This window comes from Podarcis bocagei, assembly GCF_964188305.1.
Source record: "Podarcis bocagei genome assembly, chromosome: 9".
NCBI classification, from domain to species: Eukaryota; Metazoa; Chordata; class Lepidosauria; order Squamata; family Lacertidae; genus Podarcis; species Podarcis bocagei.
In genome coordinates, this window is record NC_138134.1 from 70,689,010 (window position 1) to 70,811,918 (window position 122,909).

At 43.7% G+C, this 122,909-nt stretch overlaps 6 protein-coding genes and 1 long non-coding RNA gene across 16 annotated transcripts; 3 read left to right on the forward strand and 4 right to left on the reverse strand.

Annotated features, from left to right (window-relative positions):
• Positions 1-4,094: 4,094 nt before the first annotated feature.
• On the reverse strand, positions 4,095-7,787 carry CXCL11 (C-X-C motif chemokine ligand 11). Its single transcript, XM_081209418.1, has 4 exons — positions 7,633-7,787; positions 5,760-5,892; positions 5,450-5,522; positions 4,095-5,303 (listed from the first exon to the last, which is right to left on the reverse strand). Exons 1-4 carry the CDS (start codon positions 7,691-7,693, stop codon positions 5,280-5,282), a joined length of 291 nt encoding a protein of 96 aa, XP_081065544.1. The 5' UTR covers positions 7,694-7,787; the 3' UTR covers positions 4,095-5,279.
• A 12,091-nt stretch (positions 7,788-19,878) lies between these two features.
• On the forward strand, positions 19,879-36,368 carry LOC308594265 (protein FAM47E-like). 3 transcript variants are annotated; one of them, XM_081207212.1, is made up of 8 exons: positions 19,879-20,084; positions 20,400-20,781; positions 24,916-25,079; positions 26,067-26,220; positions 30,282-30,479; positions 31,046-31,189; positions 33,104-33,254; positions 33,593-34,139. In XM_081207212.1, exons 2-8 carry the CDS (start codon positions 20,413-20,415, stop codon positions 33,622-33,624), a joined length of 1,212 nt encoding a protein of 403 aa, XP_081063338.1. In that variant the 5' UTR covers positions 19,879-20,084; positions 20,400-20,412; the 3' UTR covers positions 33,625-34,139. The 3 variants fall into 3 exon arrangements, with proteins under 3 accessions (XP_081063338.1, XP_081063336.1, XP_081063337.1); XM_081207210.1 differs by lacking the exon at positions 33,593-34,139 and adding an exon at positions 35,807-36,368 and having other exon boundaries at positions 19,885-20,084; positions 33,104-33,181; XM_081207211.1 differs by lacking the exon at positions 33,593-34,139 and adding an exon at positions 35,807-36,367 and having other exon boundaries at positions 19,889-20,084; positions 26,070-26,220; positions 33,104-33,181.
• Positions 36,369-38,168: 1,800 nt separating this feature from the next.
• Positions 38,169-44,048, reverse strand: JCHAIN (joining chain of multimeric IgA and IgM). The gene is made up of 4 exons (XM_081207471.1): positions 43,786-44,048; positions 41,996-42,131; positions 40,765-40,845; positions 38,169-39,190 (listed from the first exon to the last, which is right to left on the reverse strand). Exons 1-4 carry the CDS (start codon positions 43,847-43,849, stop codon positions 38,986-38,988), a joined length of 486 nt encoding a protein of 161 aa, XP_081063597.1. The 5' UTR covers positions 43,850-44,048; the 3' UTR covers positions 38,169-38,985.
• Positions 44,049-45,168: 1,120 nt separating this feature from the next.
• LOC308594393 lies at positions 45,169-50,992 on the reverse strand. The gene is made up of 3 exons (XR_014011424.1): positions 50,848-50,992; positions 49,655-49,750; positions 45,169-47,228 (listed from the first exon to the last, which is right to left on the reverse strand). It is a non-coding gene; the product is annotated as an uncharacterized lncRNA (long non-coding RNA).
• Positions 50,993-51,037: 45 nt separating this feature from the next.
• UTP3 (UTP3 small subunit processome component) lies at positions 51,038-52,982 on the forward strand. The gene has a single exon (XM_081207153.1). The coding sequence runs from the start codon at positions 51,423-51,425 to the stop codon at positions 52,899-52,901; it is 1,479 nt and encodes a 492-aa protein (XP_081063279.1). The 5' UTR covers positions 51,038-51,422; the 3' UTR covers positions 52,902-52,982.
• A 1,307-nt stretch (positions 52,983-54,289) lies between these two features.
• RUFY3 (RUN and FYVE domain containing 3) lies at positions 54,290-103,318 on the forward strand. 8 transcript variants are annotated; one of them, XM_081207077.1, is made up of 19 exons: positions 54,292-54,892; positions 71,953-72,006; positions 78,278-78,451; positions 80,379-80,496; positions 80,983-81,084; positions 83,354-83,477; positions 85,046-85,107; positions 86,205-86,270; positions 86,377-86,446; positions 87,842-87,934; positions 88,418-88,504; positions 88,854-89,021; positions 90,386-90,483; positions 94,914-95,033; positions 96,644-96,767; positions 98,757-98,836; positions 100,143-100,170; positions 101,045-101,119; positions 101,760-103,318. In XM_081207077.1, exons 1-19 carry the CDS (start codon positions 54,604-54,606, stop codon positions 101,901-101,903), a joined length of 2,076 nt encoding a protein of 691 aa, XP_081063203.1. In that variant the 5' UTR covers positions 54,292-54,603; the 3' UTR covers positions 101,904-103,318. The 8 variants fall into 8 exon arrangements, 5 of the variants coding, with proteins under 5 accessions (XP_081063203.1, XP_081063199.1, XP_081063200.1 ...); XM_081207074.1 differs by lacking the exon at positions 54,292-54,892 and adding an exon at positions 62,678-63,449; XM_081207073.1 differs by lacking the exon at positions 71,953-72,006 and having other exon boundaries at positions 54,297-54,892.
• A 3,800-nt stretch (positions 103,319-107,118) lies between these two features.
• GRSF1 (G-rich RNA sequence binding factor 1) lies at positions 107,119-117,984 on the reverse strand. The gene is made up of 10 exons (XM_081207144.1): positions 117,533-117,984; positions 113,886-114,042; positions 112,621-112,776; positions 112,385-112,528; positions 111,440-111,575; positions 110,491-110,666; positions 110,238-110,359; positions 109,304-109,439; positions 108,379-108,465; positions 107,119-107,318 (listed from the first exon to the last, which is right to left on the reverse strand). Exons 1-9 carry the CDS (start codon positions 117,839-117,841, stop codon positions 108,404-108,406), a joined length of 1,398 nt encoding a protein of 465 aa, XP_081063270.1. The 5' UTR covers positions 117,842-117,984; the 3' UTR covers positions 107,119-107,318; positions 108,379-108,403.
• Positions 117,985-122,909: the final 4,925 nt, after the last annotated feature.

Consider the following 122,909-nt stretch of genomic DNA (forward strand, 5'->3'; position numbering starts at 1 on the left):
GCTCCAATGCTTCCCCCACTACTTTCCACTGAGTTTTGGTGAGCCTTCTCTCTCCTTCCTCCGCCCTCTTCATTTCTCTGCGTGTTCTGGGAGACCAGGGGAGAGGGGAGCTAATCGTAGCAGGAGAGGGACATTCCCTGGCTTCTTCTACAGCCTGCCCTTCCAGTCCCCGTTCCTCTCCAGCCTCCTCTCCAGCCTCAGAGTCTGAAGTGCTCCCTGTCCCAGACTCCTCCTCCTCACTAAACCCTGTTGCCTCTTCAGCTTCCAATACATCCCAGTCTGGTCCTTCTTTGCCCTCTGACCACTCACTGAGTCTTCTTCTGGGAAGGGGTTTCCCCTTGGGGGTTCCCCAGCTGATTCCCCCCACCACTCCTCTGCACCCAACCGGTCCATGATATGCTCAAACATCACTCTGATATCCACTCCCTTCCCTCAGCTGCTGTGCAAGTCACCTGGAGTCTTGCTCACCTCGCCAGGTGGGGGAAAGAGCTGGATGATAAAATTGCGTGGGGAAGGGTTGGAGGGAAGAAGTAGGAATATTGGAACACAGAAAGCTGCCTTACACTGAGCCGAGCATTGGTCCATTTACCTTGGTATTGTCTACACTGGCGGGCAGCAGCTCTTCGTGCTTCCAGGCAACTGACATTACAAGCACTACCTAGTAGAGCATGCATAGGCAAACTAAGGCCTGGGGGCTGGATCTGGCCCAATTGCCTTCTAAATCCGGCCCATGGACGGTCCGGGAATCAGCATGTTTTACATGAGTAGAATGTGTCCTTTTATTTAAAATGCACCTCTGGGTTATTTGCGGGGCCTGCCTGGTGTTTTTACATGAGTAGAATGTGTGCTTTTATTTAAAATGCATCTCTGGGTGATTTGTGGGGCATAGGAATTCATTCATTTTTTTTCAAAATATAGTCTGGCCCCCCACAAGGTCTGAGCGACAGTGGACCGGCCCCCTGCTGAAAAAGTTTGCTGACCCCTGGAGCAACTATTTTACTTTTAAAAGACATCTGAAGGGAAGTTTTTAATGTTTAATTCTGTATTGTGTTTTTAATATTCGCTTGGGAGCCGCCCAGAGTGGCTGGGGATGAATTTAATAATTAATAATAATAATAATAATAATAATAATAATAATAATAATAATTCTGGGGTGTGAAAGGGGGACCTTTTGCATGCAAGTCAGATGTTCTCCAACTGAGCTTCAGCCCATCCTCTAAGATAGTGTTGTTGTATTTACTGTTGGTGTATTTACCCACCAACAGGGCATGCGATGTCCAGTTATGTTGCTCCTCTGTCAAGGCCCACATCCTTGACAAATTCATGGAGGATTCCGATCACAGGTGGGGAAATCTGTGGCATGCCTGACATCGTGGGACTGCATCTCCCACCAGGCACAACCAGCATGGACAAGGGCCGGGGATGATGGGAGTTGTAGTCCAGACTCCAGCAGCACCCAAAGGGTCACAGGTCCCAATATGGTTCTGGTTCTGTCAATGGCTATTGGCTATAATTGCAAAGCAGAAGCACCATTTCCAGAGGCAGAATGGCCTTGAATATTGGGACAGAGAAAGCTTGTGGGCTTTCTGGGGGCATCTCTCTGGCAAAGCAGGATGCTGCTTTGATCCAAAAGGCCTATTTTTCACATTTCTTACGGAAAAATCTAGGTGCGAGGCTGCTCAGTCACCCAGCTCGTCGGGCAGAGCCCGCGGGTCCCTGCGGAATAAAGGAAGGAGTCCAGCCACCAACCGGAGCAAATAGCTGTAGACCAAAGTTTATTGCGCAATAGGTTCAAAGAGCAAATTTGAACCCCGAGGATGGGGTGACAAAGACTTTTAAAACTTTCCCACCCTATCCTAGAATACAGTTCGTACAGCATCATTGCTACATCATTGCTACATCACATGTCACAAAAGGGGAGGGGTTAACCTTGGCAAACATGTCCACACAAGTCCTTGGTACAAGATTAGCATAGGCAGACATGGCAGGGGAAGACTCGGGTATAAGATTAGCATAGACAAATATGTCTTAAGTACAATAGAACTTCCTTTGCATGTCTAAAGCCTGAGGCAAGTCAGGTGATGAGATTTGGCTAGCAATGAGCCCAGCAATTGTCACCTCTGGACACTTCCTGGAGTCCTTTTTCAAGGGGAAAATAGCTTTGGAATGGAGGAAACTGGCAAAGGAGATGATTTTATATTATTTTTTTAAAGCTAGGTAACTTCCCTGAGCTGTCAAGTTGAAAGGATACATTCAGGCATAATATGTGTAACATTTAACTTTAAAGATGTCCCCCCCCCCCCGTAATTTGCGTAACACATTCCTCTAGGAAGCTCAAACATGACTGAGAGAAAGAGGCTTAAGTGAGCTTCCTGGTTTGAAGGTTTGCATCTGGGTATCTCTACCCTAAGCCCAGCCATAACACCATGATGGCCCTATATGTATATATATCAGTCAGGTTATATGGTGCTAACCTTCCTGAATACCAGGGCCTACTTTATTGCTTAGTAATTGCAATTAAAGACACATGCCTTGCAGTTCAAAGCATATCATCTTAGTAGATGGGCTTTCCAGCCAAGTATGCATGGAACTGGGAATTAGAGGCATGTGGGTTTCTGGGACATAAACTGTATTTTGTCTGAAACACGAAGGAAATGAGTCCTTCCCTCTCTCTCTCCCCCACACAATATCCCCATTCCTGTGTTTGTAGGGAATTTGATGTCACAAATCCCCGTCATTTAAAGCACAAAGTATCCTGATAACTGTAGTTTACCTCCACAAAGTTACAGTTCCCAAGACCTTTAGCAAGCCACAACTCCCAGCATTCGTTGGGGGAATCCATGTGTTTTAAATACAGTGGTACCTCGGGTTAAGTACTTAATTTGTTCTGGAGGTCCGTTCTTCACCTGAAACTGTTCTTAACCTGAAGCACCACTTTAGCTAATGGGGCCTCCTGCTGCTGCCGCGCCGCCAGAGCACGATTTCTGTTCTCTTCCTGAAGCAAAGTTCTTAACCTCAGGTACTATTTCTTGAGGCGTATGTAACCTGAAGCATATGTAGCCTGAAGTGTATGTAACCCAAGGTACCACTGTACATAGCTTTTTTCTACCATCCGGCTGGTAGAAGGAGCAAGTGTGATAGATTCATAAAACAAGCATGAGTTCACAGCCATTTGCACAGAGCATATATTCCCTCCAGTTCCCTCCCCTTTCTCCTCCTCTTCAAGAGTCCTGCCTCATGAGTTCCCCTAAGTGTAGGGAAATGGTTGTTAGTGCCCATGTGGCAAGATGGGCGCGTGGATGGAAATTTACTGCAGCCTGACCTTTTGGCAGGGCAGGCTGTGCTAGGCATGATGAACGTGTGAACACCTCATGCTAGACTAATGATTGGTTCACACAGCATAGCCTAATGGTGGGGTGATGCCCATGTATGGTATTTGTTTTTAGCTGCAGGTTGATAAAATGTTGTGTTTTCTCCAAAAAGAGTCGAAGCTGCTGCTGGCAAGAGGCTGGAGGCAGAGATTATGTTTTCTACTGTACACAATAAATGTTGGCTGTTAGGCTCTTTGAATCCAACTTGGCGTGAGGCTGATTATTGATGACGAGCAGGTTCTCGTCACCTGAGCATGAACAGAAAGCTCCTGTCTTGGGACTCTTTTGGACTCTTGGCGCCCTTCCCAGGAAAGGGGGTGAGAAGCCAATGGGGGTCGAGGAGCCTTGCGCGCAGCGTGTTCAAGATGTTACACAACCGAATGAGATAAGAGTCAGTTCCCAGGCCTGAGTATTCTTGGCAATGACAGAGCCTATTCATTAGCCTTTTGGAAGCTCTCTCATACTGATAAAAGAATAACATTTTGCCTATGCATCTTGTGAGGAAAACTTTAGCTGTGGATTTTTAGAAGAGAGAAAAGGAATTTTGGACAGTTTTGAAGCCTAGTTGGGGGGTGACTTCGGGCTTAGGTGGGGTCACCTGTCCTCACCTCCTTCAGTGTGAATGTTACTTGTGTTGCCGAAGTTTGATTTGGGAGCTGAATGGCAGCTCCTGTAGGTTTACTTTCGAGGAGAGAGAGAACGAATGGACGAACACACACTGGCTGATTTGTTACAAAACAAAAATATTTTTATTTACAAATGTACAGGTGCCAAGCCTGTATTCAAGACCCGGCTAGGAGCAGAATACAGCAACAAGATAACAAGAAAACATTATTCTTTTAAGTTTAACAATGAAACAATGAGTACCAAATGTCTTCCACTCACATAATTTTTTTTAGCTATTCAGGGCTTTACAATATGAAATTATTTGTCCTCTAGCTTTCTTAGTTTTTTTTTGTTTCTTCCCGCGGTAACACATAATTATTGACCTGAAAGTTGAGGGAAAGAAACTAAATGGGAAAAGCTCCTTTTCAAATTTCGGCAGCTTTATCCTAGACCGAATCCTGCCAATTAAACACTTAGGTCAGGGAGTTTTCAAACTGTGTGGTCCACAGAACGTCAGTCTTTTAGAAGGTTGTCAGGAGGTCTTCCTGAAGGAGAAATGGTTGATGTCTTTGTCCAAAAGAAGCTTGAACCTCATGACTTCTCTACCTCAGTAACCAGATGCCCAATTACCGTATTTTTCGCTCTATAACACACACCCGACCATAACAAGCACATGGTTTTTAGAGGAGGAAAACAAGAAAAAAAAAATTCTAAATGAAACAGCGGGTGTATGATTTTTGTGGTTCATGCTGCGGCCCCAGGCAACAGTGTGTGTGTGATTTTTTTGGTGCAAGCTGTAGCCATGGACATGCTATGTGATCTGATGGTGAATTTGGGGTGACCCAGTGCAAAAATCCTGAGGATCCATGTAGATCCGTGCTTTGTAACCACATTTTAAGTGGGGAGGGAAGGAAAAGCGCTCAAGGGACAAGGAACACGCGTGGGGTGGGTGGAGAAGGATGCTGCTAATAATGCAGAAGAGCGGTATAAGAGGAGAAGGCTCCTCTCCTCTCCCGCCTTGCTCCTTTAAAGCAAGCAGGCTCTCTGTCCCTCTCTCCTCCCCACTCAGCGGCTCTTCTCCCGCTTTGCTGTTTCAAAGCAAGCCGTGGAGGAGGGAAGGAAGGGGAACCATGGATCCTCTGCTCACGACTGCAGCAGATCCCCACCACCACCTGTAGGCATTCGCTCCATAACACGCACAGACATTTCCCCTTACTTTCTAGGAGGAAAGAAGTGAGTGTTATGGTGCAAAAAATATGGTATATTTTCTCTGCCTTCTCCTCTCTCAGTCTCTAACAATCTTCATTTCCTCTTCTTCATAATTGCCTGTAAGGGAAGCAAAGAAAAATACCTGGTGAGTACAAGACGCTTATCTGTGGCCAGAGTGGATGAGGTATCGGGAGCCCACCAACACAGCCACCCCGTTATCTTGTCTCATCCCAACCCACTGTACTTATTCTGGTCTCACTTACTTCCTTTATACGACGGCCTTGCTCCAAATTAATATTCAGGCACCTCTTGCGCTCATTTCTCTTGAAAGTGACTCTGCAAAGAAGCAATTGAGGGCAAATTAGAAACAGGACTACTATTATTATCCTTCCGTGGCAGTTGGACTGCTCCAAAATAAAGGCATTTGCCCTGCCCTTCTAGATCAACACAACTTCCTTAGGGTTTTATATAGTTACTTGTATTGCATTGAGTAGCAAAATAGCATTGACCCCGAGTAGGAAACTTAACACAAATGTTAAGGCTTCTGGAGTAGAACCAGCATCCACTACTTACACCAGTTCCTCCTGATCACAGCTGCTGCTGGGCCGGTGAAATTCAACTTCAGCAACGCGTTGAATAGGGACAGAGCTCAGCATCATTCCTTTTGTTCGACAGAGGCAACGCCCTCTGCTGGTAGTTGGCATTCCTGCGACAGAAGAATGTCACCCTTGAGTTACACGTTCGGGTACGCTCAGTCGTAATATAACTTTACAGGGTTGCGGGTGTGATGCGAGAGGGGAGGCTTTCCTTCGAAACCTTCTCTTCAGCGGGGTGTTTCAGACAGAGCAACGAATGGGAAAGTGGTAAGCCACAATCTTTTTAACGCTTGGAGATTTTCTTTGGGAGGAGGGGGGAGATGACATTGCTCCCCCCCCCAAAACCCCCTTTGTTTTCTATTGATTTAATTATATTTACAGTGGTACCTCGGGTTAAGTACTTAATTCGTTCCGGAGGTCCGTTCTTAACCTGAAACTGTTCTTAACCTGAAGCACCACTTTAGCTAATGGGGCCTCCCGCTGCCGCTGCGCCACCGGAGCACAATTTCTGTTCTCATCCTGAAGCAAAGTTCTTAACCTGAGGTACTATTTCTGGGTTAGCGGAGTCTGTAACCTGAAGCCTGTATATCACACCTTTCTTCCTTGGCACTCAACGCAGCATATATTGTTCTCCTTGCTCCCATTTTACTCTCACATGAACCCTGCCGCACAATTTTTAAAAGATAATGACAAGCTGGAATGTGTGTGACCAGGACGATCAAGGGTTTGGAAACCAAACCTTACGAGGAACGATTGAGGGAGTTGGGTATGTTTATCCTGGAAAAAAGGAGACTAAGTGGAGATATCTCAAGGGCTGTCACATGGAAGACTGTTTTCTGCTGCTCTGGAGGGCAGGACTCGAACCAATGGCTTCAAGTTACCAGAAAGGGGGTTCTGACTAAACATGAGGAATAACTTTTTGATGGCAAGAGCTATTCTGCAGTGGAATGGACTCCCTCAGAAGGTGGTGGACTCTCCTTCCTTGGAGGTTTTTAAGCAAAGGTTGGATGTCCATCTGTAATTGATTCCTGAACTGCAGGGGGTTGGACTAGATGACCCTCAGGGCCCCTTCCATCTCTACAAATCTTTGATTTCGCAGGTTAGGTTTGGCTGTGCCTGCCCCTGCAATGCTGCTGCTGCTGCAAGTGAATTCCATTAAAGGAATCCAGGGGCTCGCCATGCTTTTGTCCGAATCCCTGGCGTGGGGCTTGGGCTGCGCAAGCCCCTGGGAGCATGCGGGGAGGGGTGACGCTATGGTGCCCGTCTCCATTTTCTCCCCAATATTGTTTTCCCTTACTGGCTTTTGCTGGAATCCGGAAGTCAGTTCTGTCCCTGGTTTGGGGACAGATAGTTGTAACCAATGCCTAAGCAACTACTTGCCTTTATGTATTTTAATAAAGTTGTGGCCAAAATTATGCCAAAAACCTTAAACAAAAATTCTGTGTGAATTGTGAATTATTTGGGCGGGTGGTTTGGGGACTTTGACACGCAACACTATCGTGGTGATAGTCATTATTACATTGTACTCTCAAATTTCCCTGCTTGACAGCATTGTATGATATTCACCTAGGTTTTACTCCAAACGGACCCACTGTAATCAATAAACTCGACTAAGTCAGGTCCATTAATTGCAATGGTAAAAAAAAATAGTTGAATACCACCCATTATCATTACTTTGTTGCTCTATTGTTCTATGAGCTTTCCTCGTTAGTCAACATTATTACCACATTATGATTGCATTGCAAAATGTGGAAGCAGAGAAGATGCAATTAATGCAATGTTATATGGAAGAAAAGGAAGCGAAGTTAATGTAATATCATACGGAAGAAAAGAAGGCAAAATAATATTACCTTGTATGAGAGCTGTGCAAAGGACAAGTATCAGGATTACAAGGCAGGACTTCTGGATCATCTTTGCTGCTCTTGCTCCTGCTGCGGCTGCTGTGAGAGGAGGAAATGTGCTGTGTGGTGGAGTCAGAGAGCTTTGGGGCCAGTATTTATTGGCTAGCTTCATCCACTTCTGACATCCCCTGGGGAAATTCCTGCTCCTTTCACTTTCCTTTCCCACGCCACTGTAACTTCAAATAAATCATTTTCCATCTCCTAACTGCCAGAAAGGTGCCAGTATAATGGAATGGTGTGTGTGTGTGTGTGTGTGTGTGTGTGTGTGTGTGTTTTTAACCATTCCAGACAAATTTTCCTTCAAAGCTATCACTTTTCTCTTAGCTCCATACTTCTTCCCACGTTTACTTTTTGCTCTTCATTTTCTTAATAGTAATTTACTTGCTGAAGTAAATCAAGCACTTAGCTCTATACCTTTCCTGCTTTTTATCCTCTAAATACTAATGTACTTGTTGATTTACTTTTTTGTGTTGCTTGTCCTTCATTCATCCATTTTCTCTTGCTGCTTCTTGTACATATATCACTACTGCCTTTCTAATACTTGGTTAGAATTTTAACTGTAAAGTGGCCTGAGAATTTTTTTTTGGAAGGGTGTTCTATAAATATTCTGGCCAGAGAAGCAATATTTATTTAGCTACTTCATAGAGTTTCCCCCCAGGAAGTTTTCATTATTATAATTCTATAGCAAGTATGTAAAAAATATAAATGAAGACAGGAATCTGCAAAATACCTAATAACGTAACTGCAAAGAGGGAGAATAATCACATCAAATAAAAACTCATTATTACAACTAGTCTTCATGTCATCAATAAAAGGTCTTGAGTGCTGTTTACCATCTGATAAATAAACAGTGTTTCAACATTTCAGCTACTTTCTGTTTATTCATGTAAAAAGAGAGGAGTTTACTGTATTGCCTTTGCACCCAGGAGGTAGAAATGCACTTTAAATGAAGAAAGTCTAAGCCAGGGGTCAGCAAACCTTTTCAGCAGGGGGCCAGTCCATTGTCCCTCAGACCTTGTGGGGGGCCAGACTATATTTTTTGGGGGGGGGATTGAACAAATTCTTATGCCCCACAAATAACCCAGAGATGCATTTTAAATGAAAGCACACATTAAAAACACCAGGCAGGCCCCACAAATAACCCAGAGATGCATTTTAAATAAAAGGACACATTCTACTCATGTAAAAACACGCTGATTCCCGGACCGTCGGTGGGCTGGATTTAGAAGGCGATTGGGCCAGATCCAGCCCCGGGGCCTTAGTTTGCCTACCCATGGTCTAAGCACATAGACCCCCACACATCGAATGTGGTACCGTGGAAAACAGAGGGCCACTGTTTGCATGTACAGAAGCCTATACACAATTTAGGTGTGGATGCAAAGGTGTGTCTCTGTGCAAACATGAACTCTGAATGTGCAGAGGAACAGTACATGCAGCCCTTATCAGCTCCTCTCAATATATTTATTGTTATCAAGCAATTGCCTGAAGAGAGCATTTTTTTTTTCTCTTTTACAATAATTGCGCTTCTTAATCTGAAAGGAAACGGGACAGTTAAATAGGGGAATTCCTGGCTGAACGTGTCCTTAAACTCTGGTTAATGTCTCTACCTTGCCTGGAGGGAGGACAGAGAAGGGTGTGTGAAACAAGGGGATTTTCCCCTTTGGTGCCCTGCCAAGACTTGCCTGTTGCCCTGCTAGGGATGGACAAATCCGTCAGTTTCAATTTCAGTTTCCATTTCCCATTTTTCCAATCTTGAGTTCAGTTTTACACATTTCCACATCAAAGTCTGCAATCTTGGAGGGGTTTTTTTTTGGTGAGGGGAGCAGTAAAAAAAAAAAAAGTCCCTGCGAATATTTGTTAGCATTTTGGTTCTAATTTTGCTTAGGGTGCACATTTTGAGTTACTTTTGCCTGATAAACACATTTTTTGGCAAAGTAAATTTCATGTCATGTGCTGCATTTTACGTTATTTTTACGGTTATGTGCATTTTAAATGCAGGCTTTACCCTAATACAGGCGTCTCCTCACACAATTGGGTTATGTTCCCAGGTACCCTGCGAATGCGTGAAATTGTGAATAGTGGGGAACACTGTCTAAGAAGCTTGTAGACACCCTCTAAACCTCTGAAAAACATCGAAAACCATAATAATAATAATAATAATAATAATAATAATAATAAGCCCTTTGTTGTTGTTGTTTAGTCGTTTAGTCATGTCCGACTCTTCATGACCCCATGGACCAGAGCACGCCAGGCACTCCTGTCTTCCACTGCCTCCCGCAGTTTGGTCAATCTCATGCTGGTAGCTTCAAGAACACTATCCAACCATCTCGTCCTCTGTCGCCCCCTTCTCCTTGTACCCTCCATCTTTCCCAACATCAGGGTCTTTCCCAGGGATTCTTCTCTTCTCATGAGAAGGCCAAAGTCTTGGAGCCTCAGCTTCACGATCTGTCCTTCCGGTGAGCACTCAGGGCTGATTTCCTTCAGAATGGATCGGTTTGATCTTCTTGCAGTCCATGGGACTCTCAAGAGTCTCCTCCAGCACCATCATTCAAAAGCATCAATTCTTCGGCGATCTGCCTTCTTTATGGTCCAGCTCTCACTTCCATACATCACTACTGGGGAAACCATAGCTTTAACTACATGGACCTTTGTTGGCAAGGTGATGTCTCTGCTTTTTAAGATGCTGTCTAGGTTTGTTATTGATTCCCTTACCAGACGGAAATGAATGGTGGCAATAGTGGCTTTTGGTATTGGTGACTAAGGGGCTGTCACTGCCTCTTAGCCTAGTCTACCTCACAGGGTCATCATGGGGATTAAATGAGGAGGGGGAGAACCATGTATGCCACCTTGAGGTCCTTGAATAAAAAAGATTGAATATAAATGCCATAAATAAATACTCAGGCCTACTAATGTGACGAACGTGGGTTCATCAGTTTCATTGGTGTTATGTACTGAGTTGAATAGGATCCAAACTGCAGCAGTCTGATTGGTCCTAGAACAATAGGATCCAAATTGAAGCAGTCTGATTGGTCCTAGAACAATAGGATTCAGAATGCAGCAGTCTGATTGGTCCAAGAACAATGCAGCAGTATGATTGGTTGGCAGGAACCACCCAATCATGCTCCAGATATAAGTAAATCCACAACCTGATTGGCTTACAGTAGAATTCCAGAATTAACCAATCATGTGCAGCCCATTGTGTAAATAATGTATATAAGCAGATACTTTGAGGGGACTTTCATTCATTCATTCCTCCTCACCACTATGAGCTGAATAAAGAGCATGAAATCACTTTGCGACTCTGAGTATATTTCAATTGGCGCCAGATCTGATGGCAGTTGGAAGCAATGAATTATACTCCCCCCCCCCAATAAATCCATCTCCCTGAGAGCCTGGAGAACAAAGCAGACAGCCAGGACCAGAAGGCATCAGCAATGTCTAGGGCAACACGATGACCATATACATACGTCATAGACAATCTTTATAGAATTCCTTCAAACCATAACAAGTACAAAATGAAATCTTTAGTCTCAAAGTCTCTGAAAATCTTTAAATGAAGCAAGGTACCAAACTTTGTATGATGGAAGACAAGCTGTGAAGCTTTGTGTATTCTGCAAATATGATGTCCAACACTGAACAGTGATTCTGGAGACTGACTACTGTTTCGTAGAATTCTTCGTCACCGTGGTGGGAGGATATGGAATTGCTTCATAAACCCATCTTATTTCGAATGAATGTATGTAAATGAAAATATCAAATGCTGTGGAACAGTGCTCATGTAAAACATTCATTCGAAATAAGATGGGTTTATGAAGTAGTCAGTATCCGGAATCACTGTTCAGTGTCGGACATCATATTTACTGAATACACAAAGCTTCACAGCTTGTCTTTCATTGTACAAAGTTTATTGTTGTACATGGTTTTAAATGTTTGTTTACCTTCTGGGATTGTACCCCCAAGTGTGTTTTATAAACTGATCTCCGACCGTTATAAATTATCTATCTATATCTATCTATCATCTATCTATCTATCTATCTATCTATCTATCTATCTATCTATCTATCTATCATCTATCTATCTATCATCTATCTATCTATCTATCTATCTATCTATCTATCTATCTATCTATCTATCATCTATCTATCTATCAGATAGTTATTAGTATTAGCTTACTATTGTACGCAGCCCGTAACTTCTGTCCTTCTTTGCAATCTGGGTAATCCAGATTTGCCAGATTATGTCATCGCTTCCATGGAACAACTGCTTTTGGAACAAGGAAGTCCGAGTCCTTGCAAAAGCAGGTTGTCGTTGCAGCAGAGGGAGAAGCTGGATTTAAAAAGCTGGGGGTAGAAAGGAGGCGTAGGAATTTCAGGGTACGCCTACACACAAAACGCTAGGGCTGATTCCTCTTTCCAGCGACCTCATTTTCAAATTTGGCCAGAAAAGGCATTAATAAGAACAAAATGCACCCACAGGAATTGCATCTTCCTGTTCTTAGATTTTCAGTCTGTGTCTTATGCAACTTCTTGCACGTATGTTTCATAGAATCATAGAATCATAGAGTTGGAAGAGACCACAAGGGCCATCGAGTCCAACCCCCTGCCAGCACCCAGGAAAACATAACAGGTGCAGATTTTAAATGTAGGGATTTTTCTCTTTGAACGGAGAAGGAATTACCCCCCAAACAAATCCTGGGATAGGATTGCAGCCTTAGAGTCAATATACACATGAGCTGAGTCTTGAATTCCCCCCCCCCCCATAAGGTAGGGATTTTAATGCCCAAGTGCATACCTTCCAACATTTCTCTGATGATAATTTTAATATTTATACCCAACACATCTTACTGGGTCTCCCCAGCCACTCTGGGCAGCTTCCAACATATATAAAAGCAAAATGAAACATTAAACATTAAAACAACTTCCCTATACAGCGGGTTACAGATGCTTCAGGTTACATACACTTCAGGTTACAGACTCCGCTAACCCAGAAATAGTACCTTGGGTTAAGAACTTTGCTTCAGGATGAGAACAGAAATCGTGCGGCGGCAGCAGCACAGCAGCAGCGGGAGGCCCCATTAGCTAAAGTGGTGCTTCAGGTTAAGAACAGTTTCAGGTTAAGAACGCACCTCTGGAACGTATTAAGTACATACTTAACTCGAGGTACCACTGCACAACATTTGATTCAGAATATTTTTGTGTGTGTTTTCCTCCTTTAAAAACTAGGTGTGTCTTATGGTCAGGTGCATCTTATGGGGCGAAAAATACGGTACTTTTGCCTGATATACACATTTTTGGCAAAGTAAATTTTATGTCATGTACTGCATTTTAAAATAACTTCCCTACACAGGCTTGCCTTCAGTTGGCTTAGGGGTCAGATAACTCCATGCCCTCCAACATTCCTCCAATGAAAGTAGGGACATCGTAAGGAAAAGTGGGACATTCTGGGATGAAATCAGAAACTGGGATGGCTTCTCTAAATCAGGGATGTCCTTGGAAAATAGGGACACTTGCAGCATCTGCAAGTGTTTATGGGAAGCTACAGTCTTGGATAAAATGGCTGTCTCTGCTGGCCTGTACAGTGGTACTTTGGTTCTTGAACTCGTTCCAGGAGTCCATTCGACTCCTGAAATGGTTCAAAAACCAAGTTGCAACTTCCGATTGGCTGCAGGAGATTTCTGCACTCAAGCGGAAGCTGCATAGGACATTTGGCTTCCAAAAAATGTTCACAAAGCAGAACACTTACTTCCAAGTTTGGGGCGCTTGGGAGCCGATTTCTTCGACAACTAAGCCGTTTGAGAACCAAGGTACCACTGTACTCTTAAACTCTTCAGTGTAAGCTTACTGCTGTGCTACAGAGAAAGGGTCTGCTCAGTGCTGGCACCACATCTATGGGCTCCTCCTTCCACTGAGTTTTGCCTGGTGAAGTTTCTGTGTCAGGAAAACACTAACCCCCACCTCCCCCAGGTCCTCTATACATTGCTTTTACACTTCTTGGTGCTAAATCTTAATTTTGTACTAACTGCTATTATACGACACTTTTATATGCTGCAGTGTTTAAATGCTTTTATTTCCATTCTGTATGGTCATTCGCCTCATTGGCTGACACAGACCAAACATTAACAGAAACTGATGCTAAATTTTTCTTTTCTGCTGCAAGGACCTGTAAAGCAATTTTGCAAATTTTTATTGTATCTTGGCTTGTTCCTGTCCTTAGTTTATGTCAGCAGCACATGTTGTCTTTAGATGTGGGCACCATGTTTTACCTCAGGCTGTAGGTGTGCATACCCTCCAACATTTCTCCGGTGAAAATAGGGACATCCTATTCCATAATTAGAATAATTTTATCATTTATATCCCGCCCATCTGACTGATTTGCCCCAACCACTCTTGACAGCATATATAACATATATAAAAACATTAAACATGTTTTTAAAGCTTCTCTATACAGGGTTGCCTTCAGATGTCTTCTAAAGGTTGTGTAATCACTTATCTTCTTGGCACTGGGGTCGCATAACTCCAATTCCTACCAACATTTCTCTGATGAAAATAGGAACGTACTAAGGAAAAGCAGGGATGCGGGTGGCACTGTGGGTTAAACCACAGAGCCTAGGACTTGCCAATCAGAAGGTCGGCGGTTCGAATCTCTGTGACGGGGTGAGCTCCCGTTGCTTGGTTCCTGCTCCTGCCAACCTAGCAGTTTGAAAGCATGTCAAAGTGCAAGTAGATAAATAGGTACCACTCCGGCGGGAAGGTAAATGGAGTTTCCGTGCACTGATCTGGTTCGCCAGAAACGGCTTAGTCATGCTGGCCACATGACCCGGAAGCTGTATGCCGGCTCCCTTGGCCAATAAAGCGAGATGAGCGCTGCAGCCAACCCCAGAGTCGGCCATGACTGGACCTAATGGTCAGGGGTCCCTTTACCTTTACCTTTAAGGAAAAGCAGGGCATTCCAGGATCAGTTCAGAAACTGGGACGGCTTCTGTAAATCCTGGACTGTACCTGGAAAATAGGGGCGCTTGGAGGGTCTGAGTGTGTGTTAGAGATTCAAGGTTTCGGTGTTTTATTTACTTGTGTCAGGTCTGTGCCCGTGTAATAAAAACGTCTATTTTTTAAATTTGCTTTATTGAATTTTTAAATGTTCCCTTTTGCGAGCTGTGCCAGAAATCTGATGACGGGTGGGAAGTGAATAAACAAAGAAAAAAACAAGCTGACATTTGGATGGCAGGAAGAGATTCTCCTCTCTCTCTTTGGTGCACATAGCTCCTTAGCCAAAATAGCCCCTCTCACAAGACGTTTTATTTTCCTGAGGGAAAAAAGTTATGTGCGTGGAGTATCCAGGTCCAGATTAGAACTTCCTGCAGCTGCTTTGGGTAAATTCCACTGCCAGCTCACTGACACCCTCATATAATGGGGGAAACAGAGACATTATGTAACGGAGCAGCAGAAATCCCTCTCAGGACGGACTGATACATCACAGTTGTTTTTCCTCCAGAGTTTGCAAACACTTCCACTTCCTTATCTGGCTATTTCCATGAGCTGGTGTTGCATATCGAAGTGCATTTGTGTGGTAGGCAGTGACCCTTGTGGTTAGCTGTGAATTTCAGTATCAGCTGGCCTCTGGGACCGCTGGCGTGGGGGACGGGACTTTCCCAACAGCCTGTGTGTTCTGCTAAACAGTGGTGTTATTAGAAGCCAGGGCTGCGGGGCCTTTCCAGATGATGCCATTCAAAACCCAATTTTTCATCACGTTAATTCGTTACCACTTTCAGTAGCCTCTGCAGTAGGCTGTTCCCATCTCAAATTATAGGTTATTTTCATTTATGAATCTTTTCCCACGAGGCCCCCCCAAAGTGGTTTACAATAGAATACAAACCATATACAGTGGACGCTCGGGTTGCGAACATGATCCGTGCGGGAGGCACGTTCGCAACCCACAGCGTTCGCAACCCGCAACCTGCGCGTCTGCGCACACGCGGGTCACGATTTGGCGCTTCTGTGCATGCGCAAGTGCCGAAACCTGGAAGTAACCTGTTCCGGTACTTCCGGGTTTGGTGCAGTGTGCAACCTGAAATTGCGCAACCCGAAGCATCTGTAACCCGAGGTATGACTGTATAAAGCAGTTACGTATACAGTGGTACCTCAGGTTACATACACTTCAGGTTATATACTCTTCAGGTTAGACTCTGCTAACCCAGAAATAGTGCTTCAGGTTAAGAACTTTGCTTCAGGATGAGAACAGAAATCGTGCTCTGGTGGCGCGGCAGCAGTGGGAGGTCCCATTAGCTAAAGTGTTGCTTCAGGTTAAGAACAGTTTCAGGTTAAGAACGGACCTCCAGAACGAATTAAGTACTTAACCACTGTATAAAAACAGTTAACTGCATGCATGAAAGCAATTAAAAAAACTCTCAAATACTACCTGTAGCTATCTGTCTATGTTTAAACCAACCATGGCTTAGACATAAAAGCAATTCAAATCCAAGGCAGATCCCTGCTGGAATAAAGATCTCAATTTAGAAAGCTTGTTGAAAGGGGAATACCTTTAGCAAGTGCTGGAAAGACAATAGGGAAGGTGCCCCTCTGATATACGGTGGGATGGAGTTCCACAGGAAAGGTACCAGCATGCTAAAGGCCTGATTCTGCTATCGTGTGGAACCGACCTCTGTTGCAGATATTAAATATTGCACAGTTTGAAGCAACTGGAAGCATAAGAACTGGTCAGAGATGAATGGATGGAGGCAAGATCCATAGAAAGCAAGGCAGATCTTTATTTTTCAACAGAGTTCCCTCCCTTCCTTGCAAGGAGGTAGGAGAGACCCAGAATGATGGTGCGCAAGCCCCTATAAAGACTTTTGAGATTGCCCACCTTGTACCCCAAGACCACCCCCCAAAACATCATACATACATCACAGAAGGAGGCAGTCTTCAGCAGAAATTTGAGTGTGTTGCTTCTCTCCTGTCTGCCAGGATACCTGATCATGCCTTACTTGATTGCATTTCCTGGGTAGCCTGGCCATGAGATGGTAGTTCCTGAATCTCTTAAACCTATTGATAGTTTGCTCAGCTTAACAGATACTTTCCAGACTGTATTTGCAGGGAGATGTAGGCCCCTACAGTCCAAAGACAACTGTAAAGCTTTTCCCATCTCCTTCCTCCTTGCAGAGAAATATTTGAGGTCAATTTGGGAGACTCTCTATATTTGGGACCTAAGGAATTATTGTAACACACCCTCCAAGCTGCACGTTCCTTTAGTGCAGAAATAGAGCAGTGTTTCCCAACCTTTTTTGGGCAAAGGCACACTTGTTTGATGAAAAAAATCTCGAGGCACACCACCATTACTGTAGCACCCTGCTTGTGGTTAACGCTTAGCTGGAATGAAATATTCAACGCAGCAATAGAGAAATTAAAATAATTATTTATTTGTCAGACAAATAAATGAGAGGCACAGTGGTATATGGTTACCAAGCTCTGGCCTGGCCTCCTGCCGTTATGGCCAGCACTTATATTCCCTTAATCCAGCCCCCTTTGCTCCTCCTGTGGCTGCCTCTGTCCAATCAGCCTGGTTGGATTTCCTATTGGCTGATTGCTATAACCAATCCTAAAAGATACACCCATATCCTCCTGTCCTTATATGGAACACAAAGAGCTATATATTGTTACATCTATAAATGACAAATAAGTAGTAATATATCTTACATGTGTCTCAACAAGGAATCTTAATTACCAGCTCACCTCTTGCCCTCCTTGCCCTATTGCCTTCTAAAACAAATGGTTAATCTTAAATTTTTATCTTAAACATATGTCAAGGATCTTGAGTTCACATCAACATTGAAAGATCTCCTTCATTTGAAGGTTTCTAAACAAATGCCTGACAGCTATATATCAGGACTGCTTGGATGGCGTCTTCCTGTCTGGCAGGGGGGCTAGGCTGGTGGCTGACTTAATTTCAGGATAAATACAACTCTTACAACTATATGAAATAAGAATCTAGCATTTCTTAAATCCTTTGCATAATTACATTTAAGCCAATATATTTTAATACATAACATAGGTAGCCTTTTAAAAGGAATAAGGCCTTTGTAAAGTAGAAAAAGGAACTCAGTAAAAAAAGCCGCTTCAAAAGAAGCCTCTTCAGTTCACACACCCCCCTTCAGCCAGCTGCTTTCCCCAACATTTATTGCCCTTTAACTCTCTCAGTTTAAGAAAGAAACAGCTTTAAAAAGACTTCCCAAAAATGCTCTCCCAAAAATGCTCTCTTTCTGCCAGCTAGATGCTTCTCCATTTGGTCTTGGCCTTTTAACCTTAGAAAGAAGATCTGGCTCATTTTACTGGGAGGCACATTGGTATTATTTTACTATTTACTCATTCCTAATTATGTTTATCTCTGCCTTTTTTATCTTCTGTAACATGTAGGGTCAGTGTCCTCACTCTCAGTCTGTAATTCCAGCTTTTACGACTTTGAGAATTGTTTTCTGCTATAAATCAAGGGGCCCCTTGTCTAGGAGGAAAACATTGCCAAGGTTCTCTAAGCAGCTGTCTTATGCCTGGCATGAAACTTTTGAAAATCTTTAAGCTCTCTCTTTAATATACAAGCCCTGATCAAACATTAATAGAAATGCAGGCTTATGCCTGATGCCTCATTACAGCCCCGTGACGTCAGCGCGCAGCGTCACGCCGGGAGGGACGCACGAAAGTGTAAGTTTCAATTTTTTCCCCTCCCCCTTGCCGGGGAACCTCCAAGCTTTGGGGGTGGGGGGGGAGGAGGCAGCAAAGCGAGGCAGGAAGGAGAGCGCGGCTTGGCTGGGTGAGCTTTGGCAGGGGCTGGGAATGAGAGCCGCGAGGCGGGTGCTGCGGACGGAGGCGCTGCCTGCCGAGCTCGCAGGCAGCCAGGCAGGCAGACGGCGAGAGCCCCGCGCTGGGCGGCCTCTCCTCGCCGCCGCCACCCCGCCTCTCGCCACCCGACTCGCCCGCCTCCCTCCAGGCAACATCTCGCGGCACACCAGGCAACATCTCGCGGCACACTAGTGTGCCGCGGAACAGTGGTTGGGAAACACTGAAATAGAGAACATGAAGCCTCTCTCTCTCTCTCTCTCTCTCTCTCTCTCTCTCTGCTCTGGGTCCTCCTCTCCTCATTTTACATGGCTGAAATGCATCCTTGAACTCTGACAATGTCTTGTGAAACAAAAAGTTTAAGGTTATATATATATATATATATATATATATATATATATATATGATAAAGGTTCATAACTGCATATATAAACCACATGTCTGAAACCCCACAGAAAAAGCCCTGAAACCATTTTGTCCCTCCCAAATTGACCTCAAATATTTCTCTGCAAGGTCAAAGGAAAATGGAAAAGCCTCCCCATTGTCTTTTCCTTCACAAAATCCTGTCTTAAGGGTATGTCTGTGTATGTGACCTGGCTCAGGAACTAAGTATTTGTCATTACAGAAGACTGGCCAGGCTCCCCAGGGTATCCAATCAAGTAACCATTAACAGGTAACCTGCCAGACAGGAGATAAACAACGCACTCAGATTTCTGTTGTAGACCGTGTCACGGCTAAAATGGCCGCTGTTTCTTTAATGCGAATAAAGCTGGGTCAGCATGACTCAGCGGCCTGCAGCAGGTTGTATATATAAAGTGAGAAATGTTAGTTTGTTGCTGAGGCTGGTGTTTAGGTTGGTTGGTTAGTGCTGGTGTGTATAGTTATTCAGTCGTGTTTTGCACAAAGACTTTTAAGAATAAAACTCTGCAAGGATATTCTCGTGGACTCTTTTATGCAGACAAGGGTCCGAGGACCAGGCTGAAGAGACAAAGGGAGGTCAGAACCCTTTCCTTCTTTTTTTTGCTTTTTACAAACACTGACAGACCACCCTTTCTGTGATGTAGGTATGATGTATGGAGGGGTGGTCTTGAGCTCCAGGGCAGGGAATTTAAAATGTTTATATAAGGGCAGGCACACCTTGGTTCTGGGACCTCCTCCACTCTCCTGTGTCTAAAGTGAGCACCCTGTTGCAACAGTTCAATAAAGATCAGTCTGAGGAAGGTTTCCCAACCTGCCCTAGCATGCTGTGAGTGGATCGAGACCTTCAAGGTTTCCTCTGCTGGTGTTCTCAGGTTACCTCCTTACAGCATAAAAGGCGGGTAAATCCTCTTCGTCCCTGCCTGTAGAAAATTTGCTGCTGTGAATGAACCAGCTCTGCAGAGTTCGGTTGCCACAACAACCAAGCCCTAACACACCAAGCACACATGCTTAACGGCGCTCAGTTGTCTCCTTTCTACCGGGAGGCAAAGATTTGCTGCTTTGTGAAAACTCTGAAGCCAGCCACCCAATGTTGCAATATTTGCACACGTCTTAGGTGCCAGATTTTGTGTGGAATTTTGCTACTTTCACCTGCTGGTATGTATTCTTCCAATTGCAATTTTAGCTAAGAACAGTTGTAGTTCTAAGAAAACATACCCGGTCTAAGCCCCATAGAAATATGGCCTGGGGTTGTGTGGTAAATTCCATCTTTTTACATTGTAAATATAATCTACAAACTTCAGTTTGATACTGCAAGTTTGGTGGTTGGAACCATGTATGTATTATTTTTATTTTTATTTTTATTTTTATTTTTATTTTTATTTTTATTTTTATTTTTATTTTTATTTTTATTTTTATTTTTATTTTTATTTTTATTTTTATTTTTATAAACATAGTGTTGTTGTTTTCCAGATGCAAGGAGAAAATGCCCTTTAAATGCTTTCAAAAGCGTTCCCTTAACAAATCCGGGCTTTTGGATTCCTTAAACGGCCAGCGCTGGCGTTTCCTGAAAAATGGCTTGGACGATTTCAGGGACGGTTTCCCTCCTCCTTGTGACAACATTGTCATCCGACGCCCAAAGGAGCTCACCCCTATTATTCTCCCTAGTAAACCTGAGGACCCAGGCAAAATGCAACAGAGGGCCAAAAGGATGCTGACCAAGCCCCAGACGAAGACCTCCAAAATCAGCCCAAATCTGCAATCCAGAAGGGACTACATTGCTCAGATTGAATATTGCCTTAGCCAGCACCCCTTAGCACTATACCCTCATCTAGAAGAAAGCATTCCCCCAGAGGTAAGGTTCAGTATTTGTGCAAAAATTATTTCAGCTAATACTGAAACAAATCTAAAGGGTTGTCAAATGAAGATATGGTAGCCATCTGCAAATATCTTAAGGGCTGTCACATGGAAGATGGATGAGGAAGTTTCTTTTCTCCTGGTTAGGACTCGAACCAATAGCTTAAAGTTACAAGAAAGGAGATTTCCACTAAACATTGGGAAGAATGAGGGAGGATTTTGGTTCAGGTCACATAGAAAGGCAAATCTACCTAATGCACACTTCCTGCAGCAACACATGAAATGAAACCCACTTTGACATTCACACAACACATGGTAAAACTACTATTTTCTTAATTTTTAAAGGCAGTTTTCTGAACAAGCAATGTGTAGAAAAATGCATGTACAGTGGTACTTCGGGTTACAGACGCTTCAGGTTACAGACTCCGCTAACCCAGAAATAGTACCTCAGGTTAAGAACTTTGCTTCAGGATGAGAACAGAAATGGCATAATGGCAGCGAGAGGCCCCATTAGCTAAAGTGGTACCTCAGGTTAAGAGCAGTTTCAGGTTAAGAACGGACCTGCAGAACAAATTAAGTTCTTAACCTGAGGTACCACTGTACTAAATGTATGCATAAAAGTGGGTCTGTTAATTAAAACGGCATGCAAAAATGCATTATACAGTATTAGGCAAAGTCGTATAGAAAATTGTATACATTAGGAGAAATTTAAAGCAAGCTGCTGACAAATATTAATGAGGACTCTTCTTAAAAAATTGCAGACAGATGTGGAAATGTGGAGAAGATTGGAAAAATAAGAAACTGAGAGAAAATCAACTTGACAGATTTGCCTGTCCCTAATTGTGACACAGGCTGTTTCCAGCTCACTTGTTTATTGCGCATGCATCCTGATCAGTTTGTGGGCAACTTAAATGACATTGTGTTGAAGCAGGCACTATCCACACTTTCCATTGCCTTTTTCTATCACTTTCCTTCTTGCAAACAGTCTAGTCCTTTGGGGAAGTGGGATTGTTTGCAAGAGCTACAGGTCACATTTAATCGCACAGCTTAAATTTGCTGGTATTTGATTTGGATGATGATATTATAAAGTTATATTCCCTCCTTCTACCCAAAGGGGCACAGGCCAGCGAATGAGAAAACATCTAATCACAATTTGCATGCAAAGCAAGATGCTTTACCACTTAGATTTCACCACTGAAGGGGAGTTAGTGAAAGGAATAATCTGCTGTGCACCACCGACATTGTTTGCTATATCTCTCACCCGATACCAACAGGGGATTCTCTGTAAAATACAAATGAGAGGAACTTCCCTTTTCGGGCTCTCACACCTCACAAATATGGTTGAGGAACAGGGTTCTTACTGCAGGGGACTTTTACTGATGTTTCAAGAACCATGCTCATAATAGACTGAAGCCAACCCAAAACTGAAGCCATCACTCCCTTGGCGCAGTTTGTGGTCCAAACTGAAAGGCTATCATTATTCCTATGCATTTTCCTGAATTTTGTTTATAAGGATCATAGGCCCAGCTCACAATGAGCTCCATTATTTCTAATGCATTTCTGAGAAGTTTCCTTACATCTACGCTTGTTTGTAGAAAGAAGTTTTGGCAGCTTCCAAATGGGATTTTCTTGTGGTCCTGCTCACAGATGCAAATATTTCCCCACCAGCAGCAGCAACTGTAGAATGTTGTTGGCATCAAGATGCCAGCCTGTATTCCAACCCTCATCTAATCAAGGTTTGCCATTTCCTTGGAAAATCCCTTAAATTTCCTTTTTAAAAACATAATACAGTGGTACCTCAGGTTCAGGTTACATATGCTTCAGGTTACAGACTCCGCTAACCCAGAAATAGTGCTTCAGGTTAAGAACTTTCGGGCTCCGGTGGAACGGCAGCAGCTGGAGGCCCCATTAGCTAAAGTGATGCTTCAGGTTAAGAACAGTTTCAGGTTAAGTACGGACCTCCGGAACGAATTAAGTACTTAACCCGAGGTACCACTGTACTCACAATATCCAAATGACCATTGCATATACCAAGAGTCTAATGACAGTCCCATGGCAGAATATCAATGTTTGGCAATTATAAGGCCCACAGTGGCTAGAATAAAGATTAAGCATCCCCTGTTGCATAATTGCTGATTTGATTCATCTATATTCCCCAGCAGAACTAAGAGAGGGAATTGTACAATTTTCATACTACAGATTGATTCTATTTCTTTAAAGACAACAGACCAAAATTTATACACCATACTGGTGGCTGGATCTTACATTAGATAGGGATGGGAGAGTCTGTCACTTTTGGTTTCTCTCAGTTTCTCATTTTTCCAGTCTTCAGTTTTCCACATTTCCGTATCAGTTCATGAATTAAAAAATATATCCTCATGAAAATTCAACAGCATTTAGTGCAAATGTCTCATGACATCCACATGTTCTCTGCTGTTTCCTCTAATATACAACCTGAGGCAGAATTGCAAAATATGTCCCCGTCACCCCAAGGTGGTATATATATCACCAGAGGCACAAAATCCCTTCCTCCTGAGATAGGGTTACCAGATGTCCCCGTTTCCCAGGGACAGTCCCTGGATTTGCGAATAAGTCCCTGGACAAATTCCATCCCCGGAATGTCCCCGGATTTCATCTAATGTCCCTGGGAAATGCAGCAGCGGCAGTCTCAGCAGCCCGGAGCAGTTGGCTCTGGCTGGGTTCAGGAACTGCTTGGAAGTCCCCATGTGATGGTGGTGCAGGGGTTCTAAGATGCAGCTTCCGGGCTGCCTCCCCCTTCCCTGACCCCAGCAAGTAAGCTGTGAAGGGAGGCTTCATGCTGCCTATCGGAGCAGCCTCCCAACTCCTACTGGTGTGCAAGCAGGAGCGGGGCAGGGATCTCTCAGCTGTGAAGGGAGGCTTCACTCTGCCTATCAGAGCTTGCGTGCAAGCAGGAGGGGGCAGGGATTTCTCAATTAGGCAACGGGAAGCCTCCCTTCCCAGCTGAGGGATTCCTGATGAGGAATGTAGGAAAAAGAAACAAGAGCTAAATAGATTAGCAAGGCAGACTAGACAATTGGGAAGTGAAATATGGGTAATAGAAATGGTGCAACAAGGAAGGAAATACAAACATTTGCTAAAAGTAAAAATGTGCTTTGTTGCAAACAACTTTGCCAAGAACTGGAACAAGCTGCAGTTGGGAGCGATACAGTTAAATTCTGGGCCTTAGTAGCATAAAAATCTGAGCAATGGAAAGCTGAGGTTGATGCACATATTATGGCTGGTAAGTGGAAGGTTTCTTTTAAACAAGTTTTTAATTCACAATTTCTTAATGGCGAAGTATATTCTGACATCTCTCCCCCAGAATTGAATGAAACTGATCTGTGAACTCCTTTCAAGGTCAAAGAACTGATAAATGCATTCAAATTGTCTTACTAGGTACAAAACTGAAACATCAAGCAGAAAACATTGCTATGCATTATAAGTGCCACTTAATTTCCATATCGTGGTTCCCAGGTCTATCAGCATGCCTGGGACTGTCCCCACACGTCCTTGGTCCAACGCATGTAGGAGGTCACACTCCAGGCTTGCTGTTCTCATCTGTCCCAGGAGAGGGTGATCTAGCATTGATGACTCATTCTCATGACTCATCATAATAGTGTCATGCTTGGACCACTTACTCTGGTAAGGTTCATACTGCCTTCATCATCCATCCCTGCATTGGTGGTGAACTTCTATCAAATATTTCCTATGGTGATCTCCACATTTCCTATGATTGTGCTGTAGTGCAATCAATTTACCCTTAATTTTTAAAAAGAGTTGTCCCCAAGGGGTGCCAACTTGGAAAAATATTGGGTTGGGCAGGTACATCCCGTCTCACATAATGATGAATGGCAATGCCCAATAAACAGCAACATCCTACAACCTGTGTGCAAATTTTGTGCAAATAAACAAAGATGAATGTAATGCATCACAGACGAATTTTTTTCTCTCCCAAATTTTAAGGGGTACATGAATGCTTTTAAATAAATAAAAGTAAAATAAAAGCCAGCGACTGATCCCTCAACGAGGGCTGGCTCAAATGTTGTCCAAGGAAGCCACACTCTTGTTCCATTTACACTGAGAAATTATTTCTGGCTTGTTTTATTCTTAGCTTTTCAAGGAAGTTCTAAGCATCCTGGACCCAGAGATGCTTCCGATGAATGAAGACGTTGTTGCTGATGCTGACATTACACAGGAGCACCCAGTTCCCTCTGCAGTTCCGTCTCGGTTGGAGGACAAAAGAAAGAAGCAACCAGGGGCCATGCTCATTGGCTGGTGAGTGTCAGGGATCACACAGCAAAAGAGCATGATGGGTCGCTTCTGAAAGGATGAAGGTACTGAAATAATGATGGCGGTGGTGGTCAGGAAAATATAAGTACCATATATAAACCAGAATTCCCTGAATGCCAAGATCCATGTTTGGGGCAGGTTCTTACACCAAAGGAGAACCCCAGCAGAGAATTAAAATCATGAAATAAGTGGCAAAGTAAAGCAGGGAAATATAGGCTGTTCATCCTTTAAAATATGTCCTTGTGAGTTCCAAAATTTCCCTCTTCCCCTAGCATAGAAAAAAACCACGTTAGGTATCTTAAAATTTGTTTACTTACAACTTCTTCCAATATTAGTTTCAAACGCTTTTCCTTATAGCAGTCAGAAAAAGCTGCATAGGCAGTCATACCTGGCTTAATTACAGTGGTGAAAGTTCCTAATTATTGGATAGGATTGGAACTCAAGAGTGGCTTGTGAGAGCCATGTGGCTAAGCTGGAGCAAACGGTTTAGTCATGCTGGCCACATGACCCAGAAAGCTGCCGGTGGATAAACGCCGGCTCCCTCAGCCTGAAGCGAGATGAGCGCCACAACCACATAGTCACCTTTGACTGGACTTAACCCTCTAGGGGTCTTTTAGCCCCCCCCCCCCACTTTTTTTTTAACAAGTTCTAGTGTTATGAGAGAGGGAGAAAAAACTTTTTTCTATCCATATACTCCCTGCAATGCATTTTTTTTAAAAAAATAAAATTCTATCATCTCGCTTCTTACTTGCCTTTTCTCTAAATTAAAACACTGTGAGGACATGTGACTCATTTATGCTTTTAAATATATTTTTTAGATGTTTTACATTTTATTTTAAATTGTATTCTTTCACCGCTTTGGTGTTTCCTGCCTTGCCCTTCCTCCTTGAGAGGAAAGGATAATGAAAATTTAACAAACAAACAGGGGAATGGGTTGCACCGTTAATGGTTTCGTTCTGCAATTGCTTCCAGCAGCAAGGATCCCAAAGGCAAAGACCCTTACAAGTGGTTCACTAAAACAGAAACAGCAGCAAGAGAAAGAGAGGCCAGGATGAACTATGTCCCTCCCGTTGGTGAGAATGTGAAACAAGCTGCGAAGGAGTTCTGCAGGTGGTTTGATTCTCTGGTGAGCGAAATAATCCCTGCATGCAATCTTGCTGAAAGACCAAAAGTAGGTTTTATGCTATAGATTAATGTCTCAATGTTGCATGTGGGGAACTGACTTGTCCAGAAGGTCTGTAACTGTGGCAGAGCATTGCATACATTGCAGAAGGTCCAAAGTGACCATATTTTTCACTCTATAGGACGCACTTTCCCCCTCCAAAAATTAAGGGGAAATGTGTGTGCGTCTTATGGAGCGAATGCAGGTTCCTTGGCTTCAGTGATAGCAACGCGAAGCCTCTGGAGCGCAGAGGCCTGGAGAGCGAGAGGGGTCGGTGCGCACCGACTCCTCTCGCTCTCCAGGCTTCAGGGATAGCTGCCTGAAGCCTCCGGAGTGCAGCGGGAGGTCCTGCTGCGCTCTGCAGGCTTCGGGTTCCTTTTGCTGAAGCCGGGAGAGCAAGACTCTCCTGGCTTCAGCAGAGGGAGAGTTGCGCAGCGCCCCCTCAGCCAAGCGGGAGGAGAAATGGAAGGGGCTCCGTTTCTCCTGCCGCTTCGCTGAAGGGATGCTGAGCAGAGAGGGGGAGAATTTTTTTTCCTTGTTCTCCCCCTCTAAAACAAGGTGCGTCCTATGGTCGGGTGCGTCCTATAGAGCGAAAAATACGGTAAATTCCCAACATCTCCAGGTAACACTGAGAAATACCTCCCTCTCTGAAACCCTGGAGAGCTACTGCTGGTCAGCGCAGAAAATCTTGAGTTTGATGGACCAATGGTCTGACTCAATATAAGGCAGCTTCCTTTCTTTCCTGTTGTGATTCTGCACTGGGGATAAGTGAATCTGACCATTTCTGTTCCGTGTTATTTTCAGACCTTTTCATTCCATTTTCCCATTAATCTGTGGGTTTTAAAATTACTCTCAAATTTGTATTTTCTCTCAGAATATGCAATGTTTGTATTTGCATTTCCTGCCATGTTTTCCTGTCAAAATTGATGCATTTCAACTTTAGCAAAATCCAGAACAGTTTAAGCTCCAGCCTGAGAGGTGTTGCTCATCAGGTCATATCAGTTGGAGGAGGAGGAGAGGACCGGGGGGTGAGGAAAGAGCTGTGAGTGGAGGGGCCCCCTCTCCCCACCCTTTGGAGCCCCTGGGAAGCTCAACAAACCTGCTGTAACTGGACCTGGGTGTGGAGAGGGCATCTGAATGGGACACAATTGTGGGCAGCTCAGGGGTGGAGCAAGGTGGGTGCGGACCGCGCCAGGTGTCATCACTGAGAGGGGTGACATTCGGCCCTCCACCTGCCCGTGACTCCTGCCTACCCCGAACCATTGGGGCAAGGGGGGAGTTGAGCCACTTTGCCAGCGGCCTTTGGTGGCCCTCCCCCCTTTGTTTTGACAGCCCCGCGCTCCCGGGCTGCTGGAGGAGGCATGCAAGCAGGCAGGGAGATGACGGGAAGGAGGCTGGTGAGCAAACAAGCGGGGGGGGGGGTGGAGGGAAGGAGAGAGGCAGAAGCTTCCTCGGGTCATGACCCAAACCCTGTAACCCCAAAAAATGCTCAACAACTTCGGCCAACACCAAGAAAACTAGCGCTAATACACCCAGGAACCTCACCAAAATGCTGGAGAGGGTGCACCTCCACAGGCACATACCTCCACATGTGGTGGGAGTGCCCCAAAGTCTAACTATTCTGGACAACAGCCACACGAGAAATATGTAAAATAACTAAGCAAGTTTTAGACATCACCTCAGAATTGGCCCTACTAAACATCTTCCAAGACAACAATGCCCATTTACACCATAAAGAACTCATAACCTACCTACTTTCAGCAGCCTGAAACACCATAACCAGACACTGGAGAGACCTGTCAGGAGTAAGCATGAACCAATGGTACCAAATAGTATGGGAAACAGCCCTACTAGAAAAATTAACCAGTAAACTGAAACTGACACGGGGACAAACAGAAGAAGACGCCTTCACCCCGGTATGGCTCCCCTTTATCACATACACAGCCCAACAGGACAGTGACAATAATCCACCAACAGCATACAAATCAATATGGCTAACCTGATCCAAAACACCCACCCACCCACTCCACTGACACACGAAAAAAAAGATCACCACAGCCAATCACAAGCAAACAACCACACACTAGGCCAACCCCAACCTCTCTCACCACCAAAGGAACACAAGTGAACAACACAAGCAACGCTGACACCAAACCCTACATACATTAATGTCAGGGAACTGCCATCGGAGCTAGAGGCGGAGGGAAGGCTCCAGAGGGATGCCGGAGAGGGTCCCAGTAGGGAGAGAGGCAGCCCATCTGCTGGGGAAGGAAATCAGCGTAACACCAGTGGAGAAGGGGGGCAGATGGGGGAATCGGAGAGGAGGCTCCAAGACTCCTCGCTGGAGACCAGCGGAGAGAGTACGGGTACTCCGTTGCCCACACCCTCCCTGCGCAGAAGATGTCCGCACAGGGAGAGTAGGAGGAGACTTGGCGTCAAACAACTTTTATGCTGGAAAAGGTTCAAGAAACGCCCACTGACGGATTCTGCCAGCGACTGAGACAGTCACGATGCTGGAGGCTGTTCAGTCAGAAAGGGTTTAACCAGGTAACCTCGCCAGCAGTGGCGGCAACTTACGCACGAGCAACCCCTAAATCCATTACAATTAAGCATAATAGAAACAGCATCACCCGACCCCACCCCCACCCATCTTCCCTCCCTCCATCCCCTTTTTTTCTCTCCCCCTAATGTCTCAACAAATGAAACGGATTTGTAAAAATATTACATGGAAAAAATACGAGAGACATTACACTTACTTTTGTAAAACAAGAAAATCTTTAATAAAAAAGAGAGAGAGAGAACAACTTTGGTCAACCCTCCCCTAAAAAAAGCTCAACTTTGGTCAATCCTTCCCTAAAAATGCTCAACAACTCCTGGAAGTGACAATGGATAGATCACAGCCAGTATTTTTATACTGTGAGTAAATTGCAGTCTCTTGGGAGTCCAACTAGATTTCAATGTGGGGTGTGTTTGTGACAAGAAATTTTCCGCACTGGGTACCACCTGACCTTGCTACGCCACCAGGGCAGCTGAGGAAGCAATATCCACCTTGGGCCTGCCCATAGAAAACAAATCAAGAGTTTCAAATTAGGGTGATGTCCACCGTTTCCAGCATCTCTTCTTGTTGTGAGACTTTTGTGGATGAGCTAAGCGTTTGTTTGGGCCTTGGCAAGAACCTAGAGGCTGAGAGGGAGGCTGTGTCAGAAGGAAAATGAATTGATACCGATTTTTATATTCAGTAACTTTGTATTAATGCAACATTTGTAGTCTTTTAAGTTGTCTGCTGTTGCTTTAGTTTTTTTGTACACTGCTTAGAGATATTTTTAACACATTAAGCAGTGTATAAATTAAATAAATTATCTAATATCATGTAAGGAATTTAAACCTTCTCAAAGCATACCTGGGCTCAACCGGAGATTTTCCCAGCGTTAAAGGGAATCCACTTTTGTTTATTTTAATTAATGAATGAATTAATTTTTTTAACTGCTCTTCATAAAAACTCCTATCCAACTACTAACCAGGCCTGATCCTGCTTAGCTTCTGAGATCAGATGAGGTCGGGCGTGTTCAGGGTACTAGGGACTGCCCCCTTGACCAGCACTGACTGCAAGTTCTGCTGGGATTGCCTTCACTAAGGAGTTCCCCATAGATCTGAATCCAAACTGGGCCTGCAAGCAGCCATTGTGGGGCTTGCCATCAGCCCCAACCAGCTGATCGATGGGGATCTCCTTAGGTGCAGCTGATCCTTGACTGGTTAAGTTCTGAATCACTAGGAGCCCAAGCTTTTTGTAAGTTGCCCTCCTTACAAGATTTCATGCAGTTAAGACCTAAAACTGATTCTTAAGATTCCTAAAATAAAGATAAAAATTAAATGATTTTTTCCATCAAGCGGTATTTACCAAGGCTAATCTGCAATTGTGAATGGTGAAAATATACTCGAGTTAATAAATATCCCTTTTGTTGGAATATATTTATAAATAATATAAATATAAATATATACCTGTTTTATTTGAATTACCATCCCAGGGTGGAGAGAAATACGACATTGATGAAGCCACCATTATAAGCCTCTTTGATACAAATTACAAAACCAAGCCCCCGTTGTTTGGCCCGATACACGTTGAGGAGCTGAACTATTTGCCTGCTGAGTTGCGGAAGTATGTAGGGATGCCATCTCCCCAGACCACCCTGAGAAGCGATGCTCAGCAAGATAGCCATTTCAAGGTAAGCGACCCTTGGGTTCCTACGTTTAGCCATCTTGCAGTTGCCATGCTGTTCTTTGGGATAAAGCAAAGAGCTCTGGCAAAGGAGTGTTTTAATCTGCTTCAGTTGCATAGAACTGAAGTGCTCTAATCCCTCTTGCAAAAGGGTGACAGTCTGGAGCAGGGGTCAGCAAACCTTTTCAGCAGGGGGCCGGTCCACTGTCCCTCAGACCGTGTGGTTGGCCAGTCTATATTTTTGGGGGAGGAAATGAACGAATTCCTATGCCCCACAAATAACCCAGAGATGCATTTTAAATAAAAGCACACATTCTACTCATGTAAAAACACCAGGCAGGCCCCACAAATAGCCCAGAGATGCATTTTAAATAAAAATACACATACTACTCATGTAAAAACACGCTGATTCCTGGACCATCCGCGGGCCGGATTGAGAAGGCGATTGGGCCGGATCTGGCCCCCAGGCCTTAGTTTGCCTACCCATAGTCTGGAGGCACCCAGTGTTTGAGATGCCGTTTAAAAAAATGCAATTAGACATGAGATTGTTTTCATATTATTATTATCATTCAGGAATCTTGTCAATCCAAGTCTGAGAAGATCCGGTATGGTGCCTGGTACCTGGACCCAAAGATTAGGAAGAAACAGAAACCTTTAGAAGATCCAAAAGCAAAAGCCAGAAGGTCCAGGAATTCAAAGAGGGCATTGGGTGAAAAGGTATTGCCAAATATTTGGGGGTGGTGGTGTGTGTGTCTTCTTCCAAGTGAAAGACTCCGCATCAGTCATGCAGTCAATGAGAGAGTAACATTGGGATGTATAATAATAATAATAATAATAATAATAATAATAATAATAATAATTTTATTATTTATACCCCGCCCATCTGGCTGGGTTCCCACAGTCACTTTGGGCGGCTCCCAACAGAATTAAAAGCACAATAAACCACCAAACATTAAAAACTTCCCTAAACAGGGCTGCTTCCAGATGTCTTCTAAAAGTCTGGTGGCAGTTGTTCTTCTCTTTGACATCTGAAGGGTTCCACAGGGAGGGTGCCACTACCGAGAAGGCCCTCTGCTTGGTTCTCTGCAACTTGGCTTCTCACAGTGACGAAACCACCAGAAGGCCCTCGGAGGAGGACTTCTGTGTGCAGGCTGAGTGATATATATCACGTATGTAGACAAGCATGGTCAAACCAGGGACCTACAGTTAGCTGTCACAAGATGTATGAATACTGGGACCTTAGGATGAAAGGTGGGTAAAAATGATGATGGTGATGGCAAAATGGGACCAGAAAAGTGAACACAAAGGCAGCGGCAGCATCTCAGCCGCCTTCAATAGTATATCTTGGTCTGATCTGTGCTCAGATACATATTACCCCCTCCTGCAGAATCCCTAACAATTGCAGTTAAGGCTCTCCCCCTAGTGGACTTAATTTGCACATCTGTTGGCTGCAGCCACTCCAGGAGGACCTCAACAGATTAATGGCTATGTAGTGCCTTGTAGGTCCAAGTTGTTTAGGGCTTTGTGAAGGTAAAGGGACCTCTGACCATTAGGTCCAGTCATGGATGACTCTGGAGTTGTGGCGTTCATCTTGCTTTACTGGCTGAGGGAGCCAGCGTACAGCTTCCGGGTCATGTGGCCAGCACGACTAAGCCACTTCTGGCAAACCAGAGCAGCACATGGAAACGCCGTTTACCTTCCCACCGGAGTGGTACCTATTTATCTACTTGCACTTTGACGTGCTTTCGAACTGCTAGGTTGGCAGGAGCAGGGACCGAGCAACGGGAGCTCAACTCGTTGCGGGGATTTGAACCGCCGACCTTCTGATCGGCAAGGCCTAGGCTCTGTGGTTTAACCCACAGCGCCACCCACGTCCCTAGGGCTTTGTAGGTCAAGATAAAATCCTTGCGCCTGGTTTGGGAGCTTATATTGGCATCCGAGGCACTTAATGCCATTGAACTTAATGGGGGCTGTTGCGAATCATGACTGCTCTGACTGCATAGCCCTGCTCATAATGAATGCTTAGCCCCATCAGGCCAGTGTTCTACTTTTGGGAGCCCTGGAAACACAGATAATACATTTGTGTGTGTTCGCACTCAGTGGAGGGGTGAGGGAAAGGGAGAGACGCAGATGGGGGGAAGAAGAAGAAAAGAGCTGGGGTGAGGGAAGGGAGGGGGGAAATAGTCCCTCAATGTGCATTTCCCCCCCCCTGCCCATTTTTTTAATTGATTTTCCACATTTATCACAAATAAAACATAACACATCACACAACCAAGAAAGACACAATAAACTAAACACCAAAGAAAATTAATGTTAACTACCTAAATCTCTTTATATTGGTGACTGGCTTCCTCGAATCCACTCTAACTGAATTTCATTATATCACCTGTATAACAGTTCTCCAAATTCATACTTCTCATAATATTAACTCCTTTCATTTACTAACCTCTTCACCTTTATTAATATTCAAATCCTTAATATTAAATGCCACATATTCTTGTTCTACTCCTAGTCCTATTTATTACTTCCAAGAATTTTCAAATTATCTTATCTCACAATATTTAGCTAGGTATTCTTTAAATTTCTCTCAATGTGCATCTTAACATGCTTTGGTTTGGAATGACTTTCCAGGATATGGAGATCATGCAGCTTCATGGAACGTACGCTTTTAAGGAATTCCTTGAAGGAAAAGGCTACCGGATCCCAGATGTAAGGCTTAAACGCACACATTTGTTATCAGTGATCAAGAACAAGTTTGGTTGCTCGTTTTCTATATACAGTGGTGCCTCGCAAGACGAAAAGAATCCGTTCTGTGATTCTCTTCATCTAACGGTTTTTTCGTCTTGCGAAGCAAGCCCATTGAAGGATTAGTGGATTAGCGCTATTAGCGGCTTTTAGTGGCTTATCTGCTGATCGGATCAGCTGATAAGCGGCTTAGCGGCTTAGAAAAAGGGGGGGGGGAGGGAAAAAACCAGCAGGAACTCGCAAGACATTGTCGTCTTGTGAAGCAAGCCCATAGGAAATTCGTTTTGCGAAGCACCTCCAAAACGGAAAACTCTTTCGTCTAGCGAGTTTTCCGTCTTGCGAGGCATTCGTCTTGCGGGGCACCACTGTACTGAGGCATTGTTTTGGGGGCTAGAAAATGCTTCTGAAAACCTGTCACTGGGAATCCCAAGTCAGGACAGCAGTATTTATATTGTGTTCATTAAATTCGTATACCGCCCTTCATCCATAGATCTCAGAGCGGATCACAACATATAGGGCCTAGGACCCTCGTACCTACGGGACCGCCTCTCTTGGTACGCCCCACGGAGGACCTTACAGTCTACAAATAATAACACCTTGGAGATCCTGGGCCACAGAGAGATTAGGCTCACCTTGACCAGGGCCAGGGCCTTTTTGGCCTTGGCCCCGTCCTGGTGGAACGCTCTGCCACAAGAGACCAGGGCCCTGCGGGATTTGACATCTTTCCGCAGGGCCTGCAAGACGGAGTTGTTCTGCTCAGCCTGACTCCCCTTTTCTTTTTGTATAAGAGCTAATATGAAAGAGGCCTCCCAGAATTCTCACAGGCCCATATAAGCTCCGTGTAAACACTTGGGCTGATGAGCACTTACTGTTCCCAACCCTAGCCCTGCGGAAAGCCTTCTAATTAGAATTTGATTTTGACCTGTTTTTAGGAGGTAATTTAATTATTGTTTGATTTTATACTAATGTTACGTATATACTTGATGTTAGCCCCCCCTGAGCCCGACTTTGGCCAGGGAGGGCAGGATATAAAGATTAATTAATTAATTAATTAATTAATTATTAAACTACAATATGAAAAACACAAAATACGTAATAATTTTAAAAATTGTGCTCATCTCCTGCTTAAGGGCTTCTCATAAGCACCTGGTTCCATACTGCGAGAACAGGATGTTGGAACAGATGAGATTTTGGTCCAGCAGAGCTCTTCCTTATGAGGAAGAGGGCCTCCTCATGAGTCAGACCTTTGGTCCATCTAATGCATGTATTGTCGATGTGATGGGATGATGAGCTGCTTGTGCGTAAAATCCAAGTCCCTCAGAGTTTGGTCTAGTCCGCAAACCTCTGTCTGTGACGGAGCGCCTTAAGCATGGCCCCGTCAGTCGCTGGCAGATTCCGACAGTGGTTGCTTTCGGAATCGTTTCCAACATAAAAGCTCCTTAACGGAAACGCGTCTTCTGGACTCTCGGCGTGACAGTTTCCGGCGAGGAGTGGGTGTCCCTATAGGAGGTCCTGAAACCTCCCCACTGTCCTCGCTGGAAGTGTCTCGGAGCCATCCCTCCTGCTCACTTTCCCTCGGAGCCCCTCCTCTCCCCCTGCTGGTGCCCTCTTCAGCTGCTGAGTCTCTCCCAACCTGCGTGAGCCCTTCCACCTCCTGTCCTTCCGATGGCAGTTCCCTGACAGTCAACATCAGGGGTAGTCAACAGGACGGCCTCCAGATGTTGATGGACTCCAGTTCCCACCATCCCTGGCCATTAGCCATGCTGGCTGGCTCTGCTGGGAATTGTATTCTGGGGTGCAGCACGTCGGCACTTGCTGGTCTATACATAGCAGGAGTACCAGCTTGACCCCATGACCATGGGTGCTATGCAGCATGCATGGCCCTGGCGCTGAAATTTGTGGGTGCCTGGCTCCTTCATGGAGAATTTTGTGGGTGCTCAGGCACTCAAGAGCCCCAGGGAGTTGGCACCTATGGCTCTTAGGGTTTCAAAGGGCAGAGGAAATACCATATTGGAGCAGGTGTTTCTCAAACACGGGTCCCCAGCTGTTGTTTGACTACAGCTCCCATCACCCCTAGTCGGCTAGGGGTGATGGGAGTTGTAGTCCAACAACAGCTGCAGACTCAAGTTAGAGAAGAAGAGAGTTTGGATCTGCTATCCCGCTTTATCACTACCCGAAGGAGTCTCAAAGTGGCTAACATTTTCCTTTCCCTTCCTCCCCCACAACAAACACTCTGTGAGGTGAGTGGGGCTGAGAGACTTCAAAGAAGTGTGACTGGCCCAAGGTCACCCAGCAGCTGCATGTGGAGGAGCGGAGACGCGAACCCGGTTCACCAGATTACGAGTCCACCGCTCTTAACCACTACACCACACTGGCTCTCAAACAAAGGAGAAACACAGGATTAGATTGTAGTCACTGGAGTGGCCTTCAGCAACCTAGTGCCCTCCATAGGTTTTAGACTACAGCCCCACCAGCCCCTTCCAGATGGGAGTTGTAGTTGTAGTCGAGAGGTGTGAACGACACACCATAGAAAATAGTGAAGAGCTCCTTTTTAAAAAAACAAACCAAAGTCTGTGTGTTTTGATCCAGTTCTTGCAGCAGATGCTGGCTGTAGAAGAAGCAGCTGGACCAAGAGTGGGGGCCCTGAGACGCTCCAGGAATGAACTTCAGAGGTGTGAAGAGCCCGGAGAAGATTTTGCATCAACAATGGGGAATTAATATAAAAGAACTTATCAAGAGGAAACCTAAGTGAGTGTTGGTCTACTGTAGGCCAGCCTAGTGGTTGGAGTGATTGCCTGGCTGGTGTGGGGGTGAGGGAGGTGTGGGGGTGAGCAAGCTGGTTTTGAGGGGGGGGGACTGGAATTGAGGTTCAATAGTAGGGAGCCAGGGGTCCTAGGGGGGGCAGTGGAATTGGGGAGGGAAGAAGGAACCGGGCAGAAGATGTGGGGTGTCGTTTTAAGGGTTTTCACAACAGCACTTAAAATGAAAGTGTTTTCGTACTAATTAATCTTTTTTTAAAAAAAGGAATCCTCCTATTGGGCAGGTTACTACCATTTTACTAATATTTTAATTATTATCTTCCCCCAAATCTTCCAGCAAAACCTTTCAGAACACTTTAGAATAGATAGATAGATAGATAATTGATAGATAGGTAGATAGATAGATATAGATAGATGATAGATATAGATAGATGATAGATAGATATAGATAGATAGATAGATAGATAGATAGATAGATAGATATAGATAGATGATACGTAGATAAATAGACAGATATATATATATATAGATGATAGATAGATGATGGATAGATGTAGATAGATAGATAGATAGATAGAATTACTAATTGCACAATAGTGCTTAAAAAACAAAAGTACTTCAGCACATATTTAAAAAGTGATGAAAAGGATTGAGAGTTGGGGAAAAGACCCCAGAAATGGTGCATTTTAGGTGAACAGACCCTTCCCAACCGACATGGCTGCATCAAGCCTGCTTGTTTGGGCAAAAATGCAGCAGGCTGTACATGCAGGCAAAATGTAGTAGTCCCACTATAGTGTTGAAAAACCAGTTGCAATTCTGTTTTGCATTTTAAAGCAGAAACGACAGTGATTAGGTAACCACAGGAAACTACTGCTAAGGTCTACTACTGCCAAGGAGCTCAAGGTAGAGTACACAGTACTCCCTTTCTTCATTTCATCCTCACAATAACCCTGTGAGGTAGGTTAGGCTAAGCAACGACTGCTCCAAAATCACCAAGTGAGCTTCATGACCGAGAGGGGATTTTAATCCTGGCCTCCCAGCTTCAAAGTGAATGGCAGATTAGGCATTTATGCGTAACTCGTGGTGCAAAAGGGACGCAGGTGGTGCTGTGGTCTAAACCACTGAGCCTCTTGGGCTTGCCGGTCAGAAGGTCGGCGGTTCGAATCCCTGCAACGGGGTGAGCTCCCGTTGCTTGGTCCTAGCTCCTGCCAACCTAGCAGTTCGAAAGCACGTCGAAGTGCAAGTAAATACCGTATTTTTCGCTCTATAAGATGCACCAGACCACAAGACGCACCTAGTTTTTGGAGGAGGAAAACAAGAAAAAAAATATTCTGAATCTCAGAAGCCAGAACAGCAAGAGGGATCGCTGCGCAGTGAAAGCAGCAATCCCTCTTGCTGTTCTGGCTTCTGGGATAGCTGCGCAGCCTGCATTCGCTCCATAAGACACACACACATCTCCCCTTACTTTTTAGGAGGGAAAAAGTGAGTCTTGTAGAGCAAAAAATACGGTAGGTACCACCCCGGCAGGACGGTAAATGATGTTTCCATGCACTTCCGTGCACTGTTTCTGTCACAGTGTCCCATTGCACCAGAAATGGTTTATTCATGCTGGCCACATGACCCAGAAAAACTGTCTGTGGACAAACGCCAGCTCCCTCAGCCTGTAAATTGAGATGAGCGCTGCAACCGCAGAGTCGTCTGTGACTGGACTTTACTGTCAGGGGTCCTTTACCTTTAACTTTTACATGCTGCAAAACAGTGTAGCTGCAACAAAGAGGACTAATTGAGCATGTCAAAAGGTGTAAACTGCTAGTTGCTTAGTGTCCCCAAAATGCTTTAAGGCTGTAATGAAGGGGTGGTTTTGATTAATTTACATTGCTATAGCTATGCTTGTATTGCAGTTTGAATCCTTTGTAGCGACCTCAGCATTGGGGTTGCCACTTTGCACATGCAAAATAAATGTTTATTGGTTTATTACCTTGTTATTATTGACCTCCAATAAGGGAATGTGGTAATTCCACTAGTCCAGCACCCTAACTATTATATCACACTCCCTCCCGGCTGTGCCCCAGAAGTAATTTGATGTAGCTCCAGTACTTCCAAGGAATTATGCTAGCTTTATGCCTGTCAAAGATGTCGAACGCACAATGTGGAACCAGTAGCGTTTAGTCCCAATAAAATGACTGTGGAGATAATGAAAGGCAATATTTATTGTGACAACATGTAGGGGCTGCAGATGGGGGGGGGGTGGAATTCTATAAACTGCAAGAAATTATGGGGAGGAAATAGTAGGAGATCATTCCGCTAATAAAGACATATTTTTAATTTCAAGCATGCAGGGCAATGTGGGTATGTGTCTACACCACAGACTTCATATGGCTATTTCCCTCAACCAAGAGACCTGTACTTCTGTGTGGGGCATTCAGAATTGCTAGGGATGGACAAATGTGTCCATTTTTGTTTTCTCCAATTCTCATTTTTGCAATCTGAAGCTCATTTCTGCACAATTCCACACCAGTTTGCAATTTTTAAAAAAGAATCCTCATAAAGCAAATTGGATTTCTGAGCGAAGTCCTCCCCTCCAACTGTACGTGTTTTCTTTTAATCCAGTTTCTTTTCAACCCAGTTTCTCAAAAGCAATTTCCCAAGCATAATTTTGTATGCTATTTTCACTAAAACATACATTTATATGTAGATTTTAGCACAGGCCGTGCATTTCTGCATGCGTCATTTGTCTGGTGAACTGCACTGCGTGATTTGGAGACATGCAAATTCTGAAGGGGAGCTTTTTTCGGTTCACGTTATGGAAAATGTGAATTGGGGGAGTTTGCCTTTAGGTGAGAACTGTATCGATTTTCTCCAGCCCAAAGGATCCCTAACGGTGAACCCTCACTGAACTACAGTTCCCAGGATCCCTTGAGGGAAGCTGTAACTGGTACTATGAAGCCGACATAAGTCTCTGTGGTGGCGCAGATCTGCCCCACCATGCCCTGCATTCAGCTCTATAATCTAATCAACATAGCAGGATTCGGGAGTCAAGGCTGTCTGGATGACCTCAGTCTTCCCACCGTTCGAGAACAGGCAAGAGGCCGTGTAGCACTTATTTCTGTCGTAGGTGTAGCAGGGCTGGTCGGGGTCGTTGCACATGCTGCTCTCCCCAGGCGCAGGGTGGTCGTTTGTGGCTTCGCCGTCTGCTGCAGCACATTTATCACAGCTAGAAGACAGGTGGCAGAGGAGGAGAAAAGTTAGCCAACAGATCTGAAATATACTCGGAGTCGAGAGTGGATTTCATGCCCTTTATTCAGCTCATAGTGGTGAGGAGGAATGGAAGTTTCCCCAAAGTATCTGCTTTATATACATTATTTACACAATGGGCTGCACGTGATTGGCTAATTCCGGAATTCTCCTGTAGGCCAATCAGGTTGCGGATTCACTTCCATCTGGAGCTGGATTGGGTGGCTCCTGCAGACCAATCATACTGCTGTATTGTTCTAGGGCCAATCAGACTGCTGCATTCTGAATCCTATTGTTCTAGGACCAATCAGACTGCTGCATTTTGGAGCCTATTCAACTCAGTACATAACAAGATCCATACAAAGAGATTCCACAGGAGGAATAGCCAACGCTCTGCCTTCCAGTTGTTGTTGGACTACAACTCCCATCAACCCCTGCCAGAGCAGACACGCCCATGCACGCTGCTCAAATCTGCTTTGGAGGGTAGGTAAGAGGGGACCCTCTAGAATAGCCTTTCTCAACCTGTGGGGCCAGAGCTCAGGGGTGATGGGAGTTGTAGTCCAACAGCATCTGGGGACCCACAGGTTGAGAACCGCTGCTCTAGAACATGCTTAGGAGGTGGGGGAAGTTCTGTTGTGCAAGTATAAATCCTTGTGCCCATGGGACGCATTAGCTCAGGGTTTCCCCAAACTTGGGTCTCCAGATGTTTTTTATTGACTGACTGACTGATTGATTAGATTTATATATCGCCCTATACCCGGGGGTCCCAGGGCGGTTCACAGAATAAAATCAAGACATAAAACCACAAAATACATAATAAAAATAAAAGCAGCAAACCAATAGCCCCGTGTCCAAAAAGAAACACATTTTAAAAGGGCAAAGGATGTAAATCAGATCAACCAAAGGCCTGGTTAAAAAGGAACGGTTTTGCCTGGCGCCTAAAGGTGTATAATGAAGGCACCAGGTGAACCTCCCTGGGGAGAGCATTCCACAGACGGGGAGCCACTGCAGAGAAGGCCTGTTCTTGTGTTGCCACCCTCCGGACCTCTTGAGGAGGAGGCACACGAAGGAGGGCCTCAGAAGGTGAGGTTCATATGGAAAGAGGCGGTCCTTGAGGTATTGTGCCCCTGAGCTGTTTAAGGCTTTATAGGTCAAAACCAGCACTTTGAATTGGGCCCGGGAATTAATTGGTAGCCAGTGCAGTCGGCTGGGAGTTTTTGGACTACAACTCCCATCATCCCTAGCTAGCAGGATCAGTGGTCAGGGATGATGGGAATTGTAGTCTGAAAACAGCTGGAAATCCAAGTTTGGGAAACCCTGCATTGATGGATACTGCCCTTTCTGCCCAAGGCAAGTGTTGGAGGTGTGTCCAGGGCTGATAGCGCTACATTCTGGATATGACCCAAAGCCAATATAGCCGAGTTGGCACAAGCCACAGTTGGTGCCATCTCGGTTATATGCTTTGTTGCAACTATAACACACTTTTCAGTGGCCTCAACTCTTTTAGTGCAACTTGAGCTTATTGAGATAAGTGCAATCAAGGGAAGCCCTTACAGCTTGGAGAAGTTGTAGACAAATCTGGTTCTCACTGGCGAGGTGGGGTCAGAGATGTTCTCTCTGGTCATCAGGGGAACTCTGGAGAAGGCAAAGAGGAAGAGGAAGTTACAAGCCAGATTGTTCAAATGAAATGCAGGAATGGAAACACAACCGTCATTGCTGCGGACCGACAAGTTCTCTCCCCTTGTGGCCGCGGCAAGACAAAAACACTAGCAAGGGTCACAGAAAGATGGAGGGCACAAGGAGAAGGGGACGACAGAGGACGAGGTGGTTGGACAGTGTTCTCAAAGCTACCAGCATGAGTTTGACCAAACTACGGGAGGCAGTGCCTGGCGTGCTCTGCTCCATGAAGAGTCAGACACGACTAAACGACTAAACAACAACAACAACAATCAGTGAGCCCGTGCAGATGAGTGAGCTCTCTCTCTCTGCAGCAGCTTTGTCATCTGTATGATGTTGTCAAGCCATTGGAAGAGTTTTATGGCTGCTGATAGCAGAGGTCAAGTGTAGTACAGGCATTTCTCCACTTACACGTTACAGTGTGGTGCCGGGAAATAAATAAATCTGTTTAAATGGCAGATGGGGAGTGGAAAAAGCAGGAAAACGGCAAAAATGGTGGGGAAAGAGCTGGCTAATGGCTAGCAATTCCAGGAGCCTTTGCACTGACCTCTGAGGCCTGTGGTGAGTTGGAGCTTGAGAAAAGAGGCTGTTCACAGGCTTTAAAGATTGTGTTCCCCACTATGCACAATTTCATGTATATGTGTGGTACCCAGCAATGTAACCCCCATGTAAATGGGGAGATCCCTGTAGTTGAATGTGTAGTGAGAGGGTCTTCAAGGATGTTCTGAGTCAAAGGAGGATTGGATGTGAGGAACCACCAGAGAGTCTTGTGGCATCTTGGGAGTTCACCCACCACAAATCTGTTGGCGCCACAAGACTTTTCGTGGTTTTCGTTGCAAAAAGACTTAACTGGGCTACACCTGTGAACTGACAAAGTGATTGAAGTGGGGGAAGAGGGAGATCCTAGAGGGCTGTACAGTATTGGTGTCCTGCTTGCTCTTCCGTCTTCACCACAGAAGCTGCTTGAAGAGGAAGAGTGAGATAATCCCGCTCCCCAAATTATAGAAAGGCTATGCAGCCTTTATTCCGCCCCATTCGGTGGTTATGGCTTGGACAGTTGTGTATATGCCTCAGGAAAAGGAGAAACTTTATATGAAGTACCACTTACATGATGCGGATGTTTCTCTCCAGCACTTCCTCTTGTGGGTTGTCTTTGGAAGGGACGAATTTTGATGTCACCTTCACACACTGGCACTTGTTATCAACCAGGACCTTCTCTTCATCTTCATCCAGCCCATAATAAGCTGCCCATAAAACACAAGGTTTTTTAGACTGAGGAAGAAAAACGAGAACATTCTCTGGTGCCGATGTGCCAGATGTTTAGGGCGCACCTATTTTATCACATGCACATCCCGGAAAATACGACGCCAACGTAATAATGAGATGCAAAGGGTGGGTTACTGAGTCATACTGAGATTTGCAGCTGAAAGATCCTGGAAGCCAAATTTAGGCTGCTAGGGAGGAAGTTGAAACCCAAGGCTTCAACGTGGCATTTTCAGACTCGGAGGTCTACGTATCTCAGGTTCATCCCTGGGTTATAGGCTTGGGCTGGTTAGGGCTTCTGGGGGCACCAGGTTGGGAAAGCCTGGACTATCTGATAAATATCTGAATTTATGAAGCTGATTTACGCTGGATCAGAACACTGGTCCAATATTTTTTTATTCCAGCTGGTGACACAGCTCCCCTGGGCATTAATTGTTGCAATGCATCCCCTACTTTTATTATTGCACAATTATACAATTGTGGTATTATAATAAAAGGGGCGCTGCTGTGAGGGGGCATGGCTGCAACTGTCATGAAGGGAAGCTGAACGTTTGACTTTGCCACTGCACTACTTTTGCCACCCACTGCTTGGGGTCTCTGCCTTTTGCCCTACCCAGTCGCAATGGGCCTCAGCCTCCCTCCACTGCTGTTGTCCAGCATAAACAGCACAGGAGCCCTGCCAGCAAAAAGTAGCAATCCTGCACTGGCCACAATCCTCTCCACTACACGTCCTCATTTTCCTACATTACTATGGGCCATTCTGGATTCTTTTTCTTTTATCTGTCAGTCTGTATTCCTTCCCTTTCCCATATCTTAACCCCTTAATTCCATCTTACTTTCTGAATTTAATAAGTGGTTTCTACCATGAAGCTGCCATTATCATCATCATCATCATCATCATCAACTACAACAACTACAACCATTAGAGCAGAGTCAGTAGGGACATTGGCAGGAATGCATGCAAACTCCAAGACATATTAAGATTCTAATAATAATAATAATAATAATAATAATAATAATAATAATACATTTTTATTTATACCCAGCCCTTCCCGGTTCAGAAAACCGGGCTCAGGGCGGCTAACAACAAATTTAAAACACTTAATTGATGCAACAAAAAAACAGCATAAAATACAGTATAAAACTTGAATAACAATAAATTCAGAATTCAAAAATCAATTTAGGGGGGAAATCCATCCAATAAACATTAGATGATCACCAGGGCTAGCTGGCTAAATTAGTCCTATTTGGGCCAGCGAGGAGACCAGGGGAGAATTATAGAAAGCAATGCACTTCTGGTTCGGAGGCATCACTCATGCCAACCCCAAAAACAGAAAAAATGGATACTTTAGCATTACTGAACACCTGGTGATCCCCATTTCAAAACACAGCTCTGACATTGTAAGTATATCTAATGCACATTATAGATTACCATAACCCTGATTTCAGAGCAGCCCAGTAGGATAAAATAAGCATCCTTTTTACTTTTAAAATTTTCAATCTAGATACAGTACCACCTTCTAGGTAAGAATTTTAGAGCCAATTAAAATAGTGACAATTCTTCCCAGCACAAAAGCACTTTCTTTGCTTAAAACATTGTATCTGAGTTGCTTTCAATGGACAAATGTTGCATACCTGTTCCAAGAATAGCTCCCCAAAAGACAGCCAGGGTTCCACAGAGGATCCAGTAATTCTTCATTCTCTCTGCCTGCCTTCAAACACTCTCAGAGTTGTGCCTCTCTGCCAAAAAGCAGTCTGTGTGGCGGTGGCAGCCTGAGTTTCCTAAAAACGCCTACCTAGATTGCAATCAAGTTGTGCTAATGGTGGTGCAAAACACATCCGGACAGAATGAAACCACAAACTAATGGTGGTTTACTAATCAGGGAGGAAAACCCCGTTCTTCGAAAACTCTGCTGGTGGATAGGTTTACAACATCTCTCTCTCTCTCTCTCTCTCTCTCTCTCTCTCTCTTTGAACTTGGGTTTGCAAGACACATAAAACACATATAAACATAAAACACACATATGCAGGGAGAATAGAGAACTAAAACAGATTAGACTGCAAGAGTATTCTAAGAAGTGCGATGCTTAGGTTGTTTGCCTCTGGGTTAAGAAACTATCAATAAAATATTATTGTCTGGCAGTGATCTGATGTCACAAGTGCTTCTGAGGAGGTGATGCTGTGTGGCATAGAATGAATTTGGCTTCACTCCACTCCTGGCAGACTAAATATTTTATATCAGGGTTAGGGAATCTCAGGCCTGAGGGCCAAATGTCTGGCCCCTGGGACACTTTGTCCGGCCCCTGAGAGTCTCTCCAAGCCAGACCCTCTCCCCAGCCACACCCGTTACCAGCCTCTCTTGAGCATTTTTGGATTATTTATTCGCCTGGGCATTTTAAGTTTTGTAACCAGAATCACAACCTTGACACAAGATGACACAACCTTGATATCAGAAAGTGAGGAAGAATTAAAGAACCTCTTAATGAGGGTGAAAGAGGAGAGCGCAAAATATGGTCTGAAGCTCAACATCAAAAAAACGAAGATCATGGCCACTGGGCCTCCTGGCAAACAGAAGGGGAAGAAATGGAGGCAGTGAGAGATTTTACTTTCTTGGGCTCCATGATCACTGCAGATGGTGACAGCAGTCACGAAATTAAAAGACGCCTGCTTCTTGGGAGAAAAGCAATGACAAACCTAGAAAGCATCTTAAAAAGTAGAGACATCACCTTGCCAACAAAGGTCCGTATAGTAAAAGCTATGGTTTTCCTAGTAGTGATGTATGGAAGTGAAAGCTGGACCATAAAGAAGGCTGATCGCCAAAGAATTGATGCTTTTGAATTATGGTGCTGGAGGAGACTCTTGAGAGTCCCATGGACTGCAAGAAGATCAAACTTCTCCATTCTGAAGGAAATCAGCCCTGAGTGCTCACTGGAAGGACAGATCCTGAAGCTGAGGCTCCAATACTTTGGCCACCTCATGAGAAGAGAAGACTCCCTGGAAAAGACCCTGGAAAAGGAGAAGGGGACAACAGAGGACGAAATGGTTGGATAGTGTTCATGAAGCTACCAGCATGAGTTTGACCAAACTGCGGGAGGCAGTGGAAGACAGGAGTGCCTGGCGTGCTCTGGTCTGTGGGATCATGAAGAGTCGGACACGACTAAATGACTAAACAACAACAACAAACCAGAATCAGGCTGCTAATTTAGGATTCCCCCCACCTCACTGGGACTCTTTTCCTGCTGGCAGAGTCAGCAATGTTTGGCATCTTATCCCAGCAGCAAACTATTGGAACAGGCCTTGACAGCTGTGTTACTGTTAACTTCGGATTCTCTGCAGCTCACCTTAACCACAATCCACATCTATCCTGAAGTTGCTTGAGAAATTCTCCTGCCTGATGCTTCCCCCCTCAAACCAGCTCATGTCTAATTCATAAACATAAGCCACGTTCACTTTGCAATTAAGCTGAGGCCTGCATATTTGAGCAGACGACAGGTTCATGGATAAGTGTTCAGGGTGTGTGTGTTGCAGACATGGGGAAACTAAATAGGAAATGTACATTGGGCATAAGACATCCCCTCTCTGGTATGTACAGCAACATGCAAATGCAACTTGAAACTCATGCGGTGGCGGGACTGCTCATGTGTAGGGACCCTAAAAGGTGGGGATGTTTTACACCCCAAAGTTCACTTTCTTTCAGAGCCAAACATTCCTTGGTTTGGCCAAAGGCAAAACTAGGAACAGGCAAGACTCTAACCTTTGTGGAAAGAGGCAGAAGTCCCAGCAAAGGAAGAATGGATACAATAACTTATGGAACATGCAGAAATGGCAAAACTTACCAGAAGAATAAGAAATCAAGATAACCTTTATATATATATATACAGCTGTTTAAGAACAGCTTAGCTTATGAACAACTTGGATTAAGAACGCTGCAAACCAGGAAATAGGTGTTTTGGTTTGTGAACTTTGCCTTGGAATAAGAATGTTTCACTTCCTGTTGAGTGTGTTCCATTTGGAAATTGAGTCCCCCGCTGCTATGGGAAAGCATGCCTTGGTTTAAGAACAGACAGAATCAGAATTCAAAATGGCCTTAACAGATTGGAGAAGCTAACAAAATGAATTTCAATAGGTACAAATGTAATGTTCTGCATTTAGGCAGAAAGAACCAGATGCACAAATATAGGATGGGGGACACCTGGCTTACTAGCAGTACATGTGAAAAGGATCTAGGGGTCTTGGTGGACCACAAGCTTAACACGAGTCAACAGTGTGGTGCAGCAGCAAAAAAAGCTAATGCTATTCTAGACTGCATCAACAGAAGTATAGTGTACAGATCAAGGGAAGTAATAGTACCACTCTATTCTGACTTGGTCAGACCACACTTGGAATATTGTGCCCAATTCTGGACACCACAGTTTAAGAAGGATGTTGACAAGCTGGAACATATGCAGAAAAGGGCAACCAAGATGATCAAGGGCTGGAAACTAAGCCTTATGAGGAGTGCTTGAAGGAGCTGGGTATGTTTAGCCTGCAAAAGAGGAGACTGAGAGGAGATATGATAGCCATCTTCAAATACCTTAAGGGTTGTCACATGGTGGAGAGAGCACGCTTGTTTTCTCCTGCTCTGGAGGGTAGGACTTGAACCAATGGCTTCAAGTTGCAAGAAAGGAGATTCTAACTAAACATTTGGAAAAACTTTCTGACAGTAAGAGCTGTTTAGCAGTGGAACAGTCTCCCATGAGAGGTTGTGGACTCTCCGTCCTTGGAGGTTTTTAAGCAGAGGTTGGATGGCCATTTGTCATGGATGCTTTAGCTGAGATTCCTGCATTGCAGGGGGTTGGAATAGATGACCCTTGGGGTCCCTTCCAGCTCTAAGATTCTGTGATTCTATATACAATATTTTTACATTATGCGGGTCCTAACTTCAGTTTAATTTTGCCCCCAAACTCAAGATCCACGCCTTTAAACCAGCAAACTCATGTGCCTGAAAGATTAAAGTTATTTTACTGAAGTCACTTGCCTCTAGATCACATGGCTCTTTGCTTTCCATGCTCCAGCTGCAGAGCTCCTTATATCAGTCTCTGTGCACATTAAAAATACACACTTTATGACCACAGGAAGAGTTTCAGTTACTTTTTCAGTCACCAAGTACGTTTGACAAAACCGGTAGTGGAAAATCAATAACAGGAAAAAGTTTCAAAGGTAGTTGATTCACTCTCTGGACTTAATTTATCCAAGGGTTCCCCCAATTTGTGTGTCAGAACTCACACCTACTATGTCAATAGGATTAGCTGTAACTTATTTCACGCGGAGGACAATGACTCGGGCTTGAAGCATGTGCAGAGAGCCCGTTGATCACCAGTGAATAACCACAGCCTGTCTCAAAGCATCTTGCATTATGGGGTTGGCAGGAGTCCTATGTCAGGTGTAATGGTTAGAGCAGGGGTCAGCAACCTAAGGACCATGGGCCAGAAGCAGCCCGCAGAGGTCGTTTGACCGGCCCCCAAGCCGCCCCCGAACCAAGCTGCCCACTCGTGCGCTGCACTAAATCGGTGCGGCACAGCACGGGGACTCGCTTCTGTGGCGCTGTAAATTGCGTCTGCGCATGCACAGACACTGAAAATCACAGGTGTGCACAGATGTCAAAAATCGCAGGTGCGCCTCATGCACACACGCAATTCGGCCTGCGGAGGGATCTCTGCGGGACTGATCCGGCCCAGGCAAGATAAACCTTGCTGACCCCTGGGTTAGAGTTTCAGACCAGGGCATGGGAGATGAGGGTTCAAATCCCTGCTTAGCCATGAAGCTCCCTGGATGACTTTCGGCTAGTCAGTACATCCCAGCGTAACCTGGGATAAAGCAAGGAGGAGGGAGAACTACGTATGCCACCTTGAGCTCCTTCAGATAAAAACATATGCAAATACATATTTTAATGAAGCTATTGAATTATATACATGGCATCTGAAGATTTAAGCATCTTTACTTTGTTAAGCACCCTAAGAGTTGCTCTTCCTTTCCTTTAGAGGGCTGTAACTCTTAATTCCAGTTTAACTGGCCCCACTGCACCTGCTCTGTGGTTTTCTTAAGAAGAAACTGGCACCTGCACTTATTTTGCATAGAACGGCTCTTGGGTTTGGTATCGGTCAGCCTGCTTGTTTCAGAGGCACCATTACTTCACTCTGAGTGATTACAATGCCTTGCTGATGTACAGAGGGCATGAAGAAACAGCAGTCCAGCCCGATAGAACATACTGACCTGTGGTAACTTAAGGTGGAAGGATAGCCTGAAAAGCAGCTTGAAAGCCTCCACAAGTAGATCAAAAAGGGAATTGTACTGGAAGCACAACTGGAAAGGTGGGAGGAACTGGTTGTATTTAACTTGGAGAAGAGAAGACGGAGGAGGGACATGTCAGCACTCTTCAAATCCCTGAAAGGCTGACACTTAGGTCAAATACACTTTGGGACAGAGCTTTCCAAACTGTGTGTCGTGACATGTTAGTGTGTTGGCTGCAGTGTGTAGGTGTGTCATTGAAAGGGGTTAGTTTAACCTCTGGTTTGGGAGTAAAACTGAATGACGGTGTTGCGAAATGATGCATGTCTAAAAGGTGTGTCACCAGCATGAAAAGCTTGGAAAGCTCTGCTTTAGCACCTTAAAGCACAGCAACTCTTCCCAGATTTCATCACTCAAAGCACAATTGCTTTTTCCACACCTGCAACCTTTCCAACTCCTGTTCACAAAACTGTCATCTGGGCATACGCAACAGTTGTCTCAAGTGCACACACCTCAGCTTAACTGCAAATTGAATGTGGCTGACATTTTTCAAATTGGATGGAAGCTGGTTTGAGGAGAAATGCGCTGAACAGCAGGATTTCTCAAGAATTACAGGACAGCTATGGGATTGTGGCTAACATCACGTGTACATGGTTTCAAACACCAGTGATGGGAGTACACTGGAGCCAGAGTAAAGGGTCATGCACACACAGTCATAGAAGAGTGCAAAAAATTGTTTTCTGGTGCCCTAGAAGACACTACTATATCTCATGGACTTAAGCTACAGGCAGGTAGGTGTCATTTCAATATTAGGAAGAAACCACTTGACAGTAAGAGTAGGTTAACAAAAGAACCCGTTACTTAGAGGGGTGGTGGAATCACCGACGCTGGAAGTCTTTAAGCAGTCTGGACAGGAAAAATCATCTGTTGGGGAAAAGCCTCTGCGCTTCTTGCATCAAGCAGGTTAGACTAAACCAGTGGTTCCCAATTAGCTAAGGACTGCAGACCTGTTTTTCAAAAGTGAAGCCATGGACTTGCTACTTTTGAAAAACTTGATATCTCTATGGTAGTTTTTGTTATGTGGATGGTGCCACGGACTCTGCACCAATTCTTGCCTATTAACACCCTCCTATGTCATTTGGGGCTGTGGTGTTTACTCAGTTAACCAGTGATCAAAAGCCTTTTAATGGCCTAAAAACGTGCTTGCAAAACTCATGGAAGTGTTTATTGAACTTACAAGAACTGTGGGTGGAAGTTGTCCTCTCAGAAAAAGCACCCTGTCTTCTACATTAATTACTAAGGCAGTCCCTGCTGTCGCAGGTACATGAATTATCTAGAAACGAAAAAAGAATGTTCATTTCCATACAAGCCAATTGTTTTTAATAATATGCAAATTAATTTGGATTTAATATATTACCAGCAGCACAAGCCTATGTAGGCCTACTCAGAAGTATATTCCATGTATAGACTTGTATAGGGTTGCAGACTTACTTTGCTTAAATTGATATATTTATCGATTCTGTTAATCCATTGGCAGTCCTGAAGATGTAAAAATGTCAAGACTTGCCTTTCTGGATTAATCAAAGACCCATGAAGCCCAGGATTTTGTTTCTGATGGCAACTAGCAGATTATTCTGGAGAAATTCGCATGTGGCGGTCCATCTTTTGATATTCCAATGTATGCTTCAGCAACTGAAGGCCAGCATCCACTGTTCAGAAAAGCTAAAAGTCGGCATCTGTCTCCATCTTGTGGCAACGAAATGATCTCACAACATGAGCAGCAACACCATTGCTTGTTCTGAATCAGGTTTCATCCAGAGACCCCAAGTCCTAGCAGTGTTGAGCAGGGAGAGAACAACAACACTGTCATTTCACACTTTCCACCACTCCTTCGGTTGCTAAAGCAGGGTGTCTGTGTGAGAAGCCTCAGGGGAAAAATCCAGGAGGTCTGTTCTTTCTTTCTTTAAGGGAAGGGCCACCATAGCTCAGCGGCTGCCTTGCAAGCAGACAACACCAGTTTTAGGGTGGTGTGGAGCAGACAGGGAGCACAGCAACAATACTTATATTTATACGGGTACCTATAGAAGACCCATTTAAAAAGCAGCTGCACCAAAATGAAATATTGTGGAAATTAATAAATATTTAGGGGGAAGGGGCGCCCAATCTTGGTCTTGTTCAGGGAGCCATATTACCAAACTCCACCCCTGATGTAGCTGATTCCCAGGTTCGGTCCCTGCAGGGTGAGTTGCGAGGCTGCTGCCTAGAAAGCCGCTGCCAGTCAGTGCAGACAACACTAACCCAGATAGACCAAAAGTCTGACTCAGCATAAAGCAGATTCCTAAGGAGAAATAAAGAGACATCTATCTGTCTATCGAGTTGAGTGAACAGTGCATTGCTAGTAACTGACATCGATTAATATGTATCTTGGACCTGTGTGGATGCTCGTTCTATTAAATGGAAGCAGCGGAAGAGGCTGAGATACACCCGCTTGGCAGTCCATTACGCTTCACGCTTTACGTCGGCCACGTGTCCCCCTGCGGTTCTCGCATGCGCACTTCATCGGCCGAACGCCCCGCCTCGCGCGCGCATCCTCTCTATGCTTCTTACCGAAACCAGAGCGTCCACAAGTGAGGCGGAAGGTATAAAGCAGGGCGCATCAACCGACCGGATGTAGAATTTACTCGCTTACTCCAGGCAAGAAGTAAAGCACCTCGAAAGCAAGGTCGCTGTTCAGTTCGGGATATACTGGAGACGCATAGATTAAGGACGGCCAGCGTCAGACTTACGGCCGCCGGTTATTTCCTGAACAACGAAATGACAATTGGGAATTAGTAAGGTGGAGGCGGGGGCGGCGGCTTACCCGTTTCTTGTGAGCCGGAAGTGAAAGCCTGTTTCCAAGGCGCACCGACCTTCGACCCGGAAGTAGTGGTGTGCGTTGGCGGCCGCACAGCAGCAATACTGCACGCTGGTTTGCCGACTGCCGATCCGTCCTCACTGCCGGCAACATGGGGAAGCCACGGCGGAGAATAGCCCCGGGCCTGAGGGCCTCTCAGCCGCAGGAGGAAAAGATGGAAGAGCCGGAGCCGGGAGCCCCGATCTTCACGGAGGAGGCAGACGATTTCCACCAGCGGCGTCTGGAGGAGGCAGTGCTGGCGGCGCTGGGCAGCGAGGAGGAGGAGGAGGAGGAGGAAGATGGCGAGGAGGAGGTTTTGGGACTAGAGCTCTCTGAGGAGAGTGAGACGGAGGAGGATGGAGAAGATGAGGGCGCGGACGACGACGAGGATGGAGGCGAAGGCGAGCCCCTGGATATGGACAGCGACCTGGAGGAGCAGCGGGGCGGCAGCGGAGACCTCGGCCTCCCCCATGAGTTCGCCTGGGGCCAGCGGAAACAGCTCTATTACGGCACCGACTACGGCAAGGCTGCGGCTCGCTCCAAAGCAGCCAAGCAGAGCCAGGAGGAAGCCGAAGCCGAGGAGCTGGAGGAAGAGGAGGAGGCCCAAGCCATTCAGAAAAGGCTGGTGCAGAATCTGGGGGAGGATGACTACGGCCTGGACCTGATAGAGGCCTACGCTGCGGCAGCCCAGGAGCCAGGTCGAAGAGAGTCCGGGTCGAAAATTGCCAAGGACTTGCAGTCTCTCTCTAAAAAAGAGAAGTTGAAGCTGTTGAAAAAGGAATCCCCGGAGTTGCTGGAGCTGATTCAGGACTTTGAAGCCAAGTTAACTGAGCTCAGAGATGAACTGGAGCCGCTCATGCAAATGGTAAAAGATGGGGTCATCCCAGAGGGAAAGGGCAGCCAGTATTTACAGACCAAATACCATCTCTATTTGAACTATTGCTGCAACATTAGTTTTTACTTGGTGCTGAAAGCCAAAAGGATTCCAGTTCACGGTCACCCTGTCATTGAAAGACTTGTAAGTTACAGAAATTTAATAAATGACTTGGCGACTGTGGACCAAAAACTGTCACCGGAGATTCGTCTGCTCCTTAATGAATTCCATAGTAGTGATGCTGGTGATGTGGAAGGTAGGAAGAAGCTTATCGTGCCTGCTAGAAAGCCTGTTAATAAAATCAAACCTAAAGCTGTTGGTGAGCTTTCTAATGGTAAGGATGCTGAAGAACCTACAGATGATTCAGATTTGGATGAGGAGGCTGCCCTGAATTATTATAAGGAGATGGAAGAAAAGATAAAGCTTAAGAAAAAGAGGAAACGAGAAGAAACAGAATGTGTGGAAGACCTGATTATGGAAGAGGAAGCAGGAGATCAAAAGAGAGGTGCAACATACCAGATTGTCAAGAATAAAGGCCTCACACCCAGAAGGAAAAAGATTGATCGTAACCCAAGAGTCAAGCACCGTGAGAAATTCAGACGTGCCAAGATTCGTAGGAAGGGGCAGGTTCGTGAGGTCCGAAGAGAAGAACAAAGATACGGAGGCGAACTGTCTGGCATTCGTGCTGGAGTTAAGAAAAGTGTTAAGCTTAAGTGATTCTCTTTGTATAATTCTTTTTTTACTCGCTGAAGGCAGTGAATGTGAGCTCAATAAATGTTCATTTTTGGGGTAAATAAAGGCAATATGTATTTATTTTAACATGGAGAAAGCCGCATTGTTCATAGTATGCAAAGTTCAGGGCAACTGCCTTTCCTAGTTGTTTCATTTGTCCAGCAGCTCATCTTTGTGGTCATCCGCAGTAACCAGGCACTGTGTTTAAATGTAAATCCCAATCACTGCATTGAGAACATAGCAGGTCAACAATCCTCTCACCTTCCTGCTAGGTTGCATTTCTGTGCACAGCCAGAATATAAACTCAAATAGTGCATTTTCCTCAAGGGTTTTAAGCCCTAAATGGTAACGGTAACATGTAAATTCCTTTTTTTGTGTGGCAGGGAAATGGGTGAGGGGATATAGTTCATTTTAGTTTAAGGAACTGACAACTGTGGTGGATTCGGAGTGGGAACTGCTCTCAAGTGTCCATTTCCTGGCAGATAGGAGTCAAGAATGAAGCCCACAGTGAACTTTAAGAAGGAATGGGAAAACTTTATACAGTGGTACCTCAGGTACCTCGTGCTCTGGTCCATGGGGTCACGAAGAGTCAGACATGACTAAACGACTAAACAACAACAAACCTCAGGTTAAGTACTTAATTCGTTCCGGAGGTCTGTTCTTAACCTGAAACTGTTCTTAACCTGAAGCACCACTTTAGCTAATGGGGCCTCCTGCTGCCGCTGGAGCACGATTTCTGTTCGCATCCTGAAGCAAAGTTCTTAATCCGAGGTACTATTTCTGGGTTAGCGGAGTCTGTAACCTGAAGCGTATGTAACCCGAGGTACTACTGTAATGTACGGTTCTAAGAGAACACTAAACAACTAAAAACTTTGGCAGGATCTGAGTAACGCATGTAATGTAATAAAAACGAAGGTAAAAATGGACTATTGAAAGAAAAAGAGAAATTAGTGATGGCCGCAGGAAAAGTTTGATAATGGAAACCATGGAGGGGTGGTGGGAAGTCTTAAGGATTCAGGAAATCCTAAATGGGGGGTGATGCTGATGTTTGAATTCAAATGTAGAATGTAAAATTGAATAATATATATTCAACCCCACAGTGGCAAAAACTGACCAGCAAAGTGGTCTCTTTCCACACAGCCACTTAAAGGGCAATAATGGTACGCACACACGCCATATTTCAGAGGCGGGAAGGGCACGAACTGACCCCTTCCTAGGGGGCGGGAAATGTGTCCACTCCTGAGGGAGAAAGGGTCAAAACGGACCCACCCCACCCCCCAAAGTAAAGGGGTCAGAACTGACCCCTACCGAAGTGGCCCCTCTTCTGAGGGAAAAGGAGAGGGGCAAGAACCGTCCCCTCCCCCACCACCACAAAGCGGCGGGAAAGCGCCAGAGCGGAGCCCACAGCGGCCGTGAGGGGAGAAAGAAGAGCCAGGCAAGGCGGGGGCGGAGCTCCACGCGAGGCCGGGACGGCCCATCTCAACCTCCGGTCGGCCTGGGCCCAGTCAGGGCTTAGGAAGGGGGCTGGTCTAGGCGGGAGAAGGAGGCGCCGCCGCCGCTTTCTTTCGCCCGCCCGCCCTGTGGAAAAAGTTGCCCGCTCACTCTCGCCGCCGTCCAGGAGGAGGAGGAAGAAGGGAGAGAAAAAGAGGGAGCCGCCGCCGCCGCCACCCTCAGCCTCTGAGGGAGCATGGAGGGAGCGGGGAAGAGAGAGGCGGGCGACGGCGAGGGGGAAGCGGAGCGCGAGGAGGAGGAGGAGGGCAAAGCCGCCGCCGCCACAGAAGAAGAAGAAGAGGCGCCCCCCGACTCGCCCCCTTTCTTCCTCCTCTACCCGGGCCGTGGAGGCGCCGCCGCGCCGGGCTTGCAGCCCCAGAGCGCCTGGAGAGCCGCCCCGCCGGGCCCTTGCGGGGTCCCCTTGCCCGTCCTGCTCAGCTACATCGGGCCCGAGACCGGGCAGCAGCACCGAGCCGGCGGCGCCCGTGAGTAGTAGGCAACGCCGCTCCTCCCTTCCCGTCTCCCGGCAGAAGCTGCTGCTGCCGCCCTGGTTTCTCCTCTCTCTCCCCGAACCGCGCCCTGTGTGTCCGCCGCACATGGTGTGCTCGGCTGTCATCCGCCCCCCAACGTTGTGTAATGTTACGGGCAACTCTTGTCCCAGGGAGGGAGGGGAAGCCTCCTCCTTTCGCTTTCCTCCGCCTTCTTCCTTTCTTTTTTAGGGGGGTGGGCTTCTTCTCCGACACCCCACCCCACGAACAAGGTCCTAGGGGTTGTAAAGCAAGCCAGACCATTTAGCACCGACCCCATTCATTCCAGCAGCTGACCATCACCAGCTCACTCCATGCCCAGCGAAAAACATCACCATTATTATTATTATTATTGCCCTCCACCCATGGATATCAGGGCGGCTCACAGCATGAAACTACTAAGCGCATGCTAAAAACTAGAACAAAGGCAGACCGAACCAAGCCAGCAACCTTCCCTCCCCCTTATTTATGAAACAAGCCTGTTAATCGCCTATCCGACTAAAATAACTGGAGGTTATTGAGATCGATGCAAGCTAAAAAGCATTGCAGTGGGTTGGGCTAGATGACCCTCAGTATCCCTTCCAAGTCTACGTTTTTTTTCTGAAAAACACACACACGCAAGACCCAACTATGATCCCTCTGCTGTCCTCGTCCCAAGCAACTGTGTGTGAGACTTGCTCTCCAGAAAGTGTGCCTTGTCTTGCTAGCTGTGGTTTTTGGTCTTTCCTCAGCCCCCCCCCATCAATTCCTATTCCTTTCTCCCTAATCTCCAATATTATATTTTCTTGTGGCTGAGACTTTAAAACAGAAAGTCCTGATTCCCAGCTGTGTTTCTTGCTGCAGTCCTACTGTCTACTCAGAAGTAAGGTCCTTTTTGATTTAGCAGGGCTTACTCTCAGGTAAGTGCAGTTAGGGCTGCAGCCTTAGTGACCCAAGTTTTGGGTCTTTTTTAGGTTCAGGATATCACTGCTTTACACCATCCCACCCCACCCCGCAACATTTGAAAACACCAGCTTTGTACTTAAACACAAATGGACTGGGAACTTCATTCTCTGTGTCTTTATTAATTTATTTAAAGAACAACAAACTGGTGATTGCTTTAACTTTTCGATACGTGGTGACTTGAATCATGAGGATGAATTAGAAGAACTGCTGAGTCTTGAATGAGTCTTGCTTTGGAACTGAGGACTTTATTAGATTTTCTTCTGCCGTTTCATTTTATTTTGTTCTAAGGGCTTGTTTTGGCAAAGAATTAACTCTGGAACTTCTGATGAAATGATAGGGAGGTCTTTCTTTCTCCTTCCACAATCCCATTTGTCTTTTCAATAAGTATAGCGGCATTGGGGTGAGAAGATCTTGAGCGAATGAAAGAGTCAAGCTAATTGTTTTAAGTGTTAGTAACTGCATTGTGTTAAGATTCTAGCAGCCTTGGGTGATCAAGAGTTTTGTCTATTAAACTGATCATCATTATTACTACTGTAATAATGATTTATATCACACTTGATGCTTTATAATTTTGCAAGCAAAAAAAGATTGTTGCTCCCAAGGAACTTGCAGTCAGTCCTGGCATAACATTCTATTCTACTGTTAAGTAGTCATAATATAGTAAGAAGAGCTTTGTTCAAATGTGGAAGCTGGATGTGTTTCTTGCACATGGAAGCTTCCAACACTGTGGTGCTGATGGCTCCCTAATGCAAGAAGGGAAAACGTTATGTGATTCTTAAGAGAAAGGGATATTTGGGTACGTTTCCTAGGTGAAATGTTGCAGGTTTCTGAATTGTACTCTTGCAGTTGTAAAGCTGTTTATACGAATAAAGCATGGAAGTGTGGGACACTATTAGAATATGTGTAAAAATGGATTGACAGAACTGCGAAGATTGTTTCCTCCCCTAAAAATGTATATCCTGCCCCCTCGTGGTTTATCATCCTCATAATTGCTTGTTGTTGTTTAGTCGTTTAGTCGTGTCCGACTCTTCGTGACCCCATGGACCAGAGCACGCCAGGCACTCCTGTCTTCCACTGCCTCCCGCAATTTGGTCAGACTCATGTTTGTAGCTTCGAGAACACTGTCCAACCATCTTGTCCTCTGTCGTCCCCTTCTCCTTGTGCCCTCCATCTTTCCCAACATCAGGGTCTTTTCCAGGGAGTCTTCTCTTCTCATGAGGTGGCCAAAGTTTTGGAGCCTCAGCTTCACGATCTGTCCTTCCAGTGAGCACTCAGGACTGATTTCCTTAAGAATGGATACGTTTGATCTTCTTGCAGTCCATGGGACTCTCAAGAGTCTCCTCCAACACCATAATTCAAAAGCATCAATTCTTCGGCGATCAGCCTTCTTGATGGTCCAGCTCTCACTTCCATACATCACTACTGGGAAAACCATGACTTTAACTATACGGACCTTTGTTGGTAAGGTGATGTCTCTGCTTTTTAAGATGCTGTCTAGGTTTGCCATCACCTTTCTCCCAAGGAGCAGGCGTCTTTTAAAATTTCGTGGCTGCTGTCACCATCTGCAGTGATAATGGAGCCCAAGAAACTAAAATCTCTCACTAACTCCATTTCTTCCTCTTCTATTTGCCAGGAGGTGATGGGCCCAGTGGCCATGATCTTTGATTTTTTGATGTTGAGCTTCAGACCATATTTTGTGCTCTCCTCTTTCACCCTCATTAAAAGGTTCTTTAATTCCTCCTCACTTTCTGCCATCAAGGTTGTGTCATCTGCATATCTGAGGTTGTTGATATTTCTTCCAGCGATCTTAATTCCAGCTTGGGATTCATCCAGCCCAGCCTTTCGCATGATGACTTCTGCATATAAGTTAAATAAGCAGGGAAGCAATATATAGTATATATACATAATTGCTTACTTGTGTAAAAATACAAACAAAAAATACAAAACAATAGCACAGCACATGATGTAAGCTCCAGTCAATAAAAAACTCATAGCGGTTTAAATGTTAAAAGTTTGCACTGTTCACCTGGGGAAATGGGAAGTTCTTTGCCATGTGGTATCAGTCCATGAAGTGTTGGGAGGGCATTTCACAGGTTGGATACCAACACTAAAAGGGCAGGCAGGCTTTCTCTGCTTGCTACCTGCCTACTCCCAATGGTGGGGACACGCGGAGAACTGCCTCAAGATGTAGATCCCTGCATGAGGGCACATCAGTGTTATACACAGAGGTAGAAAAGCTAAGAGGCAAATGGCTCCTGGAACCTGGGTTGCAGGCACAGAAGCAGAATAGCTAGTCGCCACCCCCACTCCCCAATGCAGCAGCATTTACTATTTATTTTTTTTGAAACGCATGAACTAATACACAATTCACATCAGTGACACATTGTCAACACCACGTTTTTAATAGATACAAGAGAAGATTGTCCAGCAGATACCTAGGCCCTAAGCCATGCAAACCTTTAAATGTGAGCACCTGCTCTTTGAAGTGAGCCTGAAAGCAGACCAAATAATTATCAGTGATCCCAGTGTTGAAGAAGAATGTTCGACTGTGATGCCGAGGTACCAGTTTAACCTGCCTGGTGTGATATACACTGGATTGTTTAGAAATTACTGAAGAGTTAGTGACGTGTCAAGCTAATGAACCAAACCTTTGTGAGTTAGGCATTTGTGGATTTTTTTAAGCAGAGGAGGAAACTGGCAGAGAGCTTATTTTCTCTGGCTGAGGCAATAGAGAGAGGCAGTAGTAGTCCTAGACCTGGTAGCATTTATGTGATTTCCCTTTCTGCTAGGAATAGCATTGGGATAATGTGAATTGGGGTTCTTTTGAGGTACTTTTACCGCCCTTTGATGATTGCCTTTCGTTCCATGATCACCTACCATCTTTTGTTTGTAAATACTTTTTAAAAATCTGTCACAAAATTGAACTTAGCATCTGTGTTGGATAATAAGGGAACAATGTTGCACTGCATAAAACACCCTTACAAAGTGTTTGCATATTCATGCTGTTGTTGTTATAATAATAATAATAATGTTTATTACCTGCCCTTCACCAACTGGTCCCAGAGTTGGTTACAACAATTTAAAATTCAGTGTTAAAAACCGTTATTATGGACCCTAAAACACAGATTTCAGATGCCAAAGGCCAGAGCAAAGAGATGTGTCTTCAGCAACAGTCAGGTTTAATTTGAATGTGCTGATCCAAAGCTACACGTATATATACCTGAGCTTTAAAAGCAAATTACTGCGAAGTCTAAATAATCAATATAAACCACAATCAGTTTATACACGTCATATTTTTGATCTCCCAGTACTGTCATCTCATTAGGAAGGCCACTAAAACCAGTACAACAGTACAATAACTTGTGTGGAAAAAGATGATAGGAGGCATTCTGTTTTCTGGGATAACAAAGGAAATGTTTCCACTGTACTCTTGGCTCTAGCCTCCAACTCAAGGCCTCATAACAGCTTCAAAATAAAACCAGTTCAGGTTTTCTCTGTATTCCCAAACCTGTATATAAATTAGGTCCACAGCCCACTCCTGCCTCATATACCTTGAAGCAAGATTCAAGAACTTTCAAATAGTTTGTTTAGGTAAGGTAAAGGTAAAGGGACCCCTGACCATTAGGTCCAGTCGTGGCCGACTTTGGGGTTGTGGCGCTCATCTCGTTTTATTGGCTGAGGGAGCTGGCATACAGCTTCTGGGTCATGTGGCCAGCATGGCTAAGGCGCTTCTGGCGAACCAGAGCAGCGCACGGAAACGCGGTTTACCTTCCCGCCAGAGCGGTACCTATTTATCTACTTGCACTTTGATGTGCTTTTGAACTGCTAGGTTGGCAGGAGCAGGGACTGAGCAACAGGAGCTCACCCTGTTGTGGGGATTCGAACCGCTGACCTTCTGATCGGCAAGTCCTAGGCTCTGTGGTTTAACCCACAGCATGCAAAATCCTGCAAATAATTTTTTGTATCTTCACAGTGACTCCAAAGTTGCATATGCATTACAGACTTAGAAGTCCCCCCCCCCCCAGTTCATATTGAAGCAGTTTTGGCGGGGGGTGGGGGGTGGGATTGAATCAAAACTTAGTATTTCATAAGGAACAGCAGATTAGGTATGGCTAATGTGTGTATACCACTTTCCAAACCAGCAGTGAGAGTGCACTTGATGCAGAGTAAACACGAATGTGTACACAGCCTTATAATTTGCCTACAAGACCATACTTTCAATGTATTTTTCCCTGTTGGTGTTTCTGGAATCATAAAATCATTGAGTGCATGGTATGGTTGAGTTATTAGCTCAAAGTTTACCCTTCTCTTCTGTTGGCGTATTCAGTGTCATCAGTTGCTATGTTGTACCTGTGTGGCTGATGATGGGTGCTGCACTTGTCTTGAAGTTGACATTTAGCAATGCAGTAAAAAGTTATATTTTTGACTTGGGTATAACATGGGTCGAACACACAGGAAAGTTCAAGCACCCATATCAACTTATAGCAGTGTGTGGCATTAAAGGCTCTTTTACCAGGATACTTCCATCACATTGCTGGCAGTTTTTTTTTCTTTTTAGTGAAGACATTTCAGGCTGCTTTTATGATTAGACAGCCTCTTTGCAGACACCTTGGTAGTACATGAGAGCCCCTGCTATGGTTGCGGCTAGGCAGTGCTCAGTTGGAGGTGAACACTGGTATCCCTGTGCTGGGGCTGTACATATGGGTGCTGGGAAGTGCGTGTTTATTTTGGTTCCAAAAAGAGCTGTTACAGTTGTACAAGTGGTACCTGTTAGGTGTGTTTCCTCCACATAAAGGCACTTGTTATCACAAGTGACACTTCAATGTGAGTTTTTTGCCTAGTTTTGAGCCTCATGGGTGCTTCTGTAAGTGCCAACCAGCCCTTTTACTCTGAGCAGTGTGGAAGATAATTTCGTTTATTTTCTAGTAGTACAAATGCAGGACTCAAGATTACATATGCTTGTCTCTAAGGTTCTGGTTATCTCAAGGCTTACCTCCCGATCAGTTCCTATTCTTGTAATGTATCCACGAGGACTATTTTCAGTTTATCTTCCAGTTCAAGTACCTCATGCTGGATTAACCAGTGATTTTGTGTGTTCGCTATTCCTAAAATGAAAGAGATTCTTACCTTGTTTGATTTAATTTTGATTTCTATAAATGTCTCCTATTCTCAGTTGCTTCTCTCTTGATGTAGGCTTCTAATTTCATGTGGCTTCCAATTTCCCAAGGAGCTGATTGGCATTTTCTATGGCATTGTATGTACTGCTGAACGAGTATGTTAGAGCAACTTTCAGACTATGACAGTAGCAAAGCATGCACCGATGGCCACTGTGTTTCTGTATGTACTTTCTTTGATATGTTAGCCATAATTTGGTCAGCAATCTCATGATAGTGCTATGTCCTTTGAATTTGTATCCATCTGAGAGTTTGCATTCACACTACTCTTAATGTGGCAATTTCAATCTATGCAGTATTTTGGCACAGTTCTGTGAATATAACATTTCTCCTGCAATAGGAGCGGGACAGTTTTACTGTAATAATTGTTTTAATGCAAAATTGAATGGTATTACCTTATTCAAACTTGGTTTATGGGTCTTAGACTTTCTACTGCCATACATCCTTTATCTGCTGCTTGTGTATAGATTTTTATGCACAGTTTTAAATGTTTGTCCTTTGTGCATTTTGGTTTTTTGGCAGAGCGACTCTTACATTTAGAGCCATCTGAAAGTTCATTTATGGTTTTAAAATGTGCACAATTCTCCCCAGGGTTTTTTTATCTGATAAGTATATGGTTCATTTATTCACTCTTTACAGCAAATTCTTAATGAAGATTTTAAACAAGAGCCAGGGCAGAGACATGATTGATACAGTACTGCTTTCCTGTAACATATGGATGTAACTTCATATTCTTCTCAGTATGGAGTACGTTTTGGTCATTAGATATCCACCCAATAGTAATTCCCTCGTGTCTCAAGCTTTCTCAATAGCACTAGGTTTAAAGATACACTTAAGTCTAGGCATCAAATGATAGCCATAAGTAAAACAGATGGGGCCTGTGTCCAAGAACTGAAAAAGTGTCCCTCTTCACTTATCAGTCTGGTGAGAAATTGTGAGGTTAATGAATAAATTAGAAACCTGTACATATTGGGTTACAGATTGTAAAGATAGCTTTGCTGAAGGGTGACTATGATCTTCGATAGAGATTTTGGGCATGCATTGACCTTGCAATTCTTCTGGTGTATTTACCAGACCTTATCAATAGAATACAGCTTTGTAAATAAGCAGTGCTCCAGTAGCCATCTGCATTTCGATGCTGGATGTGGAAAAGGGAACTTCTGTCCCCTGGGCAGCCTGCTTGATCTCTATGCTTCATGCAGAAGAGGGATGCAGTGCTCTGTACTTTTCCACCAGTCCTCCCCCCCCCCCGCCCCCAGATGCAATTCTTCATTGCCTATGGCTAGCAGGAGAGTGGTTAAATCCAAAGCTGATAAAATATAATGTCATCTTTGTTCTTTGGGCATTAATGTTCTTATTGGAAACCGACACACTTTCCAAGAAGTTATAGCATTTAACGTATTTGCTAATAATCAGCTTGTGCTTAATTTTTGTTGCAGTCCCATGACCCCAACTATACGATTCTTACTTTTGACTGCTAATGGGCATGTTTTACATCTCTTTGTACCTGAGACAGGCTGAGGAGAAAAGCATGCATTGTGTTATGTCTGTGATCGCAGATTGACTAGCACAGTCTGAAAAGAGGCTGTGGATGCTGAGAGCAAGATCAGCTTCATTGCTCTTCCTGCATCAGCAGCAGCAGCATCTATAAAGCATCCTGGGAATTGCCTGCTCTACGTTCAGTGCAAGCTGGTCACATGAGTCTGAATTTTCAGTTCAGTTCATTAGTCAGCCATTTTGGTCAACACCCTGCTTACTGCGCACAACCAATCCTATTATCACTCTGTATCTTGGCTTGTCTGGAGGGGTGAGAGAGCAAGAGAGCCTCGTCGATTTCTGCAATTCTGGATGTGTTTTCTTCAATGCATTTTACCATTTTGGATTTTTTTTTTTAAGCATCTTTAGGAAATAGTAAACAGAGCTTCTCCTACCCTCTGAAGGCCAAATTTGCTGTGGTCATTTACTAGTACGCTGCTTATAGTCAAATTGAAGAAAAGAGTGTGTCTTTCAGAAGAAAACAGAGGAAGAGACCACAGAGGAGAAGAGGCATCTTTTCTTCCCTTTGCACTGTGCCTTGCCTTTCTCAGACTTGTGCAGCTGCGTGATTTTTCAGCAGCTCTTTTTTGACTTAGCAAGGTATTCCCCCCCCCATCATCAGAAAGCCTCCCCCTCTTTTAGCCTATATATTTTATTTTATTGTTGTACCAGCTGAGTCATCATGTCTGCTCTGACGCCTCAAAGCGACATGCCAACCCCCACCACAGACAAGATCACACAAGCTGCCATGGAGACCATCTATCTTTGCAAATTCCGAGTGTCCATGGATGGAGAATGGCTCTGTTTGCGAGAGCTGGATGACATCTCTCTTACGCCCGACCCTGAACCTACCCATGAAGGTATGGTTGCATTTTCTATGTAGGGAGGCCTGCAGGTCTTGTTTTGGGTTAAAGAGGCTGGGAAGGAGGGGGCTGGTCTTCACCACCCCATAACTTTATGTAGGAATATGGGAAACTTGACATATTTTAATTGATTCATTGCAGTATAACCTAATTTGATACAGATTTCCAAAACAGCTGCTGGACTTTTAAGATGACTCACCTGCATCCTAAACAACTCCTGTGCTCATTTGCTTTCTTTTTCTTAGACCCCACCCCTAGCAGCCAAGATATATCTCTGTGAGGTGTATTTATGTGCAACACCTCAAATAAAGAAACCTTGATGTTTCAATAGTAGCATTTTGATCTGTGTTTTCTTCTTTAAATATTGCTTTTGAAAAAGCTTTTATTTTATAAATGGAGCTGAATTTAGAATATTATGTTTATAAGGTTGGGAAACTCCTGTGTACTTTCAAAGCTAGATATTGTAGCAGGTGTCTCTTTCAAAAATCACAAAGTATATTTACATGGACTTACTGTCGATTGTAGTGTTCTAAAGTCTGGATGACATAGGCAGAAAATACAGTTTATTTGGGAATTAAAAACGATACCTCATGGCATTTTTGTAAGAAGGGCAATTTAGATGGTAGGAGATGCTATTGTAATTAGGAAATTGAATAATATAAAGGCTTATCCTTCAACTCCCCTACATCTCTTCATTTGAAACAGTAAGGCACCTGGAGCTGGCAGATATAGTATGTCTCTTAAAACCCAATGGGTTACTCATTGGATTCCTGCTTTGATGGTTACTGTGAACTAAAGGTGAGAGCACAGCCCATTTTGTAGCATCATGCCCCAGTTTAGTCATGTCTGCAAAACCTGTACCACTTGGCATTGTCACTGTCAACAGCCTTTAACCACACTGAGTTTGTTTCAAGGTGAGTGTTGTTTTTCATTTTGTAGTGTACAAAAGTAACCAAGGCTGGCTCCCAAGCATTTTAGCTGGGAGACTTGCCAGTGCAGTCCCCCCCCCCCTTTGTTCACATGTTGGTTCCCATCTCTGACCCGGAAATGAAACAGAGCTTCTTTGTGCTGCATTGTCTTCATAACCCACTGCCAGCAGCTTGTGGAAATATTCAGAAGGCTTCTGTCACTCACCAGCTGGTTCTAGCCCACCCTGTGGGAGTTGGTAGCAATAAGTAGCAGCTTTAAAATTAAAGTGGTAGCAGTTCAAAAGTCAAAGCAAGCATCCTTTTTATCATATCTTGGTATATGGACAGTACTGTTGTCAGTACATCATGTGGAATAAAACAAGCAGTTGATATGGCAAGCATCAAATGACTTCAAAGTCCTGATTAAAAGGATGCAGCCACAGACTCCTATGGTTTGTAGTCCGTGTAAATGAGCAAATAATGAGGTGCTTATGTTTGAGGAAATTACTTGGAAATAACAAGCTTAGCATGAATTAGAAGTGTCCACGTACCTCCTGTCTTGCTGTGCTTACTACAGGAGAGTCTTGGTGTTGATTGGGTAGAACATATCTTCATTCTTTCTCTGGGGGTTTTCCTACTTTCTTTTGATATTACTTATTATGCTGTGATAGACTCTGCTACAAATGTAGGGCAAGCCATCGAAGTATGGCAAATGAGATTTTGCTGTCGTCAAATTATCTAACACTTGGAAAAAAGATACAGACTATTTTTTTGCAATTTCCTCACCTAAGTAGATTGATAGTAAGTCCAAGTCTCTGATAAAATACTTACAAACTTATGATTTATAGGGATGTAGGTGTCTTGACCTTAGGGAACACACAAACACACAAAAATACCATCAGTGGCATTTTTTTTCATTAGTTACGAAATCTTGTTCCATCTAAGATTACCATGGCTGATAATCAGAAAACTATTTCTTTAATGGAATTATGGCCAATATTAGTTGTAATTGTTTGCATTTCTGGCATTGTACACTTTCCAGTGTTATGTGAGCACCTTTGTTTATTCTTTCCCATACAGCACAGTAGTTAAAATTTCTGCTAATGATAGCAGTTTCGGTACTGACTAGTTAGTCCAAAACTAATCTAAAATAAGTGCAAGAAGTGTATCAAAAGAACTCTTCAGATTTTTACAGCTTGCCCCAGCTTGGTGCCCTCAAGATGTTTTGGACTATCAACTTCAGCCATCATGGCTAATGGTAAAGAATGATAGGAATTGTAGTCAAAACCTCATGGAGGGCACAAGGCTGCCTCAAATCATTGCATTTTGATAATGTGTTTGGGACTGCATGAGGCTGTAGCTCATTGGTAGAGCATCTGCCTTGGGTGCAGGAGGTCCTAGGTTCAATCCCCACCAAGTCCAGGTAGGGTTAAGAGAGAATCCTGCCTGAAACCTGAATAGCTTCTGTCAGTGTAGACAGTACTGAGCTAGATGGTCTGACTCAGTTTAAGGCAGCTTCCTACTTTACCATAATTATTAAGACTTTCAAGATTCTAATGCATAGTGGTATTTATTTTAGAAGTACAGTACTCTCAAATGATAGTGCAGATTTGTAAGACATGGAGTTTTGCAAGATGCAGCTGTCTAAAGAGAAACCTGGAGCCACTTTGGATTTTCCCTATTCATACCTCAAGCAGAGAGGAATTTTCATAGCATTTAATGCAGAAAGGCCTTTTCTTGAACAGCCTCTGAACTGCACTAGAATTCTCTTAAGAGATTATGTGAAACTGCTTTAAAGGCAAGAAATATATTGTTAGAAACAGGGAGGGTGAACTCTTGCCTTCAAGACTTGCTTGTGGACTTCCCTGGTTGAAAACAATATGCTGGACTAGATGGGCGTATGGTCTGATCCAGAAGGGCTCTTCCTATAGTTTTCTTGCCACATTTCCAAACTAGGGTCCAACAGTTAAAACTGGTATCATTTGAAAAGTGTCATACCAAGGCAGCCTGAAGAAAAGTGTGCAAGAGACAAGGGGTGCAGGTTTGAGGATCAAAGTTACACTCTCAGCATCGCTTCCTATGAACTGATGAAAGTAAGATGAAACTGTTCAACATTCTAGCAGAGATCAACTCAAAATATAGCTGTGACAAGTTTTCTGATGATAATGTTTGATATAAAATATCAGCCATTTTGACATGGGCAATGTGGCTGCACATAGCCATGAAAAAATGGACTTGACGGAAATTTATCTGCATGTGAGTTGCTGTTCCTGCTGCTGAGGCTAGACAAGAAATCTGATTAGGATTGTTTGGTTCTGATGTTGTAGCCGTCACCATTTCATGCTTTCCACAGATTCCCACTGAGCAGGGTGCAATGTGGTTATGTGAGGGCAAGCACAATGCACATACCTACCTTGTCACCATACTAGCATACCAACATGTGCCTAAAAAGCGACATGTGTTTGTATGAATGTAAAGCACCAAGCAGTTGTGTGCTCATGGAACAATAAAAAGCACAGTAAATGGTTTGCCTCCCTTTGCATGATGAAAACTTACAAAATGCTATTTGGTGCTGAATCCTGCAAGTAGTTTATTGTAGGAGGGCGAAAGAATAGGGCTCTGGTTGCAGCACTTTGCCTAATACCGACAGCCTGAGCTGAAGGAGCTTTTGTGGCATAGTGGTTAAAAGAATGAGATGAGCTCGAAAAGCTATGTGCAGATCTTACTTCAGCCAGGAGTTCACTAGGTGACTAAGTAAACGCAGGGCTATTTGATGGGTGAAGTTCTTGGTTGACACTGATTATTTGGGTCCACCTCAACCTGAGCTCAGGCCTGGTTTTGGGACTGAATCGGCCTTGGTCACCCAGCCCCATTATCAAGAGAGGTACAGAGGAGTGTGAACCTGTTACTCTTAATCTCTCAGTGGTCATTAGGAGTTTTGGAGTATGGTGCCATCAGTACACTGATGAGAGACAGCTCTTTTTCTCCATAGCTTCTGAAGTGGCTGTGCTGCAAGCCCTGGACCACCTAAATGCAATGGTGGAGTGGATGAGGGCCAATGAATTGTGTTTGAATCCTGGGAAGATGGAGGCTTTGTGGGTAGGTCATTCACGTTTCTGGAAGGCCGGACACTTTCCTGTTCAGAATGGGCTTGGAGTCCTCCTAAAGGTGTACTCTTGGATTCACCTTTGTCATTTTAGTTCCCAATAACCTCTTTTTGTTAGGGATGCCTTTTACCAGCTTCATTTGGTATGCCAGCTATGTTTTTATCTGGATCGGGATTGCCTACAGTGGGGGGGGGGGAGTATTCGATCCCCTGCTAAATTTGCCTGTGGAGGGAGCTGAAGGTTCGAGTAGCTACACATCAGCCTCGAAAGCTTACTGACTTGGAGAGGATCTGCAAAGAGGAGTGGGACAAAATACTGGTACCTCCTGAGATGTGTGCAAACCTGGTGGCCATCTACAAGAAACGTCTGATCTCTGTAATTGCCAGCAAGGGTTTTGCTACCAAGTACTAAGTCATCTTTTGCAAAGGGATCAAATACTTATTTCACTCATTATAATGCACATCAATTTCTGACTTTTGTCTTCTGGGTTTCTGGAGGTTTTCCTGTTGTTATTCTGTCTCTCACAGCTACAATAAACCTACCATTAAAATTATGGATTGGTCATTTCTTCGTCAGAGGGCAAACGGGCAAATTTAGCAGGGGATCAAATACTTTCCCCCCTCACTGTATCAATGTAGTCCATGTATTGGTAACCTTGAGATAGGATTACTGCAATGCACTCCATGTGGGGTTGCCCATGGGCCTGGTCTGGCGGGTCTAGCTGGTGCAGAATTCAAGAATTAGACTGCTGATGGGGGGCAGACAGTCAACAGCATGTAACACCACTGCTAAAACATCTGCACTGGCGGCCAGTATACTGTCAGTTCAAGTCTCTTGTGCTAATATACAAAGCCTGAACAACTTAGGTCTAGAATACCTGAAGGTTCACCTTAGCCCTTTTATTCCAGCTTTGATCACTGAGATCATCCGTTGGAGCACTGTTAATTGACCCTTGCATTATAGAGGTCCGACTGACTTAAACTAGAAGTTGGGCACTTAGTGTCCCTGGTCCAATGCTGCGGAATACTTTTCCATCAGATATTTGACAAGGAGTTCAACCTTTTTTGGCTGCAGAAATATTCTTGGAAGTGTGTGGACAGTGCCTGGTGAATTTTGAAAGCCAGAGGAGTTAATGAATAACATTTTTAGTGTTCAGATGGCAAAGTCTCATGTAGTTCCTAGTCCCTCTACACAGCTAGCAAAAACAAGAGGAAGAAATGCAAGTTAAGGGGTAAGAAATAAAGAATGTTTATGACTTGCTGAATTCAGTTTTGATTGCATAATTTAAATGACCTTGTTCAGATTTATTTGTATTTAATTTTTTACACAGTATAAATCTAGCCCTGGGCAACTTGCTGCCTCTGAGTCTCAAGCTCCTCCCTCATTTGTAGTATGGAGGCAACACTTCCCTTAATTTCTCAAAGTGCTGTGCAAATAGCTTTTGTTGCATCCCAAGATTAGTGAACTTAAGGGAGTTCATGGAAGGATAGTTTCCAGCAAACATTGCAATCCTCCAGAATTATGACCACTTTGTAGTTCGTGTTACTATGTTTAATGGGCTTGCAGAATATAAAAACACGAAGTAGGACATCAGTTCTGATATTTTATATATATATATATATATATATATATATATATATATATATATATATATATGCTTTCGTAGATTTTCACGGGTACAGGAATGTAGGTTTTGGTGTCTTCGGGTGTCTTCCCGTGTAAGAGTTGGGGTGTCTAGGCGACGTTTCGACGAGGTCTCACTCGTCATCTTCAGGCTGGTGCTTTCGGCTTCTTGTTACTAGAACAGAGCAGGATCTCAGTGTTTGAGTTCCTATAAATACTGTTGAGGGGGTGTGGTGTATAGCCTCCAACGTTCTGGGCAGAGAGGGAGTTCCCAGGTTAGTGTGCCTTTTCTTCTTTTGTTCATTAATTACTTGAGGGATATCTTGAGTGATTTCTTGAGTGATATTCTGAGTACCACTTAGGAGGGTCATTAGGTGTGGATTAGTTGCTAAAGCTTTCGTGTCTTGACCTCTTGACCTTGTGAAAAGTTTTTCTGAGAAGATGGCTGTACTGCACTTAGTTGTGCTCTGGCTTGGCTTCGTGTATAGGGGCGAGCTGTGGTTTTGTGCCCTGTGCCAGCCAGATCTGTGTAGGGATTGCAGGGGGGTGCAGCATCCGGAGGTGCCACTATGGTTTGGCTACTGGATGGTGTCTGTACTTTATCTGTGGAGAGGGTCTGGGTTTGGGTCTGGTGTGGTTGACGCCATCTCCAATCAACTTTCAAATGTGTTAATCGCCAACGGATACCAGCAAAACAGGGTTACGAAGCTAATCCAAAAAGAAACACCCCCCAAAAACCAAGACACAGAAGAAAACAATGGCATGGCCCTCCTCCCTTATATCAAGGGCACCACAGACAAAATTAGCAAAATCCTCCATAAACACAATATCAAAACAGCCTTTTGCACCAACCAAAAAATAGCCAATATCCTCAGAAACCCCAAAGATAAAATCCAGTTAGAAAACCAAGGGGTCTATGAAATACCCTGCAAAGTCTGCCCAGCCACGTACATTGGACAAACAAACAGACGAATAAATGCACGTATCGCAGAACACAAGAATGCCGTCAAAAAAGAAGAAAAAACTTCCTCTCTTTACCAACACATGAAAGAAACAGGACACGAAATTAATTTTTCAGATTCCAAATTGCTCTTTAACATGGAACACCACCACAAGAGAATAATCATGGAAGCCATCGAGATAGAGAAACACCCTCACAACATGAACAAGCGTGACGATACGTCCCGCCTGCCAGACATCTGGAAAATAGCCCTCCCCACAAAAACCGACACCAGAACCAGAGGCACACAGAACGCCATCTCCAATCAACCACACCAGACCCAAACCCAGACCCTCTCCACAGATAAATTACAGACACCATCCAGTAGCCAAACCATAGTGGCACCTCCGGATGCTGCACCCCCCTGCAATCCCTACACAGATCTGGCTGGCACAGGGCACAAAACCACAGCTCGCCCCTATACACGAAGCCAAGCCAGAGCACAACTAAGTGCAGTACAGCCATCTTCTCAGAAAAAACTCTTCACTAGCTCAAGAGGTCAAGACACGAAAGCTTTAGCAACTAATCCACACCTAATGACCCTCCTAAGTGGTACTCAGAATATCACTCAAGAAATCACTCAAGATATCCCTCAGGTAATTAATGAACAAAAGAAGAAAAGACACACTAACCTGGGAACTTCCTCTCTGCCCAGAACGTTGGAGGCTATACACCACACCCCCTCAACAGTATTTATAGGAACTCAAACACTGAGATCCTGCTCTGTTCCAGTAACAAGAAGCCGAAAGCACCAGCCTGAAGATGACGAGTGAGACCTCGTCGAAACGTCGCCTAGACACCCCAACTCTTACACGGGAAGACACCCGAAGACACCAAAACCTGCATTCCTGTACCCGTGAAAATCTACGAAAACAAATATATATATATATATCAGTTTTGTGCATTGAATTATTAGGATCACTTTAAAATGTATGCTGTTTTCATACTCAAGTTTCTCTGCTACTCACAAGTTAATACAGGAGAGCACAAGATTATAGCTCTCTTGTGGGAAGAAAGCCACGATGGGTGTGTCATTTGCTTGCTCCAGTAATCCTAGTACAGGCAGATTACTGAAGCTCTCTGCCTGTACTCGGAAGCAATGCTTTCACTCAGGTTTACGGCTCTGCCTTTAGGCCTTTACAGAGGGAAAGAAAATGTAAGTATGAACCTAGCATAATAACTGATTTTAGAATTGGTTCCTGTTTGACAAGATATTGAAATGATTGTGCGTGTGAGGCAAGCTGCGTCCTTTGTTTTCTCAGGACATTTCTCTCCCCGCCCCCACTTACCTAACAACTCTGCTGAAGTCCAGTGTGCAGTGGTTAATTTTTGTTTAATGGAAGGGGTGCTATTCGTGCGTTGCTAGAGTATACTGAACATGGTACTACCAATAAATTTGGCTGTATTTAAGTGCAAGCAATATCTTAAGATTTGTTTTAACCTGGTGCCTTACCCTAACCTTGGTTCAAAACAAGGGAACAGATTTCTTCCTTTTATTTGGAGGGATTTATTTTTTAGGTGGTTCTGTACCATAAAACTTCTTGGGTAGATTTTTATACCTAGTCAGGCAGGTTATAAATTCAGTTTAAGCATATCCATGCCACTTGATTTAAAATTAATGTGTTTGTATGACTTTGAAAGCTTTTAAAAATGATCCTCTCATTGTGTTTAATAAATTCAATCTGTTGCTTTATGCAGACTATACTAACTTATGAATTTTAAAATCTTTAACCCCTTTGGTACGTATCTGGTATACGAACCCCCCTTTGTGTTCCTTTTCTTATCTTGATTTTTCAGTCTTTTCTTTGAATCATGGCTTGCATGACATTTTTCTTTCTTTTCCTTTTTCGCTGTTTGCAAAGACTCTTGGGAGGATTTGACAGATTTGGTGGAGCAATTGCGCGATGATACAGAAGGTGCGTGCCACACCAACATCTTTCAGCTATTATTTCCATTTCATTTTCAACTGGCTTTTCTTGTCTGTCTTTGAGCTGGATCACCAGGTACCCTCCAGTGATAGCAACTGGATCATACATGTTTGTAACTGTATTGTGCTGACCTTTCCTTTGTTAAAATGTTTGTTTTTCCTTTTGAAAAACCAGTTGCATGTATTATTTTCTCAGAATGCATCCATCCTGATATTTATTTTGGGAAGTGAGAGGTAGCACAGCCCACATCAAGTTCCATGGCTTGTTCACTGTATAGCAGTCTACTTCTGAAGTTTTGGGGTGTCTTTATACATGGGCACAAAAGATCTCATAAAGGACCATACAGTTTCCTACATGTGGTTGGAAGACCACTTCTTCACTCTCTTACTTCCCAATCATTGTTCTACACCACTTCCTTCCTTATTGCCGACTTCTAAAACTTGTGCGGAATTCGAGTCGTTGTACTGTTCACCATAGATATCTTGCTGGTTTCTTCTGATAATTTTATGCAGCAGAAGCAAAGTGTGGTGCTTTGTGATCCCATGTCTGTTTCGTTTTTCCTGGCACACTGTCTCAGAATTATTGTAGTGCAAATGGATGCACATAGTACATGTGTGGGATTGTGCAAATTCATTATCACTGTAGAACAAAATACCATGAGGAGGGAATGTGTATATTTGGGAAATGATACCAATAAGTGTGCCTCTGCAAGACAAATACAGTTTTTGAACATAATCCATTCCAGAAGACCGTTCGACTTCTGAAACGTTCAAAAACCGAAAATCAAAGGGCGGTCGGCAAAATCCATTGAAAAAATGGAGAAACGCGCCTTGGAAGCTGTTTGACTTCCGAGGCACGTTCGAAAATGGAAGCAATTACTTCTGGGTTGCTGGTGTTCGGGTTCCAAATTGTTCGTCAATGGAGATGTTCGAGAACCGAGGTTTGACCGTAATCCTTTATAGAGGGTGGGGATTAAATGGGGAAATGGCACCAGGGGAAGGGGATCTACTCCTTGTGTTGAGATCCTGATCGGATTTCCTCCCCTTGTGTTGTTGTTTTCAATGTGGGAGATTATACCACAACCGTGAGTCTCCCACCTTGTGTCTAGTTGTGCCCTAAGGCGTACTTTATCGCTGTCTTAAGAGTTCTGTTTTCACCTAACCTTGTTGTACATATGGTGTAGTTGCTTATGTTTTGTTTAGCATTTAGAGCTACACTTGCTTTGGTTGACAGGAAAAATGGGGATGTACAGAGGAAGCAAAATCCCAGAAAGAGGAAGGATGGCAAACATGACCTTTAGACCTTTCTCACAAGATATGTTCTATAGAGCAGCAAAACACACATTCCATGGAGTTGTAAAAACATTGTTTGAGTTGGGTCACCTTGAAGTGAGAAATTCTTAGTTTGTAATCCTGCACATGCATACCCTGGAGTGAACTCCTTTCTTCAGAATAGGATTGTGCTGTTAAGAAGATTGAAAAAATGTTCATCTATGTATTACACATTTGAAAGCAATAACATTAAATGCTGAAGCTCCTGAAGGAGGCAAAGAATAATGGTACAGTCTAGCGCAGAAAAGCTGATGAATTGTTATGCAGACTTTTTAAAAATTGCAAACTGATATGGAAATAGGAGGAACTGAACTTTAGATTGGAAAATGAGAAACCAAAATTGACAGATTTGCCCGTCTGTAACTTGCCCTGGCCCAAACCTTTGCCATAGATTTTGTCATGCGAGTTTCAGGTTTTTCCTGTGGAAATTGGGGAGGATCTATTGCCAAGTTTATGAATCCACTCCGCTAACAGAGGACATTGTCTAAACAAGGTGAGGTAGTGGTTCAAAGAGCTTTGAGTTCAGATTTTGAGCTTTTTTAGAACCAGTTGCAATGGTTGTTTTAGACAGGCAGATGTTTTTATCTGTTCCTGTGTGCCTCACTGCAGAACTAAGATCAGGCTTCCTCAAACTTGGCCCTCCATATGTTTTTGGCCTACAACTCCCATGATCCTTAGCTAGCAGGACCAGTGGTCAGGGATGATGGGAATTGTAGTCTCAAAACATCTGGAGGGCCAAAGTTGAGGAAGCCTGACAAAGATAGTTATAGCATCCTAATCGACAGAGGATATGGTTCATGGGGACAATGCCCAGTGTTGCCTGCTCAAAATGTAAAGGAAGCATTTGCAATTTGATTACAGTTTATACATGCTTTGCAGTGAAAAGAATCCATTTTAAATCTGCTTTCTGTGTCGACTCATTTAAACAAATGCATTCATGTCAGTGTATTAGATTATGTTGCTTTTCCATTCCAGAGTCCTCACTGTCTGTCCTTGTAGTGACTGCAACACAGTGTACTTTCAAGTGGGTTTATATTAACAAAGTAGTTAGCCAGCTTCATCCAGCAGCCTTGTTAGTTAGCTGAGAAACTTCTTACTGTTGCAGTTTTGACTGTCTCTCTCACATGTATGCATTTATATGTTGATATGATCTTTGGAGTTGGTTAGGAATACAATGTCTGCTTTGTATCTGTACTTCCTCCTTTGAAAAATATGTCAGGGAAATCCTCTGTTGGAATACAGTTTCATAGTGGCTGACATCACTCTTTCAAGACAGATAAGTTGTTTTACAAATCCCAAGGCCTATATTGCTACAATAAAATTGTATTCTACAATAAAAGTAGAGAGAATGTCAATATGGGAATGTCAGTAAATAGGCAGATTCAAATTATATGTGATTAGTTTGTCTTCTCTTCAGAGGCAGAGGAGATGATTCATTGGGATATACGTATATCATATATTTGATAAATGAGATCAACTACACTTCTGCAGATCTCATTCCTCCAAAAATAGTTATAATGTCTCATTGGTCAACGACCAGCTTGGCTTCATTTTGGGAGCACATACATTTCAGGCATTAATCTGTCATTGCTGCTCTCAGTTTTATATATTGAGATAATCAAATGATAAACTGTTGTGTTTCTGATTAAAAACATGCACACATTTGAGCTTCATCTTGCCATTCAAATTTGACCTCAGTGCATGCATTTGTAGTCCAAGACCAAATCTGCTTTCCATCTATACCCTTTTGTCCTTGTTCCCACCTCCCAATGCATTGATTCATATATTTTAATTTTGCACGAACAGGCCATGCATGCAGGAGTCAGCTGACTGGCGTGTGCCTTTCTTTTAATGCATCCACCCAGGAATTGCATAATAGCAAACATCCAATAATTCTCTATTCACTACAAGCTTGTGTGTGCATACTGTACTTTACGTTCAGTCCTAAAGTGACAGGCTTTCCACACTCAAAAATAGGAAGATGGTTGTGGGAGAAATCAGTACAGTGACATACAGTGAAATCAACAGGGGGGAAATGATTATGCCAATAAAGGCTGAGTGAGTGAGTGAGTGAATGAATGAATGAATGAAGAGGGGGAAATGAAGCAGGGAGATCTGCAAAAATAATTGTTCTTCAGTTTTCCAGTATTGCAGAAACATTTTTATTTTTATTTTAAAAAACATGACTGCATTTGTGATTTCTGGAGCTCGCTGAAAATAGGCACTACACAACTGAAATCAAGAGTGATGTAGATCATTGTGGAAGAAATTGAAACAAAACAGTAATATACACTGAGATCAAATTTTAAAAAGCTTTGGAGAAATAATTGTTTTTCTGTTTTCCAATTGTCAATATTTCACAAATCTGTTTCCCCCCACTTTCATGTAAAAAAAAATAACCAAACCAACAGGGCTGTGGAAGCTCACCAGAAATAGGCACTACTGCTGTCTGAGCAGTACTGGTTTTAGGAGGATCTAGAGCAGTGGTTCCCAACCTTTTTTGGCGATGCCCCAGTCGTGACCGACTCTGGGGTTGCGGCGCTCATCTCACTTTATTGGCCGAGGGAGCCGGCGTACAGCTTCCAGGTCATGTGGCCAGCATGACTAAGCCGCTTCTGGTGAACCAGAGCAGCACACGGAAACGCCGTTTACCTTCCCGCCGGAGTGGTTCCTATTTATCTACTTGCACTTTGATGTGCTTTCGAACTGCTAGGTTGGCAGGAGCAGGGACCCAGCAATGGGAGCTCACTCCGTCACGGGGATTTGAACCGCCGACCTTATGATCGGCAAGCCCTAGGCTCTGTGGTTTAGACCACAGTGCCACCCGCATCCCCATGCCCCACCTAAGCATCTCTAAAATCCTGATGCCCCTCCTCCGTGATATAATTCTTATTATTCAAAAAAAGAACTCCTATTCACTTGGAGGAAGTCTAAAAGGCCATTCATTGTTAATAACTCATTCTTGAATTCCCGCCCCCTTAAAAATCAAATTGCCCCCTTGTGGGGTGTGTGCCTCAAGTTGGGAACCACAGATCTAGAGGGCATAGAAAGGGGAGCAGCAAAAATGGATGCTTGATCCACTTCCAGGAAAAAACCTGTCTGCTGTTTCTAGTAGCGTAGTTTGGAGTTGTGTTTTCCAAAACTCAATGGATTATCTCTAGATTGAAGAAATCCAAAATTTCACTGGAACGTTATCAGGACAGGAACTATTTAGGTGGGGTGAATGTGGACGACCTTACATAAAAAGGACTGCTAATTGCTTCAAATGTATATTAAACTCAAGTGTGGACAAACCCTTGGTTAATGTTGGAACTCACACATATTGCCTTTAATTGCTCATGAAACAGAATTCTGGGCAGAAATCCTATTGATATCTTTTTTTGGTTTAATTTGTTAAATACTGCTTGCATGTAATTTGTACATATACTTTGTTTGTACATATACTTTCTCCAAATTTAATTGCTTATGTAATTGGCTTGACTGGCCGTTTCCTGAGACATTTATAACCTAATTGTGAATGTGTGAGTTAGCATTACATGCAAAGGCATTTTCTTGTGTAAAACAGGCTTAATTTAGAACATAAATACAGATTTTTTAAAACTTGCTTTAAAAAATGTAAAACAGATCTTAGGGGTTTTAAAAAGGATGCTCAAGAAAATATCTAAAACAGCCTAATTTGAGGTGCTTTGGAGACTGTCTAGTTTGGTTTGGGTCTGAGTCTGAATCCTGATATGAAAAAAAATGAAGCTATTGGACCAAGTTTGGAGACAAAGAGGTACAACAGTATCTGTTAGGGATATATTTTTAATGTTTTTCAAAAAGTATTGTCTATAATTTTGACAGACATGGATGACACTTTCAGGCTTGTTACCCCTTCTGAGGGGATGAATCCTGCCAAATTTCCAAAGGACACCTACAGTTGTTTTCCTACTAGGGCAAGATTTAGAATTTTGAGGTGGATAAAGACAATGACTTGATCTCTCCTATTGTTTTGTGGGCAATTTTGTAGGAAAATAGCACCCACCAGAGAGGTGCTCCTAGATAAGAAACCTGCCAAATTACAGATGAATATCCTGTATCTGGGAGGAGTTTTTTTATGTGCTAGGTGTCCTTAAAGTTGGGCGGGGGTTTTTTTGTGGGGTAAGGATTCGCTTCTCTCTCTGCTGTTTTACAGGCAAAAACATTATCATGAAAATGGTATACATTGTAGAGGTATCTCTAAGAAAGCAGTCTGCAGCATTTCCAGAATAATGGGTGTAAGGGCTATGGAGTTATGATGAATAGGGTTGAGGGGAAGCCTTAGGCTTCTGTTCTGCCCCGTTGGCACTAAAAGTCATAGGAACTGAAAGCAAAACTGATTTGACAGGAGTGGATGTGTGAGTATGTGACTAAGATGCAAAAGGACCTTAGCATCCCACATTTTCCCAGCTAGCAGTACTAGCAGGACTAGCAAAGAGCACAGATAAGAACAAGATGATGCAAGATACAAGGTGATAATTGCACCATCCCTTTCCCAAAACACTGTGATTGGAGAGCTCTGGAAAAATCATTCCCTCTGATTAGAAGCTAGATCTGTCAGTCACCAAAGAGCTGTATCCTCCTCCCTCTGCCCATTCTGCTGTTTTCCTTATGGCTAATTTCTCTAGAAAATCCCTGCCACAAGTCTCCTAAACCTTTTCCCCAGAGACACTCAGTTTTTCTTTGTTTACTAATTTAAATATTCCGGTAACTGAATCACTTTTGGCTCTGTCTGATGTGCTGCTGTTGCCATAGTTTTAAAAAACAAGACCTATAGCTTTGGTTTCTACAAATACTCTGCCTTTCAGTATCCATAGTCTCCCTTACGTTAAAAATAACAGTTGCCCATTGAAAATGATTTTCCATCGAGGCATTTTTCTGACCAAACTTGTCTGTGTGTTTTGTTGCAGATCCCAACTATCTCATGGCTAATGAACGCATGAACCTGATGAACATGGCTAAGCTGAGCATAAAGGGCTTGATTGAATCTGCTCTTAATCTTGGGAGAACTTTGGACTCTGACTATGCACCCCTCCAGCAGTTTTTTGTAGTGATGGAACATTGTCTCAAACATGGCTTAAAAGGTGGGTGATTGTGATGGCAAACCTACTTGAGTGATTAGGTCCACAATGTTAAATTGCTATTCCACCTCTGCATGTGGTCACTTTTTTTTTTGTCCTATGCACAAAGCTGCCCACAGAAATAATACTTATGTGGGTGTTATTTTATTTAGCATATTTTTATTCTGCCTTTCTACTATTTAGGTCTTCAAGGCAGCTTACACAGATGTTAGACTAAAGTTGTTTTCAGTCAAATTAGGCAGGGGCAGGTTTCTACGTGAAGGTGTTCCCACCCCTTAATTCTCTTAGGGTCTAGAAGAAATCAGCAGACTTTCTCACTCAGTGCTCACTGTCTGTTCTGGAGGTCCAGTCTACCCCCTGATATTGCCTTCCAGCAATGCCACAGTGGCAGTAGCAGGACAAAGAGAGACGTCTCTGTAAAGTGTGTCACCCTAGAACAATATGGGAGCAAAACAGATAAGTGTCCTGGTCACAGCCATTCCTGTCACACAGTTCTCTTTGTAAGCACCTAACTTGATGGTGCTTAAGAGCCAATCACAAGAGGAGAGAAAGAGAATTGCCCTCCTGCCTGCTGATAATCAGGTTCTTCAGAAAATTGAGGTTCTGGAGCCAAAACCAGCCCCTGAAGGGATGCCAGCTGGCCCACCAGTTGCAGCCTAAAAGGGGGTGAGTGTGCACGTGTTGACTCACAACCCCTCTCTCACTTCTCACAGGTGGAAAAATAGTTCCTGTCTCATCATGCATACTGTAGCAGAGACTTCTGTACTGGTTGCTATAGAGCAGTATTTTTCCATTAAAGGCTTAAGCAAACTTTTCTTTTATAATGAGTCTGAATCCTTAGACAGGAACTATTTTTCCACCTGTGAGAAGTGAGGGAGGGGTCAACACTTCTACGCTCACCCCCTAAAGTGGATTTCTAGCAACTTCTGTTGCCAAAGATGCCTCTTCCTGCACAACTCTTATACTTCTAGTACTCACCATGAAGTTGTTGCAGGAAGTGCCACACTTTTTAACAACAACAAAAAAGAGGTGCTGGTACTGTGTATCCCCTTGAGTATCCCCTAGGGGAAAAAGCACTGCATTACAGCAGTGTTTCCCAACCTTTTTTGGGCAAAGGCACACTTGTTTGATGAAAAAAATCTCGAGGCACACCACCATTACAGCCCCGTGACGTCAGCGCGCAGCGTCACGCCGGGAGGGACGCACGAAAGTGTAAGTTTCAATTTTTTTTCCTCCCCCTTGCCGGGGAACCTCCAAGCTTTGGGGGTGGGGGGGGGAGGAGGCAGCAAAGCGAGGCAGGAAGGAGAGCGCGGCTTGGCTGGGTGAGCTTTGGCAGGGGCAGGGAATGAGAGCCGCGAGGCGGGCGCTGCGGACGGAGGCGCTGCCCGCCGAGCTCGCAGGCAGCCAGGCAGGCAGACGGCGAGAGCCCCGCGCTGGGCGGCCTCTCCTCGCCGCCGCCGCCCCGCCTCTCGCCGCCCGACTCCCCCGCCTCCCTCCAGGCAACATCTCGCGGCACACCAGGCAACATCTCGCGGCACACTAGTGTGCCGCGGAACAGTGGTTGGGAAACACTGCATTACAGTATTTGCTGAAAAACTGCACTGGAGAGACACTCAAGTCTGAAAACAGGAAATGAAGAAACGGGGGGGGGGGGAAGAAACAGGGGGAAGAAAAAATGAACTGCTTCTTTCTTCCCGTAATTGCGTACCTGCTGCCTCTGCATGGCTCCTTGTCTGAAATAATTACACTGTTCGCAGAAGGATTATAGAGCACAACAGAGCATAGGATAAAGGTGAAGGAGCAGTGTAAACGGATTAATATTTTGGGTGGGCTGTTGTATATGATTTGTATTTCTAAGGCAATTCACATGATCCCATTGTAATTTTAAGATGTTGATTCAGATATAAGGAGTAACAATGCTTTTATCTAGCCAAGAAGACTTTCCTGGGCCAAAACAAGTCATTTTGGGGACCTCTGGAGTTGGTAGAGAAGTTTGTCCCTGAAGCTGGAGAAATCACAGCAAGTGTTAAAGATCTGCCAGGGTTGAAGTAAGTGAAGACTTTGTCTACCCTTTCAACAAGAAGCTGGTCAGGCATTTGCCAGGGATGCTGTAGGGCAGTGGCCATCAACCAGAAGTCTATTCAGCACACAAATAGTTAGCAACTTGCCCAGCTTTCCACAGCTTCTCTGCCTTCAGTTTAGCTGCCTGTTTCCTGTCATGTCTGAACTGGACTAAAATGTCAATTCTGTGTGCGACAACAATGAAACAGGCAAATTCAGCATTGCAAATGAAGAGATTTGAAAGCAATAGCAAATTTTAGAAATCTGTTGGGCCATATTTGGAATATTATGGTTCTCATTCCCCCAACTAAAAACTAATTTTCTTGCATGGAGCAAGAAAAGATCATCTTAGTGAGCTACAGTCTGCATCACTAAAATAAAATATTATCTCAATTTTACTATTTATTTTGGGTGTGGAAGTTGGAATGTAGATTATATAACAACATATATCTTTTTGTCTCTGGTATTGATAGGACGCCTGTGGGTAGAGGAAGGGCATGGCTTCGCCTAGCTCTCATGCAGAAGAAGCTTTCTGAGTACATGAAAGCCTTGATAAACAGAAGGGAAATTCTCAGGTTAGTAGTTTGCTGTTTCTTGACCCAGAGAAGCCTTGCTTTCAATAAAAAGGGATTTATTACATAAGCAAATTGTTCTCTGTGGGTATCTTCTCTGTGCGCCTCTGTATTCATAATTTGACTCGTTGTTCTGGCACTTCCAGAGGTTGTTTTGATAGCAGCATGGGTGGAATGCATAATCTTGTTTGGAGACTTGCTAAAGTGTCATAATTTCTTTGAATACCTGCCTGCCAGCATTGAGGGCTCTAGAAAGGAACTCAAAGGTTTCCCGTAGACATGACTTTACTCTACACCGAGAAAAAAATGTGTACACTGTCACAAATTTTTGAAAGCACTTGAAATTTTACTAGACATTTTACTGTAGAAAAATAAGATAAATAGGTTCCTGTCTGCAGGCTAACTTTGCATATGAAATGAAGTGAGAGCCAGTGTGGTGTAGTGGTTAAGAGCGGTAGTCACGTAATCTGGGAAACCGGGTTCGTGTCTCCGCTCCTCCACATGCAGCTGCTGGGTGACCTTGGGCCAGTCACACTTCTGTGAAGTCTCTCAGCCCCACTCACCTCACAGAGTGTTTGTTGTGGGGGAGGAAGGGAAAGGAGAATGTTAGCCGCTTTGAGACTCCTTCGGGTAGTGGTAAAGCAGGATATCAAATCCAAACTCTTCTTCTTCTTAATCTTGCTGGCAGTAAATGGATTGCAGTTCAGGAGAGTGGGAATGCACAGCAGCTGCCCGTTCTAAACTCTGTGGGTGTGTTTGTGCATGCGCACATACACATTCTCTCTGTTTGCTCTTGAGCCACTATAGGTCAGAAATACACATATAGAATCATAGAGTTGGAAGGGACCACGAGGATTGCCTAGTCCAGCCCCCTGCAAATGCAGAAATCTTTCACCCAACATGGGGTTTGAACCCAGGCCATGAGATTTAGAGTCTCATGCTCTACCAACTGAGCTATAGAGCGTGGACTATAGACAGATTCAATGTAAATAATGCATGCGGTGATTGCCTTCTGTTTTCTTTTAAAAGAATATAGTTATGGAAACCCATTTCCTTGCTCTTAATGTTTTCGGAATTTTGAAGCTTTCACTAATTTTACATGCCTGTTGGTTATTCACAATGACCTTGATGCAAGCAAGCCGTTCAGACTTCTAACATTGGCCTCCTCTTGCACATGTGTCATGATCCCATCCTGTACATGCGGTCTCATGAGCCATGAAAGAAAAGTTTCCGTTTTAATCCTGAAATGACGCCATGGCAAATACTGGAGCTTTTCTACCATGACCCCAAGTACTTCCCGCACTTCCTGCTATTTTCTCTTAATATAACATCCAGGATGAAGAAGAGCCCCATAAAACTTGCTGACTGCTTTCATACAATCATGGAACTATAGAGTTGAAAGGGACCCTGAGGGTCATCTAGTCCAATCCCCTGCCATGAAGGAATTCTGTCTGCAGCTCTCCCAGGGTGGGCGCCAACCACCAACCTTCTGGCTTACAGATGGACACACTGACCCATTGTGCCATCTCTGAGCCAGTGTTGTAAAGTTTTGATTGGTTGACATTTTGATTTATTTCTTTTAATTCTGAAGGCCTATAAATGATATATTTATAAAATTCACTTTATTTTGCAATGAAAGTGGACAGGAAAATAAAACTTTAATCAGTTTATCTTCCCTTTTGCAAGTTCTCAATGGACAAAAAATGGGGCAGCCATTATTTTTTTCCATACAGTGCCACATAGCATCATTCCTGGGGAGAGGCATTTTCGTTCAGCCACTCTCAAAAGTGCAGAGTAGCCAGGAGACCGTAAGTAAGCCGCTTAGTGAATGAAAAATGTTTATAGAAGGAAAGAAGGCATTCCTGGCCACCTTGTATAATTGTTTGCAATAGAATACCCCCTCCAAAAGCAAGGTATATTCATGCCCCTCTGAAGTTATCAAAATTGCCCCACAAATCTCTCTGTATGTGTTGAGGGATGAAGGATCTGTATCAAACCCTAATAATCCTCTGTCCCATTCTCCTAGCCTTGTTTTAAAGTTGGAATCCCTGCTTCCTGTGATTGAATAATGTAGATAATTGAACAAGGATTCTCTTGCAGAGTGACTGGCTTGGCTTCCACTGCCTCCTGGCTAATCATCACAAACTATAGTAAAACTTAAAAGCTTTCTTATCAACTCATCCACTAGGCTGAGCAGTACATAACCATGAGTAGATTTGTTGATATCTGGAATATAGTGATTTGACAAGCTTTATCTCAACTTGTTTTGCAGTGAGTTTTATGAACCTAACGCGCTAATGATGGAAGAAGAAGGTGCCATAATTGCTGGTCTTTTAGTAGGTCTGAATGTAATTGATGCAAACTTTTGCATGAAGGGTGAAGACTTGGATTCACAGGTGATGGATATTTTGTTCCCCTATATACTCTCTTTAGTTGTTTCCATTTGGCTCTTGAAAAAGTAATAAAAAAGGAGAAAAAAGGCATGACTGTGATGCAATTTGGCTAGTCAGTGGCTGCTACACAAATCAAGATTCACTGAAATCTAAATAAAGGATTTTCCTACTGGTTGAGGTTTTTTTGGCTTAGGGAACTAAGATACTTTGTGGTATGGTTTTCTATTTTCTTGGCATTTATCAGTGAAGAGGGTTTTAGTTTTTTTAGGTTTTACTGTATGTCTGTTTCCATTTGAAACAATATAGCTGTTCTCTGCACATCTCTAAGCAGCCGTTTCTTCATTCTTGTTACTAGTTACTTTAAACTAGTAAAATAGCCTGGTAGTTTCTTTTCCTTTGTTCTGATTTGAAGTGAAAGCAGAAAAAGGAAGTCGTCTCAGAACCAGGTGAAAGCATCCTCAAGGGCAAATCTTTGTGCTTTAAAAAAAACCCAATTCTGTTGTGTTGAGCAAACACACATTTTTCTGTACAGAATCACAATTTTTGAAAATTTGTATTTTAAAATATTGACTTGCTCAGTGTTCATGATTTATTCTTGGACTTCTGAGAAAGTCGAAGTATGATAGGAGGGAGAGATGTGAGGATAAGTGAGGAGCATTCAAAACATCTATCTGTACGGACAGCTGACTGTGAAGATGCCAAGCTAAGCTGCCCTCCTCAAGCAGTGTGCAAGTTCTTCCATACCATGGGGGCTAGAAACCTGCATGTTTAAGAAAGTTTATGGGATCCATATTCTTTGCTGGCTTCTAGATTTATGAACATAGAATTGTAGAGCAGGAGTCACCAACATTTTTAAGCCTGTGGGTGCTTTTTCAAATTAGAGAAAGTGTTGTGGGCACCACAAAGGCACTGTATCCAAGTACACATCCCAACCTCTTCTGTTAGCTACAAAAGAATGCTTTTTTCAAGTCTAATTTCTGAAGGGTAAGCCTTCCCTGTGGGTGTCAGGAAAGCGATATGTGCACCTGCAGGTGTTACGCTGGCGACCTCTGTTGTAGAGGATTGGTAACCGTGTCTATTTTTGAACAGAAGTAGATCTCATTTGCATTTTCTGTTCATATATATTTGGATGTGGCCTGGGGAAAAATGTGTCGGCTATGATCTGTTGTCCTACCCTACTTCTAAGATGCTGTCTGCAGAAGAACTGGACTGATATTAATTTAAATATAGTTCCCATCTTCTCTGGGTAGCTGGGCTTCATTCTTAGTAGGAAGAAACACACTGATGGCTCACGGCGGCCATGATCCAGCGAGATGAATTACTCACTTGCATGCAGTAGTGTGCTTTCACTGGGGTTTTCCCATATGTTTTCATTTCAAACAGCTGTTTAAAAGACCATTGGTGATGTGAGAGCTGCTGCTGAAAAAGTAGAAAATAGGAAGATCTGAGCACGCAAAGCTGGCTCATCTACCTGATTATTGCCCATGTAATCATAATAAGGCACTCAATTTTTCATGCAAGAAGAAATATAGTTGTGTTTTGACCTGAAGCATTACTGACTTCTCTTGTAGGTTGGAGTTATCGATTTTTCAATGTACTTAAAGGATGGGAACAGCAGCAAGGGAAGTGAGGGGTAGGTAATCTTTCTCTGGACTAGTGCATCAGAATGTTCTATGAAACTATATATTAGTTTGAACTTAACAATTATGCTGCTTTGTACTTTCCCTCCTAATAATAGCCCCAACATTCAATTACAGGCTTAACACAATCTCATTAACCTTTTGGGAGACATTGTAACCAGTATATAAATTCAAAACTGTTTTGGGGTGGGATCTGCTAATATTAGTGTTAATATTGAAGCCTTGAAGGTTTACTTCTTTCCTGAAATAGGCTGTACTAAAGTGATCTGAATGCCAAAATATTTAGCTCTGAAGTACAGAAATGGAGCCTGAAAACACGTGTGCCTATATTCTTTTCTGCTAAAGAAATTTAATACAGCAGCTGTGACTTAACTTATACAGATGCAAGATACTGTATGAGAAGGTGTTGACAGAAATACTAGCACAGTTATTAAATTAATGTCCCCATTGGTTACTGCTTCTGTCACTTTATTGTTTAGTTTTTTAAATAAATTATCTTTTGCTTTTGTCATGTTTGCTATTCATCATTCTCACTCATACATACTTGGAAATCAAGGTTTTGCTTTCAGCGGTTCAACTCAAGTCTTGTTTGAGCTTCTAAACTTACAACATGCAAACCATGGTTTGGAGCTACTTGTCAGCTTTTGAGTTTTCTCAGCACTCAGCTTGACGAATTCACTTCTGTCCTTGTGGTACAGCACTCTCTGGATTTTGAATGCTGGACGATGAATGATGATCGTAGGCTTGTTAATTGAGACATCATACCAAACAATAGCTAACAGAAACTTTGGTTTGCAAACACATTTCAAACCATGTTTTTAAATTCTGGTTTGCTACCTGGTTATAAGCCATTGGTTGTCCATTCAGATATCACACCAAACTCTACTTAAGCTTCGAATAATGTTGGAATTAAGTCCAGTTTATCTGATTGTCATGGAATGGGGTTATAATGTTTGCTAAACTACAGTTGCTTTCAGTCATAAGTACAACAACAATAGAACGAGTCCCCCACCTCCCCATCTGGTTCATATGTATTTGAAATATAATGTTGAGTTGCTATTTCTTATTATTAATTGTGTCCCAATTCCAGAGATGGTCAAATTACTGCAATTCTGGACCAGAAAAATTATGTGGAAGAGCTGAACAGACATTTAAGGTAATGTGTAGTTTCCCTATATAATTATGACCTGTAAAAGACTTGGTTTGTTAATGTTGAGTTCTTTCATTTCAGTATAATTACTGCAGGTCTCTTAATTTCACAGTGCCACAGTCAATAATCTGCAGGCGAAAGTTGATGCTTTAGAAAAATCCAATACTAAACTTACTGAGGAGGTAGGTAGAAATCAAATAAATGTGCTTTTTGTTCATGTTTGGGATGGAAATATGTTTCAGGCATTAAGTTAATTAGGGCTGAATGTTTGATAATTTTTCTCACATGGAGGGAATACCTCTTTTGTAGTGGAGCATGATGAGGCAGATATAAAGGTAAAGGTAAAGGACCCAACAGTTAAGTCCAGTCGCGAACGACTCTGGGGTTGCGGCGCTCATCTCGCTTTACTGGCTGAGGGAGCCGACATTTGTCCGCAGACAGTTTTTCCGGGTCATGTGGCCAGCCTGACTAAGCCACTTCTGGCGAAACCAGAGCAGCGCACGGCAACACTGTTTACCTTTCTGCCGGAGCAGTACCTATTTATCTACTTGCACTTTGATGTGCTTTCAAACTGCTAGGTTGGCAGGAGCAGGGACCGAGCAACGGGAGCTCAACGTCTGATTGGCAAGCCCTAGGCTCAGTGGTTTAGACCACAGCGCCACCTGCTGCCCAAGGCAGATATGGAACCCTGTAAAAACAAAAACAAGCATCAAAACGCCTGTCTGTATGCAAATTGTATGCATATTTTAGCAAGTTAATGTAGGATGGCTGACCAGCTAAAAGCCCAATCCTATTTGTATTTACTCAGAAGTAATTCTCAAACATTTTACTAGTACAAACCAAACAAATAACATTATGGCCTGGAGATGTCAGGTAAAGGACTATTTTGGTACAAGACTTGGCAGACACCTACCCCAAGGAAGGCATATGTTGGTAAGGATCAGGGAGTCCAGCACAGGTTTAGGGAGCATGAAAGCCTGGGTAGCTTATGTTCTTCTCGGCTGCAGCTCCAAACTGGTGGAATGCTCTGTCAAAAGAGACTAGGGCCCTGCGGGACCTGACATCTTTCCGCAGGGCCTGCAAGACAGAGTTGTTCCGCCAGGCCTTTGGTCAGGGCGCAGCCTGACTCCCTCCTCTGGCAACCTGCACATAATTCTGCTTAATTGGTTGCCATCAATTTGATTTAATTAATTTTTATAATGAAATATTTTTAGATTGTGTGATTATTTGACTGATTATTTGATTGTTGTTAGCCGCCCTGAGCCCGGCTGTGGCTGGGGAGGGCGGGATATAAATAAAATTTATTATTATTATTATTATTATTCTTTGGTCTTGGTTTGAGGCCATTAAGAACTGTCAGGACCAGAGGTTGCTACACCTTTCTTGAGCAACCCGTCACAGCTATCTTCTACTGGCCAACTTTTGTATGTGTAAGATTTCCCATGATTTGTCTTGGCATTAAGCAATAGGAGTTCCACAGTTGCCCTAGTCCAAGTTCATTTTAACTCTTGACCAAGAAAGTCACAAAAAGTGTTGTTTTTTTCCACTTGTTGCATTGTTCTCATTGACACATACAGCTTGCTGTTGCGAACAACAGAATAATAACACTGCAAGAAGACATGGAGCGAGTCAAAGAAGAAAGTTCATATATTTTGGAATCCAACAGAAAGGTCAGTGTGTTTGTGTGTGTCTAGCAACTGCAGGTAGATCACGTCCCACTGCCTCACTGCCATGGAGTTGCCTGTACGCAGTGCAACTTACTTTTCTAGGACCCGAAGGCATTTTACTGCAAAGTACCTTATTTCTCCTGTTCTCTGCCTTTGTTATACTGTGATCTGTCCTGTATGTGTATTGACGTGCCAAATTATAGAGCTCCCCTTGGAGAACTTGGGTTGCAGAAGGATCCTCTTGCTGTCATTTGCATGCATTAAGATCTGAATATACGCTATCCATTGCGAACACACACTGCTGTTTAAATAATTAGTGTGGCCTTAGATATCCTAATAGCTGCACAGATAAATTATCAAAGATGATGTTTTTGCATGAACTTATCCCAAAAAGAAAGATCAGAAGGGACATCATTTAATCATTGTGATATTTGTTGAGTACCAAAAACACAACAACAAAACCCCATTGCTTTTTTGATTTAACAGCAGGTACCCAAGCAAGACAGAACTGCAGATGGACATGCCCTTAGTGAAGCACGGAAACACTTAAAGGAAGAAACACAGCTGCGGCTGGTAAGTGGCACAGCTCAACGCTCAGGTCTAAGAGACTGTTACAAGCCCTGAATCTCTTGCTGTACTGACATTTCCCCATATTAATGGAGAAGTAGCATTCATAGTAAGCTGGATTCTACTTAATCAGATGTGAGAAACATCACTTTGATAAAACAGAGCGGAGCCTACAAAGGCTCGCCTCACAATAAATTCAGTAGCATTCAATGTGCTAAACTAGCACTGCTGCTCTTCTGGATTTGTATAGAAAATTCACCTTTCATTTTCTGTGCCGGAGGAATGGACAATGGGGGTAGATTTTTCATATTCCAGATTTCATATATATGTCTGTATGTATGTGTGTGTGATTTAGGATGTGGAAAAAGAGCTTGAGGTGCAGATTGGAATGAGACAAGAGATGGAACTGGCCATGAAGATGCTGGAAAAAGATGTCTGCGAGAAGCAAGATGCACTGGTGGCACTCAGGCAGCAGCTTGATGATCTCAGGGCCCTAAAACTCGAACTTTCCTTCAAGCTTCAGGTAAGCAAGCAAGACCAGGTTGGCTGCTAGGTCATGCCTCACTCCTCTTAGCTTTATGGTGGAAAATATGCAGGGTTTGGCTATGAGACACCAAGGTTCAAATGCTTGGTCAGCCTGAAGTTCAGGAAGAGGACCCTCGGCATTCTCAACCTCACTTGGCTTGCATGGTTAAATGTTATTACTTCCCCTGAACTCTTGCGGCATTGTATGCATAAGAAAGAAACTTGGTGCTGTAGTGTAGGACAGCAGTCATCTTGGGCCCTGCTCTGTAGGGTAATTTAAATGTGTTTCTCTGTGAAAGGACACTTAACATCATCTCTGTACTGCACTGTGCTCCTTTTACAATGTCTCCACATGGAACTATCTGGGCTGGAGCAGATATCACAACAGCTACACCTTACTTCTGAGTAAGAGGTTGGGAAAGAACTGGGGGGATTTGCGCTCTTTCCTTTGTCTGTCTGTCTGTCTCTCTCTCACCCCCCCGCCTCTCTCTCTCACCCCCCCCCCAATCTCTCTTGCTAATTTTTCCCTGCCATGGTTCAGTGTTGCACACGGAGTGCTTATAACTCAGCATTTGAATTCAGGGCCTGTTGCTTCTCCCTTATTTGGTTAATCATAGTTATAGTGATACCATTTAGTCTTGCACAAGCTTTACATAGATAAGATCAAAAGCCTTGAAGTAAACCTTGTGCTGAGAATCTTAAAGCCTTCAAATTTTAATTACTGTATGTTCAAAGTGTATTTACAATAATATAGATTATTTACATTATGTAAACATTATGTAAACATTATTTACAATAATGTTTGGTCCTAGCTCCTGCCCACCTAGCAGTTCGAAAGCACGTCAAAGTGCAAGTAGATAAATAGGTACCTCTCCGGCGGGAAGGTAAACGGCATTTCCATGTGCTGCTCTGGTTTCGCCAGAAGCGGCTTAGTCATGCTGGCCACATGACCCGGAAGCTGCCTGCGGACAAACGCTGGCTCCCTCAGCCGCAACCCCAGAGTCATTCGCGACTGGACTTAACTGTCAGGGGTACCTTTATGTTTACGCCACTTCAGCACAACTTTGTGAAACTGGTCGTTGCAATTTCAATTCTGTAGCGAGGCACTGTGGCCAGTAGTGTGATTTGGCAAAGACCATGCACTCAGCTTATGCTTGAAATAGGACTTGAACTCGTGTCTCCCTTTTTTTTGTCCTCTGGGATTTCCAGGTCTTCATTTTAAAATCACTGCAACTATTCAGTGTTTGTGCATTTTTCTCTCAGTTTGGTACTTCAGCATCAACAATACTCAGTCAACAGCAAGATGCAGGTGACTGCTGCATAAACAAATAAGGATGGTGTTGTGACTTTTTGCCTTCCTAGAGTTCTGACCTGGGAGTGAAACAAAAGAGTGAACTAAACAGCCGCTTGGAGGAGAAGACAAACCAGATGGCTGCTACCATTAAACAGCTCGAACAAAGGTAAGATTGAAACTTGCTTAGTAAGCAAAACACAAAGTTGGCCTTCAGTTGGGTGTTTTTTAAAAAAGATACTCTTAATGTACGTATTTTTTGGATATTTGAAAATGGAGCTTAAGCATTTTCAACATGGTGCACTACAAAGCATTACCCTGAAGAAGCAGACACAAGTAATTTCCTCCGTCTCCTTTGTGTATAGTGAGACGTTAGGTAAAGTGGGCTGATTATCCAATACGTAACCTGGAAAAATGAATTTGGCCTAGTGAGGACTGCATGGCAGTCATGGGTATGACCACATCACACAAACATGCACGGTTTCTCTCACACACATAAATACACAAGATACGAAGCTCCTCCTCCTTCAAATGATCAATCTGATGACTGGGGAGGGGGTGATTCCCATTCCCATCAGGCTGCTGGACTTGGCAGAAAGGTTTAAACCATGCCTACTTTCATTTTCTCCTTTTTTTTTTACCGCTGCTGCCAAAATTGAGGAGTTCTTGATGAGACCAGAGAACTTGTTTGGAAGGGCCACCCCAAACTGGGGTGTAGCTGCCCCTGTTTGAACGCTGAACCTTGCAAATACACCAGGTTTAGCCGTACTGAAATATCTATCGCTATATCCACTGCTGTTACTGAATGGAAATCAAGACCGGTTTCTTAACACATACGTAGTTGTTGTTTGTATTTTCAAGAAAAGCATTGACATTGAAATATATTGTCAGATACCTGTTGAATTAACTGGTGTTTTCTTTTGCTGTCAATTTCCTCCTCCTCTCTCCCTCCATTTCCCCCTTATCATCTCCTTATCATCATATAGTGAAAAGGATTTGGTGAAACAGGCAAAAACCTTAAATAGTGCAGCAAACAAACTGATCCAGAAGCCCCATTAGGCTTTTTTTTTGCAGCTGGTCGCCTCACAACTCTTGACATCTCAGCTCAGTTATGAGGGGAAAGCAAAAGAGATTGAGAATTTAGATGTCAGACTTAAATGTTGTCACCTAAAGTTGACTTGGAATTTGGTGGATTTCTTTTTCTTTCTTTTTTTTAAGCATCTGTTTTGTTTGGAAATAGAAAAGGTAGCCTATAATCTTCCTTCCCTTAGTTATTTGTTGCTTAAACTTTACTAAACTACAGATGATTTGACCAGAACCTACTCCATAAAATCATAAGTAAAAGCAGATTTGTGGGTCTGTACATACAATTGATACCAAGTGTATACAGCACAAGCTTTTTACTCTTGACAGGATATTGGAAAAGTGTGAAGCTTTCCCCCTGAAAATTCTCAGATTCGCGGGAAGCTGAGGTAGTTCCCTCTGTTTCCCTGTTGTGAAGTGTATGAAGAAAATACACACATGGAAGTTAAAGCAGTTGGGTGCCTGCTGCAAGCCATGAACGTTTAGCTTTTCTGTCCCATTTGATCTCAAGACCAGGACAAGCTCACGTCAGAAGAACTTTCCATTAGAAGGGCCTAGTCCTTGTTTACCAAAGGCTTGTCTGCATTGCACGTTTCCCACCCCCACCCCAACTGTGCATTTATCACAAATTTATGTAGACGGAAAGTGGGTCTGATATGCACAGTGCGCTCAGCACACAACTCAAAGGATGCACCAGTTCGCCGATATTGTGAGTCCAACCACCCCAGCTGAAATGGGGCAAGATTACACTGTTTTGCTTTATAGCAGAACAAAATATGTTTCTGCTTGGACTTGCTCTTTTCACCTTCTCTCAATTGCATTTACATACAATTGTCTTGTTCGGTGTCTTTTCCCACCTGCCCATTCCGATGATCCCACAACCCCATTATTTTGATATAATCCACTGTACATGAACGTAAGGAAATATCCAGAGGAGGGCAGTAATAATGCAAAACAAATAATGCAAACCAAAATTGTAATGAGCTGTAACCAGAATATTTTGCAGTGCAAGGACGCACTAAGACAATGCGCCAATGCCAACCATTTTGCATTAGAGAAAGACATATTCATTCAACCTTCTCCAGTGACATGGATGCAACGCCTAGTCACTAGCTATATTTTAAAATGGAAATCCCTTTTCGTTTCTGCATTGCCTTCTACCTCTGCCTTCATTTCCCTAAAAAATAAACAGTGGTTCTCTTTTCTAGAAGGACTCTCATAATAGGTGTGTGTTATCTTCTCTTCCTCTTTTAGGAAAGATGGAATAATGTATTTTGCAGAACAGTTCATTATGGTTCTTACCTTGTTTAAGAGGATGAATGGAACTGGTAGTGTTTTACTGCTGGTCAGTCATTGACTCAGAGTAGCTACAGCATACGATAACTAGATCGTTATTGCTTAAAGTTGCCTTTTGATCTTGTTAACTTTTGATTCTAAGTGTTTGGTTCAAACAGGGGACTTACCGAAAGACCGACTAAAACCTAGAAAGCATAGGAAAACAGCTTGCTGGAACTCAAAATAACATTTTTTGTTTTGTTTTGGGATTAAATTAGGGGTCTTTCTCGTGACTGCAAAAGTTCACTGTGCTAGTCCCTAAACAGCCTTTAGTGTGTAGGGAGTCATTATCAATATTCGTCCAGTTGTCCAAATTAGTTTTATAGTTTTAAATAGTCTGTTGTTCTTTTTTAAGTTCCCTCCCTTGGAAATCTCCTGTTTTGTGTTCAAGCAAAATGGGGAAAACTGACTTTTTAAAAGATGGGGGAGGGGAATAATTGGCTGATTTTAGAATCTAAGGGGCTGAATCTTACTCTTGTATTCCTTGTAAAACTGGCAGAGCAGCAGATGTTTTGCTCTTTTCCTTTAAAGTAAGAATCCTTAAGAATTACACTTTGGTGTGGCATGTTTGTAATTGTACCCAGTTAATTTGGAGCAATGTCTATTTAGGCACCAATTTAAATTCCATCCTAAAGTAAACATGTTTCATTAAAATATCCAATTTGGTGGCTAGGATTATTACGATGCCACACCCCTCTTGTAGTTAGGATTTAGCTTTCACATGACCAAAAGAGACTTGGCTGGCTTAACATAGGCTGCGCTATGATTATCATGCTTAGAGAGGACAAGGGAACAAATACACAGCTTCCGAATTCTAGCCCATAATTCCTTCTGTTTCAAATGTCCTTTGAAGTCATGCTTCAGAGTCATACCTGGTTCCTGCTAGTTGGCCGTAGGATGCCTTAGTTTGAGTGAGAACAGAGGATGGTCCCTTAGATAATGGTTGGAAGCGGAAACTGTCGCCATCTTAGCCCTTCAGAGCATGGTCTGGTGGACTTTGTTCTGGTTAAGGAAGAGAAAATGTTATTTTGCTGATTGATCTTGACGGTGATTTGCTAATGAGCCAGTCCCCTCTGTCCCTCTCTTCTCCACACCGTTTGCTTGAATTGCTGTGCTTCTGCCAGCCACTCACCAAGAACAGTGGCGTAGCGTGGGTTGTCAGCACCCGGGGCAAGGCAAGTAATTTGCGCTCCCTAACCCGTGGATTTGCGCCCCCTAACCCTAACCCCCAGATGTTGCGCCCGGTGCGGCCGGCCCCCCCTGCACCCCCCACGCTACGCCACTGACCAAGAAAGGGTCAGGATGTCAAACTGGGCACATGATACAGTTTTTCACACTTTCTGTAAGTTGAGAGGTTGTGACAGTGGGGTGCTTTCAAGGAAGTGATAACTCCATCAGCATCCTGAGCTGGTAGATGGAGGACTGTGCAATATGCCTGATTAAATCACGTTTGAGTCTGTTTCAAGATGGTATTTCAGAGGTGGACTGGCATATGTGATAGCTCCAGAATTTTTGCTGAGTGACTGCCTCTATTTGTCCACCCTACAGTTGGGCCACTGTGCTGAGTATATGCCACATAGCTGGTGAAAACATGCAGTCTGAAATCAGCCCCTCTGTTGTGAAAGTGCATTTCTCTCCCTGCCCCGCCCCCCCCCCCAATTGCAGTGATGCCTCAAGTAGGTTGGGAAGCCTAAATACTTGTCCACGACTTTGTATCCACTCTGGATCCGTGTGTGTTTAACCTGATGTAACAGTTGTGGAAGAGACCAGACAAATGCACTAATTTCTTAATATAGTAGGTAACCCATGATGCAAGTTCTAATTACTTGTATAAAGCTGCAATGTAACGTAAATTTAAAAGAAATGACTTACAAATACTGTGTAATTGAGATTTGCTTTGACTATGGATAAAAGTGATGTTTTATGTTTATCATCTAATGACTGTAAACTGTAGTTATAGAATAAAAAAAAATTGAAAATAGAAGTTTCTTCTGCCTGGTTCACCTCCATTTTGATTTTTCTTTAGATTTCTTTTGGTTCCCCCTCTCACTTCCTGTTCCCATACGTTTCCTCTCATCTTTCATTGGGCTCAGTTTTTTCTTTAATTTATTGTTTAACCTCAGTCTTCCTCCCCACCATGGCTTTTGTTTTTTATCACAAGTTCATGTGGCTCAAATCCAGATTGCAACATGCAGAGAAGGAGCGTCAGTCCCTGGAGGAAGACAATCGGCTCTTCAAGCAGGAGTTTGGGGATAAGATCAACAGCCTTCAGATGGAGGTGGAACAGCTCACCAAGCAGCGGTGAACAGAACTGATTTATTTGTGTGTGATTTTATTGAGCAGCCTTTTTCCAGCTCGGTTGGAACATCTTGCATGTGCTGCGTATTTTGCAGGGTTCCTCACATGTTGTCATAGCAAGCCTCTCCAAAACAAGGGTGACATTTTGAAATTTAAACTCTTAAGTTCTTGTTTGTGTAAGTCCATATACATCTTTTAGTAGAATCGTAGAGCTGTAGAGTTGGAAGGAACCACTAAGATCATCTATTCCAACCCCTGCAGTGCAGGAATCTTTTGCCCAACGTGGGGCTCAAACCCACAACCCTGAGATTAAGAGTCTCATGCTCTGCCAACTGAGCTATCTCCAAAGCTTAAGGCTGAAGAAGAGCTTTTTCCCATTTGTGTAGCCAACCAATGTAAGTCAGTACAGATGGACCTCGGAAGTCAAACGGAATCTGTTCTGGAAGCCCTTTCGACTTCCGAAAGGTTCGGAAACCAAGGCGCAGCTTCCGACTGGTTCCCGATTGCACAGGCATGCCAGAAACAATAGCGGAAGCCATACTGGATGTTCAGCTTCCAAAGAAAAGAAAAGAAAACCGGAACACTTACGGTTTTTGATCGTTTGGGAGCCGGAACGTTTGACTCCCAAGGCATTTGGGAGCCGAGGTATGACTGTAAGTCATATGGCTTTTAAGAGTTGTCTCCTCCATCTTCAGCAGCGGCCTGTGTGCTGTGTGCCTAGAGATCTGCCTGGATTGTCACCCATGTGTGCAAATCCGTGGGCCACTTTAGAGGAACCACCACAAGTGAATGTATTAAACGATGCTCACACAAACGGGCATACTCATTCACCACGCCTTATGTTCTTGGCCTTCGTGATGCTAGTGCACAGCTAATATTGACCCTCTACCTGCTCATGCAGGAGACATGAGAAATCAGAAGCTGTGCATAGAACCTGCTATTCTCCATGCAGGGGAAGTGCTGTTGTTTCACACTGTTCCTGTGTGCAGTGGTGAATCATGGCTCACGTGCCTCTGGGTTTACCCATGTCTTTCTGTGTTCACATTGAGTACATAATGATGTATTCTGTCATGGATGCATTAGCTGAGATTCCTGCATTGCAAGGCGTTGGACCAGATGATCCCCAGAACCTCTACAATTCTATGATTCTATGTGCTCTGGCAATTTAAAAATGAAATGAAATTGGTCAATGCGGGAACGTAGGAAGTTGTCTTATACTGAGTCTGACCATTGGGCCATCTGACGTAGCATTGTCTCCAGTGGCTGTCTAGGGCTTCAGGCAGGAGCCATTTCCAGCCCCACCTAGAGATGCCAGGGATTGAATCTGGGATCTTTTGAATGCAAACCTGATGCCACACTGCTCAGCTGTACCCAGCAAGTCTAGCGGAGTCAGAGGAGGGCAAGGCACTTACACGCCTGAGGGAGGGGTTACAAAGCTTGGCATTGGGATGGGCCAAGGGTGCAATGCCGTTTTCTTCAGAGGGGTCGTTTTTGAAATTCTCAATCTGGAGCATAAAAAATAGGAATCCTTTCCTTCTTTCAGTGGCCTTTTTATCGGGTCAGTAAACTACAGCTTGTCCTTAACACACTTTCTCTCCACGCTTCTACTCCAGGGGCCAGCTGGAACTGGAACTGAAACGGGAGCGAGAGCGATGGTCACATTTCCACCCTGGAATTCAAGAGAACAGAAGCTTGCACAGCCAAAACAAAGGATTCCAGAAGGCCGGATTTAAAACAGTAATGTTCTTCTTCTGCTTCTTGGTGCTTAACTGTAGCTTTAATTCAGTTACTCTTTTTAACCTGTTAGGATTCTTCTTATTTTTTACTGTTGCTGTTGTTGAGGTTTGTGCTTCCTGTTGGTCACAGTAAAGCTAAAGTATACTGTATCAGCTTGCGGTGATTCAAAGCTGGTGAATTTCCTGCATGGACATTGCTAGGTTATTTAAAAGGGCTCAGACCCAGAGCACAAACATGCATTAGCTAATCTGTAGGTCTAAATGTAAATTTAGGTCTTTGAGTATACTTGTTTGTTTGTTTATAAGCTCTTTATATACCGCCCTTAAAAAATAAAAAATCAGGGTGGTGTACAGCAATATAGAAACATTAAAGGAATATTAAAAGCAGTAGAGAAAAATAATTACTATTACTGGCTGCTCAAGAATATTTTAAACAACTACACTGAGAGATGTCTTTAAGTCAAAAGTGAGGGTGCTGGAAAAGTGTCCGACAGAATGGGACCTGCAACGTTTAGTGCCTGACTTCCGGTTAAGATGGTGAGTGGCTAGGGTCTCACTAGCACCATGGCAAGCAATGTGTGGGTTTTTTTAAGTTAAAAAAACAGATGGGGGGAAGGAGCAGGTGACCTGGAGCTTGGCCCCCTGAACGGCTGCCGATAAAATTCCCCTGTGCACGTGCAAATTGCATGTAGGTAAAAGCAGCCTGCAAATCGTCCATCGATCCTCGTGTGTGACGATTGCAGCTGCCTGTTTTGTTGCATGCATATAAGTAGCTGCTGCTTTTCTGCATTTGAGCTTACAGCAAAAAAAAAGAAAAAAAAAGAAAAAAGGAAGAGGTAGATGTTGTGTGCATGCCTCTGCCTCCTGGCCAACTTTAAAACTCTGCACTGCTTACAGAAATTTTAATATAAGCTGTTCTGTGAATTTCCAAAAAATTTAAATAAATCAAGATCAGTTCAATTCGTGAGAACTAGAGGACAGAGCCTACTCATTAATGGCCTGTATCCTGTGAAACTCCCTCCTTTTAATTGATGTAATTTTATTTGATATGTTGTGGAGGGGGGGTGTACTGCCTGAATCATATTTAAAAATATTACTGTTTACTTAAAAAAAAGAGAGAGATTTAAATAGAAGGACATTTTATTGTAATCTTAAGTTTATCATTGTTCATCTTCTTGGGAGGACTTTTTTCAGAAAGGCATAGATGTTCGGTAATAGTCTGGCACCCGAATGTACTCTAATCTGCCAAGATGGTTGGGGAACCCCCTGAAACTGATTTGGGGGAGTCACAGCAAAGAGGAGAGGGATGTTGCCCATTTTAAATAAGTGTGCAAGTGATCCTTCAAATAAACTGGTCTGAAATCATTGAGGGCTTTAAAGGTTAGTAAAGGTAAAGGTAAAGGGACCCCTGACCATTAGGTCCAGTCATGACCGACTCTGGGGTTGTGGTGCTCTTCTCACTTTATTGGCCAAGGGAGGCGGCGTACAGCTTCCGGGTCATGTGGCCAACATGACTAAGCCGCTTCTGGCGAACCAGAGCAGCGCATGGAAACGCCGTTTACCTTCTTGCCAGAACGGTACCTATTTATCTACTTGCATTTTGACGTGCTTTCGAACTGCTAGGTTGGCAGGAGCAGGGACCGAGCAACGGGAGCTCACCCCGTCGTGGGGATTCGAACCGCCGACCTTCTGATCGGCAAGTCCTAGGCTCTGTGGTTTAACCCACAGCGCCACCCGCGTCCCTTCTTCAAAAGTCCCCAGAGTAACACACGCACATGGCAATTTCTGTTACCACAATTCTCGTTATTTTCTCTTAAGTGATCTCTAGTTCTTCTAGTAGTGGTAGGTAGCTTCATGGTGGCCAAAAGTATGTGGATTCTGGCCACTCAGGAAACTAACAGCTATTGCTGAGGGGAGGGGAAATGGACACTGCAGATATTATTTCTTCTGTGTTCTTCTTTGATCCTTCAGTATCTGTTTGTTCTGACAGGATGCAGGCAGCAAACACCTGGAAGGAGAGTCTCCGTGGAGAACACCAATAAAAGAGGGGCAGACAGTTCTTCCAAGCAAGTATGGACCATATATTCAATTCATATTCTCTTTGATCATACAGGTGTTGGTGGTTATGATTCAGTGGCCAGTTTTTCAGCTAATAAGATGACTTCTCGTATGATTTCTGTACTCACACACATGAAATTTTATCTGATGTTTGTCTGGGACATCCTTGCAAACAATGGCTGAATTTAGACAATTGTGATCCAGACATTTTTCAATTATACTATATTTGCACACCATTTTTAGCATGTGTTCCAGGCTATGATAAGTACTCTAGGGAGGATACTTAACATCCCATGATAAGTTATGCTGAAGGTGGCACATCTAGAGAGTGAGCTTTGCTGTGAGCTTACAGTTGCTTTCTTGCAGGGCATTGGATGCCCAGATTCAGGATGCCAGATTCCCTCCAAATTGCTTGGCCATTGCAGTGGTTTTTAGTGGGCAAACAGAAGCTTAGGGAAATTGTGGGGTCTGTTCAGGTAGCATATATGTCATAGGTAAAGGTAAAGGGACCCCTGACCATTAGGTCCAGTCGTGACCAAATCTGGGGTTGTGGTGCTCATCTCGCTCTATAGGCCGAGGGAGCCGGCGTTTGTCCGCAGACAGCTTCCGGGTCATGTGGCCTTCCCGCCGGAACGGTACCTATTTATCTACTTGCACTCTGACGTGCTTTTGAACTGCTAGGTTGGCAGGAGCAGGGACCGAGCAACGGGAGCTCACCCCGACACGGGGTGAGGAACCGCCGACCTTCTGATTGGCAAGTCCTAGGCTGTGTGGTTTAACCCACAGCGCCACCCGTGTCCCATAGAGGCATATAATACAAAACTCCACACATTGTGGTGGCTCTTCTAGGGAAGTGTTATTTGAACTATTGGCTTGTGCTGAAGTGTGAAACAAGCAACTTTCATGTAGATGTGCTCATCAAAGTGTTTTATGTGTCTTAGTTTTGACAATTGTAGAAAGCACATCTTAGTTTCTGGGTCCAAGATGTGGACAAGCAGAGCTCTCTTGTAAATCTAATCAGATGCTTACTAAGCAGCTTAAGGGCTTTGTGTTTGGATTTTGAGAGTTCATTGCATGGTGGGCTGGTAAAAACCTGGGAGTTCATAACTTTAATTATATGGATTGTATTCTACCTTTGACAAGCTTGGTATGAGGCACGGACAACCAACCCTACTTTATGTTTGGAGCATCTAAGTATTATGAATGCGTGTGGCCACATTACCATTATGACAAATCAGAACAAACTTAATAGCCAGTTTGCATTAGTTAAGATGTGGATGAAATAACATTCAAAGTTAATGTCTTATTTATCTTCCAGGGCACCTCCTATCTTGCAAGAGGAGCATGTAAGTCATCTATGTTGCTTATTTTAGAATAGTCAATAGCCAAGAGCCTTTAATATGCGGGAAAATATTTAAAGTGATGAATTGCTAAAGAGGCTGAGTAGCTTGAGTGGTGTGCAGATGGTTTTGGGATGCTGACATGTAATTTTGTCTTTGACTTATTTGTCAAAAATCAAGAAGTTGGTTTTAGAATGTTGGCTTATAGATTTGAACGCTTTTGTCTGTTTTTGTAAATTTCCAAATATTTGTGTATAAATATTTTGAGCATTAAGTGAAATGTTGTATTCTGGACACCTGCCTGCTGTAAGCATGTACCCTCCAGACAACAGAAGCAGTGTTAGAAAATTATTTTGATAAACCATAAAATTAATGAAGTAACTCCAGTCCGCGCAAAATTCCTGTTGTTGCTTTTGTATTATTTGTAGCCCACCCATCTGACTGGGTTGCCCCAGCCACCCAGAGTAGTACTGAATTTAGTTTTGTAGTAAGTAGTCTGGGAATTGCCAGCTTAAAGAGGCTGAGTCTGAATTCTGTGTATTTTAACATGGGGGATAATACTGACTTACTTTATGGGATTGTTGATAAGGATTACACAGCTAGCCAATGCATATGAAGTGCTCTGACCACTTCAGAGTACTATACAAATATTACTATAAAATGGTAAATTCAAATGAGTTCTGCTTCAGTGTTCAAAGCGCACAAACTCAGAAGGGGAAGTAGTGAGTTGGGAGCCTACTCAGCTCATCTGAGATTTAAGTCCGAGTGGGAGGGCTTCAGCAAATTGTAAGCAAAACATTCACATGAGGCATCAAAAGGCTAGGAAAAAAAAAAAGCCTAACTGTATGTTTAAATGGCAACATGTTTTTCAATTATTTAGGAGCAGCCCCTTGGACCTGGCAAATTAGAGTTGTGCCAGCTGTGTCAAGAAGAAAGCACACAGAGCAAAAGAAAGGTAAAATTAAACAGAGTGGCTCACCTGCTTAACTTGGGGAAACCATCTTCTGCCCCAGTAGTGTACTCGACAGCCTTTTGTAGGAATAACAGATGCAAACTTTTTGACCACTCTCATGACCTGCTTTATGGGGGTTGTGCGTGCAGCAATGTGAGGAAGTAACTGCCCAACCTGAGCCCGAAGGACAGGACAAGCTACAGTGGTGCCTCGCAAGACGAAAAGAATCCGTTCTGTGATTCTCTTCGTCTAGCGGTTTTTTCGTCTTGCGAAGCAAGCCCATTGACGGATTAGCGGATTAGCGCTATTAGCGGCTTTTAGTGGCTTGTCTGCTGATTGGATCAGCTGATAAGCGGCTTAGCGGCTTAGAAAAAGGGGGGAAGGAAAAAAACCCAGCAGGAACTCACAAGACATTGTCGTCTTGCGAAGCAAGCCCATAGGAAATTCGTTTTGCGAAGCACCTCCAAAACGGAAAACTCTTTCGTCTAGCGAGTTTTTCGTCTTGCGAGGCATTCGTCTTGCGGGGCACCACTGTATTAACTTGAAACAAACACAAGGCAACTTGAGATTCTCTCCTCCTGCTCCCTTGAGGAGGAAATGTAATGCTGGTTTTAACTTCCATTTGTTTTTCTCCCTTCTTCAGAACACCTGCAAGAACTGTGGCGGAGTGTTCTGTGAAGACTGTTCAGCAAACGAACTGCCCCTTCCTTCCAGCATTTACCCAGAGCGGGTTTGTAACCTGTGCCACAAGCATCTGATGCAGCAATATTCGGCAAGCCCTTCGTAGGACTCCCAACAGCGATAGGCAGCGGTCCTGTCAAAGGCAGCTTATTTCTACCAGACGGAAGCTTCTGAACGCTGCAACATCTTGGAGAGTGAATTCAAAGGAACACCTTTGTCTGCTTTTGCAGAATCAGAGTAGGTGTTGGGGTGGGGGCTGTGAATTGACCAATCAGCCCTAACTTTTAAACCTTTAAAAGACCTGGGTGAACCACTCCCGAGTTCTACCCAGATTCTGACATGCACTGGTGTTACGGATGCTTTAGAGATGAACAAGCATTAGAAGCAGGTTCTGTAAATCTTGTTTAGTTTTTGAAGACACGGAAGATATTGGTGGAGGCGTATCTAGACACTGCTCCCTGGGGGATAGCAGTACAACCTGACCATGGGTGCCCATAAGGATAAATAGGACTCTTCCTACCATGGCAGTCTTGTTAATTCTCTAGTGCTTGTAGGGCCCATCACCTATGCAAACTAGGCATGTGTCTTGCCACTTCATCCTTTATTTTCAGCCCAGGGCAAGGACACTGAGCCACTCTCAGTCTGATTTCCTAAGAGCGAGCTATGCGGATGTACTCTGCCTTGCCAGCAGACCTGTGCCCTTGCTCTGGATTACAAAACCCTCTAGAGGACTTGGTGGTGCATTCTACCCATGTTTTATAGCCTACAGAATTGCACATATGTGTGCAAAAACGTAGCCATTGAATAAGCTCCACAAGTCTTTGGCACTAAATTAGGTGATCTGTAAAAACAAACTACAACTGATGGTCTGGCCAAAGATGAAAATACCACAAATAAGTTTATTTTTTTGCCTGAACTTCTGTTGTTTTTTTTAGGGTTGTGCTTTATACATGCTGCTGCTTATAAGAATGCATTGTATGTAACCAAAATATTTGAAAGAGAATGTACTGTGTACAAAAATTATTTTGACTGCACAAAAACTCACATGTCTGCGGCCTCTCAACTTGGGAGTCTATATTTTTGCAGAATACCCACAAGGACAGCAACCGATTGTAAATGACTTGACAATCTTTTATTTTTTTTTGCAAAGCTGCTTATTCAAGCTGTAGATGCGATTGACACAATTGACTCCCTATTTATGTAAATGTAAATTTAAGAAGGCCTATATCGCAATACTGCTGCTTACCCATAAAACAATGGATTTTTGAAAACCTGTCAAGTGTGATATAGAATATACCTTGATCTGAAAAGATTACTCGGCAGCAGAGGTTAACTCTTACAGTGGTGGCTGCTTTCTTGAACCGTAGACCACAAAGTGTGTTGTGTGAAGAGAACTACTTGTACTGGAAATTAAATCAAAACTGCACAATGTATTTGAATCCGTAGAAAACTGCTGTATGTTTTGTTTGCTATGTTTTGTTCTGTGCAGACAATCTTTACTATAAACATACTGAAGTTTTACATGGCTTATTTTATGATACATTATATGGAGTAGAAGGGTATGTGGCTTTAAGTCATGACTGATCTGAAGTTCCAGCTATAACACTACAATTAGTTACTGAAATTTAATAGTTTAGCCTTCCCAAGCGGTGGCCCTCCAGGTAGCCCAAACCATCAGCCCAAAACAGCTGGAGCATTAAAGGTTGAACAAAGCTGCTGTAGTCCTGGCTTTAGACTTCATTTTCAGGGAATACATGGTTAACCAGTAGCACAATTACATCCTTGCAACTGTAGAGAGGAAAATATAGCTGCAAGCAAGAGGAACTGTAGAGTATGTCTGCTTACTAAGCAGTTCGCAATTTAACGGAACCACCTTTACCATCGGGGACTTGTAAAGACCCCAAGATCTCCTGCAACGGTTTTGCAAAGTTTTTTGCAGATAAAGTTGCTCAGATTTGGAAGGAGGTAGACACCACCATGGGAACAGGGCCGGGGTGGGAAAGTGCTGGAGCTGTCTGGTTGAGTTGCATGGAATCAATTTCAATCCGTTACCCCCGAGGATGTGGACAGGCTGCTTGGACGTGTGAAACCAACCACCTGTCTCCTTGATCCTTGCCCATCCTGGCTAATAAAAGCAAGCCAGGAAGGGCTGGGTGATGGGCTCTGTGGGGTGGGGAATGCTTCCCTCTGTGAGGGAGCATTCCCAGACCAGCTGAAAGAGGTGGTCATTAAACCGCTTCTTAAAAAAAATAATCTTTAGACCCGGCCAGTTTGACCAACTATCGCCCAGTCTCAAATCTTTCATTCTTGGGCAAGGTGATTGAGCAGGTGGTTGCTGAACAACTCCAGGCATGCCTGGAGGATGTGGACTATTTGGATCCCTTCCAATCAGGATTCAGGCCTCATCATGGGACTGAAACTGCCTTGGTCGTGCTGGCTAATGATCCCTGGCGGGCTAGAGACAAAGGTGAGAGCTGTTTCCTAGTTCTGCTGGATCTCTCAGAGGCTTTTGATACAATCGATCATAACATCCTTCTGGACCGTCTAAAAGAGCTGAGGGCACTGTTATACAGTGGTTCCGCTCCTTCCTCCCGGGCCGTGTTCAGAAAGTGGTGTTGGAGGATGAGTGTTCAGACCCCTGGGCTCTCGCTTGTGGGGTGCCTCAGGGTTCCGTCCTCTCTCCTATGCTTTTTAGCATTTACATGAAGCCACTGGGAGAGATCATCAGGGGGTTTGGGCTGGGTGTCCATCAATATGCGGATGATACCCAGCTCTACCTCTCTTTTAAATTGGAACCAGTGAAGACAGTGAAGGTCCTGGAGGCGGTTGGAGGATGGATGGCGGCTAACAGATTGAGGTTGAATCCTGACAAGACAGAAGTACTGTTTTGGGGGGACAGGATGTGGCCAGGTGTGGAGGACTCCCTGGTCCTGAATAGGGTAACTGTGCCCCTGAAGGACCAGGTGCGCAGCCTGGGAGTCATTTTGGACTCACAGCTGTCCATGGAGGAGCACAGGTCAGTTCTGTATCCAGGGCAGCTGTCTACCAGCTCCATCTGGTACACAGGCTGAGCCCCTACCTGCCTGCAGACTGTCTCACCAGAGTGGTGCACGCTCTGGTTATCTCGCGCTTGGACTACTGCAATGTGCTCTATGTGGGGCTACCTTTGAAGGTGACCCGGAAACTACAACTAATCCAGAATGTGGCAGCTAGACTGGTGACTGGGAGCGGCCGCCGAGACCACATAACACCGGTCTTGAAAGACCTACATTGGCTCCCAGTACGTTTCCAAGCACAATTCAAAGTGTTGGTGCTGACCTTTAAAGTCCTAAATGGCCTCGGTCCAATATACCTGAAGGAGCGTCTCCACCCCCATCGTTCAGCGTAGACACCGAGGTCCAGCACCAAGGGCCTTCTGGGGGTTCCCTCACTGTGAGAAGCCAAGCTACAGGGAACCAGGCAGAGGGCCTTCTCGGTAGTGGCGCCCACCCTGTGGAACGCCCTCCCATCAGATGTCAAAGAGATAAACAACTACCTGACATTTAGAAGACATCTGAAGGAAGACATGGTTAACCAGTGACATTTTAATGTATTTTTAATCTTTGTTGGAAGCCGCCCAGAGTGGTGGGGTACAAATATTTTTTAAAAATTATTATTATTAATTATTATTATTAATTTACTCAGTGTAAACCCATTGAAATAAATCAAAATGGCTGTTAGGTCCATTAATTCTCATAGGACTTAAACTAAAGCATGTAACACTGTCAACATGTTGATGTACACAACAACTGCCCGTTCCCCTTTATTTTAACATGGGAGCTTTTCACTATGCATTTTAAAGTGCGTAGTCCTTGGCTGCTTTTGTATTTCAACTGATACCAACAGTACTAGAAACACAGGGAATTGGCAAACCACTTTTGATGCAAGGCTCTTGCGCTTAACAGCTCAATAACACAGTACCTTATATTGTGGCAAACTTGCCTTGTAGACGAAACTATTTTTATGGAACTTTTTGTATCTTCTAGTTTTCTATAAACCCTAGCTGCACTACTGATCGTACACAAAACTGACCAACACATTTACTTTTGAAAGTAGCTTCTATGTACAATCAGAAGAAAGGTGTGGTTCTTAGAGGTCTTATGGTTAATGGACTGGTATTGCCTTTGAAAGCTGTGTTGAAATGTGTCAAAGCCAGATAAAGAACCCTGAAGCACAGTGCCTGCGTTAAGAAAAAAAGCTTTCATTTATTAAGAGTAATACATTGACTTGATCAGACAGGCAAAACTAATAAGCAATGTTTAACACCTACTTGTCTAACACCTACTTGTCACTATACTTAGTGGTAGCAGCAGCAGCAGTTGGGCTCAGCTTCACCTATCAAACTTGCTGGTCTCTACTATGAAAAGAACAGATTTATACAGAGGGCCCTAAAGCACGTGGCAATCTTTAATCACCCATCTAAAAATCCTTTCATTGCCTAGCTAGTTTAGTTGAAAAGCTGAGGTATGGGCACTAGCATTTTTAAACTTTCTGCATACGTTAGCAACCATACACTTCATATTCATCTGGGATTTGGCTGCACAAGTATAATGCTGGCAACGGTCTTATCGGTCCTCTTGCGTGTCCTGGCAGAACCAAGCAAGGTAATGGTAAATTCAAACCATTCACATGGCAAAAATCAGTTTTCATGTAAGCAATTAGTTGGATCCAAGGGCTGTTGCATCAACCTAACCATCTTACTAGGATGAAGACTGACCGTATTAAGTCTTTACCACTAAACTGCTAACTTCTGAGTTAAATGTTAATACAGCTGAAGCTACTTATTGAGAAATAGCAGTTTCTTTATAGTCAGTATTCAGCACCCTATCTAACATCTGACCCAAAAGCCCCATGTGTGCTCTGCTGAGCATATGCTGCAATTCATCTTCCCTATCCTAGTCAATATTAAGGGACTTTCTTTGGGCAATTATCTCTCCTATGGGGCATTTCAGTCCTATGGTGACCCACAGAATTCCTACCATGAATTACTGCATCAGAGCCGTTCTGGCATTAAGTTTCATGCAACAGACTGGTGCAGATGTAACACTGTTCTACCTACCACCAATAAGCAATTGGCAGCAGGGTACAGAATCTCACACTTCTCCCCCTAACTTTAACTGTTGAGTTGGCATTGAAATCAGAGCCCACGTCTATCTTGCTTAACCACAGGGAAACAATCAGCAACGCATATGAACCATCAGTGCTTTAGAAACTGACATTTACGTAACCCTGTGTGAATCACAGCTTGGCCCCCAGTCTACCAGGACATGTAACAAGAAGCATAAGGACAGTTCAACTTTAATTTTGGTTTTAAACAGATCCCGCACAAACGATTTGTAGGGTTGCAGCTGCAGCTGCTAGATTTACTTTGAAAGGCAATTCAGGAGAAAAAGTGTCCTTTAGAATTTATCCTTGCTGGTTACGGGAACGCCTATATTCCAGCTCTAGGAAAATGTGCAAATGAAATGCATCTTGATTTATCCTGTTGGGAAAGAGGGCGATGAATTAACAAATATGAATGCAAGTCATCCTGGCCCAATACCCTCCTCTTTCTTTAGCTTTCAGATGTAACACAACAGTAACATGCTGGGTATCTTTAGCATTTGGAGAATCTCAACAGTCCTTATGCCTGCAAATACAGGCTTAAAAGACTAGGAGAGCTATAATTAGCAGCAATCTTAGCCCAGGGAGGTTTCCAGTTGTCAAAGAGCAAAGCTCTCTCCTTTCCAGGATCAGCAAAATTATACAAAAAAAAAAAAAAATGTATGCAGAATTTAGTTTTTAACTTTCTTTTCGCACAGCAGACTTAAATCCTGAATACGAGATCTCTTATTAGTGCTGCTCTAAATTTGGTTGACTGCTTTTTCTTATTATAGCCAACTCTACCGCGAGGTATTTAAATAGAGACAATGTTCCAAAAAGTCACAATTTACGTAAGAACAGAGAAGAGATTACAAAACAACAACAACACAGAAAAAGAATTACTGCTTCCACTAGAAAAGACCCTTTCAATTTTCATCCTGAATGCATGAGTATAAGCAGGGAAAAGGTTCCTATACATCCAGTAACCTGAATGCACAACTTGTTTCTGTATAGGCTTCTCAAGGCCATTTCACATGGTTGCCTCATGAAAATCCCATAATAGCCACCAGTTCCCCACTACCTTACTTCTCTAATATTGCACCATTATTTGCTGTTTGCATTTAAAACCCTTGAATTAAATGGAGTAACACCCCATAGAAGGAGAATTTGTACCTTAAACCAAAAGGTTTAAGCCTGAAATTGCCTACTGTAATGGTGAAAAAGACTTAGCAGTGGTTACACATCATCATGGCTGCATCCTGTCTCTGGGATCAGAGACTGCAAGCCTCTGAATGCCTGTTACTGGGGAGCTGGATGCCCTCATGACCTCCAGAAGCATCTGATTGGCCGCTCTGGGAAGTTTTAATTCACTGCAGCTACCGATTGGATTATCTCTACAGATGCTTACTTCACAAACAGTCTGGTTTCCTAGAGAAATTCAAGTTAGCCTTAACACTCACCTATACTTTGGGAATTATGCCATCGTCACTGGCAACCATTTTTTCTGCTTGGCGATGAATTCAGGAATAATTCAATGTATCTATGCTCTGTAGGAGAGAAGAGCAGCTTTAACTTTCCGTTCATGCTTTGAAATGTTTGTGCAGGAAAAGTTTATGCAGCAATGCATATCACTTATCATGCACTACATGCCACCATTTACCTGATACCTACATTACTGACCTCAGTTTTTCCAGAAAGCCAGTTTACAGGAGACACAGCTGCTTAAAGTGGTCCCTCCACAGCTGTGTAGTGACTTCTGGAACTGCAAATGAACAAGACCTGCCTGCTTTTGGAAACTGCTAGACATATACTGATGTGCAATGTCATCACGTAAGGATTCCTCACTTGTCATCAGTGGCCTTGCAACTAAATATGAACCATGATTTTACTAGGCTCAAAAGGCACACACAATGCATCTAATACTTCAAAATGCAGTATTATGTTAGGTTTTAAAAACAGAACAGGTTCAGGCATTATGCTGCAGAAATGGTTTTCTCTACATCCACTCACACCGGCAAAGCAGCTTGCAACTGGGATGATCAAAAGCGCAATCAAAACGTTTTTTCCCATTCGCCCCACTGCAAGACCTCTTGCTCTCTCTAACTATTTGCACAACTGGATCATCTGAATGCTTCTGGAATCTTTTCTTATGCTGACTCAAGGCAGGTGTGGGAAGGGCAAGATAGAGAACCAGTCATCTTTCTGTTCCCGGCAGTTTACATCAGAGGACGTCTTCGCAAGGAATTTTTAAAGTAAGGAAAAAATATGTACCTTCTCAAAGGGCTCTTGCTATATACTCCTCCTGCTTCTGGTTTGACACTGCTGTGCCTCAGCAGTCCCCTTCTAATCCTGTGTTCCCAGGGAAAATGCAGGAGTTCCACTTACGCACATTCGACCTGTTCTTGGCCATGGCTGCAATCGCATCTTCATGTGTCTCAAAGTGAACATCCGCTTCCCCCGTTGCTTTCCCGCTTGAATTATATTCCATAGTGATCCTCACCGGTTTCAGGGGAGCAAAGAACTTTAAAGAAAGGCATGTGGGGTGAAAGTCAAGATTTAATTATCAAAATCTGAAAACCAAGACCAAGCAGAAGCAGTGGAATTACTGTTCTATATTTGCAACTAGCAGTAATGTGTTAAAAAGGTCTTAGCTGCTGTCCAGACATAATAAGCCAAATTGCTTGTTGCACAAAGCTGGACCTGTTCCACAACTGAAGCTTACACACTTTGCATTGTCATCAAAAAGCTAATTTGGACATGTCCTGCTGAAATTGTTTTCTTAAAAGTGCAGACCATGCCATACCCAAAACTGCTTTTACAAAGGTCCTCAGTTCAGAAGCTGTTCATCGTGTGAGATTGATGTTAAAGAAAGATAATCTCCACTCTGTTTTCATGCACAACTAAGTGGTTCTGAGCATTTTCCTAAAGACCAGGAATCAAGATGGGGAGCCTAATTAGTACTGAAGGAGTAACAGGCCAATAAGCCCAATCCTCAGGGCTGTTGAATGTGAATATTAAGGTGTTACCATTCACTGTCTCAATCCTCTCCAAGACTTAAAAGTTGAAATAATATTCTAATGTGCTCTTGATTTTCCTGGTGGCACAAGCTTATTGGGAACAGGTCACAAGTAGTGGCATTCAGGAGAGAAGTGAAGGGTTGAATGAGTTTTAGCAAACTGTTTGCAGAACTGCTTCAGGCTAATCAGGACTTGTAAGTTTCAGTGACTGACAAAAGCTAAAATTCCCATTTTGAAGGATAAATACAGCAGTTCCTAATAAAATTGTTCAGGATATTTAAAATGATCTTACCCCTACGTACATTTATAATATCTTGTGCAGTTGCTTGAAATGGCAGACCCCTCAAATGAACAAAGTGAAGCGAGGAGAAACTCCCTGACTCCGACACATCCCGAGGCTTTTCAAATGCTTGCTTAAAAACTTCTGTAAAGTGAACAAGGCCAGAATGAACATGTGCAAATTACATGTGTGTCCTGCTACCTCTCTCCAACATGTGGAGGACATAAAGAGGCAAGTCAAAGATGTCTCAAATGATAAGAATTGTATGGACTTACCATTTTCTTTATCACTTTCATACGTAGCAGTCGGTCTTAAGGCCTCATTCAATTCACTTTCATCAAAAACAGATTCGGAATCTTGTTTCAGAGTGGGATAGCCCATCATCTTGCCCCGGAAAAAGCCATTGTGGGTTCGAATTTCACTCTTTTGGCTTGGGAATATTTCTATGTATCTATAATGGTTGTTTTTTTTTAAGTGAGAAGAGTTAGATCAGGATTGATATTTACCAAATACACAAAGGCTCGGTTCAGACAACAAGCTCCTGCACTACTACTTTTGCAAAAACCAGAAACAGACAGACAGAGGAATGTATTCAAATCTACATAAGAACTAAACCAGAATGTAAACCCAGGTCTGTCACATCCAAACCACAATTAACCTATGTATTGAAATTATGGCTTACAGGGAAAGTTCAAGCCTTCGTTTGCCAGCTCAGATGTAAGAGCAAATAGTTAAATGCAAACGCAGAGAAAACTGGAGTGTACGAGGGGATGAGGGAGTATACAAGCCCAAGGTTCATTAATGTAATGCAAAACCATTATTTATTACATGTGAACTAATTCAGAGTATTTTCTCTCTCTCATTTATTTTCTTGACAAGCTTATAAAGCAAGTCAATATTATTATTCTCATTTAAAATGACAACTGGAGCTGTTGAAATCTACCATGTGAAATCCATGACTGACACCAGAATTCAAATTCAGGTTTCTCTAGTCCAACATCCACTGCTAGCTACTTAAACACATAATACTGGAATGTATATATGTAGGGACGTACAATCACCCTCTCTCAAGTCCCATCCCTTCTCCCAACAACCAATCCAGCATAATGTTTTGATTGGAGGAGACAGTATACATCCAACTTCCACCTGCTTTTTTTTGGAAAAAAGTTTCTGTTTTAAAAATATATATCCACCACTCCTTTCATGGATCCAATAGCAACATACCGGCTCCCAATTTCCTCCTTATGCTTCAACAAGGCTTGATTAGCCATCTCAGGGGTAGCAAACACCACAAATGCTTCTCCCGTTTTCCTTCTTCCCCTCTGGTCCATGACAAATGTTATGTCGACTATAGTCAAACCTGCAAAAGAAGGCATTTCAGTAGCAGCAGGGCACATTTTGCTCTGTTCTTCCTAAGAGGAGCAAAATGAGAACTCACGCTCCATGACAAAATTGCACATCAAAGGCTGCCTTAAATATAGTGGCACTAACACTTTAGCACTTGGTTCTTGTACAATTTACAAACTGATGCAAAAATGTCAGTCTCAAGAGCCTGAACCTAAACATACATGAAACAAAAGACTCTCTTGTTTTTACCTGCATCCCTTTTGACCTGCTCCCATTCAATTTAAATACACACACACACACACACACACACACAAGATATGCAGGAGGCCCCTAGGGCACTTGTTCATACAGCACAAAATTAGATAAAGCAGATTCACTATGATGGTATGTCCAGCTTTGGTTCACTGCCAGGTGTCAAATTAAAGCTAAATGTGAAACAATGAGTCCATTTAATTCTACCCTGTGTGACAAAATATCACCACCACTAAAAACAATTTTCTGAATTATTCTGTTACTTGACCCTTCTGGGAAAGAAAAAAATTCCACTAATGCTATCAGATCATCCTTGTATCCTCTTTATCCTCTGATCTGAAAACAAGGAGTTTCTAGTCATATCTAAACCTGCTTCTGCATCTCCCCCCCCCCCACTTTGAGTTAACTTTTCCTACTCAGCCTAGAAACCCCATTTGACATCTCCATACCAGGTGTACAACAAACAAGATTCTTCTAAGGTGATTTTTTTTAAAAAAAATTTCCCATTTCATTAGATGACACAGGCTCACAATCACTTGATCACAGAATCACTACTCCACGCAGAATCACCTGAGAAGAACTCAGAAATATCCATTTCATTGCAGCTGTAGGGAAGGCCTCTCAGTCTCACCACTCCATCGTTTGTCACAGATGTCGAACTGGAGTGCAAGCTCTTCATGATGGCATCAACATCCTCATTATGTATTTCGAAAACTGCATTGGAAAAAACCCCACAAGAGGCAGCGTTGAATAGTGCGATGAGTTCTTGAATCATACTTAATCCCGAGCAAAAAAAAGAAGCTTACCTTCCACATAACGCTGACCCAGATATCTTCTGTGCTTGTCCAAGGCGTTTTGCACATCCTGTTCTGACTCCAGTTCAACCAAAGCATCTCCTCTGCGTTTGCCATCTCGGTTTAAGAGGAAGTGGATGCCATTCACACCATTTCGAATCTTGCTGCCTACAAGGTTATTAAGTAGGCAGGTGAAGGAACTTCAGGTGCCTTCTTTTCTGATTCAGATGCAATGGGACATTTTGATGTTTCATAACAGAATTCCACTAAATTTCCCTACACCAAAGGAACAAGGCCTGAATGAGGTAGCCCTATTTGGATGACTGTCCAGTATCTCCAGGGTTGTATTAAAAGCTCCAAGGATTCAACAACTCCACTCAGCTACAGAACTGGGAATTCAGTATGTTGGCACATCTACTGCTACTTTTAAAGATGCTCTTCCATGGTGTGCCAAGTTACTTATAAACCCTCTGCGCTTATTAAAACATATAACAATGATTAATTGCTTTAGCCAATGAGTATGCCTAGGGAATTGTGAGCTTCTGAAAATAGCCATTTTACAGGCTCCACAACCAGGAGAAGCTCTACAGAAATGTAGGCGATCAATACGGTTCTGAACAGATTCAACAGAAGTACACAGTCCCAGACATATTGTGCCAGCATGGAAATCTAAACTTAATTAATTGGTTAGCCAGAACTCCTGCATAGTTCAATTCAGCATATGTGCCTCACATTAGTGTATGTAGCCTTATTTACTGGAAACATTTTTATCCTGCTCTACAGCTGGAAAGGCTCTCAGAGCTGCTTAGAGATCAATACAAACAAACATGTTCACCGCCCTCTCATGGGCGTGGGGGAAGCTGCCTCCTCCTAAATCAAGTAAATAAATATACTTAACTAAAAGTAGAAATTGTAGAAAGGTTTTGACAGATTTTTCTGAGCACTTGGGGTCAAAGGAAAGTAATTTAAAACAACTGTTGTTGAGACATTTCATTCTGAATCTGCTAGACAGAGCCAGACAGAGGATGATGACAGGTGGGTGTCCTGCCCCCCACAACATAAATCCTGGCTGTGCCCATGTGCCCTCTAGCTGAAAGAGAGAAGCTGCTTTAAGTGCATTGCCTCTCCCTCCTGGCAGCCCCAGTTCTGACCAGCCTCCCTGCCCCCCAATAAAAAACCCCAACATGCAACATTAAAGCATGCATTTAATGTGATTTGTAGTCCAGACCCTTAGCCACGTCACCATGTGGGTTGGTCAGGGGGAAAAATGAAATTACCTGAAAAAAAGTTGAGAACGTCTTCCTCGGTGCAGGAGTAAGGCAGACCCTGGGCCCGAATAAGATACACATCATCTTCCTCGCCATGTGACTTAGTTGGAGATGGGTCATACTCTGAGAGAGGCGGATATTCATCATGAAATGGAGGGCTGTGCTCCTTCAAAGAGAGAGTTGTTGTTTCAACATTATATTTGTAACTAAACATATAATCAGGGCACAATTTATGAGTCAGGAATATAGGTATCTGCCTCATGCCGAGTCAAACTATTGGTCCATTTAGTTCCGTATTATCTAGACCGGGGTGGGACCCATGGACCTATTTAGGCCTGTGAGGCCATTTCAGCCAAGCCATGCCCACCTTCCCTACACCTTACGCCATACACTGGAGGAGCACTACTCGCAGGGCTTCTTCCGCACTTGAAATCAGCGGATTGCTTGCAAGGTTTGTTTTCAAATCACATGGGCAGAAATAGGTCACCTGACATCACTGCAATGTGACAAATGGACTGAAGCATCCTGTGCATGTCCCATGCAGGGACCAGATTGCTTAAAAAGCACATGTGATACTCTAACACGGCTCTGAGGCATGTCCTCAATGTCACAAGTGTGTCTCTTCAATGGGATGGGAAATTTTCTCAGCACCAAGGTGAAAACACATTACGATCTAGATGATTAAAAGAGTTTATGTTACATATTTGCTGAGAGCATATAATAAATAAATAGATTATTATTAATAATATAATTTGAAAGGAAAGCAGAATTGAAGGAACAAGGGTGGCATCCTTGATTACTTCAAATGACTCTCAATCAAGAATGTTGATTACAATTGCTGCTTTAATCTTAATCTTTTCCCCACAAAGAGTGAGGAAAAATAAACTTTCCTCAGTTACTAGGACCACGTGGTGGAACAATGGGTACCTAGCTGAATTTGGATGTTTTCCCTCAAACATCTGAGGGCCAGGGCTAGTCAACAATTTGGTGAGATTGAGGACTCAGCTATATAGCTGCAAATAAAATGTTTTAAGTGTGTCTGAAGTGCAATATGCAATGTGACGCTAGATGCTGAGCCTTATGGAAAATTCAATGTATTTCTAAAAATGCTTTTTTAAAAAAGGATTTTCAGAACGGTTTTTATATGAGTGCAGATTCCACCTCACTCACATACTGGCAAATCTAGGCTGCCCAGTTATAGCTGATTGGGAGGTTTTGTGCAACAAACCCACTTCTCCAAAATATCTGATTTTTGGTGATAAGCAAAAAACTGAAAAAATGCACTGGAAAGTGCTGGATAACACTTGCTTTGATGCAACTGCCATCTAACTTTCCCACAAACAAATCAGAATGAATGCCCATTGAATGATCATGTCTTCTAATCTCTCTGCAAACAAATCCAACAAACCTATTCAAAAAATAGGTTGTCTGGAAGTACCTCCAGTGTCAGCAAAGCATATTTTCATCAATTCATGAATTGGGTATGTTAGAGATAAAGGCTCCTAACAAAACTGGTGGATGAAGAAACAATAAGGCTGCATGGGCTTTCTCCAGAATTTGGAATATTATAGTTAGAGATGTGGGTAGGGAACTGGGATCTATTACTTATTTAGTTATTAATTTATATGCCATTCTTCCTTCCAAAGGTGTTCAGGGTAGCACCCTCACATTAGGGGGTCACAGCTAGGCAGCCAGCAGTGCTGTTTTTTGCATGGCCAGCACCATACTTCCAGGTGTCCAGCCACTGACCATGCCAGGTCAGAAGTAGGACTCCAGTACGCAAGGTCCCTTTCCCATCCAGCAGATCCCCTCTCCCCACCTCACCGCAAATGTAAGAATGCTCAAGAAGCTTCTGTAATATCACAGAAACTGTTGTCTTCTCGTTGCACTAGAAAGGGCAATGGGGCGACCTGAAAACCCAGGTTTCCTTCCCATCTGGTCAGCTCCAGGAGAGAAAGAACACAGAATATCATGGCCAGAAGGACCGCCCTCAAGCAGCTTGGTTGGCTATGACTCCCACACTTGGTTGGGGAGAGAATCCCCAAACCTGCTCTGGCTACATAATCCGGTCACCCCTGCAGCTGCAGTTTAGGAAGACAAGTGGTTTCTTCCCAGTCCTTCAGAATACAGTACAGCTTCGCCCTGGGTGGGGAGCTTCTTTAGAGACTGTTGGGAAGAGCAGGCAATAGCTCAGGAATCAGCAACCTTTTTCAGTTGAGGTCCGGTCCACCTCAGTCCATGTGGTGGACCGGACTATATTTTGAGGGGGGAAATGAACAAATTCCTATGCCCCACAAATAACCCAGAGATGTGTTTTAAATAAAAGGACACATTCTACTCATGTAAAAACACGCTGATTCCCAGACCATCAGTGGGCCAGACTGAGAAGGCGATTGGACCGCATTCCCCCCCCCCCGCCAATCCTGTTACAAGGCCTCTACACCAACGTGAGTCTTGATTTGTGTTCCTATGCTTTTAACTTCTTGTATGTTTCGAATTCTGGCTGTGTCCTTTTTTCCTTTTAGTGACGGTATCACTGTTTCATCCTTCAAGATGCAAGATCTTGCGCAAACTGCTTTTGAGGGTTTTTCGTCGTACAGCCAAGCGGCATATAAATCTCAGGAAATGACCCAACCAATAACATCAGTTTGGGGGAGCAGTATTTTAGCTTTCTGTGTGTTGTGTATGAATATATGCGATGGAAGAAGATTGGAAGAAATTTAAAGACTATTTACAGAAATACTGTAAAATTAATGAATGTTAAAAGGACGTTGGATTGAAAATAAGTGGTGTTAGTAATAAGATTAATAAGAATATGAAAGCCTGGATTGATAATGACGGAAATTATATTTTTATCATAGTTTAAGATGTTGAATAAGGTTAAATGACAGAGGGTAAGAACTTGCTGAACTAAATATTTGAATTGGAATACAGAAAGGGAGGTGTGAGGAGGTCAAGAAACTAGTGAATAAGATATTATATTTGGAGGTATAATTTTTCTTTTTTCTCCTTTCTCGGGGTGGGTTGGCGTTTGTTATGACTTTCTTCTCTTTTTGGTAACTGTCTTTCTGTTGAATATCTGTTTTGCTTCGTATCTTTTTCTTATTCCTGGATTTCCCCCCCCCTCTTTTGTGCTATGTATTTTATGTTTAAAACCTGTTTAAAATTTGTTTATGAAATTTAATGAATATATTTTTAAAAAAATGAATATATGTATATGTGTACACACACACACGTGTGTGTTTGTGTGCGCACGTGTGCGTAAGTTAGCAAAAGGAAGCCGAAGCTACACCGTCCACAGAGAGCCCGTCCCAATTCCCACTCAGCCATAAGGGACGTGGGGTGACCTTGGGCCAGAGTCTGTCTCCGTCACCCGCCCCCCAGCCCACCTCAAAAGGGCCCTCGCGAGGATAAAAAAGGCACCACCCGCCCTGCACTCCTCGGGAGCAAATGCGCGAACACCATCCCCTGTCGAAGGCGGGGTGGGGTGGGGAGAGAAAAACACCACAAAGCGGGACAGAAACGAAATAAACTGCATTTCTCTCACGCGCACACTTCTGGGAGGGTGTGTGTGGAGACCCATCTCCCAAAGGCGCCCCGAAGTATTGGGGGGGGTGGCGGTCCCCCGTTTCCCCTCCCCTCAGGAGGGCCCTTACCTGGCTGTAGCATCTCCCCGCGAGGGCCGGAGGCAGCAGCGAGCTCCTCAGGGCGCCGAAGCCGGGCAGAGGCCCGGCGGAGCCGGCGAACCCGCGGCTCTGCGTGGCTGCCCCGAGCAAGAACAGGAGGCGGCGGCGGCCGGAGAGGCCGAGGGAACCGGAGGAGGAGGCGGAGGTGGGGGCGGCTGAGGAGGAGACTGAGGCGGCGTGGCGCAGCGGCAGGCAGGCCGCGCCGGTCTGGCGGCAACTGCTGCAGCTACAGCCGCAGCCCCGGAGCAGCGCGCCCAGCACCCAGCGCGTCCCGGCCATGGGAGGAGGCGGAAGCCCCGGCGTCGTCGTGGTGGTCTCCGCGGCTGCCGCTGTCGTCGCCGCTACGAAAGCCTGAGGCACATGCGCGGAGGAGGAGGCGGCAAGCGGCCTGCAGCGGAGCCACGGCGGGCAGGGAGGAGCTGCGTCGGGAGGCGGCATCCCAGGAGGCCCCTCGCTCGCTCGGCCCGCCCCTCACGCCGAGGCCGAGGCCTGGGCCTCGCGTGAGGGAACTTGGGAGGCGGGAGGGCCTTGCTCCTGGCAGGCGCAGTGCGGCCTAAGCGCTGTGGACTCGGTTCTCCTCAGAGCGGGTTTATTTGGGGGTGGGGTGGGCTCAAGAGACATCTTCCCCCGCAGCTTTGGGTAAGGGGGTCGACCACTAGAAGGCCCTGTTGGGCCCCAACACCTGAAGGAATCGTGCAATGGTATTTTGGAAGTAAGAGAGCAAACGCAGGCTGAGACCCTACCTGCCTGCGGACTGTCTTGCCATAGTGGTGCATGCTCTGGTTATCTCTCGCTTGGACTACTGCAATGGGCTCTATGTGGGGCTGCCTTTGAAGGTGACCTGGAAACTACAACTAATCCAGAACGCGGCAGCTAGACTGGTGACTGGGGGCGGCCGCTGAGACCACATAACACCGGTCTTGAAAGACCTACATTGGCTCCCAGTACGTTTCTGAGCACAATTCAAAGTGTTGGTGCTGACCTTTAAAGCCCTGAACGGCCTCGGTCCAGTATACCTGAAGGAGCGTCTCCACCCCCATCGTTCAGCCCGGACACTGATGTCCAGCGCCGAGGGCCTTCTGGTGGTTCCCTCGCTGCGAGAAGCCAGGTTACAGGGAACCAGGCAGAGGGCCTTCTCGGTAGTGGCACCCGGCCTGTGGAACGCCCTCCCACCAGATGTCAAAGAGAAAAATAACTACCAAACTTTTAGAAGACGTCTGAAGGCAGCCCTGTTTAGAGAAGCTTTTAATGTTTAACAGGTTATTGTATTTTAGTGTTTTGTTGGAAGCCGCCCAGAGTGGCTGGGGAAACCCAGCCAGATGGGTGGGGTATAAATAATAAATTATTATTATTATTATTATTATTATTATTAGGGGCCAAGGTCCCTTCGCGATCCCCCCTCAATAAAATATTTGAGGGAGCCGGGCCCCCACCCCAGAGTTGATGGGCATTGCCATTCAAAGGGTGTGTGTATCTTGTGATGGATTAGGTGGTGCGGGGCTTACCTGCCCCCCCCCCAATATTTTACTCAAGTTGGCACCCCTGGTTGGAAAGGACCTCAAGGGTCACTTAGCCAAAAAAACCCCCAAGATAATGCAGGTTTCTTTGTAGGGTCCTGAAGGGCCTTTGCTTGACTGATGCTGGATTAGAAGGTGCATTTCTGTTTGAGGACGCCTCCGATTTGGGTAGTCGTTCTAAAAGTTTAAACTGCCAACAAGATCAGTACTTCCACTAAAGTGAAAAGCAAATGACAACCTTGGATATACAGTTCCAAAAACATGAAATGAGCTATATATTAATGCTGGTGGTCAACAAAAGAGGTTTAAAGACTGTCTCAAGGCAAATCTAAACAAATGTTTAGATTGTTTAGAAACACTGGCCTGCGAGCACTCCAGTTGGAGAACAGCCTTTATGGAAGACAATCTTAGGTATGAGTGATCGCCAAAGAAGATGATTCTCTTAACAAGTCATCTCCCCCCCATCTCAAAATAGAACTTAAAAGAGTACATACCAAATCTGTAATTGCACATTTTTACAGTTTTTATGCTACCATGTGTGACTGTCTAATAATCAACTTTTTATTGGTTCACAAAGCCTGAACAAGACATATCACAGCCAAAGGGTTTTGTGAATGTTCAGCTCTATGACCATTCCAGAGTAATTCGTTATGCCCATTTGGTAGAGTGGATAACCTCAAATGACAGATCTGATTTAGCGTGTCTTAACAGTTTGTGGTTATGTAACACTGCAGTAGACTACCAGAGCTTCCCATACTAGAGTAAGCATCTCAACTGACCCATAACCTTTTTCAGTATGACAATAACCATACGGTAGAAACAGAATATAGTTCAGGTTATATAATTATCTCACATGGCAGTTACTGAGCCAAAATAGTACTGCTGGCTTGCTGCAGTAACAATTGGAATTTAATATATACTGAAATGCAAAATATTTTGAAGAGAATAATAGGGCTGAATTTTTAGGCTATGTTTTATTATGCTTCAGTGTGGTTCTCTGCATTTATTGTATTTATCTAATTTTACATTCCAGTCCTAAGCACACTTATTTGGAGGTCAGGCTTATTGATGTCAGTGGAACAGTTTTAAGAAAATGTGCTTATGTTTGCAGTAAAGGGGCATACCCACACAAACAAAAATCAGTGTTTCCATAGAACTCGTCAAGTGGAATGCCAGATCTCAGGGCATTTCACTTCTTCAAGGCTTGGTTAGGTATCTGAACTCTGCTTTGATATACATTATTCACATGTGTAATAAAGGCAACATATCTTATTCATGTTCAAGATAGTGATGTGAAAATTAATTTGCTTCATAGTTTGTTCCCAGGTGGGAAAGGTTTACCTGAAATAAAGAGGCAAATGCTGGAAATTAAACCAAAGGCCCGACAAAAATGCAGATCCTTAATACTGCTGTAGTAGAACCAATTAACAGGCAAAGAACAGTGGCTTCACGGTACAAAGGTACAGGTTTTTCTGCTACCAGGGAGGTTCCTTGACTTTAATTTCATGTTAATATCTAAAACAATCAGCTACCTTTATGAAAAGAACATTTCTTGGATTAATTCAAAAACATCTGATAATCTAGTTCAGAAAATAGAGTATTTAAAACAATTTTATTTACAAAAGATGTATGACTAGCATTTGATTTTCCTGATATTTCTCAAGGTAAAGAAATAACCAGTGGCTTCCCATTGATTGATTCTTTTTTTAAAAAAATATTTATTTATTATTATTATTAATGCACAATTTAAAAAGCCATACATCAAAACTGAACAAAAAACAAGTAGAAATAATAATAAGTTAAAAAACCAAAAAAACAGCATTATAACAAAAAAGAAAAAAGGTATTTTGACTACAGACCTGACCTCTCGTTTACTCCTTAATTCAATTACATATAACTTATTGCCGGTAAAAACTTATCATGGTTTAACTGATTCTTGGTTTTTCTTTTATCTCACATCGTTCTTGATACTACTACTGAAATTAGTTAAATGCTGCAACAGAGTTTAAACTTCTGTAATTATTTTTCAAATATATTTTAAAGACTTACCATTTTGAAAGAAATACCTGTTTTGGTTTATTCTTTATTTTTTCAGACAAGTTATCCAACTCCGCATATTCGGTCAATTTTTGGATCCAGTCTTGCATAGATGGAAGTTTGTCAGATTTCCAATTTGGAAACCCCATTGATTGATTCATTCTCCTGTCAATTTAACATACAGTAATCGTTCCTGCCAATAAGATTCAAAACAATCCATTTGACTAGTCTACATTTATAAGTGAAATAATCAAAATACATTTGGCTTTCCTGGCCAAAGATGGGAGACATGGGGCAATTTTTTTGACATAATAAAATTTACCTGCTTTGATGTGTTGACTGAAGATGGTGTGTACATGTGTGTGTACATGTGTTCAAGGAGCAATGTGGGTCTGTTCAATCACCAGAGGTACTACCCACCACACCCCTTCAGGCGCTAGACAAGATATATTTAGCATACAAAAAGTCAGTACAACAGATGCCAAACAGACACACACAGCCCCACCTCATATTTTTCTATATATTGTACAGTATTTAAAGAGAGTGCTGCAGAGCTATGAATACCCAGCTGAGGGTAAGGCATTGAATAAACTGGGATTTACTTCTCTATAAAGCGAAATGTAAGCATTATAAATACAGTGGTACCTTGGGTTAAGTACTTAATTTGTTCCAGAGGTCCGTTCTTAACCTGAAACTGTTCTTAACCTGAAGCACCACTTTAGCTAATGGGGCCTCCTGCTGCCGCTGTGCCGCCGGAGCATGATTTCTGTTCTTATCCTGAAGCAAAGGTCTTAACCTGAAGCACTATTTCTGGATTAGAAGCGTATGTAACCCGAGGTACCACTGTAAAAAAAGTGAGAGAGCCTGACCATGTTGCTTAGTTGGCAGACAGAACAAGCAAATGTGCTGCCACTGTGTGTGTAGCAGTTTCAGTGGACCTCTTCACCTCTCCTAGATCCCCAGCTATGGGAATGGGTCCATGACAAAGGTAGAGAAAGCAAAGGAGAATCTATATCATGGGTAGGCAAACTAAGGCCCAGGGGCTGGATCCGGCCCAATCGCCTTCTCAATCTGGCCCGTGGACAGTCCGGGAATCAGCGTGTTTTTACATGAGTAGAATGTGCTTTTATTTAAAATGCATCTCTGGGTTATTTGTGGGGCATAGGAATTCGTTCATACAGTATATATTTTTTTCAAAATATAGTCTGGCCCCCCACAAAGTCTGAGGGACAGTGGACCGGCCCCCTGCTGAAAAAGTTTGCTAACCCCTGATCTACAGTGGTACCTCGGGTTACATACGCTTCAGGTTACAGACCCCGCTAACCCAGAAATAGTGCTTCAGGTTAAGAACTTTGCTTCAGGATGAGAACAGAAATTGTGCTCCAGCGGTGCGGGAGCTGCAGGAGGCCCCATTAGCTAAAGTGGTGCTTCAGGTTAAGAACACTTTCCGGAACAGATTAAGTATTCAACCCGAGGTACCACTGTATATAAAATAAACCATCCACCCACACTACAGGTTCCCTTCAGCTACTCTCAGGAGTAAGGCCCTATTCATGAGCAAAGCAGGAAGCAGCAGAGGCTGGACAGCTGCATATGGACCAAAGGAACCGGAATGCAAGTAACCCAGCCATTGCACCCTTTTCACATACTGCATACGGCAGTCAAGATGACACGAAGTGCAATAGGCTGACATAAGCCTAGGTAAGGCCAGCTGTTTCTAAGTTGTGCTGGCTTCCTCCGAATGGTATCTTGAGCAATGAAGAGCAATATTAATTATGCTGCACCAACTCAGG

Excerpts from the sequence above, each read along its gene's own strand:
- CXCL11 (XM_081209418.1), bottom strand. The coding sequence starts at position 7,693 with ATGATCCAGAAGTCCTGCCTTGTAATCCTGATACTTGTCCTTTGCACA. Across the intron at positions 5,893-7,632 it reads TTGCACAGCTCTCATACAAG|GAATGCCAACTACCAGCAGA; the intron begins GTAATATTATTT and ends CTTCTGTCGCAG. Across the intron at positions 5,523-5,759 it reads TGTGATCAGGAGGAACTGGT|AGTCACTTTCAAGAGAAATG; the intron begins GTAAGTAGTGGA and ends GCTTCTTTGCAG.
- RUFY3 (XM_081207077.1), top strand. The coding sequence starts at position 54,604 with ATGGAGGGAGCGGGGAAGAGAGAGGCGGGCGACGGCGAGGGGGAAGCG. Across the intron at positions 88,505-88,853 it reads AAGAAACACAGCTGCGGCTG|GATGTGGAAAAAGAGCTTGA; the intron begins GTAAGTGGCACA and ends TGTGTGATTTAG. Across the intron at positions 98,837-100,142 it reads CAGACAGTTCTTCCAAGCAA|GGCACCTCCTATCTTGCAAG; the intron begins GTATGGACCATA and ends TTTATCTTCCAG.
- GRSF1 (XM_081207144.1), bottom strand. The coding sequence starts at position 117,841 with ATGGCCGGGACGCGCTGGGTGCTGGGCGCGCTGCTCCGGGGCTGCGGC. Across the intron at positions 109,440-110,237 it reads CTGCACAAGATATTATAAAT|TTCTTTGCTCCCCTGAAACC; the intron begins GTACGTAGGGGT and ends CTTTCTTTAAAG. Across the intron at positions 108,466-109,303 it reads CAAGAACAGGTCGAATGTGC|AGCATAGATACATTGAATTA; the intron begins GTAAGTGGAACT and ends TCTCTCCTACAG.
- JCHAIN (XM_081207471.1), bottom strand. The coding sequence starts at position 43,849 with ATGAAGAATTACTGGATCCTCTGTGGAACCCTGGCTGTCTTTTGGGGA. Across the intron at positions 42,132-43,785 it reads GGGAGCTATTCTTGGAACAG|CTTATTATGGGCTGGATGAA; the intron begins GTATGCAACATT and ends TTTTATGGGCAG. Across the intron at positions 40,846-41,995 it reads GAGAGAAACATCCGCATCAT|AGTTCCCCTGATGACCAGAG; the intron begins GTAAGTGGTACT and ends TGCCTTCTCCAG.
- LOC308594265 (XM_081207210.1), top strand. The coding sequence starts at position 20,413 with ATGCCCTTTAAATGCTTTCAAAAGCGTTCCCTTAACAAATCCGGGCTT. Across the intron at positions 20,782-24,915 it reads AAGAAAGCATTCCCCCAGAG|CTTTTCAAGGAAGTTCTAAG; the intron begins GTAAGGTTCAGT and ends TTTTATTCTTAG. Across the intron at positions 31,190-33,103 it reads AGAGGGCATTGGGTGAAAAG|GATATGGAGATCATGCAGCT; the intron begins GTATTGCCAAAT and ends ATGACTTTCCAG.
- UTP3 (XM_081207153.1), top strand. The coding sequence starts at position 51,423 with ATGGGGAAGCCACGGCGGAGAATAGCCCCGGGCCTGAGGGCCTCTCAG.